The sequence below is a fragment of the Choloepus didactylus genome, chromosome 16, assembly GCF_015220235.1.
Source record: "Choloepus didactylus isolate mChoDid1 chromosome 16, mChoDid1.pri, whole genome shotgun sequence".
NCBI lineage: Eukaryota > Metazoa > Chordata > Mammalia > Pilosa > Megalonychidae > Choloepus > Choloepus didactylus.
The window spans coordinates 75654620-75798798 of NC_051322.1; the positions used below are offsets into that span (position 1 = coordinate 75654620).

A 144179-nucleotide genomic window follows, 5' to 3' on the forward strand; every position below is an offset into this window, starting at 1 on the left:
ACTAGCCAACAGATATAAAAGCACATTAGAAGAATCATATGCCATGATCAAGTGGAATTTATTTCAGGTATGTAAGGGGGTGTTCAACATAAGAAAATCAAATAATGTCATGCACCACATAAATAATATGAAGAAAAAAGACCACATGATCATCTCAATTGATGCACAAAAGGAGTTTTCAAAATCCAGCATCCAGTCTTCACAAAAACATTTAGAAAACTAGAAATAGAAGTTATCTTCCTAAATATGATAAAGGGCATATATGAAAAACCCATAGCTAATGTCACACTCAATGGTGAAAGACTGAAACCTTTCTCTCTAAGATCATGGACAAGATAAGGATGCCCACTGTCCCCACTGTTATTCAACATTGTAACAGAAGATCTAGCCAGAGCAAATAATCAGAAAATGAAATAAAAAGCATCCAAATTGGGAAGGCAGAAGTACAACTTTCCCTATTTGCAGATGAAATGATGCTATATAAAGAAAATCCTGAAAAGTTCACAACAAACTTCAAGAGCTATTAAGGAATTTATCAAAGTGCTTGGGTACAAGATCAAAATGCAAAACTCAGTAGAATTTCTGAACACTAGTAATGAACAATCTGAGAAAGATATCAACAAAAAATTCCATTTACAATAACAACAAAAAGAATTGTATATCTAGGAATAAAACTAACCAGGTATATAAAGGACTTCCGCATGGAATACTAAAATCAGAAAACTAGATGAAATGGACAAAGTCCTAGAAACACATAAAAAACCTACATGGACTCTAGAACAAATAGAAGATCCCAACAGACCTATTACAAGCTAAGATATTAATTGTGTCATCAAAAACCTCCCGACAAATTAAGTCCAGGACTACATGTCTTCACAGGTGAATTCTGCCAATCATTCCAAGAATAATTAATATCAGTATTGCTCAGAGTCTTCCAAAATATTGAAAAGGAGGGAACACTACCTAACTCATTCTATGAAACCAACATCACCCAAATACCAAGGCCCAATAAAGATACTAAAAGAAATGAAAACTACTGAACCATTTCTCTTATGCATATAGATGCAAAAATGCTCACCATAATACTTGCAAATTGAATCCTACAACATTAAAAGGCTTATACATCATGATTAAGTGAGTTTCATACCAGATATGTAAGGTTGGTTCAAGATAAGACTATCAATTAATGTAAACACAACATTAACAAAATGAAGAGAAAAATTTTTACATGATCATCTTGATTTACATAGAAAAGGCATTTGACCTAATACAGCATTCTTTCTTGATAAAAACACTTAGAAAGAGGAATAGAAGGAAAATTCCTCAATATGATAAAGGGCATATATGAGAAATCCATAGCTACCATTATACTCCATGGTAAAAGACTGAAAGCTTTCTCTCTAAGACATGGAACAAGACAAGGATGCCCACAATCAACACTGTTGTTCAAAATTGTCCTAGAAGTTCTTTCCAGAGCAATTAGGCAAGAAAAAGAAATAAAAGTCATCCAAAATGGAAAGGAATAGGTAACACTTTCACTATGTGCAGATGACAAACCTATATACAGAATATCACACAAAACAAGCTACTAGAGCTAATAAACAAGCTCGGCAAAGACTAGATTAACATGCAAAAATTCATAGTGCTTCCCTACATTAGTAATGAACAACAGGATGAGGAAATCAAGAAAAAAAATCCGTTTACAATATCAAGTAAAAGAATCAAATATCTAGGAATATATTTAACCAAGGATGTAAAGGTCCTGTACATGGAAAACTACAAAGCATTGTAAAAAGAAATCAAAGAAGACATAAATAAATGGAAGGACTTTCTATGTTCATGGATTCAAAGACTACACATTGTTAAGAAGTCCATTCTACCAAAATTGACGGATTCAACACAATCCCATATTGTAAAAAGATGGACTATAGTTTATAGTACAAATATATAAATGTTCTTTCATGAATTATAACAAATATACCACATTTATTCAAGGTGTTAATAATAGAGTGGTATATGGGAGAAAATACACCTAATATAAACTATGGGCTATACTTAATAATACAATTTTAAAAATCTTTATCAATTATAAAAAAAGATACCACACTACTGCAGTGTCAACAATGGTGGGTATAGGAGAACTCTGGATTTGCTATTTGATTTTCTGTAAAGCTACAATTTCTCTAATAAAAAAATGGATAATGATTTCTGTTAAGGATGCATAGAAATAGGTATGTTCAAACATTGTTGGTGGGGATGTAAAATGGTGCAGCCACTGAGGAAAAGTTTGGCAGTTCCTCAGGAAGCTAAGTATAGAATTACCATATGACCTGGAAATTGCACTACTAGATATATGCCCAGAAGAAGTGAAAGCAGGGACTCAAACTGATATTTGCACATGAATTTTCATAGAGCATTATTAACAATTGCCAAAAGATGGAAGCAACCTAAGTGCCCATCAACTGAGGAATGGATAAACAAAATATGGCATATACATACAATGGAAAGTTATAAAGCTGCAATAAGGAATAAAACTGTGATGCATGCAACAAAATGGATGAACATTGAGGACATTATGCTGAGTAAAATAAGCCACATAAAAAGGACAATTATTGTATGATCCCACTGTCCACATTCTATCATTGCACTCTGGTCCAGAGTCCAGCAGTTTAGCTCATTTGCTCACATGTGGATTGAGGCTTTTCCAAGCTAGTCACTTCTCTGGCCATGCTTCTAATTAATGCAGCATTGTGGGGACAGAGGAGGTAATTGCTAGAAGCTTAGTGGAAGAGATAGTGAGAATGGGGGTGAGGAGGGACATCTGGGAGAGGAATTAATAAGAAGAGCAGAGGTGACAGAAAAGGAAAAGGTAGTTCTTAGGGAGCAAGCCTGTCACATACTCCCCACTTTCCTGGATGAAGCCCAGATGAGCTGGGCCTTATGTGGTCCTCTTCTGCTCTCTGAATAATCTCTCAGGCTAGTTTGAATATAATTTTCCTTAATTTCCTTAATTTCCATAATGTGCATGTTTTGCATGTACTGTAAGACCAAACAAAAACAAAATGTGGTAAGATTTCCATTTCATGAAATAACTTTTAAGTCACTCATCAGTTACCAAAGTCTTTGGGGGGTATACAAAATGATTATATTGTTTTTGGTTGTAGCATCTCTCCTTTAATGGCAGGGTCTGGTCACTATGTCTAGGACTATCCCAGCTCTCTATCCTGCACATAAACCATCCTATAGGCCATTTTCAGAATCCATGTATCTTAGGAGAGTATAGAAAGAGAATTTCTCTCTAAAATGATAGATTTTCTGCTGGGACTTTCTGGGGGAGAGAAAATGTTTAATAAGCCTGGGAAAATGTCCCTGTAGATGTCAATTATTTCCTTGTTCCTGCCTCTGGTACTGCCACTGCTTATTGTTCTTCTGACTTTCAGCTACACCTTAACTTGGTTCCTCTGTGTGCAACCTTTGTGCCATCCTCATGGGTCTATGCCCCAGGCATATTTATTCTTCTGCTCTGTCTTCTGTGAACCCTTTCCAAGTCCTAATTTTCCTGGAGTTGCAGGGCCTGGAGATTATCTGAACCCTTATAACGCATAAGATGCAGGATCCCCTTTACTTTCTTCTTCCTGTCTTATTGACAAATGTTATTTGATTTTTTATCAACCACAATACCAAAATGGTTATGATACAAGAATTGCTCAAACACAGCCCTAGGGGATTCATTTCTTTTGCTCTCTTTTCTACTAATGTGCTCTTCACGACTAACCACTCATAACCCTCCTCCATCCTCCAGTTATTGCTGATATACTCAGTAGAACTTACCATAGCTTTCCAGGTTTATTGGTCAGTGTATCCAGAAGAAAAAGCCTGCAGCCCAACTTCCTAATGTCAACATCTCATGTTTTTTCCTACATTTTTATCCTCAAAGCAGTCTTGTTGAGGAAGGCATTTGATATTGTTCGGGGCAAATAAGGGGCAGTTGAACAATCTTTAATTTTAATAGAAATTATTTATCCTATGTTAATTTATTCACAAAGTTACTGAGCATCAGGGACATTTGTTTATTCATTTATTTAATCATTTTTTCAGCATACTTTCATTATTTTCTGGGGTCTGGCTGAGATCTGTGTGTTCTGATTTATACATGGTCCAGGGCAAACATTTGCATATAACCTCACTCTTCTTGATAACAAAATGCTTTCTGCAGACTATATTTTGGCTGTGGTATAACAGAAAGAGTTATGGGTGATAGTCCTGACAGTTTGACCTTGAGCACATCACTCTGTGAGTTTTAGGTATTGCCTATGTAAAATGAGGGAATAAACAGTGTGCATTTCCCAAAATAGTGCTGTGGATTTTAGCTACTACATGCAAGGAGTTTAGCCAGTATCTGGCACATATTAGGTGCTCATTGAATAATAGCTCAATGTAATGAGATTATGTGCAATTGTAAAGTCCTATACACATTTAGTTGTCATTATTTTTGACCCTCCATAACTATCATTCATTCATCCATGTATTCAAGAAATAATCAAGCACCTACTATGTACTAGGCAGTGTTCTGTGCTTTTGGGATGCCTCAGAGCACAAAAAGATAATGATTACTGACTTGTGTATCTGGTATTCTAGTAGGGCAGAAAGAAAATGACATATAAATGTAATAAATAAGTTAATTGTATAATATGTCCAAAGCTGATCTGTGCTATGGAAAAGAGAGAAACCAGAGCAGGGTAAGGGGCACTGAGGGTGTGCTGAGTGTTTGCAGATTTAAATAGGGTAGACAAAATAGCCTCATTCAGAAAATGGTATTTGCACAAAATTTTAGGGAGGTGAGGGAATTAACCAGTAGATATCCAGGGGAAGAACATTCCAGGCAGAAGGAACAAGGGGTGCAAAAATGAACATTATAGGGTGCTTCAGTGTTTGATGACTCTTAAAGGAGCCAGCGTGCTTGTGAAGCAGTGAACAAGGGAGGGGGGATGGGAGAAGACGAATTTAGAGAGTCAATGGGGACCAGATAATGTACGACCCCAGTTGTTGTGGTAAGGACTCTGATTTTCACACTGAATGGATTGGGGAACTCTTGCGGGGCTTGGAAAGAGCACTCTAGCTGCTGTGGTGAGAAGAGACTGAGGGTGGCTGTGCAGTAAAGGTGAATAGGGAGAGTGGTTAGGAAGCAAGTGAGAGGTGACTGTGGCTCAGGCCAGGGTGGTAGCTGTGGAGGGGGTGAGCAATAGTTAGGTTCTGGCTACATTTTGAAGGTAAAGACAAAAGAATTACTTAGTGGATTAGATATGCAAGAAAGAGGAATCAAGGATGACTCCAAGATTTTTAGTCTGAGCAACCTAAGGTCAGAGATACAACCAGCTGAGATAGAAGCCTGCCAGAAGAATATGTTTTGGGGGAAGATTGAAGTTCAGTTTTGAACATGTTGAGGTAGACAGGACAGGTTTTCATTCATTCTGTACCCTACAAATGTTTACTGAATGCATACTGTGTACCAGACATTGAACTAGCATTAGCTCAGCACTAGAAATTAGGGCCCTGCCTTCAAGTAACCACAGAATAGTGGGGAGAGTAGACAGTCAAATAAACAATTACAGAACAATGTAATAAGCAGCATGATGAAATGTAGCTGGTGTGACAGGTGTGATGGAGACACAGAGGAATGTAAAGGAATCCTTATCTTTTTTTTAATTTAGAAACTGAAGTCCTGAAAAGTTCATTGATTGGTCAAAGATCACAGTTAATATATGGCACAGCTGGGACCTGAGTACAGTGTGTTTGAGTCCCTGGATTTGGGAAACTTTTTATATCATATAATTTGCATTCTTGCAAAGCCAACCACTTCCTCAGTGCTCTGGACAGAGAATCCATGGGCACCAAGAACAACGTAAGTGACTTTGATTTGTTTGGCCTTTTCCAGAGCCGGGAGATGCAGAATGCATGCTTTGTGCTCTTGCCCCTCTTCCATGTGCTCACTCTCTTGGGGAAACTTCTGGTCATCTTCACCATCAATGCCAAAAACCCTGAGTGCTCCCATGTATTTCTTATTCAGCCATCTGTCTTTTGCAGACATGAACTATCCATCTGCTACCACATCCAAAATGATCGCTGACACTTTGGTGGAGCACAAGGCCATCTCATTCAATAGCTGCATGGCCCAGCTCTTTTTGCACACTTCTTTGGTGGCACAGGGATCTTCTTCCTCATGGCCATGGCCTATGATCACTATGTGGCCATCTGTAGTCCCCTGCACTACGCAACAATCATGGATCGGCGGAAACGTGCTCTACTGGTGGAAGCTTCCTGGGTGGCTGGTTTCCTGCATTCCATCCTGCAGACACTCCTCATGGTTCAGCTGCCCTTTTGTGGGCCCAATGTGATAGACAACTTCTTATGTGACATCCACCCCCTGCTGAAGCTGGCCTGTGTGGACACCTATGTAGTGGGGCTCATTGTGGTGGCCAACAGTGGCATGATCTCTTTGGTCTCCTTCCTTATCCTCATCATCTCCTACCTGGTCATCCTACTGAACCTGAGAAGCAGGTCATCTGAGGGCTGGCGCAAGGCTCTGTCTACATGTGGGTCACACATCCTCACTGTCCTTTTGGTCCTTGTGCCTACCATGTTCACATACATCCATCCCTCTATCACCCTGGCTGCTGAAAAACTTGTCATCCTCTTCAACATTGTGATGCCACCCTTGCTGAACCCTCTGATCTACATGCTGAGGAACAGTGAGGTGAAAAATGTCATGAGGAGACTGTTCAGGGTCAGGAGGCACTCTGGGGAGAAGTGATACTACAGGAAGTCTCAGTTTAGCCAGGAAATTGTAAGACTTTCCATCTTTTAGCACCTAATAGGTTTCATATCTCCAGTTTGATGCATGTAATGAAAACTGTCCTCCAACCCTTTTCATAATAACCATCCCACATGGTCATTCAATCCTTTATTCATTAAAATGTATTGAGTGTCTGCAGTGTGTGTAGTCCTGGGAATATAAATAAAAGTAAGACATAATATTTGTCCTTAAAGATTATAGTCAGGGAGGCTCTTAGAGTGACAATCAACAGCTTTCATGTTTTCTCTCTTTTTCAGGAGAACTGTGAGAGCATGTGAATGAGAGAATCTCTTTGGAGTCCAGGTGTCTCTTCCATACAATGGATAATTCACTACATTAAATGAGATGGTATTTTTATGGTGGCTAACACAGAGCTTGATGAAATTCCTTTTTTGAAATGATGTTGAAAGCAATTTAGGTCTTATCCTTTTACTTCATGCTCCCAGAAGGCAGATGAGTAAATAAAGGTGGAGAGGCTATGGGATTCACCCAAAGTCACACAGTAAGTCCAGATCAGGGTGGGGACTGGAACCCAGGTGTCCTAAGTCTGCTCTCAGGGCTCCTCCCACCTCAGGACCCTCAGCAAAGAGCTAGTGAGTGGACACCGAGCAGAACTCACCAGACTCTTACAAAGGACTAAGGATTGATGGTAACCTGCCCTGATGGGGGGCAGAGCCCAGGACAGCAAGTTGTCAGCCCTCTTCCAGCAGTGTCAATTCCTCTCTCTCTAGCAGGGCAGGGACCACATTTCACCCCCATTTGCTGTCCTCTGTTTTGCTGTTGGAAGGAACCAGGTTTGTGCAGGATGGAATTAGAAGAACTGGGTTAGACATCTGGCTTTACCCTTCATGGGATATTTAACCTCACTGGGTTTCAATTTCCACATTTACAAGTGGAGACAGTAACAATATCTGTTCAGAAGGTTGTGTGTGGACCTATCAGACTATATAAAGTCTTATATCAAAGTTTGCAGCTGCTACCTCTGGTTTTCTTAAATGTCTTCTGTTCCTTTTTCTCTTCCTATTCCCTCTTCTGTCTCTGCACTGTCTCCCAAAGCCCTGGTTGACTCTAAGATTCATTCATTCACTCCACAAATGTTCACTGAGCACTTACCAGTTACTGTTCTTAGGGTTGAAAGTAACTTAGGAAAAAAAAAAAAACACCCAAAACGGACAAAAATCCTTGCTCTCATGGTGCTTATATTTTACTGTGTGTCAAAAGCTGACTCTTACTGAATTCTTCCAATAAACCAGACACTCTTGTGTTTTAACGTACCAACTCCTTTAATCCATACAACAACCTCATGAGTTGGTGCATTCATCAGGAGGACTGTGAGCAGAGATGGGTGAGGGTGGTAGTGAGAAAGCTCTTTTGTTCCATCTATGTTTCACAGACACAAATGCAAATATTTGTCTTGACTATGAGAACAAGAACAATGAAACAGCAGTTGACCCCTTGAAAGCACAGCATTTTTCTCAGAAGTTTTCCTAACAACAGCTTAATCTCTGTTGAGTAAATTGCCTCCCTATAAAACTCTTCGTAAGAATGTGGGGACAGGTATGGTCACTCAGTTCTAAAGATAAATGGAGAGTGAGAGAGTAAAAATTATTATCATAAAGTCACTTACATGGACTTCTGATGGCTGATTTGTTTCTCTTTCCACTATTGTCTTCATACAGTATTTTAAGTAATGGTGGCCTGATGTTTTGCATATGCGTGCATGAATGCAGATCTGTTGAAGAGGGTGAAGACACGTGTAAAAGAGCCTGTGTGTGGACCTATGGGTGTATGCACATAAACGTGTGTTATCTGTACTTGCTGGGGAAATTTTACTATTCTAAGTAAAGCTCAAAGTTTAGATAGTCAGCCGTTATGTGTAATAGTGAGAAACCCTGGCATCTGGAAATTCTGCTTGATTCCTCAAGAATCCTGTTCTTCCCTGTGACTCCTGTTCACAGGAGGTTGCCCACCTCTGGGGACCATTATAGGATGTGGGGTCACTGGTGTGCTTTGTCTGGCAGTGGTTCTTCCTCCTGCTTGATCCCAAAGAGGAGAAGAGGGCAAACTGGGAGTGGGGGAGTTGACCATGCACTGCTGGGGATAAAAATCCATCTGCATTTCAGTTCTGGGTGGAAAGACTGGGCAAGCCCTGCAGGAGGAGCTGTGAGCATTCCAACTTGGCTCTGGGAGAAGAGGCAGAGGGATCCAGTGGAAATCGCACTGGATCGGGGGGGTCGGGAAACCAGGTCCTGGGGGCAGAGCCATCCCTCCCTCCCACAGAGTTCTCTGGGCTTCCATTTCCTGATGTCCACAAATACATCCTTAAGGGCCTGTGGCTCAGGCATCCTAAGATTCTCTCTGCCTCAGGCACATAGACTATAAAATAAATCAGGATTTTCTTCTTATTTTTCCCATTTCTTTTTATCTTTCTTTAGAATAATTTTTGGGGGATTGTATAAGAAAGGAAATACTTCATATGCATTCTAGAGATTTATGGGACTTTACATAATTATACCAAGAGGAATGAATCTCAAATGAAGAACATTTAATTCTGTTTCCCAGCATACTTCTGCCCTGAGAAACCTCAATTGAATGTCTACAGTATTCTGGAACTTACTAATAGATGTAGTCCATTGACTGGACTTTCAGTTGCTCACTCTTACCCTTTCTTTAAACTCCATTTGGTAATAAACTATTTTTTCAACTTTCATTCACCCTCCAGTACTGTTTCCCTGGAGGTCATCTCAATTAGAAACATAAACATAAAGCTTTTTTTACTATAAAGTTAATTTTTTCTGTTGTGCTTGGGTAGGGGACTGACACAGGTGGTTGTGGTTTTGAGGTTTTGATATTGGGGAACTTGATAGAAAATCTTTTTGGAGGGTGAAAGTACCCACAGTTAAGGCAGAAAAGGAAGGTAGGCTAAAGTTGAGATGGCTCCTCAGGGCTGATTCCTTTCATGAAACAACTTTTCTTCATTTTCCTTTACAGTATTTCAAACATACAAAATAATATATGATATATAATATTCATATGCTATAACCCATAGTTAATTGGTAATCTATGAACTTGTTACCCAACCCAAGAACTAAAACATTCCTAATAAATTTGTGTCTATAAGCAAATAAACAATATATTGTTTAGTTTTGCTTGTTTCTTATTTTATAAAAATGGTATCAGACATTTAGAATCTTTTGGACTTTTTTTTTGACTCAACATTATGTTTCAAATCACACTATTCTATTGGGTGAATATGTTATAATATATTTTCCTATTCACCTGTCAGAGCATCTTAGTTGTTTCTATATTTTTTCCTATGAACAAGAATTCTGTTGTGAACATTCCTGTGCATGTGGGGCACTTTTCCTGGGATATATACCTAGGGGCAGATTTGCTGTGTTGAAGGTTATGGAAATATTCAACTTTACAAAAAAAAATGCCAAATTGTGTTGAAAGCAATTGTACCAATATTCACTGCCACCAGCCACATATGAGAGATTCTGTTGATCTGTGTCCTTGCCAACACATGGTACTGCCAAAACTTCTTAATGTTTCATAAATCTGGAATGTGTAATTTCATTATTACTAATGAGGTTGGACACATTTTCATATGTTTCTTGTCATACGTGCTTCCTTTTCTGTGAAATGCCTACTTTTAGACCTTTATTCTGTTTAGCTGTTTGGATTAAAAAAAAAAGAGTTGTAAGAGTATTGCATATATTTTGGATATTAATCCTTTGTCAATTATATTGCAAGTATCTTCTCTAGATAGTGGCTTGTCTTTTTACTTTATGCAGTGTTAAAAACTTTTATTTTCAATCTAGTTAATAGCTTCACAATTTCTACTTTTGTACTAACAAAAGCCTTCACTGCATTGTTTAAAAAATACCTTTTTTAATTTGGGGTCAGAAAGATATTAACCAAAACTGTATTCTAAAAATTTTAAGTTGTGCCTTTCTGATTTAATTTTTTGTTCCACCTGAAATTGACTGTTGGGCATTGTAGAGTAGGTGATTCAATATCATTTTTTTTTTTTATGGCTACCCAAAGGTTCCAGCATCATTTATTGAATAGTCCTTTTTTTCACTGATCCACAATGGAACTTATGTAATATATCAAACTTTTGCATTTGCACAGGTCTTTTTCTGGACCAATCCTACACTGTTGATTACTTTATATTTATATTTTATATATTTTTATTATGGTATTATATAGATAACAATATTTCCCATTTTAACCATTTTTAAGTGTACCATTCAGTGGCATCAATTGTATTTACAATGTTATGCTACTATTGCCACCCATTATCAAGTCTTTTTCATGACCCCAAACAGAAACCCTGTACCTATTAAGAAAAACTACCCATTCCCCTCTCTCCATTGCCTCTTGTAACCTGTAATGTACTTTATGTGTCTAAGAATTTGCTTAATCTATATATTTCATGTAACTGGAATCATACAATATTTGTCCTTTTGTGTCTGGCATATTTCAGTCAATATAATGATTTTAAGGTTCACCATGTTGTAGCATGTATCAGAACTTCATCCCTTTATATGGATGAAAAATATTCCATTGTATTACATTTACCATAATTTGTTTATCTGTTCATCTGTTGATGGACACTAGGGTTGTTTCCACCTATTGTCTATTGTGAATAATGCTGCTATGAACATTTGTGTACAAGTATCTGAGTTCCTGTTTTCAATTCTTTGGGATATATACCTAGAAGTGGAATTGTTTGTTCATATGGTAATTCTGTGTTTAACCTTTTGAGAACAATAATAAGTATTGATATTTGGTAGGGCAAATTATTTTTAGGAATGTCTAGTATGTTTTGAGCCCTTTCATTTTTAAACAATTTTAAAAGTAACTTGTCAAGGAAGATAGCTGCTTAGAGAGTTGTAAGGTTTAGTCCATCCTCAAGGGCAGCTAGTAAATAGCCAGCAACTACCTGAAACAACTGTTTGGGGAACTTTGGATTCCAGACACACATCATACACCAGACAGGAACTACTGGAAATGTGAGAGTGATAAATCACAATGAAGAGCTTTAAGTAAATCATTCCATGCTCTGAAGGCTGTTGCCCCTCCCCCACTGGCATGGCAGGCTGACTCAGAGTCAGTCCCTGGTGGGAAACAGAAGCCCTTTCTCTTAGTAGCAAGGAAGGGGAGCTCAGCCAGGCACCAATTGTGAATTTGATTAATGAATTCAGACTGCTGAATACCAGAACTGAGCACAGATAAATTTACAATGAAATCAAGAAAGAAACCAGAAGTTCTGTTTTAGCCCCATTCCCAGTAAGGAGGAAGCAGGGCTTATGGGAAAATACAGAGGCTTCTGGAGTTGGCTGAGCTCAGAGTGCTGGAAAAGGGCTATGACCCATGTAAAGGGGCACATAGAGCCAGGCATCTATTCTGGCTCTTGATTGGTGAACTCAGGGTGCTGGGGTCCAGCTTTGAAAACAGCTACTTTTTTTTAGGCAGCCAATCAAAGAAAGCAGCGAGCAGTCTCTGTTTTCAGCCCTGCCCCATGCAGAGGTGGAAGAAGGGTTGACAGAGAGACAAAGTAACTAATCAGGTGGTGGAGATAGTTCCCAAAAGAGTGGCTATTCCTCAAGAAAAGGGGGTAGGGCAGGGCTCAGTGCAAATGGTGGCTGTTATTTGGAGAATTTAGTTCCTAGGGGCTGGGATATAAGCAACAGTTTCAACCTACAAAAAAGCAAGCCCAGCATAGTCCAAAAACACTCTCTGGTAGGGGCAGAAGTGAGACTGCTTGAGAGTCATTGTAACTTTTCCAGCCTTCATGGGACAGGGGGCTGAAGAACAGCTCCTCCCCAAGGAAAATAGGGGGAAAGGTCCAGCACAGGCTGTGACCGTTATTTAGAGAACTCAGACCCCAGGGGCTTGGAAAACAGCAATAGTTTCAAATAGTTTCTCTTGCATGCCCCCAGCAGGGGCAGGACCAGCTGAGAATTAAAGGCACAGTACCACACTAGGCCTGTGGAGACCAGTGAGCTGAAGAACACCATCTGCTGGGCAGGACAGAAAAACACAGAATGAGGAGTCTTCACAGGAAAGACCAGCCTGCTGGTCTCATCACCAGGGAGCCTTGATACTGAACTACATGCCCTTCATGGTGTAGTTTCATGAAGTTTTTCTGGTAGATCCTCTCTGCAGTACCCTCCTGCCAGAATCAGTCCTCCAGGTAAAAGTTGCTAGAAGTAACAAAAGCAGTGTTAAAAACATATGCAGGCAAAAAACAAAACAAAACAAAACAAAACCCCAGCGGATCATGTTCCCTGAGGAGGAAGAGGGAAGAGAAAGTTTTTCCTGGGGCTGAACCAACTGCACAAAAAAGGACAATTTCAAAAAATCATTCCATCTATGTAGGGAAAGAATCATAAAAATAAGAGCTGAAAAAATTCTGATCAGCTAAACAGAAGCTATACTAGAGGTCTAAAATAAGTTGAACCAAATGTCAAAGAACATTTAGAGCACAAAGCCAATCAAGAAGAAACCCCTACATAAGACAGCAAAAAAACTCCAGAATAAACTAATCAAGAAAATCAGATGCCTAGATACCTGCAAAAAATCATGAATCACACTCAGAACCCCAAAGAAATGGCCTAGTCAAAGGAACAAGCTAAAACTTCAGATAAGATACAGAAGTTGAAACAACTAAGGATATTCAAACAAACTTTATAAATCAATGAGTCAAAGGAAAATGTGACAAAAAAGATGAAGGATATAAAGAAGACATGGGGTGATCATAAAGAACTTAGAAACTTGCCAAAAAAAAAAAAAAAAAAAAAAACAACTTCTGGGAATTTAAGGAAAAACAGAAGAGATGAAAAATACACTGGAGACATACAACAGCAGATTTGGAGAGGCAGAAGAAAGAATTAGTAAACTAGAGGACAAAGCTTCAGAAATCTTACACCCAAAAGAACATATAAGGAAAAGAATATAAAAATTTGAGCAGAGCCTCAGAGAACTGAATAACATGAAGTTCACTAATATATATGTTATGGGTATCCCAAAAGGAGAAGCAAAGGATAAAGGGGCTGAAAGAATAATGGAGGAAATAATCACCTGAAATTTCCCAACTCTTGTGAAAGACACCAAATTACAAATCCAAGAATCACAATGTACCCCAAACAGAGTAGATCCAAATAGACCTACTGAAATGCCAAAAACAAAGAGAGCATTCTGAAGTAGCAAGACAAAAGTGATCCATAACATATAAGGGAAGCTCAATAAGACTAAGTGTGGATTTTTCAGCAGAACCATGGAGGTGAGAAGGCAGTGATATCATATATTTAAGATACTGAAAGAGAAAAACTGTCAGCCAAGAATTCAATATCCAGCAAAACTCTCCTTCAGAAATGAGGGAGAGTTTAAAATATTTACAGATAAACAAACAAAAAAAGAGTTCATGAACAAAAGACACACTACAAGAAATATGAAAGGGAGTGCTACAGGCAGATAGGAAAAGACAGGAGAGAGAGGTTTGGAGGACAGTGTAGAAAGAAAGATTATCAGTAAGGGTAACTAAAAGGGTAAAAAGAGAAAAAAATAAGATATGACATATGAAATCCAAAGGACAAAATGGTTGAGGAAAGTACTGCCTTTACAGTAATAACATTAAATGTTAATGGATTAAACTCCCCAATCAAAAAACATACACCGGCAGAATGGATTAAAAAAAAATTATCTATACAGTATCTACACATATCTACAGGAGACTCATTTTAGATCCAGGGACAAAAACAAGTTGAAAGTGAAAGGTTGGAAAAAGATATTCCATGCCAAAAGCAACCAGAAAAGAGTGGTGGTAGCTATACTAATATTAGACAAATTAGACTTGAAATATAGAAGAGTTAAACAAGACAAAGAAGGACAATATGTATTAATAAAAGGGACAACTCATCAAGAAGAAATAACAACCATAAATATTTATGCATCTAGCTAGAATGCCCCAAAATAAATGAGGCAAACACTGGCATCACTGAAGGGGAAATAGACACCTCTACAATAATAGTTAGAGACTGCAATACACCAGTCTTATCAATGGATAGAGCATCTAGATGGAGGATCAATAAGGAAAAAGACATCTTGAAAGCATGATAAATGATCTAGACTTAACAGACATTTACAGAGCATTGCACCTCACAACAGTGGGATTTACATTCTTTGCAAATGCACATGAATTACTCACCAGGAAAGACCACATGTTGGGTCACAAAGCAGGTCTCAACTAATTCAGAAAGACTAAAATTATACAACACACTTTCTTGGACCATAATGGAATGAAATCAACAACAGATGAAGGGCTGGAAAATTCATAAATATATTGTAGGCCAAACAACACACTCTTAAATAACCAGTGGGTCAAGGAAGAAATTACAAGAGAAATCAGTAAAAATCTTGGGGCAAAAGAAAATGAGAACACAATGTATCAAAACTTATGGGATGCAGGGAAGGCAGTGCTGAGAGGGAAATTTATTGCCCTAAGCCTATGTTAAAAAAGAAAAAAGAGGACAAATTAGGACTTACTTCATTCCTGGAAGGTATAGAAAAAGATCAGCAAACTAACCCCAAAGCAAAGAGAAGAAAATAAATAACAAAGATTGGAGCAGAAATAAATGAAATTAAGAACTTAAAAACAATAGGGAGAATCAACAAAACCAGAAGTTGGTTCTTTGAAAATCAATAAAATTGATGGATTATTAGCTAGACTGTCAAAGAAAAAAAGAGAGAGGAAGCAAATAAATAAAATCAGAAGTGGGAGTGGGGCATTATTACTTACCCTGCAAAATTAAAAGAGATAATGAGAGAATACCATGAGCAACTGTATACCAACAAGTTAGATAACCTAGATGAAACGAACAACTTTCTAGAAACACATGAACAAGCTACACTGACTTGAGAAAAAATAGAAGACCTGAACAAATGAATCACAAGTGAAGAGTTTGAATCAGTCATCAAAAAATTCCCAAGAAAGAAAAGTCCATGATCAGATGGCTTCACATGTGAATTCTCCCAAGCATTCCAGGAAGAATTAGTACCAATTCTGCTTAAACACTTCAAAAACATTGAAGAGGGTGAAAGCTATCTAACTCATTCTATGACCCTAATACTAAAGCTAGACAAAGACACTACAAGAAGATAAAATTACAGGCCAATCTCTCTAATGAATATAGATGCAAAATCCTCAACAAAATGCTTGCAAATCAAATCCAGTTGCACATTAAAAGAACTATACACCATAACCAAGTAGGTTTTATTTCAGGTATTCAAGGGTGGTTTGGCACAAGACAATCAATTATTGTAATACACCATATCAAAAAATTGAAGGAAAAAACACATGATCATATCGATTGATGCAGAAAAGGCATATGACAAAATTCAGCATCCTTTCTTGATGAAAACCCTTTGAAAGTCTTCCTCAATGTGATAAAGGGCATGTATGAAAAACCCACAGTTAACCTCATACTCAGTGGTGAAAGACTGAAAGCTTTCCCTCTAAATCTGGAACAGGACCAATACAAGGATGCCCACTGCCACCACTGTTATTCAACAGTGAGCTGGAAATTCTAGCTAGAGCAATTAGGCAAGGAAAAGTAATAAAACGCATCCAAATTGGAAAGGAAGAAGTAAAACTTTTATTATTTGCAGATGACATGATCCTGTATGTAGAAAGTCCTGAAAAGTCTACAATAAAGTCACTAGAGGTAATAAAGATGTGCAGCAAAGTGGCCAGATGCAAGATCAACCCACAAAAAAAACAGTAGTGTTTCTATACACTAGTAATGAGCAATCACAGGAGGAAATAAAAAAAATTAAATTTACAATAGCAACCAAAAGAATCAACTATCTAGGAATAAACTTAACCAAGGGCATAGAGGACCTATACACAGAAAATTATGAAACATTGCTAAAAGAAATCAAGGAAGACCTAAATAAACAGAAGGGTGTACCATGATCATGGGCTGGAAGACTAAATATCTTTAAGATGTCAATTCTACCCAAAATGATTTATAGATTCAATGCAACACCAATCAAAATCCAAACAACTTACTTGCAGGAATAGAAAAACCAATAATCAAATTTATTTGGAAGGGCAGGGTGCCCTGAATAGCTAAAAACATCTTGAGAAAGAAAAATGAAGTCTGAGATCTCACACTACCTGACTTTAAAGTATATTACAAAGCTAAAGTGGTCAAAACAGCATGGTAGTTGCATAAAGATAGATATACTGACCAATGGAATAAAACTGAGAGTTCAGAAACAGACCCTCTCATCTACAGACAATTAATTTTTGACAAGGTAGCCAAGTCCACTGAACTGGGACAGAATAGCCTCTTCAACAAACAGTGTTTGGAGAACTGAATATTCATATCCAAAGGAATGAAAGAGAACATCTATCTCACATCTTATACAAAAATTAACTCAAATGGATTATAGACTTGAACTCTAGAGCTAAGATCATAAAACTCTTAGAAGAAAATGTACGGAAGTATCTTAAATATTTTGTGATAGGACGTGGTTTCCTAGACATTATAACCAAAGCATAAGCAATTAAAGAAGAAATAGATAAATGAGATCTTCTCAAATTTGAATACTTTTGTGCAACAAAGGACTTTGTAAGGAAAGTAAAAAGGCAACCTACTCAATGGCAGACAATATTTGGAAACCACGTATCTGATAAAGGTTTATTATCCAAAATATTTAAAGAGATCCTATAATTCAACAACATAAAGACAAACAACCCAATTTAAAAATGGGCAAAAACACTGATAGACACTTTTCCAAAGAGGAAATACAGATGGCTCAAAAACATATAAAAAGATGCTTAACTTCACCAGCTATCAGGGAAATGCAGATCAAAACTGCAATGAGATACTATCTCACAGCTACTAGGATGTCCATTAAATAAAAAACAAACAAACAAACAAACAAACAAAAACAAAACTGCTGTAGAGGATGTGGAGAAATAGGTACACTTATTCACTGTTGGTGGGAATGTAGAATGGTGCAGCCTCTCTGGAAGGCAGTTTGGCAGAACTGCCATATGTTCCAGCAATCCCCTTAGTACATATATACTCAGAAGAACTGAAAGCAGGGACATGAACAGACATTTGCACACGTATATTTATAGCAGCATTATTCATGATTGCCAATAGGTGGAAACACAAATGTCCATCAAGTGATGAATGGATAAACAAATGGAATGTTATGCAGCTGTAAGTCAGAATAATGTCATGATGTATGCAACAATGTAGATGAACCTTGAGGACATTATGTTGAGCAAAATAAGCCAGAAACAAAAAGACAAATACTGTATGGTCTCACTAATATGAACTGTCTATATTGAGCAAACTCTGAGAGTTAAATTCCAGAGCACAGGTTATCAGGGATAGAAACTGGGCAGAGATTGGGTAATTGATGCTTCAGGACTACGGAATGTTCGGAAGGTGATGGTATAGTTTCAGGAATGGATAGCACAATACTGTGTGATGGTAGTACAATACTATAAGTGTAATTAACAAAGCTGAGTGTGAGTTTGGTTGAAAAAGGAAGGCTAAAGTTGTGACACCAGCAGTTAAGCCAGAGGATAAAAACTGGGACTGTATAACTTAGTGAAACCTGGATTGGGCAATGGTGGTGGTTAATTGTACAAATATAAGAAAGTTTTTACATGAATGTGAGTAAATATATGTCACTATTACAAGGTGTAAAAAATGGGATGGTTTATAGAAAAATACGAGTAATGCAAACTAAGGTCTATAGTTAATAGTAATAATACTGTAATATTCTTTCATTAATTGTAACAAAGGCAGTATACCAAAGCTAAATGTAAATAAGAGAGGGATATAAGGGAGGGGTATGGAATTTTGTTTTACTCCTTCCTTCTTTTCAGAAGAAATAGGAATGTTCTCATATAGATTGTGGTGGTGAATGCTTAATGATGTGATTATACCAGGAGCCAATGATTGTACATTTAGGATGGATTGTGTGATGTGTGAATAAAACTGTTTGAAAAAATAAAAAGAAAACTACAAGTGCTGAAGGAGATGTGGAGGTATATACCTAGTCACTGCTGCTAGGAAGCAGAATCGTGCAGCCCCTCTAGAGGGTAGTGTGGCAGTTCCTCAGGAAGTTAAGTATAACCTTACCATATTATCCAGTAATCTTGTTACTAGGTATATACTCGGAAGAACTGAAAGCAGGGACATTTGCACACCAATGTATTCCCATTAGGATAAATTCATTCAGAATTGTGAGATTATTTTTGTCCATCCAGACCACTCAACAGGAAACCTATATTGGAAACAATTATGAGAGGAATTGATAACTTTTGTGATATATGATTGAAAAACATATATTTATATGATGTTCTTAAGACAAATCCATAGCAACAATTTCACAGTGTTTGCTATTATTTTGTAAATTGAAAACACCAGTAAATAGTTCAATTATCCCCAAAAAACATTCTAGTGGTGTGCATCATAAGTAGGATAAAGATATCATTAGCTACACTCAATAATTTTAATGTCACATGAGGAGAGTTGTTTAGAATATATCATTGCACCAGTGATATTTCCCGCATATTGTTAGTCACAAAATAACCACATCTTGGAAGAGATCCTAGCATTAAAATTTTCCAAAGGTGATACAATTGAAAAATATTTTTCCATTAATATAATTATTATTTGGAAATCTAAAGAAAAGCTAAATATATTTTTTACTGGATTCTTGGAAAGAAAGACCTAGAAAAGAAAGAAAGAAAGAAAGAAAGGAAGGAAGAGAGAGGGAGAGGGAAGGAGGAAGGAAAGAAAGAAACAAAAAAGAAAGAAGAGAAGAGAAAAAAGGTGGATGATAATATTTGCAAAATACGTCTTTGTGGTAAATGGGTTCATTTTAATTGAGACAATAAATTAGGCATTTATACTTTTGGCAGTAACTTTTGTGTTTGTTTCTCCTTTCGTATGAAAATTGTATAATGTTTTACTAAGGGAATGTTTTGATTTATGAGCTCAATCCTGAAATATTAAGGGAGTGATGTTTAATAATGTTTGGTGATTACTTTCAAGTGTTCTAGCATTTTAATCTCTCTGTGTCAGACACACACACAGTGGATTTTAATTATTGAATTGATGGTGGTGGTAAATGGATCACAATTGTGTTGTTCTTCCATTTGATTTAATGCTTAAAATTATTCATAAGAAATTGACAAAAACTGATAGAAAAATGTAGAAAGCTCTCTATATCATAATATAGCCATGTGAAATCCATTATACACCCAGATGAAACAGTTTGGAACAAGTAATGTCCTTATAAATGGTAGAGCAGCAACAGAAATAAGGAAAAGAAAACTATGACAGATTGCTTTATATTCTTTTCTTTTTTAAGGTAACTTAAAAAAGAATCTTTCTTCTCTATCTCCCAATTATTCATGGAAAATGCTGAACCCTGTGGGATAAAGAAGATCTACAGAGGAAATTATGATACCCTATTTAAAATCTTTCTTAATAAGGGAAAACATACAGTGGATTTAACAATTAAGGGTAAAGAATATATTATAATAAAAAGAAAATGCCTCCAGCTCTAATTTTCCCTTTGCCCAGATTGCATGTTCATGGAGCAAATGTAGATGTAAATAAGAGATAATATTAACAATTTCTCCTTTTAATTTTTCTCATGGTTACATCATTGTTTCTAAATCATTTCTTCAATATTTATTTATCATTTCAGATGTTATGTTTTTCTAGTGTGTCATTTCCTTGCACACACCAGCATCAATCTCATTCAGAATCTTCCAAGGCTCATAAGACACCCCTGGGATTCAATGGTCTAGATAATCCTCTCCAATTTCTTGTGCTTTGAGGTTTGAAGTTCACTATCTCTCCTTCCTCCAGAAACTTCCTTAGAGCTTGAGCAAACTGCTTTCCCTGCAATGAGAGTCCAGAGTCACTTCTAATCTTCCCTAAGATTTTGAACTCACTCTCTTTATGCCAAAAAAGGTAAATGATGTCAGGCTAAATGTGAATATTCATGAGGTAGTAGACTATCTTACTCTGGATAGAGTCTTGGGCTCTATTCACTACAAATTGATGGCCCACATTTGTCACCTTGATAAAATAAAGATTTTTGTCATAATTGTCTGGGTTGAGGGGCTGAGAGGTGACTTTGCAGCACTCAATTCTCTTCAGGAAGTCTTCCATCACATTCTCCCTGTTCGTTTAAGGTTAGTCAGGGCTTGATATCTTTACATCCAAGATTTTGGCAGCAATGACATCAGGATCATCACAGACAGACTCCACAAACAATACCTTAAGGGAATTCTCCTTTAAGGCCTTCTCATTGTCAGGTTGGAGGAAGTCATAGGACATACAGGACTTGACTGCTTCATACTGATACACTCCAAGATTGAACACCTTGGTGGATACCACAATCCAACTGAGTTAGTGTGTGAGTTTCTTTGACAGGTATGTTTTGCCCCAGGCTGGCAAACCAATCAGAAAGATGAGAGACAGGGAGTTGGTCATGTATGAGGCCCACAAATGTTCCCATGAAGCTGAGAGATTTGGGGTTTTGATTTCATGTTGTTCTGTTCTGAGAAAGAAGACATAGCAGCTCTTCAGGAGACCTCCTATGATTCCTCCTACAATTCCTCCTGGCAGAGGCTCTGGCACTTCCCCAGTGATGAAGAGGATCAGAGCAGATGAATGCGCCCAATGCTGGGCAGACACACAGAGATATGCCTTTTTAAGGACATAAATCAACCTTCCTAGAAAAGCTGCCTATATAAGAAGGAGAAGTGAAGTGGAATTGGGAATGAAGACTTAATGATTATGGGATAAGGAATGAAGGTAGGATGAACTCAATTTATTTGTGAGATTAAAAGAAAGGTATAAAATGAGTAACATATTCATAATTTGTATTCTTTCTGAATCTTTAAAAAATATTTTAGGGCATGTTAAAGAAGTCTAACTTCATCCTCAGAGATAAAACTTGGAAGAAGCCATGTGCAAAATGCTAAATATTGATATAATTTTTGGTAAATTAAAGTTGTGTATACAACAAATAATACACTTTTATCAAGGTGCTTGTGAGAAGGTTGTACAAAATAACACAGAAAAGTGAGGAAATCGTATATAAATTAATGTTTGTCAACAGGGAAATCAAAGTTAACCTGGGTAATTAACAAACACCAAGCAGTATCATTTCCTGTTTTCAGATGCTTTGGGAATAATAGCAAATTACCTTCAAGCCCCAGGTATCTGTCTCAAAGGGGATAAATACTCATAAATTCCTCTGATTTCAGTGAGGTTGGCAAACACATGAGGGAGCAGTAGCATATTTTTTAATTTAAGGTGAGTAGAGGACTCTAGTCATGACTATCAGATTAGCTCCAGTTACAATTCTTGACTCCTGGTTTCAATTTAAATTATGGTAATGGCAATAATGCCAATGCCAGACTCAGCACAGCATGCCATACATATTTTCTCATTTTAAATGATGTTTTCTGGAGTAACTTGGTATTTTTATCATCATTATTATGCTCTTTGAAGAAAGCAAAGACTCTGTTTCTATATTCATGATTTCTCTCTATTAATACTGGAAATCTAAACAATGAAAATTCTGAAAGGGAAAGGTGAAAGCACCATTTGAAAGCTTCATCTAGAATTGGCCTTAGGAAAGTTGTTGATGGTCATTTCAGGGTTACTGATGCTGAAGAAGTGTTTATGTTTCAAATGCTCATAGATCCCAATGAGAGCTTCAAGTAATTCTGTAATGTAATATTAGCATTTTCATTGTCTCCTACTGGTTGTATCTACACAGTTTCATTTGTGGCGTAGATATCTGTGCTCTCATTTTACCAATACCATATACAATACAAGATTGTCAGAGTTTACATTCCCTCCTTAGAAGATCCTTTGAGAAAGACTTGGGTGTATGATGCTTAGTTGGTAGGTGATTCATGGAAGTATGAATGTGGAAATGAAGAATGTGGAACAGGTAAAGGAGAAAAGATAACAGTGTGTAGTAGAAAGCAAGTTAGTGCTATAAGCAAGTGAGACTCAATCACTTGAAATGCTTTGATGTGCCCTGCAGAAATCTTCTTCAAATTGTCCTAAGGTCAGAGAAGCTACAGTTTGGACATGGCTGCAAAGCACAAAAGAAGCAGCCCAATATGATAGGGATTATGGAGACAGATGTTTCTGCAAGTGATATTTACAATGGTAAATTGATGGCAAAATCAAAATAAAAAATTATCTGGGGTTAGGCAAAATAATAAAATGCCTTGGACCATACTATTTTGTATTAAATTTGCAGGGGTTTCCATATGGAAAGTTAGGTTCAAGGCTTGGAAGTATCTCTGAATATATTTCTAATGAGGGCCAAAACTGAGTTTAAAATTAGCACAATTAAAGGGTGAGGGAGGGTCAGTCCTTAGATGAATTGTGTCAGGTATACATATTCTGCTTATCAGTATTGGTGAACATGCCATGTATTAGACACTGATAACTGTATTAGCAGAGGACTTCTGGAAACAATAAGAGAGGAACAAAGGTGACAGTATGATGGAGGCAGAGATACAATTGTATCACCAGTGAAGAAACCTCATGGATTGCCAACCACTGTCAGAATGGTCTGACCAACACCTTGATTTAGACTCTAGCCCCCAGAACTCTGAGACAATACACTTATTTTATTTAAGGAAACTAGTCTATGGTACTTTGTTACAGTATCCCTGGAAAACTAAGGCATTCCTACAATGAATTTTATACCACAAATGAAGAAGGAAAAGGAGAAGGAGAAGGATGACTCTCACATGCATACTAATAAATGAAAGAAATGCTAACTCCCCTAAAAACTAACACTAGCATATACTGTTCTGAAACATGTTGAGTTGTACTCCTATATTTGGACAGTTGGTAAAAGTTATACATATTTAAAGATGTATGATACAGCTAAAGGAGTGCTACATATATGTAATAATTCAAGGTTGATTTCATCTATGAAAATCAATCTATGCAATAAAAATCATAATTTAAAATTCAAATGGGCATATGATAAAATTCAACATCAGTTTATGATAAAATTTCTGGGGAAATAGTATCAAACAACTTATCAATTTAATAAATGATATCTATAAAATTCTTATATTTGATACATGCATTTGTTTACATGCATATTATATTTCAGTAAGTTAAAAATAAAAAATTTAAAGAAAAAATGGCTACACAGTCATATATTATTTTTCCCTTGTTGAATTTTTGAAACAATATAATAGGCAATGTTTGATCACTTCTCCATTTTGTCCTAAGCCATAAAATGATGAATAAGCCCCTCTAACAAATGTGGACTTTTAAGGGTTACAAGACAGATTAAAATACCTGTCCTACAGGTTCAATATTGTAATTCCAAATCTCTAGGTGGCAGCAGAAGGGAGTTAACCAAAAGAAACTGAAGTGAGTTATCAAAAATATCTTTTCTCTTCTGGTGATGTAAACATGTCATTTGAAATTACTATATATCCCATTGCCTTGCTTTTAAGATTTCAAATGTTTTAGGCAAAATTAATAAATTGTATGCCTTCTCCTAAGGGACAGTCTCAAAGGAGGAGAGGAACCCATAAATACTTCTTATTGGGTGGTGTTAAGAGCACTTGGGGAACAAAGACGTAATTCTCAGTAAAGGTAAGTAGTCTCACCTTCTGTTCATGGGACTCTGGTAGTTCGAAGCTGTATGTAGCCCAGTAAAACATGTTCCTAAATCCAATATATTCCTTGGGTGTGAAACCTTCATAAGTAGGAACTTTTGATGAGGTTACTTCAGTTAAGAAGTTGCAGAACTCCTCAATCAGGATGGATCACAGTCCTATTCTGGCGTCCTTTGTAAGTGGAGTGAAATTCAGACAGAGATAGAGAAAGTCACAGGAGGCAAGAAGCTGAACCCCTAAGTGAAGGGAGAGACCATATGACAGAAGGGTCAAGAATTGCCAGCCCCCAGCCCTGGAACACCAGTCTTTGGGAAGAAAGCATTTCCTCAATGATGTCTTGATTTGGCCTTTGTTCTGGCCTTGAAACTTGAGCAAACAAATTCCCACTGTTTATTGTGACCCATTTCATGGTATTTGTTTGAGCAGCCTAGGAAACTAAAACAGGGACTATGCCTCTAATTTCCAGTGGCCCTTCATGACCTCCATTTTCCATTTAACCTGTTTTCTCTAGTGCCTAATCTAGATGACTTAGAAATATGCATAAACAATCTGCCTTGAAACATGATTTTCTGGACTAGTGCAGTATGTCCACAACATTTATTATGGTCTTTGGGGAACGCTAGAGCAGACTTCTACATCGAAGTCTTCTCTATTTAATTGATATTCTTTGGACAGTACAAAGATTCACTCACTGAGGAGAGAAAAATCCCATACCAACATTCCTAAAATTTTCATGATTATTTTCTTTCATTTGGACCCACAACCAAGATATGAAGTATAATATTGTCATCTGTAGTTAATCGGGTTTGTTTCAGTATTAAACTCAAATTTCCGATAGCTTTCCATTTATTTTTAATTGAAAGAGTATTATCAATGTTCTCTATGATCCTTACATTTACTCTGCTTTGAATATGCCCTGTATATTTGACATATTTTCCAAATTTACCAGTATAATTCAAATGATCAATGTCATTGCAAGGCACCACTTTTAGTTGGAGGTGAGGCCAAATGAAAATATTAAAGTGTAAGTTTCAGTACAGTGTGACTCAAACACACAGTGATGCTTAATGAGTAAGAAGACTGCCCCTGGACATTACCTGCAAAGCTTTGAGGAGTCTTTGAAAACTCATCTGAATTATCATTTGAATGACTAACACACATCTAAAGGAGATGAGAAGTAAGTTTGAAATCTATCCAACTATAGGTGTAAGCAAAAAACTATCCCTGCAGAATTATGGAGCAGGAATATTATATTTTTCTTTAAATTGTTTTGTTGTCCACTACTTATTTATTAAGTGGCTACAGGTCTTTTTCTGTTATCTTTCACTCAAAAAGTACATTGATATTTAAATAAATGTGTTGAAAGGTGTATTTTTCATGCTCTCTTGCAGTAGAAATACATTTATTTTTAATGCATTTTTTATTGTGAACTTTAACACATATACATAACAGTGATAACTTTCAAAGTACATTTTAACAAGCAGTTCAAGAGCAAATTTCAAAGAATACCATGGATCACAGTTCCACGACTTTAGCCATTTCCATTATTGTAAAACATAAGATGCATACAGAAAGGTGTTATCAATTGATGTGCAGCTCAACAAGCAGTTATATAGATAATTTCAAAAATTGTTATGGGTTACTGTCAGAAAATTTCAGTTCTTTCCTTATTATGCAATATAGGGTATATATAGAAAGGTGAAGAATTTGAAAGCACAATTCAGTGGATAGCTGTAGAGCAAATTTCAAAGGATGTTATAAGTTGCAGTTCCACCTGTCATTTACCTCATTCTAGCTATTCTTCTCTTTTTGACAAATTCCTTTGTGGTACAGAAGTTTTTGATTTTGAGGAGTTTCTATTTATCTATTTTTTCTTTTGCTGCTTATGCTTTGGGTGTAAGGTCATTTATTTTTATTTTATTTTTGAAAGCTGCATTGGAATTTGCAGTTGGCCCTGGGGAATGATTTGAGTTCCCTAATTTCCTCTTATGAGCTGGTTTTATAGTGCCATGACAGTGCAAAGCTAGACCGGTTATATATTTAAGTTTTTTACTTGGTTACTATCTTTATTCATCCTTTCTCTTTCTACCTGTTTCTGACTTTGGAATTAAAATGAGTGTCATGTAGACAACATATAGTGGTATCCAGTTTTTACATCTATGTAAGCCTTTGGGCTGATCCCTCAGGTAGCTATCAGACAGATCAAGACACACTACTAAAGTTAGAGATTATGATCAATATTTCCCCCTGGAACAATCAGAAACTCCCAGGAGGATGGGCCAACATCATTTTGACTTGCTTGGAGGTGGAGAATGGGGAATGGTAAGTTGAAATTCCACAGCATTCTCAAACCAAAATGTAACAGTTACTTACTTCATTAATTATTTAGATGGACACTGGACATGTTTTATTAGATTCCTGAGGTCCCAAAACCTTGATTCTTTATGACAGTTTTTGACAGTTCAATCCCTTCTTTAGTGGAAGGTTGGGGTTTCTGAGTACCCTGCTCTGCCACTTTCATTAACATCTATCTGTAAAAGGCATTTCTTAATTAATAATATCTATGTCTCACAAAATTGTCAATTCCTTTGTAATTCAGTCATCAATTCAATTCTGTTACAAGGGGTAGTGTCTTTATTTAATTGAATGTAAAATAAAGATAGGAAGATAATATTTGAATCTATGAACACATAGATTCTACAGAATAGTTAAAATGGTATGTTTTTGATAACATCTGTATAGCAATATCTCTTGTCTGAGCCATGCAGATTAAATTAAAACAAAACTGAAAGTTTAATGCTTGCAAGTGGGGCATATACTTTTGTTTCTCTTAGCCAGCATTGCTTCCCTACACTGGGTTATTTGATACATTTCATGTTGTCCATCTAGTCCCCAGAGGAATCTAAAGTTTGATCATTGCTCTTTTATAGCTCTGTGCCCTTTAATATTGGAGATTCACATGAGGATTTTAGGTAAAAAGCAAATCACATCTTTTAATAGTTATACGTCTACCTTAGTATAAAGTAAAATAATTACTTTTTTATGGATAAAAAAGAATTAAGTATTGTTTTTCAATTCACCTTTCTCAGACTACATTGATGATGGTTGCCATAAGTAAGTGTTACTCAGCTATGGAAAGATCATCAAACTGTTTGTTGTGTATGTGTGTGATTAATGACGTTTAAATGACTATTTAAAGAGAATTAATTTACTTATTTATTATATTTGTGGCTGATAAAGATGTGCATAATTCCTAAATTGTTATCTGTCATAGTAGATATACAAAATGTAACATCTGAAATGATAAATAATTGAAGAAATGATTTATGAATGCCAAAAACAGGAGGAAAAGTAAAAGCAGAAGCAGTTAATATGATCTTTTCCATCCACATTTGATTCATGATCATACAATCTAGACAAAGGGAATAGGGATGCTGATATGTAGAGCCCAGGGACACTTTATTTTCATTATAATATAGTCTTCACACTTAACTATTAAACCTCCTGTGTATTTTCCCACATTAACAAAGTTTAAAAATGGCTATCACAGTCTCCTCTGTAGATCTACTTTATCCCCCAGTGTTCAGCCTTTTCTGTGTCTAAGTGGAAGGTACAACATAAAGATTCTGTTTGTCATTTGAAATTACCTTAAAAGAAGAAAAACTTATGAAATAGCCTGTCAGTTTTCCTTTTTGTGTTGCCCCTCAAACACTTTTAAGGACATTAGTTGTTTTAACCTATTTTATCTGGAGGTATAATGGATTTATTATGAATATTTTAAGCATGAAATAAAATAGAAATGGAAGCAACTGTAATCCATTTACCAGCACCATCAATTCAACAATTATGAAAATTCAGTGTATGTTTGTGTGTCTGTGTGTAGAAAGAAAGAGAGATTAGACAGATATAATATGCTGGAGCATTGGAAAGTAATTAGCAAACATCATTCAATTTCACTCCCTTAATATTTCAGCATTGATCTCATAAGTCAAAATATTCTCTTCATAGAACTTCATATCACTTTCAAACCTAAGAACCAATGCACAAGATACTGCCTAAAGTAGAAATGTCTAATTTATTGCCTCAATTAAAATGAAGCCATTTGCCACAAAAATATATTGTATATATACTATCATTCACCTTTCTTCTTTCTCTCCCTCCTTCCTTCCTTCCTTCCTGTCTCCCTCCCTCCCTCCATTGCTCTCTCTGTCTCTCTCTTTCCTACCAGAATCCAATCAAGAAAACCATTTAGGATTTCTTTTTTAGATTTCCACTGTATCACGTATATTAATAATAAATTCTTCTTTAATGATATCAACTATTTGATGAGATGAGATATATTATCTCCTCAAATGTCTTCACATTATTTCTAATAAAACTTATGTAGTTCCTCCACCCACTGTGTTGCCTATAAAATGGAAGTAAGTTCTCAATTGTGATTATATTTATGATAAGAGTTTTTGTCACTAATGTTTCATAGTCATGGTGCATAATCCATTCTTCATATCATTAGGAGGCCCAGGATGTTAGGTTGTATTTTTATTAGTGTTAAATTAATTCAATGTTAGGGATTTAATGGTAAGATCTCTTTCATGGTATGTTTTTTCATTTTCAACTAAAAATATGAAGGGTAAAATCTGAAACAGTAAGAATATGATCTTCTAAACAATTTCCCACAAGTGATAGTAAAATCTCTGAATGAAGAGTACAAAATCTTTACCTTAATAATGAAAGACACCACTCAACTATTTTTTTTAATAACTGTTTCCTCTGTGTAATGATTTTGTCAATTTACAAAGGGAGAGTTATTTTGGGCCACCAAAATTAGAAGAAAGATTTTTGTGGACTTGGAAGTTATGGATTGATGTCATGCAAATGATAGGTGTGTGTGTGTGCATATTTCAATCATATTTCCCTAAAGTTATTGGATCTTCTTATAATTATTTCCAATACAGGTTTCATTTTGAGTGGCCTGGATGTACACGAACAATCTCACAATTCTGAATGAATTCATTCTACTGGGAATCACAGAGCACCCTGAGCTGCAGACTCCACTATTTGTGCTCTTCCTCGTCGTTTATGTGGTCTCAGTAGTGGGTAACCTGGGCTTGATCATCCTCACCATGGTAGACTCTAGGCTACAAACACCCATGTACTTTTTCCTCAGACATCTGGCCTCCACTGATCTTGGTTATTCAACAGCTGTGGGACCAAAAATGTTAATTAATTTCCTTGCAGACCAACATACAATCTCACTTAATTGGTGTGCCACCCAATTCACTTTCTTTTGTATTTTTCTCATTGGTGAAATTTTCATTTTATCAGCAATGGCCTATGACCGCTATGTTGCTATTTGTAAACCACTGCTTTACACAGTCATCATGTCACAAAGAGCATGTCATTGGCTCATGGTCATAATTTATCTCTATGGTGTTTTTGTGTCTTTGTTGATCACCATAAAAATTTTCTTATCTTCATTTTGTGGCTATAATGTCATCAGGCATTTTTATTGTGATTCTCTGCCCTTGATATCTTTGCTCTGCTCAGACACACATGAAATTAAATTGATACTACTGATCTTTTCAGCTTTTGATTTGGTGTCATCTCTTCTGATATCCTCACATCCTATATGCTGATCCTCATGGCCATCCTCAAGATGAACTCTGCAGAGGGAAGGCACAAGGCCTTCTCCACATGTGGATCTCACCTGACAGTGGTGGCTGTCTTCTATGGAACTCTATTCTTTATGTATGCACAGCTCAAATCCAGTGAATCCTTTGATACTGATAAAATGGCCTCTGTGTTTTATACCTTGGTGATACCCATGTTGAATCCCATGGTCTACAGTTTGAGGAACAAAGAGGTGAAAAAGGCCCTAAAGAAAACCTGGAAAATATGTGCTAATTTTCTATTTAAAATTCACTGTTGTATTGGTTAACAATAAATTATATTATAGCCATTTAAAACTCCATGTGACAGTTCTTTAGCAGGAATCCATCAGTAAGATGTGTAGAAATATAGAAAGTATTTCCTTTTTTTCAAATCAAGTCTACCACTAAGAGATGACTAACTTCTGCTCAAACTCCAGATATGTGTGTATATTTAGTTTTAAATATGGGTTAAGTTCCATTTTTCCATATTCTCAGATAAGATCTCTTTTCATGTCTCTTCCACTAAACAATTGCCTTAATGGGATTAGGGACTTTGTATAGTCCATTCACTATTTAATCTGAAGTTCCTATCACAGAAAAAGTTACAAAATAGTTCCTGATAAAGATTATGGGAATTGATCCATTCTAGGCAACAAATGCACAATATTAATTGAAACAATTACAACTCCTGTCTTTATGGGTCTTATATTCCCTTAGAAAGATGCAGAAAATAGGCAAAATAAGAAATGAATTATACAGTATTATTGAACATAATGATTTATATGAAAATGAAATAGAACATGTAGTCAGATTGGGAGATGCATTTTTAATTAAGTTAGCCAGGAGAGCTCTCTGAGAAGATAGCATTTAAGCAAATACATGAGGAATTGAATGAGTGGGCCATTAGGATATACATTGAAAGAAATCTATCCCTGCAGGGACTCTTAAATGATAGTATGGCCATTATGCTGTGAAGAAACAGAATCAAAGGTTTGTGGAGCTGAGGATATGAACGGTAAATATAGGTGATAATGATATATTTTAATGTAGGACTTCACCATTACCATTACCTTACTATATAAGTCATTGTAAAATTTCTATTTTTTCTGATTGAAAAATGTAAACTTTGGAGGATTTTGTACTGAGGAGATGTGAAGTATTCTCAGTTACAGGATTGCTGTGGCTCTTGTGTAAAGAATAGTTTGCAGGGATTGGAAAATGGAAAAATCTATGTGGTATTTATTATACATACTTTCAGGGGTATGTGGAGACTAAGGCCATAATGGAAGCAATCATGTTATGAGAAATGATCCAATTATTGACATGTTTTATAGAAAGTATCAATGATATTTCTTCATAATAATGTAGGATATAAGGGGTTTATTAAAAGTTGATTAATGAGTAGAAAATAATGAAAATGCCAAATCTAGAACTCACCATCCATTTCCAACTAATTGGAAACATTAGGAACCCTATGTACTCTCCCACCTGAAACAAGAATAGGAAGACTATGTCCAAATACTTGAAAAATTGATATTCATGCCATGACACTCTCATCAGGAACTGAAGGGAAGTTTCCATGTTTATGGAAAAGAAATGTGGGGAGCCTTAGAACTGAACAAACTTACTACCTTCAGTTATTTTCCAGACCACACTGTAAAAGGGGGAAATATATTCAAACAGAGTCCCAGAGTTAGATTGTATATTGCAGATTAATGAACTTGTAGATATAGTATCAGAAACCATCCAAAATGAAACACAGACAGCAAAAAGAATCAAAGTCATGAAGAGAGAGATAATGAGTTTTGGGACAATGTCAGGAAGCCCACATATATATGTAAATGAAGTTCCTAAATGAATAAACTATAAATTATTTAATGATTTAACAACTGGAAGTTTTCAAAATGCAGTAAAAAGCATAAGATAACAAACTCCAGAAATATGAAATGCATAGAAAACCTACCTAAAGTCATGTCGAATTGCTTACAGTTATTGGGAAAACATAAAAAATAAAAAATAAAAACTTACAGAGCAAAAGAGAAAAAGGTATAGGACAAAAAGTAAGCATGACATAACATTTCTGTCAGAGGCAAAGTAATTGTGAAGAACATGGAGCAACAACATTAAAGTACTGATAAAAGTAGCTGTGAATCTAGAATTCTTTTTTTAATGCAATTTTATTGAAATATATTCACATACCATATGATCATCCAAAGGGTACAAAAATTGTTCACAGTTTCATCATATAGTTGTGCATTCAACACCACAATCAATTCTTTAACATTTTCATTACTCCAAAAATAAATATAAGAATAAAAATAAAAATAAAATAACACCCATAATCTCTCATACCCCCCTCTTCCATAGGATTCATTTACTTTTTGTCCCCATTTTCTACTCATTTGTCCATACACTGGACAAAGTGAGTGTGAGCCATAACATTTTCACAATCACACCATATAAAGCTATATAGTTATATGATCACCTTCAAGAATCAAGGATACTGGATTACAGATCAACAGTTTCAGTTATTTCCTTCTAACTATTCTAATAAAATAAAAACTAAAAAGGGATATCTATGTAACACATAAGATTTACTCCAGAATGACCTCTCAACTCCATTTGAAATCTCTCAGCCATTGAAACTTTATTTTGCTTCAATTATCTTCCCCATTTTGGTCCAGGAGACATTCTTAATCACAATGTAGGATCCAGGCTCATCTCTGGGAATCACATTCCACATTGCCAGGGAGATTTATACCCCTGGAAGTCATATCCCATGTAGGGGAAAGGACAGTGAATTTGCCTGCTGAGTGGGCTTAGAGAGAGAGGCCACATATAAGCAACAAAAGAGGCCCTCTGGGGGAGACTCTCAGGCACAATTATGAGTAGGCTTAGCCTCTTCTTTGCAGCAACATACTTCATAAGACCAAACCCCAAGATTGAGGGCTTGGCCTACTAAGCTGGTGGTCTCCAATGCTGAGAGAATGTTGGGAATTCCCCAGGTGGGGAACTTTAATATTTCCAAGTTTTTCCACAGTCCCTCAAGAGGGATTTGCAACTATTTTATATTCTCTGCCTAGATTACTCTGGGTTGTATCAGGGCTTCATGCTAACCTGTAAAAAACAACAAGGTCTCATTCCCTAGTCAAGGTTCCAGATAATTACGGTACTTGAATAAACTGACCATACAAGTCAAATTATAGAGTATGCTACAGAAAATATAGATTTTGCACTATGTAACTATCTCTTTCTTTGGTCCCACACAGAACCCAAAGTTTTAAAACATGGTTAATATCATTCTCTACCTTTTTTTATGATCTACTCCAATCTCAACCATGTCCACTTCATTCATATCTCCAAAGTCTGATCTCCTTTTCAGCCTCTTTAACAGTTGATTCATGGGGCAATGCCGACACTCACAGCTGCTGAATTCTGGCTCTGAGTCCCAGCTGCCAAACAGACACCTGAAGCTCCAGGGACTGACCATGTCACAGACAAACAGCTCCAAATTCCAAAATTTAGAAATAACTATTGCAACTCATGAATAGAAGTTATATAAAAATTCTTATATTTGTTCATTTAATCACATTCATTTACCACTCTAGGTTTCACTAAGTTATACAGTCCCAGTCTTTATCTTCTGTCTTTCCTTTTGGTGTCATTCAGACCCCTAAACTTCCTCTTTCAGCCCTATTCCCAGTCACCTTTTTTTCAGTGTACTTACAATATTGTGCTACCATCAAAGTTTATTGTGCTATCCATTTCAAATCTAGAATTCTTTACCCAGGGAACATATAGTTTACAAAGTGATGCAAAATAATTTCAGGAAACAAATGCCAAAATAATCCATCAGTTGTAGACCTGTAATATGATATGTTGAAGATTGCCCTTCAGGTACAAGTAAATTTATACCAGATAGACATATGGATCTAGACAAAAGAAAGAAGAACACCAGAAATGATAACTAAACATATGATCTTTTAATCAAATTATATCTCTTTTAAAGATCATTTAAAAGATAATTAACTGCTTAAATAATAATAAAAACACAGCAAAAATTGCATGTGAAGTGATATGATTGCCATTCAATGTGGACTGCGAAAAGAAAAAGGTTGTACCATCTATACCATGAACCCTAACACAAACACTAAAATATAATAAAAAATATAGTTCATAAAGCCACAATTAAAAGATAAATGATCAGTTAATCTAAAAGGAAACAGAAAAGGAGGAAAGGGGGAAAAAAACTGTGGGACATATGCTTAAGGACAGCACAGATTATAAGGAATGATCATCACAAATAATTTGTTGTGTCATCAGGAGACACAGATAACTCTTTGTCTCCAACTTGGTTGGTACTGCCATTTTAAGGTCAACAACAAACTGTGAAGGAGATAGAGAAAAATCTATGTCCTTAAATAAAACTTACATAAGCATGCACAGAGTTTGTAGATGAAGAGTAAGTTTCCCATCAGAGGATGTGGGACGTTTATGAAATCACATAATGAATCTTATGATCAGAAGCCAGGAATGATCAGTGTGATGATAAAGTTCATGTGTCAACTTGACTAGGTTATAGTGTTCAGTTGTTTGGTCAAGCAAACACTGCTCTGATTGTTATTGTGAAGGCAATAGTAACCAGACTTGACTGGCAACATTCACAACCAACCAAGTTGTGCCAGTTTGAATGTATTATGTCCCCCAGAAAAAGCCATATTCTTTGATGCAATCTTGTGGGGCTGACATAATAGTGGGGATTAAGTTGGAAAGTTTGGATTAGGTTGTTTGCATGGAGATGTGCCCCACCCAACTGTAGATGATAACTGATGGGATATTTCCATGGAGGCATGGCCCCACCCATTCAGGGTGGGCCTTGATCAGTGGAGCCATATAAACATGCTGACTCAGGGAGATGGAACTCCGTGCAGCTGTGAGTGACGTTTTGAAGAGGAGCAAGCTTGCTAGATAGGAACGTCCTGGGAGAAAGCCATTTTGAAACCAGAACTTTGGAGCAGATGCCAGCCACGTGCCTTCCCAGCTAACAGAGGTTTTCCGGACACCATTTACCATCCTCCAGTGAAGGTACCTGATTACTGACGTGTTACCTTGGACACTTTATGGCCTTAAGACTGTAACTGTGTAGCAAAATAAACCCCCATTTTATAAAAGCCTATCCATCTCTGGTGTTTTGCATTCTGCAGCATTAGCAAACTAGGACACAAGTTGATTGCCTTTGGCAATGAGATGAGTCTTCTCATCCAATCAGTTGGACACCTTACAGGGAAGAAAGAGAATTTCAGTAGTCAGAGAGAATTTTTATCACTGAGTCAGCCAGCCCTTTTCCTCTGTGGAACTCAATTACCACCTTTGCTGGATTTTCCAACTTGCAGCCTGCCGTACAGAATCCAGAATTGACAATCCAATGAAGAAAGCCAATTCCTATAATAAACCTCTTAATATTTATATAATAATCTAAATCTCCTATTGGTCTGTTTCTCTGGAGAACCCTGACTAATACAGTTGGGTGGAAGTGATATTTAATTGTTATCTAACTTATGAGGATTAATTTCTGTATATCAGGGAAAAATCTATTTGTAACTTATATTAGTTTGTGTTCGAGTCAAAGATAGTGAAATGATATCTATTACATATATTATAAAATACATTATTGTCTTTGCTAGAATTTGTTAAGAAAAATTTCTATAATGAATATTAAATTCAAAGGTTGCATGCATTCTTCAAGACTCTGTGTAAGACAGTTTTTACCTCTGCATTCATTAAGCTATTGAACAAGGAGCATGGGGATAACTAAAGTGTAAAACATGGAGGTCATTTTATCAGTATCAATGGAGTGACCAGATTTGTGCTGCACATAATTAAATACTAGGGTCCCATAGAGCAAAATCACCACTGTCAGAAGAGAACCGCATGTTGAGAAGCCTGCCCTCACCTGAGCACATACTCAGGATTGCATATATAATTAACATTTATGGAACAAAAATTATCAGAACTGAATAAATGAATGTAATAAAAGCAAAGACCAAAATCCACAGCTGTTTGGAGTGATTATCTGAGTGAGTTAGCCTGAGGAGAGGCATGTCATCACAGTAGAAATGATTGATGATATTGGAGGGGCAGTAAGAGAGGCAGAATGTGAGGATGGTTTGAAACAGTGCAGTAAGGAAGCTGCAGCTATAGGGGGCTGGTACAAGAAGAATGCAGATTACTGGGGGACACTGTGACCATATACAGGAGGGGATTAAAAATGACCACCTATCAATCATAGGCCATGGAAGCCAGTAACCAAGCACTCTGACACCATGTAAGTGAGGAAGCAGCCTAATTGAGCAGCACACTTTTTGAAAGTGATAATGTTTTGGTTGTACAAAAATTTCCAAGCATTTTGGGCATAATGACTGAGGCATAACCAAAATTGACAAAAGCCAGATTGCTAAGGATGAAGTATATTGGTGGGTTGAGTCTTGTCTCTGTCATAGTGACTAGGATTTAACTCAGGTTACCCACTACTGTGCAAAGATAGGTGGACAAGAAAACCACAGAGAGGGACATCTTCAATTCCTGATGATCTGTAAGTCCTGTGTGAATAAATTCTGTCACCTGAGTGCAATTAATCTGAACCATGTGTCTCTCCAGGATGTCTGCTAATGAGGAGTAAGAGTTTTGTTGATAATGTATGGATTGTTAGCAAACTGGGAGCTTTGAATGGTAAAGAATACAGAAAGAGATATTTGTAGGAAAGGAGTATTCTATTCCCCAAGATTTTATATAGAAGCTGTGAAACAGTCCACATTGCCTTAGTTTCTACTCAAAACTTTTATATATCACATTATTTAAAGCTATTACCTGACTTGTTAAAAATGTTTAAACTATCATTTTGGTTAAAGAAATGTTAATATTATTAACACAGAGGAAACCAAAGCTGTGCTGGCAGGGCTCTGACAGATCTATCATTCTTCCAGTGCAGATGTGAACTTCACATTGCCACAATGCTGGCAGAAAAATGGTCATGTATATTTCTTTTTTAATCATTAACCACTTAGAGGACACTATAGGTTGTTAACAACCTTCATAATTAAGTCAATATTGCAACTACTGAAAGTGTGGGTCTTTATGGAAGAAAGAATGAGAAATATTCTACAAATATTTACCTCATCGTTTTCTCACTTATGCCTTTGTAAATGTAATATTATTATTCCCATTTTACAGATGAGGAAGAGGAACCTGAAAGCAAAATACTAGTTCAATAATTATGGAAAATACTTAAAACAAACAACAAACAATTCAGGAGCATGGTGGCATCCCTGGACAAAACATATTACTCTAAATGTAATAAAGAGGCAAATCTTACCAATGAATCCAATGAAATAAAAATATTCAGCAGTCAAAAATTACATTTAATCCCAAGTTCATTTTTATTGTGGCTGAAAATATAAAACCAGTTCACACAATTAAATAAGGACTAACTAGTAGAAGGGATTCTGCAGAGAGGCATGAAATGCCAAAAACACATTTTTTTTTATTCAAGAGTTCAGAAACTATATTGGGACTCATGCATAAACTCACCCAATGGCCTCATTCAATAAAAATTCACAGGCTTCTAATTCATAGTTGTTTTAATCATTGTGAGTGTCCCTGTATGACTCATAGCTTAGGATACACTGCTGCCATCATTTTGCTCTCTCTCATATCTCATTCCAAACAAGGGTATAGTACATAGTATCATGAATAAACATGTAATAAAGATCATGTCTAGTGAAGAGAGCTTGGCTGCTCAGTATAACAAATCCAGTGTAGTAAATTAAAGGTATCACCTTTACCATCAGACTGAAAAAAATACAACAATATTTTTACTTTGATTCACTTTTTGTAAATTTATACTAAAAGATAATATATAGTTGTTATTTTTAGTGTCTCTGTGATTCTACATACATAGTTAGGATATTTTATATTTCAGAGAAAAAAAAGATTCCAAAGGTCTATGTGAACTCCTTGCTCACTAAAGCATCTATTATAGTTGCCCATTTTACAACTAGCCAGACATCTAGAAGTATATAAATAATAAAGGAAACATGAGCTAATGCCAAGTATAAACTAAAGGCTTTATCACAATGTTAGTTAACTGATTAAAGAAAACCTTTTTTTCTTCTCCTTAAGTTGGGGAGTTTAGATGACAATCTGTTGGATGCTACATCAATTAAAAGAGAGCAGTTTATTAAGAGTCTGTTTTATTAGTTCCTTCTGTTCTCACTGATATCTATCTGATAGATGAAGACATTCCAGTAAAAGAAAGGATGTAGAGAGAATTTTATTGATTTCACACTCCTCTTACATGGTGGTGAAAATCACATTGCTGACCAGTGTGTTGGTCATAGTAGAACTGTGTCAACACTATGATGGCACTCAATGGCCATGGGAAACTAACAAAGTTTTAATATCTTACCTAGGCACTCAACTGGGTTTCTCATAGATTAAGACTCTAGAATGAGGGTTCTATGTACCATTTTAAAGTGCCTTGTTTTTTCACTGCAAACTCATCCCCTGAAGTTCTCTGCCTCAATCACTACACTCTAGCATTCTGCAATTTCTAAAACATGTCAGTCATGTTCTAGTTTCAATATATGTGCTCCAGCAATTGCCTCTGTCCTCCTCCTCTAAATAGTCATAAGGCTTCTTCATTACCTGATAGAGCTTTATATACTTGCTTCTTTATTATCCAATTTTCCACTCAAACAGAAGCTTCACAAGGGAAGGAAATGCTTTGTTCAGCACTAAATTCTTGTAACTTAGGATATGTTCTTGTCAAATTTAGTACACAATAAAGATTTTTGAAAAAGTATAATACATACATTTTCATGTAGCCAATGGCTATTTTGTTGAATAGTATATTATCTTATGTTCTTCTTTTTTTTTTTTTTTCATTTTGTCTGATTCAGGAAAAGAAATTAAACCTAAATCAAAAATCAATGTTCATTAGCTGGCTTGGTAATTGATGTGGCTATAAATAATCATTACTTGCAAATTCAGGACTCTCCTTATGTAGATGAAGGTTGATGATTTTATTTAATTTTATCATCAGAGACCAGACCACATTATTAGTTATTATTATTATTTCAATAATAGCAATAATCACATTATATTGCCAACTGACTTCAGTGCTCTCTCCATTCCTCTAATGGAGAATTTTGTACTTCTTCAACATTGTGTTTGTCACTTGGCTTGTGTAGGTAGAGTTTACCAGTTTTTGGGACCTTTGTTAATCATCATTTGAAAGCCGTGGAGAGTATGAAATAAGTATGCTTTGACTCTCCCCTTCTCTTAGAAGTTTCCACTGGGATGCTGTTTTTAATCTCACATTCCCTCCTGAGTCATGACAGGGGGTTGCTATGTGAAAACCTTGGGGTTGAGCCTATCTAAACAAAATAAATATGCAGACTTCTTCATATTTAGGGAAAAATATAACTATGGAACTCCTGGAATCCCAAGTCTTTCAATGAAATCAATGTCATTTCAATAAATTAAGAAATATTTTAAATGCAGAATACTGTTACAATCTAATTTTTAACTAGGAAAATTCTTTAAACTAAAATATGCTTTCTTAAAATTAAGAGGAGTGATAATTTTTCCAAGAAATATCAGCTATTTAGTTCTCAAACTCTGCCAACTGACAAAATTTCCATTTGGATTGTCAGATTTATTATGGGAAATGAAGGGCAAGCTTTGCCTGATACAGCTTAGGTTCTCAAGAGTGACAATACAATCAATAAAAATTGTCCCCATTAGGGAGTACACGTTTTTCTTTCTTTTCTTTTCTTTTCTTTTTTTAAGGATCGAGGGAGAGTCAATCATGGGCCATGGGAAATATTGGTCAGAAAAGCTGTACTGGCAAAGCATATTTACTGGATACCAATTAGAGAGTAATTAGAGAATTATTAAACTGGATGAGAATGTAGATTATATTGTCACAAAGTTTCCAGATAGAGCTTGAGTACTGATTGTGAGATAGATCTTCATTATGGTAGAATTCTATTCAATATACATAGAAGGAATAATGAAGGAAATAGAAAAATTAGCAATGGAACTGCAGATCAAAAATAGTTGCAGAACGCATCCACTGAATAATGCTAAAATTACTGAGCAAGGTATCATTTGAGTCTACAATCATGGATTTTGAAGACCACATTTTTATACATTATAGCAGATAAATATCTGTTTTCTACATACTATGCTACTTTATTTCCTTTATGTTTAAAGCCAATCCAATTTTTGTATAAATATCATGGAGGTATACTGAAGCCAATTTTTATTCTCTCTTGAGATCCAATTACACTCATGTTTACCCAACTATACATCAGAGAAATTTCATTGACACATTTAAATTGGCTATGCTTGGAATATTCACTCCATGGAAATCAGCAAATACTGCAGATCAGGGCTTTTTAGCTTATTTAGCAGAGATCTGATTGTTAAACATTTAACAGCACACAGCTGAATCACATCCCTTTTTCAAATCTTTGCACAAATTTTTAAAATATATTTTGCTGTTTGTAATTATAAATAGCCCTCATTATGTTATCTTTCAGGAAGCAGACATAATGATAAATTTATGTAAAATATCTCTGCCATTAGATACAACAATGCTAATGTTGTGAACTTGTCATAATAAAATTATGAAAATAAAATATTTTAACTATTTTTAAAATTGCCAAAAGTGGCCGCTACCTAAATATATTCTAACAGTTGTTTACTTAACTAATTGCATGCCTTAATAGTAAAATATTACATGGGTATTAAAGAGTATGTTTCTATTTACTGATATTAAAATATAATATAATTGATTAAAAAATGAATCCTGTTAAATAAGTACTATAACAATAACTGGTTTTTATATGTTCACTTCATGATCCATACATCAAAGACAAAACAGAAAAGCTGAAATTGCATATGCCAAGATGTTAACAGTACTTATATTTGGGTGGTATTACAGTTGATGCATCTAAAGATCAGGGGAACAGAATTCACATTATGTTATGCAAAATATCTGTTTTAATAATTTATGAGACTTTCAAAGAACATACCAGCCCATAAATAGGGGGAAATAAAGCTATTAATAGAAGCTATGTCCTAGAGTCCCAGATGTCTGAAGTTAGTAGACAAAGACTTCAAAGCAGTCACAATAAAAATGTTCAAAATATTAAAAGGAATCATGTTTAAAAGGTCAAAAGAAAGTATAATTACAATAATTCCTCAAGTAAAAATAAAGAGTAATTATTGAAAAATTGAAATTCTGGAGTTGATAAATAAATGACTGAAAATATTAAAAGGTCCCTAGATGGGTACACCAGAAGATTTGTGTTTGTAGAATAAAGAATTATTAGACTTGAAAATAGATGGATATCGATTATCTAAGCTAAAAACAAAGGAAAATTGAAGGAAAATGAACAGAGCCTTGAGACCTGTGGGACCTAATGGGAATTTGAGAAGAAAATGAGAGAGGAAAAGGGGGCAGAAATAATAACTGCAGAATAATGGTTGAAAACTTACTGAAATTGATGAAAAACTTAAATCTATAACATTCAAGAACTTCAACAGGAGCCAAGTATTATTAACACAAACATATCCATGCATAGGCACATCATTCTTAAACTGGTGAGAGAAAGAAAGAAAATCTTGAAAGCAGCTAGATAATTGATTTCCAAATGTCCATCAACCAATAAATAGATTTTAAAAATATAGAATATCCTTACAAACAAATACCATTCAGCAATAAAAAGTTATGGGCTTATAATGTACACTACAACACAGATGAATTGCACATACAAAATAACATTATGCTGAGTGAAAGATGCTAGGCACAAAAGATTACATATTGTATGATTTTCTTTTTATCTGAAAATTTCCCCAAAACAAATCCATGAGACAGAATGAAGATTAGCAGTTGCCTGAAGCTTTATGTGGGACTGAGAATTGGCGAGAGGGAAATTTTTGTGGGGAAAGAAATATTTTATAACTGGATCACGGTTATTTTTGCATGATGATACATTATTTAAAACCATTGATTTTTTAAACTTATAAACTCAGAAATAAATAATGATGATGGGTGTGGAACTCTGCAAATTTACTCAAATAAATTTGCTTAAAATCCATTTACCTACAGAAGATGAATTTTTATGGTATATAAGTTAAACCTCAAGAAAACTGTTAAAAGCACCATAAAGTAACTATATTAGGATTTTTCTGATGTTATGATTCTCAATTTACTCAGCTGGTATAAATTCTGTAGCTTATTTATCACCTCACCCATTGTACAAATATTGAAATACAGCTGAATTTTCTGTAATGAAACTATGAACCAAATTAGATTTTATGTTTATGCTGTTTTATGTAATGGTTAAGAGTGTGGGCTTTTGAGTCAAACTCATGGTTTGAATCCCATCTGTTGCATGTATCAGTTGTAACAACTTGGCAATTTGTTTAATCTTCCCAAAGATTCAATTACCTTACATGCAAAAAAAGCTTTAAAATGAAAATTCTATTTTAAATAGGGTTAAAAAAATGAATAGATTGTTATGATCATTCAATTACATAAAGCCTATACTATGTTACTTAGCACGTTGGTAGAAATATAAAATACTTCCTAAAAAAATAACACCTGTAAATTTAAATCCTTTCCATTTTTACTACTGATTTTAATTAAGACTTTTGCCATAAATCAATTTACAATCAGAAATGGATATTTTTTCTCAAAATTGTGGTCATGGGAGATGCTAAATAGCTCATAATGTTTTCCTGTTTTAGGAATTGTGATGATGTTTGACTTTGGTCTAAGAATCATTTCAATGTTACATTTCCACAGATCATAATCGTTTTCTTCTTCTTTCCTTAAGGTAATTATTTGGCCACTATAGTAATAGGCAGTTTCTGATGAGTGTGCTGGACATTAGAAGCCACCAGCTTTCAGGAGAGGTTTCTGTTTGATATGTTGGTTCCTGATTCTTTCCTTCCCTCAGTGGTTAATGTGCCCAAGTCACATTCCAGAAAGACCACACTGGATTCTTGTGCTGTGTTTCATGTCACTGTAGTATGTTGCTTTTTCAGGAAGTCTTTCTGATTATGTATGATTCTTAAGTGATATTTAAGCCATGAATGCATAGAAAATACAGCATAGCAATACTATACCATATCTTTTTCATGCAGCCCCTCTATTCTCCAGCTCATCCTCTCTTGATTTTCCATCTCACCTCATTTGTATTGTGATTGTATTTTCATTAGTGATGCCACCTTTGAACATACCCTCTCATATCATACTATTTGACACAAAGCAATATGTTTTTTTATATTATCTGCATGAGGAAATACTTCTTCCTTCTTTAACCTCTCATTTGTTCTCTCTATATTTCCTACAAGACTACCTCTTTGTATTTACTTGGTAAAAGGGGTGACTATACATTTAAAGATATAGTGATTTTGCAGTGTTTAATGCTAATTCCTCTAGGAATTTTCTTTTCTACTTTTTTTTAACATGGCACTTTTTTGAATGTGAACAACAAATGAAAGAAACAGATGAAACCCAATTCCCCTGATTGAAAGCAGAAAGGAGTTATAAATCAGACAGGAATGGGGAATAGTTAATCTTGATTTTTTAAAGAAACTTCTGAAGATTAAGAAACTCAGAAATTTCCTTCCAAATAAAGTTGCAAACAGGTCACTATTAGTTTGTACAATGCAAAATTTAAAGGCACATAGACTTGATAAAATTTTGTCATTAAACTGAGTGTTTTAACATTCTCTCACTACTTCAGGATCTAACTGAAGTCAAGTGATTTCTGGCATATTTTTCACAGCATCAGGTACATGGCTAGTCTAAAGGTTCAAACATTTGATAGTAAAGTGATAATCATCATTCTCCTTCATTGGAAATGCCCAGTGTGGATAAATGTACACATACACATTATTACATTACTTTATTATCACATTTGTTTGAACCAACGGTTTTTACATAGAGAAATAATTATTTTATTTAACTTACTTGACTTGAAAATTAAATTGAAATGCTGACATCCTAGCATATACTAGATCTGGCTGAATCTAACATATTTCATTGGTCTTATTTGGCTACACACAGTATCATGGTCTTCAAAGCACTGCTTCTTAAATCCAAAGATTAGCATTTGAGGACCATCTTAATAGCTGACAAAATAATTCATTTGATGGGGCAAATATTCATCTTTATCATGTCACCCTTATTCCATGTTTCAATAGACAACCTAACTAGGAAATACTTCATCAGGATCCAAAGTTTACCCTATATACTAAAAAATATACTGGTGATATATTTTATAATATTCCATGAAAATAAAATTCTGTGTGTGCCAAATGTATATTAAGATGGAAATACAACAAAACAAAGTGGAAAATGGTATTGAATGTGGGCTGAATAATATGATACATATTAACTCATAATCTCCACTAACACCAATATAGCTTTCTCATACTTTTCCATTCTCTAACCAAGGGGAAGAAAAGATTGACATAAAAACTGCACTAAAAATGTCAATATTAAGGCAAACTCAAAGATACCCAATTATAATTTTCCATGTCTGAGTCTAATTTTGTCTTGACTATTTGCATTTCTTTTCCAATATGAGTGTTATGACTAAAGTTTTTGGTGTCTATGGCTGAAGAAACTACTCAGCATTGGAACCCACTTATAAGTGAAGTGAACATTTCCATAGAATGCTAATTTGATTGGTCATATATTTCTTCTGGTCTACTCTTTGCTATTTGTTGACATCATATTCCCCTCTGAAGTTTATTAAATATATGATTCATTAATCTTTACCAGGTGATTCTAATTTTATGTCTGACATATAGCCTGGTCACCTATATATATTCACAGTTGTAAAATAGATGTTGATGTACACTGACTGATCAAGAAATATCTAAAAGCAGAAAAAAAAAATCTTAAACAAAATAATTTTCCTATTATTACCTGAGGAACATTCCTTAATACAGTCCAATAAATGTCTAAGAATAACACAATCCAGCATATTTACTACAGCTACAATATAATACTGATACTAACAGTAGAGAGAAATGAAAATCTTTTCAAAATCTACTGAATTTGTTAATCAAATATATCCAACATGAAATATCCAACATGAAAACATGTAAACTGGTAGTGCCCTGTGTCTTTCATACAAATGCATAAATTCTATTAATTGGAATAAAATAATTTCTATCCTGTTCTGTTTCTTAGAATTCAGAATATGAATACCATAGTTTAAATTTTTCTATTCAAAAATATTGAGAAGCTTAGGAAATTTTATTTTAAATATACTTATTGGTCCAATCTGGCTAGCTTAGCTGAAACAAGGATTTTAGCAATCTGCTATTGCAGTTATTTGAAATGTAATAATTTACTATACCAAGCCATATATAGATACAAGGTAAGAAGGAAGCAAAATAGGATTGTTTTAATTTTCTCATCCATATTTTGTTGCTCTATTCAAATTTATTTGATTTTTTTAACTTATGTTTCCTTTGACTTCTAGAAATATTTATTCCAAAACTGGCTGGCTACTTACTCATGGGGAAAATTAGTGAATACTCCATTTGTTTATTAGCTGCACAATTTCAAGAACTTCAGCTTATTTTTTAATTTGATTTTCTCAATATCCTAGCCTCTCTTAATTCTCAGTCTTCCTTGTAACTTTAAGTTTGCTCCTTAACTTTGACTTTCAGTGACATAATGGAAACTTTCCTCAACCATCTCTTCAATTACTTGTAGGGTCTAAAATGACATCAATTTAGAGGAAGAGCATGAATTTTTCAGGATTTTCTTTATGGCAGCCTTCCCATCCTTTTTCTGCAGGCTGTAAATTAGGGGATTCAGCATGGATATCACCAGGGTTTAAAACACTGAAGCCATTTGATCAGTATCTAATGAATGGTTAGTTTGTGGTTGCAAATACATGAATAGCAGTATCCCATAGAAAACTGTGACTGCCATCATGTGTGAAGCACAAGTGCAAAAAGCTTTTTCCTTCCTCCTGATGAATGTATCTTAGAATGGACAAAACAATGTTGAGATAGGACACTAAAACCTATAGTAATGAAGAAAAACAAATTTATAGCAAGAACTCTCATGGTTAGGTCCACTTGCATGCCCTGAGCATTTTGTGGATGTTCTGTAGCCTGGGCTGACATTGTAGGACCTAGGTTGGGAGGAAGGGTATGAATAAGTGAAGCCTCCTCTAAAGTCCAGACCCATTTAGGCCCACTGCAGAGAGCAACACTGTAATTTCCTGGATGCCTTATTGTATCCAAATGCGACCAAGATATAAAGCTGTTCCATCTCATTCTTACAGTGGTTTGGTTTTGGGGGAAATTGTTGGTTGGCTTGTCATGATCAGTATTCACAGCCTCCATATTGAGTTTAATTGTTTCCACTTTGCACCTATAGGCCAGAGTTGTAAGTTTGAAGATGGTATGGAGAGTGCACATCGAGTATGGTAGCTCATCTGATGCTGCCAGGAAGGTCAGCTCAGTGTTGATTCTATAGCCAAGCAGGAACAAGGAGCTCCAGCAGCAACCACCCTCCACTGGGACTTTTGTACCAGTACAGCTAATTTAGCAAGTGCTTGACTCAGGGGTTGCTGGGAGCCCAACAATGCTGCCTGCACTCTTACCTGAGAAGAAGGCCAGAAGACAGTGCATGACAGCTTGGTGGATGATAATGAGGACATTGCCCTGATTCTCCAGCTCCATGATGACAGGATCCAGCCACTGTACCAGGTCCTGGTATGATTCCATACCAGGATACTGATACAGATATTTTTCTTGAAAATGAATGGCAAACTCTGCTGGGTACTGATTCTCAAACTCTGTATGTCATCTCCTTGCACACACCAGCATTAATCTCATTCAGAATCTTCCACTGCTCATAAGACCCCAGGAATTCAATAGTCTAGATATCCTCTCCAATTGACTTGTGCTTTGAGGTTTGAAGTTCACTATCTCTTCTTCCTCCAGAAAATTCCTTAGATCTTGAGCAAACTGTTTTCCCTGCAATGAGAGTTCAGAGTCACCTCTGATCTTCCCTAAGATTTTGAACTCACTCTCTCTATGCCAACAAAGGTAAATGGTGTCAGGCTGGACATGGATATTCATGAGGTAGTAGGCTATCTTACTCTGGATAGAGTCTTGGACTCTGTTCACTACAAATTAATGGCCCACATTTATCACCTTGATAAAATAATGATTCTTGTCATAATTGTCTGGGTTGAGGGGCTGAGGAGTGACTTTGTAGCACTCGATTCTCTTCAGGAAGTCTTCCATCACATTCTCCCTGTTCCTTTTAGGGTAGTCAGGGCTCGACATCTTTATGTACAAGATGTTGGCAGCAATGACATCAGGATCATCACAGACAAGACTCCATAAACAATACCTTAAAGGAATTCTCCTTTAAGACCTCATTGTCAGGTTTGAGGAAGTCATGGGACTTATAGGACTTGACTGCTTCATACTGATACACTCCAAGATTGAACACTTTGGTGGGTACCACAATCCTTCTGAGTTAGTATGTGAGTTTCTTTGACAGGTATGTTTTGCTCCAGGGTAGCAAGCCAATCAGAAGGATGACAGTCAGGGAGTTGGTCATGTATGAGGCTCATGAACATTTCCATGAAGCTGAGAGATCTGGGGTTTTGATTTTCTGTTCTGTTCCGTTCTGAGAAAGAAGACATAGCAGCTCTTCAGGAGACCTCCTATGATTCCTCCTACAATTCTTCCTGGCAGTGGCCCTGGCACTTCCCTAGTGATGAGGAGGATCACAGCAGACGTCTGTGGCCAATGCTGGGCACACATAGAGTGATATGCCTTTTTAAGGACATAAATCAACCTTCCTAGAAAAGCTGCCTATGTAAGGAGAAGTGAAGTGGAATTGGGAATGAAGACTAATAATTATTATGGCATAAGGAATGAAGGTAGGATGTACTCAATTTATTTGTGAGATAAAAAGAAAGGTATAAAATAAGTAACACACATATTCATAATTTGTATTCTTTCTGAATCTGTAAAAAATATTTTAGGGCATGTTAAAGAAGTTTAACTTCATCCTCAGAGATAAAACTTGGAAGAAGCCATGTGTAAAATGCTGAATATTGAAATAATTTTTGGTAAATTAAAGTTGTGTGTCCAACAAATAATTCACTTATATAAAGGTGCTTGAGAGAGGGTTGTACAAAATAACACAGGAAAGTAAGGAAATCATATGTAAACTAATGTTTCTCAACAGGGAAATCACATTTAACCTGGGTAATTAACAAAGACCAAGCAGCATCATTTCCTGTTCTCAGATGCTTTGGGAATAATATCAAATTACCTTCAAGCTCCCAGGTATCTGTCTCAAAGGGGAGAAATACTCATAAATTCCTCTGATTTCAGTGAGGTTAGCAAACACATGAGGGAGCAGTAGCACAATTTTTCACTTAAGGTGAGTAGAGGACTCTAGTCATGACTATCAGATTAGCTCCAGTGACAATTCTTGTCTCCTGGTTACAATTTAAATTATGTAAGTGACAATAATACCAATGCCAGACTCAGCACAGCATGCCATACATATTTTCTCATTTTAAATGATGTTTTCTGGAGTAACTTTGTATTTTTAGCATCATTATTATGCTCTTTGAAGAAAGCAAAGACTCTGTTTCTATATTTATGATTTCTCTATTAATACTGGCAACCTAAACAATGAAAATTCTGAAAGGTAAGGGTGAAAGGACCATTTGAAAGCTTCATCTGGAATTGGCCTTAAGATAGATGGTGATGATCAGGTCAGGGTTACTGATACTGAAGAAGTGTTTATGTTACAAATACTCATAGTTCCCAATGAGAGCTTCCAGTAATTCAGTAATGTAATATTAGCATTATCATTGTCTCCTACTGGTTGTACCTACACAGTTTCATTTGTGGCATGGATATCTGTGCTCTCATTTTACCAATACCTTATACAATACATGAATTGTCAGAGTTTAAATTTCCTACTTAGCAGATCCTTTGAGAAAGACCTGGGTATATGATGTTTAATTGGTAGGTGGTTCCAGGAGTATAAATGTGGAAATGAAGAATGTGGGACAGGGAAGGGCAAAAAGCTAACAGTGTGTAGTAGAAAGCAAGTTAGTGCTATAAGCAAGTGAGACCCAATCACTTGAAATGCTTTGATGTGCCCTGCAGAAATCTTCTTGGAATTGTCCTAAGGTCAGAGAAGCTACAGTTTGGACACAACTGCAAAGCACAGCAGAGGTGACCCAATGTGATAGGGACTATGGAGACAGATGTTTCTGCAACAGTGATATTTACAATGGCAAATTGATGGCCAAGTCAAAATAAAATATTAATTATTTGGGGTTAGGCAAAATAATAAAATGCCTTGCACCATACTATTTTGTATTAAATTTGCTGGGGTTTCCATATGGATACTGAGGTTGAAGACTTGGAATTATCTCTGAATATATTTCTAATGAGGGCCAAACTGAGCTTAAAATCAGCACAATTAAAGGGTGAGGGAGGGTCAGTCCTTAGATGAATTGTGTCAGGTATGCCAATTGTGCTTATCAGTATTGGTGAACTTGCCATGCATTAGACACTGATAACTGTATTAGAAAAGTTATTTTGGAAACAATAAGAGAGGAACAGAAGTGGCTGTATGAAGGAGGCAGAGATATAATTGTATCACCAGTGAAGAAACCTCATGGATTGCCAACCACTGCCAGGATGGTCTGAACAACACCTTGATTTAGACTTCTATCCCCCAGAACAATACAGTTATTTTATTTAAGGAAACTAGTCTATGGTACTTTGTTACAGTATCTCTGGAAAACTAAGGCTTTCCTACAATGAATTTTATACCACAATTGAAGAAGGAAAAGGAGAAGGAGAAGGATGAATCTCACATGCATACTACTAAATGAAAGAAATGTTAACTTCCCTAAAAACTTACACTGGGATATACTATTCCGAAACATATTGAGCTATACTCCTACCTTTGGACAGTTTGTAAAAGTTATACATATTTAAAGATGTATCATACAGTTAAAGAAGCACTGCATGTATGTAAGAATTCAAGGTTGATTTCATGTATGAAAATCAATCTATGCAATAAAATCATAATTTAAAATTAAAATGGGCATATGATAAAATTCAACATCAGTTTAAAATAAAATTTCTAGGAAAATAGTATAAAACAACATATCAATCTAATAAATGATATCTCTAAAATTCTTACATTTGATATGTGCATTTGTTTATATGTATATTATATTTCAATAAGTTAAAAATGCAAAATATAAAGAAAAAAATGACTGTACATTGTTACAGTCATCCTTATTTTTTTTTCCCTTGTTATTTTTCCCTTATTTTTCCCTTGTTACTTTATTTTTCCCTTGTTATTTTTCCCTTGTTATTTTTCCCTTGTTGAATTTTCAAAACAATATGATAGGCAGTGTTTAATCACTTCTCCATTTTGTCCTAAGCCATAAAACAATGCATAAGCCACTCTAACAAATGTGGACTTTTAAGGGTCACAAGACAGATAAAAATACCTGTCCTACAGGTACAATATTTTAATTCCAAATCTCTAGGTGACAGGAGAAGAGATTTAACCAAAAGAAATAGTGGAAAGTTATCAAAAATATCTTTTCTCTTATGGGGATTTATAGGTGTCATTTGAAATTAGTACATATCCCATTGGCTTGCATTTAAGACTTCAAATGCTTTAGATAAAATTAATAAATTTTGTGCCTTCTCCTAAAGGACAGTCTCAAAGGAGGAAAGAAACCCATAAATTCTTCTTGTTGGGTTGTGTTAAGAGCACTTGGGGAACAAAGACATAATTCTCAATTAAGGTAAATAATATCCTGTCCTGTTCATGGGACAGGATGTGTGTGTACCCCAGTAAAACATGTTCTTAAATCCAATCCATTCCTTGGGTGTGAAACCTTCATAAGTAGGACCTTTTGATGAAGTTACTTCAGTTAAGCTGTAGCCCATCTTCATCAGGATGGATCACAATCCTATGCTAGAGTACTTTGGAAGTAGAGTGAAATTCATAAAGAGATAAGAGAAATTCACAGGAGTCAAGAAGCTAACCCTAAGTGAAGGGAGAGACCATATGATAGAGGAGGCAAGAATTGCCAGCAGTCAGCCCCAGAACACCAGTCTTTGGGAAGAAAGCATTCCCTCAGTGATGTCTTGATTTGGCCTTTGTTCTGGCCTCAAAACTTGATCAAATTCCCACTGTTTATTGTGACCCATTTCATGGTATTTGATTGAGCAGCCTAGGAAACTAAAAAAGGGACTGTCCCTCTAATTTCCAGTGGCCCTTCATGACCCCCATTTTCCAATTAACCTGTTTTCTCTAGAGCCTAATCTCAGTGACTTAGAAATATGCATAAATAATCTGCCTTGAGACATGATTTTCTGGGACTAGTGTGGTATGTCCACAACATTTATTATGGTCTTTGAAGAAAGCTAGAGCAGACTTCTACATTCAAGTCTTCTCTAGTTAATTGATATTCTTTGGACAGTACAAAGATTCACTCACTGAGGAGAGAAAAATCCCATACCAACATTCCTAAAATTTTCATGATTATTTTCTGTCATTTGTACCCACAACCAAGGTATCAAGTATTATATTGTCATCTGTAGTTAATCAGGTTTGTTTCAGAATTAACCTCAAAATTTCCAATAGTGCTTTCCATTTATTTTTAATTGAAAGAGCATTATCAATATTTTCTATGATCCTTGCATTTACGGTGCCTTGAATATGCCCTGTATATTTGACATATTTTTCAAATCTACCAGTATAATTCAAATGATCAATGTCATTGCAAGGCACCACTATTAGTTGGAGGTGAGGACAAATGAAAATATTAAAGTGTAAGTTTCAGTACAGTGTGACTCAAACACACAGTAATGCTTAATGAGTAAGAGGACTGCCCCCTGGACATTACCTGCAAAGCTTTGAGGACTCTTTGAAAACTCATCTGAATTATCATTTGAATGACTAACACACATCTAAAGGAGATGAGAACTAAATTTGAAATCTGTTCAAATATAGGTTTAAGCAAAAAACTGTCCTTTCAAAATTATGGAGCAGGAATATTATATTTGGCTTTAAATTGTATCATTGTCCACTACTTATTTATTAAGTGTCTACAGGTCTTTTTCTGTTATCTTTCACTCAAAAAGAACATTGATATTTAAATAAATTTGTTGAAATCTGTATTTTTCATGCTCTCTTGTAGTAGAAATACATTTATTTTAATGCATTTTTTATTGTGAGCTTTAACATGCATACATAACAGTGATAACTTTCAAAGTACATTTTAGCAAGCAGTTTGAGAGCAACTATCAAAGAATACCATGTGTCACAGTTCCACGACTTTAGCCATTTTCATTATTGTAAGATATAACCTGCATACAGAAAAGTGTTATTATTTGATGTATACCTCAACAAGTAGTTATATAGATAATTTCAAAAATCGTTATGGGTTACAGTTCCACAATTTCAGTTCTTTTCCTATTATGCAATATAGGGTATATGCACAATGGTGAAGACTTTCAAAGCACAATTCAATGGAGAGCTGTAGAGCAAATTTCAAAGGATGTTATAGTTTAAAGTTCCACCTGCCATTTACCTCATTCCAGCTGTTCCTTCACCTTTTTGACAAATTCCTTTGAGGTACAGAAGCTTTTGATTTTGCAGAGTTCCTATATATTTATTTTTTCTTTTGCTGCTTATGCTTTGGATGTAAGGTCATTTACTTTTATTTTATTGTTGAAAGCTGCATTGGAATTTGGAGTTGGCCCTGGGAAATGATTTGACTTCCCTAATTTCCTCTTATGATCTGGTTTTATAGTGCCATGACAGTGCAAAGCTAGACCAGTTATATATTTAAGTTTTTTTTCTTTTGGTTACTATCTTTATTCATCCTTTCTCTTTCTACCTGTTTCTGACTTTGGAATTAAAATGAGTGTCATGTAGACAACATATAGTGGCATCCATTTCTTACATCTATGTAAGCCTTTGGGCTGATCCCTCAGATAGCTATCAGACAGATCAAGACACACTACTTAAGTTAGAGAATATGATCAATATTTCCCCCTGGAACCATCAGGAAGCCCCAGGAGGATGGGCCAACATCATTTTGGCTGGCTTGGAGGTGGAGAATGGGGTATGGTAAGTTGAAATGCCACAGCATTCTCAAACCAATATGTAAATGTTACATCCTTCATTAAGCATTTAGATGGACACTGGACATGTTTTATTAGATTCCTGAAGTCCCAAAACCTTGATTCTCTATGACATTTTTTGACAGTTTAATCCCCTCTTCAGTGGAAGGCTGGGGCTTCTGAGTTCCCTGCTCTGCCACTTTCATTAACATCTAACTGTGAAAGGCATTTCTTAATTAATAATATCTATGTCTCACAAAATTGTCAATTCCTTTGTAATTCAGTCATCAATTCAATTCTATTACAAGGGGTAATGTCTTTATTTGATGGAGTATAAAATAAAGATAAGAAGATAGTATTTGAATCTATGAACACATAGATTCTACAGAATAGTTTAAGTTGTATGTTGTTGACATCATCTATGTAGCAATATCTCTTGTCTGAGCCATGCAGATTAAATTAAAACAAAACTGGGAGTTTAATGTTTGTGAGTGGGGCATATACTTTTGTTTCTCTTAGCCAGCATTGCTTCCCTGCACTGGGTTATTTGGTATATTTCTTGTTGTTCATCTAGTCCCCAGAGGAATCTGAGGTTTGATCATTGCTCTTTTATAGCTCTGTGTCCTAGAATATTGGACATTCACATGAGGATTTTAGGTAAAAATCAAATCATCATGTTTTTTAATAGTTCTATATCTACCTTAGTATAAAGTAAAATAATTATAGTCACACTTTAAATATTTGTTTCTATGGATAAATAAAAACAATTAAGTATTGTTTTTCAATTCACCTTTCTCAGACTACATTGATGATGGTTGCCATAAGTAAGTGTTACCCAGTTATCAAAAAATCATCAGACTGTTTGTTGTGTGTGTGTATGTGATTAATGATGATTAAATGACAATTTAAAGAAAATTAATTTACTGATTATATTTAGGTCTGATAAAGAAGATGTGTATCTTTGCTAAATTATCTGTCATAGTAGATATTCAAAATGTAACATCTGAAATGATAAATAATTGAAGAAATGATTTACAAATGCTATAAACAGGAGAAAAAGTAAAAGCAGAAGCAGTTAATATGATCTTTTCCATCCACATTTGATTCATGAGCATACAATCTAGGCAAAGGGAATAGGGGTGCTGACATGTAGAGCCCAGGGGCAGTTTCTTTTCATTATAATATAGTCTTTGCTCTTAATTATTAAACTCCCTGTATGTTTTCCCACATTAAGAAAATTTAAAAATTGCTATCACACTTTCCTGTGTAGGTCTACTTTATCCCCCAGTGTTCAGCCTTTTCTGTGTCTAATTGGAAGTTACAACATAAAGATTCTGATCGTCATTTGAAATTTCCTTAAAAGAAGTGAAACTTATAAATAATCTGTCACAGTTTTCCTTTTTGTGTTGCCTCTCAAACACTTTTAAGGACATTACTTATTTTAACCTATTTTATCTGGAGGTATAATGGATTTATTATGAATATTTTAAGCATGAAATAAAATAGAAATGGAAACTCAACTGTAATTCATTTACCAGCACCATGAATTCAACAATTATGAAAATTCAGTGTATGTGTGTGTGTCTGTCTGTAGAAAGAGAGAGAGATTAGACAGATATAATATGCTGGAGCATTGGAAAGTAATTAGCAAACATCATTCAATTTCACTCCCTTAATATTTCAGCATTGATCTCATAAGTCAAAATATTCTCTTCATAGAACTTCATATCACTTTCAAACCTAAGAACAAATGCAAAAGATACTGCCCAAAGTAGAAATGCCTAATTTATTGCCTCAATTAAAATGAAGCCATTTGTCACAAAAATATATTGTATATATACTATCATTCACCTTTCTTCTCTTTCTCTTTCTTTCTCTCTTTCTCCCCCTCCTTCCTTTCTTCCTTCCTTGCTTCCTGCCTCCCTCCCTTCCTCCATTTCTCTCTTTCTCTCTCTCTCTCTCTCTCTCTCTCTTTCTCTCTCTCTGTCTTTCCTACTGGAATCCAATCAAGAAAACCATTTAGGATTTCTTTTTTAGATTTCCATTGCATTAATTATATTAATGATAAATTCTTCTTTAATGATATCAACTTTTGGATGAGATGAGATATATTATCTCCTCAAATGTCTTCACATTATTTCTGGTAAAATTTACATAGTTCCTCCACCCACTGTGTTGCCTATAAAATGGAAGTAAGTTCTCAATTGTGACTATATTTATGATAAGCATTTTTGTCACTAATATTTCATAGTCATGGTGCATAATCCATACTTCATATCATTAGGAGGCACAGGATGTTAGGTTGTTGTATTATTATTAGTGTTAAATTAATTCAGTCTTAAGGATTTAATGGTAAGATCTCTTCCATGGTATGTTTTTCATTTTCAACTAAAAATACGGAGGATAAAATTTGACACAGTAAGAATATGATCTTCTAAACAATTTTACACCAAATGATAGTAAAGTCTCTGAATGAAGATTACAAAATCTTTATTTTATTCATGATGGACACCATTCAACTATTTTTTTTATGAACTGTTTACTCTGCATAATGATTTTGTCAATTTACAAAGGGAGAGTTATTTTTGGCCACCAAAATTAGAAGAAAGATTTTTGTGGACTTGGAAGTTATGGATTGATGTTATGCAAATTATGTGTGTGTGTGTGTGTGTGTGTGTGTGTGTGTGTGCATATTTCAATCATATTTCCCTAAAGTTATTGGTTCTTCTTATAATTATTTCCAATGTAGGTTTTCTATTGAGTGGCCTGGATGTACACAAACAATCTCACAGTTCTGAATGAATTCATTTTACTGGGAATCACAGATATCCCTGAGCTGCAGACTCCACTATTCATGCTCTTCCTCCTTGTTTACATGGCCTCAGTGGTAGGTAACCTGGGCTTGATCATCCTCACCATGGTAGACTCTAGGCTACAAACACCCATGTACTTTTTCCTCAGACATCTGGCCTTCACTGATCTTGGTTATTCAACAGCTGTGGGACCAAAAATGTTAATTAATTTTCTTGCAGACCAACATACAATCTCACTTAATTGGTGTGCCATCCAACTCACTTTCCTTGGAATTTTTCTCACTGGTGAAATTTTCATTTTATCAGCAATGGCCTATGACCGCTATGTGGCTATCTGTAACCCACTGCTCTACACAGTCATCATGTCACAAAGAGCATGTCAGCTGCTGATGGTGATAATTTATCTCTATGGTGTTTTTGTGTCTTTGCTGATCACCATAAAAATTTTCTTATCTTCATTTTGTGGCTATAATATCATCAGGCATTTCTACTGTGATACTCTTCCCATGATATCTTTGCTCTGCTCAGACACACATGAAATTAAATTGATAGTACTCATCTTGTCAGCTTTTAATTTGGTGTCATCTCTTCTGATAGTCCTCACATCCTATATGCTGATCCTCATGGCCATCCTCAGGATGAACTCTGCAGAGGGCAGGCACAAGGCCTTCTCCACATGTGGCTCTCACCTGACAGTGGTGGCTGTCTTCTATGGAACTCTATTGTTTATGTATGCACAGCCCAAATCCAGTCAATCCTTTGATACTGACAAAATGGCCTCTGTGTTTTATACCTTGGTGATACCCATGCTGAATCCTATGGTCTACAGTTTGAGGAACAAAGAGGTGAAAAATGCCCTAAAGAATACCTGGAAAATATGTGCTAATTTTTGATTTAAAATTCACTGTAGTATTTGGTGACAATAAATTATATTATAGCTATTTAAAACTCCATGTGACATTTCTTTAGCCTAGGGATTGGCAGGAATCCATCAGTAAGATGTGTAGAAATACAGAAAGTATTTCCTTGTTTTCAAACCAAGTCCAACACTAAGAGATGACTAACTTCTGCTCAAACCCCAGATATGAGTGTATATTTAGTTTTAAATATGGGTTAAGTTCCATTCTTCCATTTTCTCATGTAGAATCTCTTTTCATGTCTCTTCCACTAAACAATTGCCTTAATGGCATTAAGGACTTTGTATAGTCCATTCACTATTTAATCTGAAGTTCCTACCACAGAAAAAGTTACAAAATACTTCCTGATAAAGATTATGGGAATTGATCCATTCTAGGCAACTAATGCACATTATTAATTGAAACAATCACAACTCCTGTATTTATGGGTCTTATATTCCCTTAGAAAGATGCAGAGAATAGTCAAAATGAGAAATGAATTATAGAGTATTATTGAACATAATGATTTATATGAAAATGAAATAGAACATGTAGTCAAAATGAGGGATGCATTTTTAATTAACCTAGCCAGGAGAGCTCTCTGAGAAGATAGTATTTAAGCAAATACATGAGGAATTGAATGAGTGGGCCATTAGGATATACACTGAGAGAAGTATATCCCTGCAGGAACTCTTGAATGATAGTATGACCATTATGTTGTGGAGAAACAGAATCAAAGTTTTGTGGAGCTGAGGATATGATGGGTAAATATAGGTGATAATGATATATTTTAATGCAGGACCTCACCATTACCATTACCTTACTATATAGGCCATTGTAAAATTCCTATTTATTCTGATTGAAAAATGTAAACTTTGGAGGATTTTGTACTGAGGAGATGTGATGTATCCTCAGCTACAGGATTGCTGTGGCTGTTGTTTAAATAATAGTTTACAGGGATTGGAAAATGGAAAAATCTAAGTGGTATTTATTATACATACTTTCAAGGGAATGTAGAGACTAAGGCCATAATGGAAGCAGTCATGTTATGAGAAATGATCCAATTATTGACATGTTTTAAAGAAAGTATCAATGATATTTCTTCATATTAATGTAGGATATAAGGGGTTTATTAAAAGTAGATTAATGAATAGAAAATAATGAAAATGCCAAATCTAGAACTCACCATCCATTTCCAACTAATTGGAAACATTAGGAACCCTATTTACTCTTCCATCTGAAACAAGAATAGGAAAACTAAGTCCAAACATTTGAAAAATTGATATTCATGCCATGACACTCTCATCATCAACTGAAGGAAAGTTTCCATGGTTTATGGAAAAGAAATGTGGGGAGCCTTAGGACTGAACAAACTTACTACTTTCAGTTATTTTCCAGATCACACTGTAAAAGGGGGAAATAGCAAAGTCAAACAGAATTCCTGAGTTAGACTGTACATTGCAGATTAATGAACTTGTAGATATAGTATCAGAAACTATCCAAAATGAAACACAGACAGCAAAAAGAATCAGTCATGAAGAGAGTGATAATGAGTTTTGGGACAACTTCAAGAAGCCCACATATATATGCAAATGAAGTTCCTAAATGAAGAAAGTATAAATTATTTAAAGAATTAATAAGTGGAAGTTTTCCAAATGCAGTAAAAAGCATAAGATTAACAAATTCCAGTAATATGAAATGCATAGAAAGCATACCTAAAGTCATGCCAAATTGCTTACAGTCATTGGGAAAAAATAAAAAATAAAAACTTACACAGCAAAGAGAAAAAGGCATGGGAAGAAAAATAAGCATGACATAACATTTCTTGTCAGAGGCAAAGCAATTGTGAAGAACATGGAGCAACAATATTAAAGTACTGATAAAGTAGCTGTGAATCTAGAATTCTTTTTTAATGCAATTTTATTGAAATATATTCACATACCATATGATCATCCAAAGGGTACAAAAGTTGTTCACAGTTTCATCATATAGTTGTGCATTCAACACCACAATCAATTCTTGAACATTTTCATTACTCCAAAAAATAAAGATAAGAATAAAAATAAAAGTAAAAAGAACATCCAAAACCTCCCATACTCCCCTCTACCATAGGGTTCATTTACTTTTTGTCCCCATTTTCTACTCATTTGTCCATACACTGGACAAAGTGAGTGAGAGCCATAACATTTTAACAATCACACCATATAAAGCTATATAGTTATATGATCACCTTCAAGAATCAAGGATACTGGATTACAGATCAACAGTTTCAGTTATTTCCTTCTAACTATTATAATAAAGTAAAAACTAAAAAGGGATATCTATATAACACATGAGTTACTCCAGAATGACGTCTCAACTCCATTTGAAATCTCTCAGCCACTGAAACTTTATTTTGTTTCAATTATCTTCCCCATTTTGGTCCAGGAGGCATTCTTAATCCCACAATGCAGGGTCCAGGCTCATGTCTGGGAAACATATTCCACATTGCCAGGGAGATTTATACCCTTGGGAGTCATATCCCATGTAGGGGAAAGGACAGCGAATTTACATGCTGAGTGGGCTTAGAGAGAGAGGCCACATATGAGCAACAAAAGAGGCCCTCTGGGGGAGACTCTCAGGCACAATTATGAGTAGGCTTAGCCTCTTCTTTGTAGTAACAAGCTTCATAAGGCCAAACCCCAAGATGGAGGGCTTGGTCTGCTAAGCTGGTGGTCCCCTATGCTTGTGAGAATTTCAGGAATTCCCCAGCTGGGGAACTTTAATATTTCCATGTTTTTCCACAGTCCCTCAAGAGGGATTTGCAAATACTTTATATTCTCTGCCCAGATTACTCTGGGTTGTTTCAGGGCTTCATGCTAACCCATAAAAGTCTTCAAGGTCTCACACCCTAGTCAAGGTTCCATATAATTATGACATTTGAGTAAACTGACCATTCAAGATAAATTATATATTATGCTACAGAAAATATAGATTTTGCACCATATAACTATCTCTTCCTTTGGTCCCACACAGAAGCCAAAGTTTTAAAACTTTGTTAATATCATTCTCTACATTTTATTATGATCTACTCCAATCTCAACCAAGTCCATTTCATTCATATCTCCAATCAAAGTCTGATCTCCTTTTCAGCCTCTTTAACAGTTGATTCATGGGCCAATGCCAACACTCACAGCTGTTGGACTCTGGCTCTGAGTCCCAGCTGCCAAACAGACATCCAAAGTTCCAGGGACTGACCATGTCACACACAAACAGCTCAGAGTCCCCAAGTTTAGAAATAACTGCTGCAACTCATGAATAAAAGTTGTATAAAAATTCTTATATTTGTTCATTTAATCACATTCATTTACCACTCTAGGTTTCACTAAGTTATACAGTCCCAGTCTTTATCTTCTATCTTTCCTTCTGGTGTCATACAGACCCCTAACCTTCCTCTTTCAACCCTATTCCCAGTCACCTTTTTTCAGTGTACTTACAGTATTGTGCTACCATCAAACTGTATTGTGCTATCTACTTCAAAACTAGAATTCTTTACCCAGGGAACATATAGTTTGCAAAGTGATGCAGAATAATTTCAGGAAACAAATGCCAAAATAATCCATCAGTTGTAGACCTGTAATATAAGATATGTTGAAGATTGCCCTTCAGGTAGAAGTAAATTTATATCAGATAGAAATATGGATCTAGACAAAAGAAAGAAGAACACCAGAAATGATACCTAAACTTATGATCTTTTAATCAAATTATATCTCCTTTAAAGATAATTTAAAAGATAATTAACTGCTTAAATAATAATAAAAACATGACAAAAATTGCATGCGAAATGATATGATTGCCATTCAGTGTGGACTGTGACAAGTAAAAGGCCTTTACCATCTATACCATGAACTCTAACACAAACACTATAATATAATAAAAATTATAGTTCATTAGACCACAATAAAAAGATCAATGATCAGTTAATCTAAAAGGAAACAGAAAAGCAGGAAAAGGGAAAAAAAAAACTGTGGGACACATGTTTAAGGACAGCATAGATAATAAGGAATGATCATCATAAATAATTTGTTGTGTCATCAGGAGACACAGATAACTCTCTGTCTCCAACTTGGTTGCCACTGCCATTATAAGGTCAGCAACAAAATGAAAAGAAGATAGAGAAAAATCTGTGTCCTTAAATAAACTTACATAAGCATGCACAGAGTTTGTAGATGAAGAATAAGTTTCCCATCAGAGGATGTGGGAAGTTTATGAAATCACATAATGAATCATATAATCAGAAGCCAGGAATGATTAGTATTATGGTTAATTTCATGTGTCAACTCGACTAGGTTATAGTGTCCAGTTGTTTGATCAAGCAAGCACTGGTCTGATTGCTATTGTGAGGGCAATAGTAACCAGGTTTGACTGGTAACATTTACAACCAACAAAGGTGATGGCCTTTGGCAATGAGAGGAGTATCCTCATCCAATCAGTTGGATGCCTTACAGTGAGGAATGAGAATTTCAGTAGTCAGAAAGAATTGTCATCACTAATTCAGCCAGCCCTCTTCCTCTGTGGAACTCAATTATCAGCTTTATTGGATTTTCCAACTTGCAGCCTACCCTACAGAATCCAGAATTGACAATCCAATGATGAAGAAAGCCAATTCCTATAATAAACCTCTTAATATTTATACAATAATATAAATCTCCTATTGGTCTGTTTCTCTGGAGAACCCTGACTAATACAGTGGGGTAGAAGTGATATTTATTTGCTATCTAACTTATGAGGATTAATTTCTGTATATCAGGTAAAAATCTACTTGTGACTTATAATTAGTTTGTGTTCAGGAGTCAGAGATAATGAAATGATATCTATTAAATATATTATAAAGTACACTTTTTCCTTTGCCACAGCTTATTAAGAAAAATTCTATAATGAATATTAAATACGAAGGTTGCATGCATTCTTCAAGTCTCAGTGTAAGACAGTTTTTACCTCTGTATTCATTAAGCTATTGAATAAGGAGCATGGGGATAACTAAAGTGTAAAACACAGAGGTCATTTTATCAGTATCAGTGGAGTGACCAGATTTGTGCTGCACATAATTAAATACTAGGGTCCAATAGAGCAAAACCACCACTATCAGATGAGAACTGCATGTGGAGAAGCCTGCCCTCACCTGAGCACATCCTCAGGATTGCATAATTAACATTTATGAAACAAAAATAATCAGAACTGAATAAATGAATGTAATAAAAGCAAAGACCAAAACCCACAGCTGTTTGGAGTGAGTATCTGAGTGAGTTAGCCCGAGGAGAGGCATGTCATCACAGTAGAAATGATTGATGATATTGGAGGGGCAGTAAGAGAGGCAGAATGTGAGGATGGTATGAAACAGCACAATAAGGAAGCTGCAGCTATAGGGGGCTGGTACAAGAAGAATGCAGATTCCTGAGGACATTGTGACCATATACAGGAGGGGATTAAAAATGACCACCTGTCAATCATAGGCCATGGAAGCCAGTGACAAGCACTCTGACACCATGTAAGTGAGGAAGCAGCCTAATTGAGCAGCACACTGTTTGAAAGTGATAATATTTTGGTTGTACAAAAATTTCCAAGCATTTTGGGCATAATGACTGAGGCATAACCAAAATTGACAAAAGCCAGATTGCTAAGGAAGAAGCATATTGGCGTGTTGAGTCTTGTATCTGTCATAGTGACTAGGATTAAACTCAGGTTACCCACTAATGTGCAAAGATAGGTGGACAAGAAAACCACAGAGAGGGACATCTTCAATTCCTGATGATCTGTAAGTCCTGGAAGAATAAATTCTGTCACCAGGGTGCAATTAATCTGAGCCTTGTGTCTCTCCAGGATGTCTGCGGATGAGGAATAAGAGTTTCATTGATAATGTAGGGATTGTTAGCAAACTGGGAGCTGTGACTCAGAAAGAATACAGAAAGAGATATTTGTAGGAAAGGAGTATTCTATTCCCCAAGATTTTATATAGAAGCTGTGAAACAGTCCACATTGCCTTAGTTTTTATTCAAAACTTTTGTATATTACATTATTTAAAGCTTCTACCTGACTTGTTTAAAATGTTTAAACTATCATTTTGGTTAAAGAAATGTTAATATTATTAACAGAGAGGAAACCAAAGCTGTGCTGACAGGGCTCTGACAGATCTATCATTCTTTCAGTGCAGACATGAACTTCACATTGCCACAGTGCTGGAAGAAATATGGTCATGTATATTTCTTTTTCAATCATCAACCACATAGAGGACACTATAGGTTGTTAATAACCTTCATAATTAAGTCAATATTGCAACTACTGAAAATGTGGGTCCTTATGGAAGAAAGAATGAGAAATGTTCTACAAGTATTCACGTCATTGTTTTCTCATCAATCCCTTTTGTAAACATAATATTATTATTCCCATTTTACAGATGAGGAAGAGGAACGTGAAAGCAAAATACTAGTTCAATAATTATGGAAAATACTTAAAAAACAAACAAACAATTCAGGAGCATGGTGGCATCCCTGGGCAAGGCATATTACTCTAAATTTAATAAAGAGGCAGATCTTACCAATGAATCCAATGAAATCAAAATATTTAGCAGTCAAAAAATACATTTAATCCCAAGTTCATTTTTACTGTGGCTGAAAATATAAAATCAGTTTACACAATTAAATAAGGAATAACTAGTAGAAGGAATTCTGCAGAGGGACATGAAATGCCAAATCACAGTTTTTTTTATTCAAGAGTTCAGAAACTATATAGGGGTTCATGCATAAACTCACCCAATGGCCTCATTCAATAAAAATTCACAGGCTTCTAATTCATAGTTGTTTTAATCATTGTGAGTGTCCCTGTGTGACTCATAGCTTAGGCTACACTGCTGCCATCATTTTCCTCTCTCTCATATCTCATTCCAAACAAGGGTACATAGTATCATGAATAAACATGTAATAAAGATCATGCCCAGTGAACAGAGCTCGGCTGCTCAGTATAACAAATCCAGTGTAGTAAATTAAAGATATCACCTTTACCATCAGACTGAAAACAATATAACAATATTTTAACTTTGATTCACTAGTAATTTTATACTAAAAGATACTACATCCTTCTTATTTTTAGTGTCTCTATGATTCTATGTACATAATCAGGATATTTTATATTTCAGAGAAATAAAAAGATTCCAAAGGTCTATGTGAACTCCTTGCTCACTAAAGCATCTATTATAGTTGCTCATTTTACAACTAGCCACACATCTAGAAGTTTATAAATAATAAAGGAAACATGAGCTAATGCCAAGTATAAACTAAAGGCTTTATCACAATGTTAGTTAACTGATTAAAGAAAACTTTTTTTCTTCTCCTTAAGTTGGGGAGTTTAGTAGATAATCTGTTGGATCCCTTACAATTAAAAGAGAGCAGTTTATTAAGAGTCTGTTTTATTAGTTCCTTCTGTTCTCACTGATATCTATCTGATAGATGAAGGCATTCCAGTAAAAGAAAGGATGTAGAAAGAATTTTATTGATTTCACACTCCTCTTACATGGTGGAGAAAATCACATTGCTGACCAGTGTGCTGGTCTCAGTAGAACTGTGTCAACACTATGATGGCACTCAATGGCCATGGGAAACTAACAAAGTTTTAATATCTTACCTAGGCACTCAACTGGTTTCTCATAGATTAAGACTCTAGAATGAGGGTTCTATTTATCACCATTTTAAAGTGCCTTGTTTTTTCACTGCAAACTCATCCCCTAAAATTCTCTGCCTCAATCACTACACTCTAGCATTCTGCAGTTTCTAAAACATGTCAGTCATGTTCTAGTTTCAATATATGTGCTACAGCAACTGCCTCTGTCCTCCTCCTCTAAATAGTCATAAGGCTTCCTCATTATCTGATAGTGCTGTCTATGCTTGCTTCTTTATTATCCAACTTTCCACTCAAACAGAAGCTTCACAAGGGAAGGAAATGCTTTGTTCACCATAAAATTCTTGTAACTTAGGATATGTTCCTGTCACATTTAGTACACGATAAATATTTTTGAAAAAGTATAATATGTAAATTTTCATGTAGCCCATGGTCATTTTGTTGAATAGTATATTATCTATTTTTTTTTCATTTTGTCTGATTCAGGAAAAAGAAATTAAACCTAAATCAACAATCAATGTTCATTAGCCAGCTTGGTATTTGATGTGGCTATTAAAACAATCATTGCTTGCAAGTTCAGGACTCTCTTTATGTAGATGAAGGTTGATGATTTTATTTAATTTTATCATCAGACACCAGACCACATTATTAGTTATTATTATTTCATTAATAGCAATAATCACATCATATTGCTAACCAACTCCAGTGCTCTCTCAACTCCTCTAATGGAGAATTTTGTACTGCTTCAACATTGTTTTTGTCACTTGGCTTGTGTAGGTGGAGTTTACCTTTTTGGGGGACTTTTGTTAATCATAATTTGAAAGCTGTTGAGAGTATGAAATAGGTATGCTTTGACTCTCCCCTCCTCTTAAAAGTTTCCACTGGGATGCTGTTTTTAATCTCACATTCCTTCCTGAGTCATGACAGAGGGTTGCTATGTGAAAACTTTGGGGTTGAGCCTATCTAAACAAAATAAATATGTAGAATTCTTCTTATTTAGGGAAAATATAAAAGTTATGGAACTCCTGGAATCCCAAGTCTTTCAAAGAAATCACTGTCATTTCAATAAATTAAGAAATATTTTAAACATGGAGTACTGTCACAATCTAATTTTTAACTAGGAAAATCCTTTAAAATTAAATGTGCTTTCTTAAAATTGTAAAAGGTATGGTCATTTTTCCAAGAAATATCAGCTATTTAGATCTCAAATTCTGCCAGCTGACAAAATTTCCATTTGGATTCTTGAATTTATGATGGGAAATGAAGGGCAAGAGTTGACTCATACACCTTAGGTTCTCAAGAGTTACAACATAATCAATAAAATTGTCCCCATTAGAAAGTACAAGTGTTTTTGTTTTTTTTTCTTTTTCTTTTTTTTAAGGATTAAGGGAGATTCAATCATGGGTGATGGGAAATATTGGTGAGAAAAACTGTACTGGCAAAGCATACTTACTGGATACTAATTAGAGAGTCGTTATAGAATTATAAACTGGGTGACACTAAAGATTATATTGTCACAAAATTTCCAAATAGAGCTTGAGTACTGATTTGTGAGACAAATCTTCCTTATGGTAGTATTCTATTTAATAATCATAGAAGGAATAATGAGGGAAAAAGAAAAATTAGCAGTAGAACTGCAGACCAAAAATAGTTGCAGAACACATCAACTGACTAATTCTAAAATTACCCAGCAAGGTATCATTTGAGTCTACCATCACGGATTTTGAAGGCCACATTTTTATACACTATATCAGATAAATGTCTATTTTCTACATACTATGCTATTTTATTTTCTTTATGTTTAAGGCCAATCCAATTTTTGTATAAATGCCATGGAGGTATACGGAAGCCAATTTTTATTCTCTCTTGAGATCCAATTATATTCATGTTTACCCAACTACACATCAGGGAAATTTCATTGTGAGATTTAAATTGGCTATGCTTGGAATACTCACACCATGGAAATCAGCAAAGGCTAAGATCAGAGCTTTTTAGCTTATTTATCAGATAGCTGATTGTTAAACATTTAACAGCACACAACTGACTCACCTTCCTTTTTCTAACTTTTATATAAATCTTTAAAATATATTTTCCTGTTTGCTGTTATAAATAGCCCTCATTATAGTATCTTTCAGGACACTGATATAATGATAAATTTATATAAAATATCTCTACTGTTAGATACAATGCTAATGCTGTGAACTTGTCATAATAAAATTATGAAAATAAAATATTTTAACTATTTTTAAAATTGCCAAAAGTGGCAGCTACCTAAATATATTCTAACAGTTGTTTACTTAACTAAGTAATTGCATGCCTTAATAGTAAAATAATACATGGTTATTAAAGAGTATGTTTACATTTATTGATATTAAAATATAATATAATTTGGTAAAAAGTGAATCCTGTTAAATAAGTACTATAACAATAACTGATTTTTATATGTTCACTTCATGATCCATAGAACAAAGACAAAACAGAAAAGCTGAAATTGCATATGCCAAGATGCTAACAGTACTTATATTTGGGTGGTATTACAGTTGATGCATCTAAAGATCAGGGGATCAGAATCCACATTATATTATACAAAATATCTGGTTTAATAATTTACAAGACATTTAAAGAACATAGCAGCCCATAAATAGGGGGAAATAAAGCTGTTAATAGAAATTATGTCCTAGGGTCCCAGATGTCCAGAGTTAGTACACAAAGACTGCAAACAGTCATGATAAAAATGTTCAAAATATTAAAAGGAATTATGTTTAAAAGGTCAAAAGAAAGTATAGTTACAATGATTCCTCAAGTAAAAATAGAGTAATTATTGAAAAATTGAAATTCTGGAATTGATAAATAAATGACTGAAAATATTAAAAGGTCCCTAGATGGGTACACCAGCAGATTTGTGCTTGTAGAATAAAGAATTATTAGACTTGAAAATAGATGGATATAGATTATCTAAGCTAAAAACAAAGGAAAATTGAAGGAAAATGAACAGAACCTCAAGACCTATAGGACCTAATGGGAATTTGAGAAGAAAATGAGAGAGGAAAAGGGGGCAGAAATAATAACTGCAGAATAATGGTTGAAAACTTACTGAACTTGGTGAAAAACTTAAATCTATAACATGCAAGAACTTCAACAGGAGCCAAGTATTATTAACCCAAAGATATCCACGCATAGGCACATCATTCTTAAACTGGTGAGAGAAAGAAAGAAAACCTTGAAAGCATCTAGATAATTGATTTCCAAATGTACATCAACTAATAAATAGATTTTAAAAATATACAATATCCATACAAATACTATTCAGCAATAAATAGTCATGGGCTTATAATGTATAATACAACAGAGATGAAATGCACACACAAAATAAAGTTATGCTGAGTGAAAGATGCCAGACACAAAAGAATACAAATTATATGATTTTTTTTATCTGAAAATTCCCCAAAAGCAAATCCGTGAGACAGAATGAAGATCAGTGGTTGCCTGGACCTGTATGTGGGAGTGAGAATTAACTAGAAATTGGCATGAGGGAAATTTTTGTGGGGAAAGTAATATTTTATAAGTGGATCATGGTTATTTTTACATGACTATACATTATTTAAAGCCATTGATTTTGTTAACTTACAAATTTAGAAATAGATAATGATGATGGGTGTGCAACTCTGCAAATTTACTCAAATAAATTTGCTTATAATCCATTTATCTCTAGAATGATGGATTTTTATGGTATATAAATTAAACCTCAAGAAAACTGTTAAAAGCACCATAAAGTAACTATATTGGGATTTTTTGATGTTATTATTAAGTCTAAATTTATTCAGCTGATATAAAATCTATAGCCTATTTATCACCTCACCCATTCTACAAATATTGAAATACCACTGAATTTTGTGTAATGAAACTATGAACCAAATTAGATTTTATGTTTTTGCTGTTTTATGTAATGGTTAAGAGTGTGGGCTTTTGAGTCAAACTCATGGTTTGAATCCCATCTGTGTCATTTATCAGTTGTAAGACCTTGGCAATTTATTTAATCTTCCCAAAGATTCAGTTACCTTACCTGCAAAAATGCTTTAAAATGAAAATGTTATTTTAAATAGGGTTAAAAGAATGAACAGATTGTTATGATCATTCAACAACATAAAGTCTATACTACATTACTTAGCACATTGGTAGAAATATAGAATACTTCCTAAAAAATATATCTGGAAATTTAAGTCCTTTCCATTTTTATTACTGATTTTAATTAAGACTTTTGCCATAAATCAATTTACAATCAGAAATGATTTTTTTTTGTCTCAAAACTGTGGTCATGGGAGATGGTAAATAGCTCATAATCTTTTCCTGTTTTAGGAATTGTGATGATATTTGACTTTGGTCTAAGAATCATTTCAATGTTACATTTCCACAGATCATAATCTTTTTCTTCTTTTTTCCTTAAGGGAATTATTTGGCCACTATAGTAATAGGCAGATTCTGATGAGTGTGCTGGACATTAGAAGCCACCAGCTTTCAGGAGAGGTTTCTGTTTGATATGTTGGTTCCCAATTCTTTCCTTCCCTCAGTGGTTAATGTGCCCAAGTCACATACCAGAAATACCACACTGGATTCTTGTGCTGTATTGCTTGTCACTGTAATATGTTGCTCTTTTAGGAAGTCTTTCTGATTATGTATGATCCTTAAGTGATATTTAAGCCATGAATGCATAGAAAATACAGCATAGCACATACTATACTGTATATTTTTCATGCAATTCCTCTCTATTCTCCAGCTTATCCTCTTTTGATTTTCCATCTCACCCCATTCATATTTTGATTCTATTTTCATAAATGATGCTACATTTGAACATACCCTCTCATATCATACTGTTTGGCATGAAACAATATGTTTTTTAAATTACCAGCATGAGGAAATACTTCTTCCTTCTTTAACCTCTCATTTCTTCTCTCTATATTTCCTACAAGACTACCTCTTTGTACTTACTTGGCAAAAGAGGTGTTTATACATTTAAAGATATAGTGATTCTGCAGTGTTTCATCTTAATTCCTCTAGAAATTTTCTTTTCTACTTTTTTTTTTAGCATGACACTTTTTAAAATGCAAACAGCAAATGAAAGAAACAGATGAAACCCAATTCCCCTGATTGAAAGCAGAGAGGAGTTATAAATCAGACAGGATTGGGGAATATTTACTCTTGATTTTTTAAAGAAACTTCTGAAGATTAAGAAAGAAACTCAGAAATCTCCTTCCAAATAAAGTTGCAGATGGGTCACTATTAGTTTGTACAACACAAAATTTAAAAGCACATAGACTTGATAAAACTTTATCATTAAACTGAGCGTTTTAACATTCACTACTTCAGGGTCTAAATGAAGTCAAGTGATTACTGGCATTTTTTCAAAGCATCAGGTACATGGCTGGTCTAGTGGTTCAAACATTTGACAGTAAAATGATAATCATTCTCCTTCACTGGAAATGCCCAGCATGGATACATGTACACATATGCATTATTACATTAATTTATTATCACATTTTGAACCAACAATGTTTATATTGAGAAATAATTATTTTATTTAACTTACTTGACTTGAAAATGAACTAAAAAGCTTCCATCCTAGCCTATAATAAATCTGGCTGAATCTCACATATTTCATTGGTCCTATTTGGCTACACAAAATTCAATTATCTTGGAAGCACTGGTTTTTGAATCCAAAGATTAGCATTTGAGGACCATCTTAATAGCTGATAAAATAATTCATTTGATGTGGTAAATATTCATTTTTATCATGTCACCCTTATTCCATGTTTCAATAGAAGACCTAACTAGGAAATACTTCATCAGGATCCAAAGTTGACCCTATATACTAAAAAACATACTGGCGATATATTTTATAATATTATATGAAATTAAAATTTTATGTGTGCCAAATGTATATTAAGATGGAAATATAACAAAACAAACTGGAAAATGGTATTGAATGTGGGCTGAATAATATGATACACATTAACTCAAAATCTCCAATAACACCAAGATAGCTTTCTCCTACTTTTCCATTCTCTAACCAAGGGGAAGAAAAGATTGACATAAAAACTGCACTAAAGATGTCAATATTAAGGCAAACTCAAAGATACTAAATTACAATTTTCAACCTTTGAGTCTAATTCTGTCTTAAATAATTACACTTCTTTTCCAATATAAGTATTATGACTAAAGTTTTGATGTCTATGGCTGAAGAAGCTACTCAGCACTGGAAACCACTTATAAGTAAAATGAACATTTCCATAGAATGCTAATTTGATTGGTCATATATTTCTTCTGTTCTAGTCTTTGCTATTTGTTAATATCATATTCCCTCTGAAGCTTATTAAACACATGATTCATTAATCTTTACTTGGTGATTATAATTTTATGTCTGAGGTATAGCCTGCTAACCTGTATATAATCACAGTGGTAAAATAGATTTTGATTTACACTGACTGCTCAAGAAAGATATAAAAAACAGAACAAAATTCTTAAACAAAATAATTTTTCCTTTTATTACATTAGGAACATTCCTGAATACAGTCCAATAAATGTTCAAGAATAACAAAATCCAACATATTTACTACAGCTACAATATAATACTGATACTAACAGTAGAGAGAAATGAGAGTCTTTTCCAAATTGACTAAATTTGTTAATCAAATATATCCAACATGAAATATCCAGCATGAAAACATGTAAACTGATAGTGCCCTGTGTCTTTCATACAAATGCATAAATTCTATTAATTGGAATAAAATAATTTCTATCCTGTTCTGTTTCTTAGAATTCAGAATATAAACACCATAGTTTAAATTTTTCTATTCAAAAATATTGAGAAGGTTAGGAAGTTTTATTTTAAAAATACCTACTGTTCCAATCTGGCTAGCTTAGCTGAAACAAGGATTTTAGCAATCTACTATTGCAGTTATTTGAAATGTTATAATTTACTGTACCAAACCATATATAGATACAAGGTAAGAAAGAAGCAAAAGAATAAAATTGTTTTAATATTCTCATTGATATTTTGTTGCTCTATTCAAATTTATTTGATTTTTTTAACTTATGTTTCCTTTGACTCCTAGAAATATTTGTTGCAAAACTGGCTGCCTGCTTATTCATGGGCAAAGTTAGTGAATACCCCATTTGTTTATTAACTGCACAATTCCAAGAACTTCATTTCATTTTTTAATTTGATTTTCTCAATATCCTAGCCTCTTTTAATTCACAATCTTCCTTGTAACTTTAAATTGGCTTCTTAACTTTGCCTTTCAGTGACATAATTGCAACCTTCCTCAATCATCTCTTCAATTACTTGTAGGGTTCTAAAATGACATTGATTTAAAGGAATAGCATGAATTTCTCAGGAGTTTCTTTATGGCAGCCTTCCCATTCTTATTCTGCAAGCTGTAGATTAGGGGATTTGTGGTTATCACCAGGGTGTAAAACACTGAAGCCATTTGATCAATAGCTAATGAATGGTTCCCTGGAGTTTGCAAACACATGAATTGTAAAGCACAGGTGGAAAAGGCTTTTTCCTTCCTTCTGATGAATATATCTTAGAAAGGACAAAACAATGTTGAGATAGTATACTAAAAACTATAGTAATGAAGACAAACAAACTTGTAGCTGAGGAAATAAAGACTATTGTTTCTGCGAAGTTAAGTATCAGAGCAGGATAAGGCTAATAGAGGAACATTATCACAATAAAAATGATTGATTACATTGAAAGAAAAATAAGACACAGAGAATACACAAGATGAAACCACAGTAGCTGTAGAAAAGCTATAGATGTTGTGAGACATACTAGCAGAAGGCAGATCCATTGAGATACCACCACCATGTAGAGCAGGGGATTACAAATGGCCACATAGCAGTCATAGGCCATCACTGCTAGCCTGAAAATCTCAGCTGCAATGAAAAGCAGGAAACCACAATGAAAAGTTCCAGTTGGGTGGAACTTTCATAGTAGGAGGTGGTTTTCTGCTTTACCAAGAAATTAATCAGCATTTTAAGGTCAATTATGGTAGAATTGCCAAGGCTGATAATACCCAAATGTTGGAGGAAAAAATACATGGGGCTTTGAAGTCAAGTGTCAACACTGGTGAGGGTTATGACGCCCAGGTTCCCTGCCATTGTCAGCCCATAGATCACCAGGAAGACCAGGAAGAGGGGAATCTGCAGCTCTGGACACTGAGACACCAATGAGAATAAACTCAGTCACCTGGGTGAAGTTTTCAGGAGCCATGTAAGAGTTTGTAAATTCATCTGTTTGGACAAGAAAAGAAGTGGTTACTGACTTTAAGGAATCATTTTCTAGGACTGCATTTAGATGGCAGGGACACCTCCTGGGATGAGATATCCTTATTATGCAATACTATAATTCCTTTATTAAACTCAAGCCTTTCATTTCATAAACTTTGCAATCAACTGGGAGAGAGAAAAGCAAACTATGGATATGATCCAGCATAATGCATCATTTGGGGAATGTTTATTTCCTCGGAATCATATAAAAGTGTGACTATGTTATTAGTTTGCAAACACTGAAGCCATGTTCAATATCTTACATCTTGCAGTGAGCAGAAAAGATTGAGGAATCAAATATTACTCTTTATGATTTCTTAATCTGAGATTTCTTCCTGTTTCTTAATAATAAATAATTCTGCCCACATCCCTGCTTCATTCTCTCTGTTCTATTGAGCTATAATTTAACTTATTAATTGTATCATCCATGTGTTCACTTGGATGAATACATGGAGATATATCCTATCTATTCTTCTGGTTACTTATTTTTCAGCTTTTTGAAAATTACATTTCTGAAATGTTATCATTTCTATAATTTATCCACTATGATTTATTTAGGGAGGCCATATAAGCAAAAGAAAGTAAAATAAAACTGAGAAATTTCCATTATTTCAGCTACCTCCAATAATTAATATTAATATTTCACTCTAGCTCTCTCCAAAATACATATTTTCTTTGGGTTTAAAATATTTTTTATATTGACATGTCCATAACTCATGTTTATATATATATTATGTAATTTTATCTTAAAATTAAAAACAACATCCATATGAACTATTTAGTAATATTTATATTGTCATTACCATATATTGTAAGTGTTTTCTCTTATTTCAAATGTTACATTAATTCAACATTTATTTACTATGCTGATAATTTTATTCCATGATGGTGGACCATGTAAACAGTTCAGATTCTGAATCTTGTAAATTAATTCCTATGAACAGCAAAAGAACTATAAATAAACAAAAAGTACAAAATGAGCAACTATAGTAGATGACAAGTTTACAAATGGTACATTTTATACCTCATTCTCACTAGACATACAGCATAGTCCAAACCATGAGATTATCTACTTTTACTTCCTCCAAGTAAGATTATCAAATCAATGCTAACAAAGGATCTTAATCAAAACATGGCATATATTCTTATGAGCCCCATTTGAAAAAAATCAGCCACAGGAAGAAAGAAAAGAAACATAATTCATCATAAACAGAAATGTGCAAGGATGTAAAAAAAAACTAGTGAAAAACTTTGTTAAAAAAATTGTTTTCAAGAGAGGTAAGGAAGGGTAATAATAGATGTGACAATATAGGCTTATAGGAAACAAGGTCTTTCTGAAAGGAAAAATAAAAATGCAAAATTCAGGAAGCTTCTCTCATTAACCTATATAGATTTTCCTTAATTATCATATCCACCAATATAGAAGACAATGAGCTGATTTAGAGAAAAAGACAGAGAGAGAGAGTTGCCAAGATCATACTTTCGATTGCAACATTGCAAAGTATTGTGAGTTAACAGATTCTCTTGCTGTCACATATAAAATTAAATGAACAGATAAGGAAAGAGTGGGACTGTAAGTTTTGGAATAGGGGCATATGCTCAAGTTCAAGTGACTGAGTACTATAAATCATCATACTGAATTGAACTTCCTTGTAATCACAGTCAAGTTGGATTCTAAAACAGCCTGAACAAATTTCAATATGGAAGGAATTTCTGTCTTTATTTTTCTCCTTCAATAATTCTTGCTTATCTCCATGGTTACAGAAAGAACAAGGCTAAAGGATTGACTGATACAGTATACATTGCCTGTTATATAATTTATTACCACCATATTCTACAGTGAATTTTAAATTGAACATGTGCACACATTTTCCAGGTCCTGTGTAAGGCATTTTTCATCTCTTTCTTCCTCAAACTGCAGATCATGTGTACCAGCATGAGAATTACCATGTAAACTGCAGATGTCATTTTATCAGAATCAAATGAATGATTGGATTTGGGCTGCACCTACATAAAGAACAGAGTTCCACAGAATAAAACCACCACTGTCAGATGAGCTCCACATGTGGAGAAGTCCTTGTGCCTGCCCCCTGCAGAACACTTCCTGATCATGGCCATAAAGGTCAGCATGTAGGACATGAGGACTGTCAGAAGTGATGACACCAGATTAAAAGAGGAAAAGGTCAAAATTACCAATTTAATTTCATGTGTGTTTGAACAGAGCAAAGATATCAAGGGCAGAGTATCACAGTAGAAATGCCTGATGATATAGCCACAAGATGAAGGAATGAAATTTTTTATACTGGTTAGCAAAGATGAAAAGAAACTGTAGAGAAGGAATCAGCAAGTGGCATGCTGCTTGTGCACAATGTCTGTATAGAGCAGTGCGTTACAGATGGCCACGTAGTGGTCATAGATGAAAATGAAAAAAAAAATTCACTTGTGATAAACATACTGAAGAAAGTGAGTTGGGTTACACACCAATTAAAGAAGATTGTATTCTGATCTGCAATAAAATTAACATTTTGGGTCCTACAGCTGTTGCATAGCCAAGATCTTTGAAAGTCAGATGTCTGAGAAAAAAGTACATGGGTATGTGGGTAGCCTGGAGAATATCATGGTGAGGATGATCAAGCCCAGGGTTCTCTAGGGAAACAGAACTGACAAGAGATATTTATATATACATCTGTAAATAGCTGAGATTTTTTAAAAAATTGTCTCACACTACCATAGGGATGAACAAGTACAAATTCTGAAAGGCAAGCTGCAATCTGGGAACTCTGAATAAGGTTTTTGTTGAATTCCCAGCAGAAGCAGCTGGCTTAAATAGAGATGGAAATTCTCTCCTCTGACTGCTGATATTACCACTTCTTATAAGGCCTTAAACTGATTGGATGAAACTTCTGTCACAGTTGACTGCAGTCTCCCCAGGTGATTGTAGATGTAATCAGCCATAGATGCAATTAATTTATTGATCATTTAACCCATGAAATACCCACATAGTAACAATTAGGCTAGTGCTTGCTTGACCAGACTGGACACCATAACATGACCAAGCTAAAACATGAACTTAACCATAACAACAAGGTTACCCACCATGGAGACAATGCAAACAATGAGGAAAAGCCCAAAGTAGGGAGTCTGCAGTTCATGGCAGACTGTGAATCTTATTATGAGGAATTCATTTGACATTTTTAAATTTGCTTGCTATCCTTTCCTCTCTGAAATTATACTGAGGAAGCATGTATGAATGATCATTTACTCTCATTACATATGTAGTATTTATAAAAATATAATATAATAATATAGAATATATAATATAATATATTTGCATAAAACATGAATTTCAGAGTTTTGATGAAACTCCCTCCTCTAATATTGATTTTAAGAAAAAATGCTATTTTTGTGAATTCATAACATCAAAGTAAATTATATATCATATTTGTAATGTTAGATAAGTAATATGAAGTAAATATATTTCAATGAAAGGCATAGTTATCATGATATAGACTGATGTAAGTACAGCATAAATAGAATATAGGCTAAGTCCAAATGCAACAGAAAATATATCATGAATTTCATTCAATAATTTTATTATTTGTGAGGAAAATTTATTTGGAATAGAATAATCATAATGTGTGAAAACTGTTCCAAATATTAACCTGTTAGTTACAAAACAGAGATCATACTTTTGAAGAGATTTTACTATCAGAATTCTAACCAAAGTGTTAACTTACCAACACTAATAATAAAACAACCTGATATCCTGTGGCTCCTGGTGTAAGCAAGAAGGGACAGCCCAGCATAATCATGAAATATTGACAAAGATTTTTGTCCTGAATATATTTAGCAATTTATAGCTTATTTTCAATTTTAAATCAATAGGGTAGACAGAGGAACAAGGTAAATATCACTAGAAATAATGCCAAAACATTTGAGGAAATAACAGGCCTTATCACACTTCAAATATTTAATAACATTTAAAAAGATATTAACCACATTAATAATCATTAATGTTATGCAACCCTTTTAAAGAAATTCTAATGTTTCTAATGGTATGATGATAAAGGGGGAGGGAGGGGAAGAAGAGAGGGAAGGGGACTGGAGAGAGGAAGGAAAGAAGGAAGAGAGGAAGGAAGGAAGGAGGAAGGGCGGATGGGAGAGAGATGGAGTTGATTCACAGAAAAGACATCCATGTGGCTAATGGAGTCCTATTTAGCAGCAGATGACACTAGGGAAGTTGTGTTACTTCATTTTAAGTGTGAAAATATTAAGGCTGAAAAAACTTTTACTCATGAGATCAAAGCTGATATATGAAGAGAGTGACGTTTAATAATGTTTGTTACTTGCTTTCAAATGCCCCAGCCAATTAATCTCTCTCTCTCTCTCTCTGTCACTCTATATTACACTATGCCCATACACAGGATGGATTTTAGTAATTAGTTAAGTGATAGAGCTGGTAAATGGATTACAATAGTAATGTTCTATTTTCCTTTATGTTTGAAAATATTCATAATAAGAATTGACTTTAACAGTGCAGATAAATGAAGATACCCCAGCAGCAGTGGGTTTGAGTGATTTGATACCTTGCAAATCAAAACAAAGAGTTCCATGACAATCTTATGAAAGTAATAGCCAGGCTATTAATTATCTTTCACAATGTATGTCAGGGATGCTGAATTTCATTCTCAAGAAAGGATGCATTTAGGGACAATCTTCAGTGAATGTAAAAGAAATCAGTATTAAACATGTCTGGCTGAATTACCTAGAAGTTGAAGAAGTGTGCACTTTTCCAAATCATGCCAATAAATACCAATTTTCTTAATTATGGGAAAAACACATAAAACATTACTCTCATCATCTTTAGAGTTTTATTTAAAGTACTAAATTTTTTATAAACTTTAATATGATTATTTACATTATTTTATATGATTATCAAAGATGACCTGGTTCTGATTTTACACTGTATTTTATCAAATTTCAAAACATAAAAAAATTCTTTGCAGAGAGCTTACCATTATACATTTAGTACAAAATTAGGTCATGAGGTGAGTTTAAGTTAAATTATTCCCCAATGCTCTCCCATATAACTTTCAACACTAAAATAGGTAACACTAAATGTGTTCCTATAATGAGAAATCAAGAAAATAAATATTTCAATACATTTATTTAATATAATGTTTTTTGTTTTTATTTTTTTTTTAAAATGGAAACTGAAAGAAAGAATATATGGAAAAGGCAAATACATATTCCTGCTTTACAAGTTTGCAAGTATTATTATTTGCTTAAACCCATAGCTATGCATGTTTTAATCTTAGTTCTCATCTCCATTACATGTGTGTTCAGTCGTTCAAGTGATCATTTGATATAATTTCAAAGACTCCTCCAAGCACAGGAGGTCAGAGTAAGGGGCAGTCTTCTTACTGATGAGGCATTATGTTGTGTTGGAGGCATGCTGTACTGAAAGAGACACATTAATATTTTGCTTTGGTCTCACCTCCAAATAAAGTGTGATTGTAACAGAACAACCACACTGATTTAAGATAATGATATGAAGAACTCTTGGGGGGTAGAGAGGATGTATTGGATATATGGGAACACTGAACACTGCACTCTGTGAAATATTACTTAAGCCAAATTCTGCTCTTAAACATAAAGTCTATAAAAAAGGTTTAAATTTATAAAAAAAAAATGAGAAACACAAAACTGACCTTTATGAAGAGAGCATTTTGTCTTATAATGAAATAAAGTTATTTACTTTTTTTATTATTAACTTTTGAGGTGATTTTTCTAGGAAAAAGAATTAAATATTCAAAACTGTTTCTAAATAGCCATCTCATAAAATTTACATTTCTTGCTGCATTTCAGTATCATTTGTGTGTTTTTATGGTTCAAATCAAGGTTTCAAAATTGTCAAGGCAAAGTTTCAGTCAAGCTGTTCCTTTGCTTAATGATTTAGTTGCTCATTCAAATTGGCAAAACATAATCATTCTTTGGAAAGAAAGAGATGAGCTTAAAGAACAAGGATGCACTCACTTATCCCTAAAAATATCTGGCCAATAATTAATTCAAGAAATAAGACAAAGTGGATATCAAGTTAACATGCATGAAATTCCACCAACCCCCAACCTTATTTCCTAAAAGTAGAAACCAAGTGGTGAGAATAAGTAGTACCCCTTGATTTGCTATTTGTTCAGATAAATGTGGAATAATGTAGTTAACTCTCAAGTTAGTAAGCCTTCACTCTTCATATCTCTGCTCAAAATTATCATTTCCTCAAGAAAAAATTACTTGACTCTCCCATCCCTGCTTGGGCCTCTCTTTCATATCACTTAACAGAGTTATCATTTAATATTTGCTGTGTTGATATCTGATCACTTTGCAAATCTGCCACTATACTGGCACTGTCATTCACATAATGACAGATGTGTCTATTTTCTCTCCCAATTATATGAACAGGGCAAGAATAGTATCTGGAACATGTAGTTTATTTAGAGAATATTTATTGAATGTATGATATCTCAATAAGTAAATTTAGTAGCAATAGTTATTACTATTAGCTTATTAGGTACTGAACAATTGTGTAAATATGTACATATATTAATTCAGGCAATCTCTATAATAACCATTGAAAAGAGAAAAGACACAAATTACCAATATAAGGAATGAAAGAAGGGAGACAATTGTCTCCACAACATGAAAAGAAGACAATATTATAAAAACATTTTGTTGAGAAATTGTATAATTTAGATGAGTTGTATAATTTCTTAAATTTTATCACACCAGAAGAATGGATAACCTGATCAGGCCTATATCTATTTAAAATTTGAATTAATCCTTAAAAACTTTCCACATGAGCAAGCACTCTCCACATTTCTTCAGCCCTGCAGTAGAAGACAGCATATTGGGAGACAGCAGAACAACACCATGGAAGAAACCTGGGCCCCAGGATTACCTTGTGGAAAAGATCCATCCACAAATTCTGGTCAGCTAAATTCTGCATGGCTATAACCAAGAATGATACTTCTCATTTTGTTAAGCTATCTGTTTCTGAATTCCTTTTGCTACACCACAATAACAAGTACTCTACTATAGGTTCTTTCTGCAGCACAGTCACATCACTGATGAGTTATTCTTTCCTTTATAGCCTCCTTTTTTTTTTCTTCTGCAAATAGAACAGTACCTATATGTTGGAGAATATTTATCTGGTATCCTTGGGCATAGTGGCCACAGGGAATTGCCAAGAGAATGGAAGTTCACTAATGATGAATACTACAAATAAACTGTGTTGTGCAAAAAAATATAAGGAGATATTATTTTCATCTACAACATAATTTGCTAACATTTTGGGTCCCTTAGTTGTATACCAAGGTCAGTGACAGCCAGGTTTCTGAGGAAAAGTTTCACAGGTGTTTGTAGCCTGGAGTCCATCTTGGTGGGGATGGTCATGCCCAAGTTGCCCACCACTGAGATCACATAGATGATGAGGAATAATCCAAATAATGGAGTCTGTAAGTCAGGCCAGTCTGTGATTCCTGTTAGGATAGATTCATTCAGCTCCGTTAAATTGCATTTTTCCACCCAGGTTTATCAGAAACATATTCTGACACAGAAATCAGCATAGCCAATTGCTTTCATGTAGTATCATGTGATAGATTTTTAGCACACAAAGCCAGTATAAATAACATGACTCCAAATTTTCAAATTTGGGATTTTGAAAATAAATCCACATCCTACAAATAACACACACAAATGCACAAGTACGCACACTCACAAACATACACATATGTACAGTATTCATAGATATGTGTGTGTATGTATATGTGTGTATATGTGTATATATATATACACACACATAGAGAAAGAGATAGAGAGAGAGAGAGAGAGAGAGAGACAGAGACAGAGACAGAGACAGAGACAGAGAGACAGAGATTTTCTATCTTTATTTCTGCCAGGAAATTTCTCCTGAGAAATCCATCAGAACCTTCATCGTAATTCCCAACCTGAGGCCTGCCCTATGGAATCTGGACTTTACAATCCCTGTTTCAGCCTGAACCAACAGTAAGCATAAAGACTTTCATGGAACTATGCTTTTAAATGTGGATTCCAAATGTTTCTGTATATTTTGTATTACTATGTATATAAAAAAAGCTTTATGAATAGTGCAATTATAATTTAGATACCTAACTCTTCCAGTTTGTGAATGCTGCCATTATGCAAAATACCAGAAATGGATTGCCTTTTATAAAGGGGGTTTATTTGGCTACAAAGTTATAGTCCTAAGGCCATAAAAATGTCCAAACAGAGGCATCAACAATAGGGTACCTACAGTGATGAACACTGTTGGCCTCTGGAAAAACTCCATCATCTGTGAAGGCACAGGCACATGTCTATCATCTGCTTAGGGTTCTGGTTTCAAAATGGCTTTCTCCCAGGATGTTTCTTTCCAGGCATCTGGTGTGCTCTCTCAGTTTCTCCTAGGCAAATTCTGGACTAGCAAAAGTCTACTTTCAAAGACCATCTATAAAATGTCTCTCTTGGCTACAGCAGCAAGCCCCATGTCTCTGAGCTCTTACAGGACTCCAGTAAACTAATCAAGATCCACACTGAATGCGCAGGGCCACACCTCTGTGGAAATAATCTAATCAAAGCTATTACCCACAACTCAGTGGGTCATTTCTCCATGGAAACAATGTAATCCAAATATTCCAGCCTAATCAACAGTAATATATCTGCCCCCACAAGACTGCATTAAAGAATATGGCATTTTATGGGACATAATACATCCAAATCAGCACACTAACACTGAAAGATTTTAACATATTTTTCATTTTTGCTTCAACAACTATCTATTATCTAACTATCTATCTATCTCTCTACTTATCCATTTATCTGTCATCCATTTTTCCATGTATCTATACATCTACCCATCTATCTATCATTGATTATATGTGTATGTTCATGCATATATTTCTAGGAATGTGTATGTATGTTTGCATATGTTAATGAGTGTACATTTTTGTGTCTTTGTGTTTCTTATTTAATAAAATATTTATTTTCTTATTATTGCACAGGTTTTTAATTATACATTTTCCATAGATGTCTTCTTTTAATTTGAGGAAATTCCATTCTAATATTAGTTTGCTGAATCTTCTTCTCTTTAATGAGTGTTGGATATTTTTAAATGTTTTTTCTATGTGCTTTGAAATGGTCTTATGTTTATCTTTTTTAAGCTTGTTAATATAAAGAATTACATTATTGATGTTTGAACGGTAAGCTAAATTTGTATTCTAGAAACAAACCCATCTTTTTCATGAAGCATTATCAGTTTCACATATAAGTAGCATGAATTTGGTAAAATATTGTTTACATTTTTGTATCTATTTTCCTGGGGTTATTCTCTGTTGTTTTATTTTTGTCTAAAATGTAGTCACATATTTTAGGCATCAGAGTAAAGTTATTGCAATAAACTAAATTGGGATGTATTCTCTATTTTTTATGTGCAGAAGAGTTTTGTAAAATTGACATTATTGGACTCGGGCAAGATGGCAGCATAGAGAGGAGTGGAAGCTAAGTAGTCCCCCTGGAACAACTACAAATACCAGAAACAACTAGTAAATAATCCAGAATAACTGCGGGGGGACAAATGAGACCATCCACTCATCATACACCAACCCGAATTGGGAGGAATGCCCGAGAACACAGCATAAAATCTGTAAGTAAAACCTGTGGAACCAAGTCATGAGACCCCCTCCCCCATAGCCTGAGCTGCAAAGCCTCATGGTGCCAGAGAGAAGCTCTCTCCCAGCAAGCGAATACAGCTCAGCTGAGCTCCAACTGGGGTTTTAAGTAGTGAGTGTGAACTGCTCACTACAGGTACGCATCCCCAAAAAACAGACAGAGGCTTTGGGTGACGACTGACCAAGGAGAGCCAGAGGGTCACCTTGGACTGGGTCTGAAGGGGACTATCTGTTTCTTCTTTGCCTCAGTGGAGAAAGCCCCAGTCATTTTCAGTTTCCAGGGCTGTGACTTGGGGAAGGGTGGAGACAGCACAAGCAGAGAGTGAGACCATTGAAATGCTAATGACCTCCACCTGAGGGGTCTGTCTTCTCTAGGAGGAAAGGGGTGGGGCCCTTTCCATTCAGAACCAGACCCCAGAGCCTGGGGGAACACGGCCATACCTCCTCATACCAGTCAAGAATTATAGGCTAACAGGCATCACCTGCTGGGCAGAAAAGCACAGTGACCTGAGGCATCAAAGGGTGGAGCGATTTTCTAAGACACACCCACAGGGACACCAGATACTGAATATTTCTTCCCTCTGGGACCTGAGCCTGTTCTGGTCTGGGAAAACCTGATTTGCATAACCAAGGAAACCATGCCTAGACAACAGAAAATTACAACCTACACTAAGAAAAACAAAGTTATGGCCCAGTCAAAGGAACAAACGTACACTTCAACTGAGATACAGGAATTTAAACAACTAATGCTAAATCAATTCAAAAAGTTTAGAGAGGATATTGCAAAAGAGATAGAGGCTGTAAAGGAAGCACTGGGCATGTATATGGCAGAAATCAAAAGTTCAAAAAAACAACTAGTGGAATCTATGAAAATGAAAGGCACAACACAAGAGATGAAAGACACAATGAAAACATACAACAGCAGATCTCAAGAGGCAGAAGAAAAGCGATCCATCACATACAAAGGAAACTTAATAAGACTATGTGTGGATGTCTCAGCAGAAACCATGGAGGCAAGAAGGAAGTGGTGTGATATATTTAAGATACTGAAAGAGAAAAACCACCAACCAAGAATCCTGTATCCAGCAAAGCTGTCCTTCAAATATGAGGGAGAGCTCAAAATATTTTCGGACAAACAGACAATGAGAGACTTTGTGAACAAGACACCTGTCCTACAGGAAATGCTAAAGGGAGCACTACAGGATGATAGAAGACAGGAGTGCATGGTTTGGAACACAATTTTGGGAGATGGTAGCACAACAATGTAAGTACACTGAACAAAGGTAACTATGAATACGGTTGAGAGAGGAAGGTGGGGAGCATGTGAGACACCACAAGAAAGGAGGAAAGCTAACGACTGGGACTGTGTAACTTGGTGAAATCTAGAGTATTCAACAATTGTGATAAAATGTACAAATATGTTCTTTTACGAGGGAGAACAAGCAAATGTCAACCTTGCAAGGTGTTAAAAATGGGGAGGTATTGGGGGAGGGATGCAATCAGCATAAACTAGAGACTGTAACTAATAGAATCATTTGTATTATGCTTCCTTTAATGTAACAAAGGTGATATACCAAGGTGAATGCGGATAAGAGGGGGGGATAGGGGAGGCATGTTAGACACTTGACATTGGTGGTATTGTCTGATTCTTTATTCTAGTTTGATTGAAGGTTATTTTTCCTTTTGCTGCTTCCTAGCTGTCATTTTTTTTCCTCTTTCTTTTGCCTATCTACCTTCTTTGACTCTCCCTCCTGCCTTGTGGAAGAAATGTAGATGCTCTTATATAGATACTGGTGAAGGTGGTGAACACATAAATGCATGATCATGCAGAAAACCATCAATTATTTACCTGGGATGGAATGTATGGTGAGTGAACAAAACCATAATTAAAAAAAAAATGGTTTGATGACAAAACCTCGAGGACAATATACTGAGTCAAATAAGCCAGACACATTAGGACAATTATTGCAGGGTCTCACTGATAGGAACTAATTATAATATGTAAACTCATAGACATGAAATATAAGGTACCAAGATATAGGACAAGGCTTAAGAATGGGGAGTGGTTGCTTAGTATGAGCAGAGTGTTCAATTAGGATAAACTTAAATGTTTGGAAATGAACAGGGGTTTTGGTAGCAAGATGTGAGAATAATTAACGGCGCTGAATGGAGTGTGAATGAGGTGGAAAGGGGAAGCTCAGAGTCATATATGTCACCAGAAGGAAAGTTGGAGGTCAAAAGATGGGAATGTATAAAACAATCCTTTGGTGGGCAATATCCATGATCAACTGTACAAATACTAGAAATCACTTCCATGAACCAGACCAAATGTATGACAATACAATTAGAAGTTAATAATAGAGGGGCATATAGGGAAGAACTATATACCTATTACAAACTATATACTACAGTTAGCAGTTTTTCAACATTTTTTCATAAACAGTAACAAATGTACTATATCAATAGTAGGAGTCAACAATTGAGTGGCATTGGTTAGGGATAGGGGAGGATTAGAGTTTCCTTTTCTTTTTCTCTTTTTTCATCTTTCACTTTATTTCTTGTCTGGAGTAATGAAAAGTTTCTAAAAATTGAACAAAAATTCAGTGTGATGGATACACAGCTGTATGAGGGTACCCAGGGGCAAGTGATTGTACACTTTGGATCTTTGGATAATTGTATGGTATCTGAAAAATCTCAATAAAAATGGAAAATATAATAAAATAAAATAAAAGCATTAAAAATTGACATTATTTTCCTTGCAGATCTCAAATAATTTTGTATGATAATAATCTGTGCCTTCAGTGTACAGTCTGAAGGCCATAAAAGTGTCCAAACTAAGGCATAAACATGAGTATACCTTCATTGAAGGAAGGTCAATGGCATCTGGAAAACCTCTGTTAGCTGGAAAGCCATGTGGCTGGCATTTGCTGATCCTGGATTGCGTTCCAGCTCCTCTCTCAGCTCCTATGCTTTTTTCTAATGTTGTTCTTGGGGCATTCCTCCTCTCTTAGCTTCTCTGGAGCAAACTGGGCTAGCTTCAGTAAAATTTGCTTTCAATGGCTGTCTCCAAAATGTCTCTCTGAGGTGCAGTATCAAGCTCCTTTATAGGACTCCAGTGATTAAACCAAGACCCACCCCAAAAAGGCAGTGTCCATATCTCCCATGAAATAACTCAATCAGACATTTCAGTTAATCAAGTCACATCTCCATGGAGATAATCAAAGGATTCCAACTCAATCAACATTAATACATCTGCCCACCCCCAAGATTACATCAAAGAGCATGTCATTGTGGGTTCATAATGCATCCAAACTGGCACACCATCCATTCACTAAAAAAGTAATTAAATTGTCAAAAACTGTCATAAAGAATCAAGATTTTGGGAACTCAGGAATCTAATTAAGGGCATCCAATGCCCATGCTTAATAAAGAAAGAAAATTATAAATTATGATTAAAGAATGCTGTGGTATTTCAAATTACTGGCCTATTCTGGTGGTTTGAAGCTCTATGGTCCCCAGAAAAGCATGCTCTTAAAGCTAATTCATTCCCCTTGAAGTGGACCCATTTTAAGTAGGATATTTTTGTGAGTAGTATCATAAGTTGAGATGTAAACTACCTCATTCTAGGTGGGTCTTAATCCTCTTACTGGAGTTCTTTATAAGAGGATAAAAGACAGAGAGAAGACACAGAAAAAAGCCACAGAAAAGGCAAGAGAGACAGAGAAGCTGAGAGAGAAAAGCCAGAGACTGTTAGAGAGAAAGACCTACAGAAGATAAGAGATACAGAAGCTAAAAGAGAGAAACACACAGAGATGAGGAGAATAAACCACTGAAGCCAGAAGCTGGAAGCAATGAAACCTGGTACACTGGTTTGAGACTATTGTGTACCTCAGGAAAGACTATGTTCTTTTGATGCACTCTGTGAGGTACAAGCTTATTGTGGTTGGGATCTTTTGACTGGGTTGTTTCCATGGAGATGTTACCCACCCAATTGTGGGTAGGACATTTTGATTAGATTATTTCCATGGAGGTGTGACCTCACCCATTCAAGGTTGGTCTTAATTGATTTACTGGCATCCTCTATAAAAGGATCAAAGGCAGAGACATTTTGAAGACAGCAAAGAAACTCTTAGAGAGAAACCACTCAGAGACATTTTGGAGACAGCCTTTGAAACCAAACATTTGCAGTTGCTGAGCTAAGAGGTGAAGTCCACATTTTTTCCTGGAGAAGCTAAGTGAGAACCCACAGTTGCTTAAGGAAAGGCCACTGTAATCAGAAGCTGAAAGCAATGCAACAGAGGAGCAAAGCAAGAGCTGATGCCAGACACATGTTAGACCCAGCTAACAGAGGTGTACTGGATGCCATCAGCCATTCCTCAGTCAGTGAAGGTATCCTCTTGTTGATGCCTTAGTTTGGACACATTTATGGCCTCAGGAAAGTAAATTTGTAACCTAATAAATCCCCTTTAAAAATGCCAATGCATTTCTGGTATTTTGCATTTCAGTGGCTTTAGCAAACCCAAACACCTGGGGAGAAGGAAGAGACCAGCCTATGTACTATGGGTCTTTCCATGTGACAAAGTGTTTTGCTTAATTTATAGGATCAGATTCAAATGAAAGAAATAGATGCTCTTACACTACTTTAGAATTCAAAAGCTAATTTTATTTCCTTCTTTTCAAACCAAGTCCAACAATAAGAGACGACTAACTTCAGCTCAAACCCCAGATATGAGTTTATATTTAGTTTCAAGTCCTGGTTAGGTTCCATTCTTCCATTTTCCCCATATAGAATCTGTTTTCATGTCTCTTCCACTAAACAATGCCCTTTATGGAACTAAGGACTTTCTATAGTCCATTCTCTATGTAACTGAAGTTCCTACCATAGAAAAAGTTGCAAAATAGTTACTGATAAAGTTTATGTGAAATATCCATTCTGGACAACAAATATACATTGTTAAATGAAACAATCACAATTCCTATGTTTATGGGTCTTACATTCCCTTAGAAAGATGCAGAAGACAGGCAAAATAAGTAATGGATAATACAGTATTACTGAACATATTGATTTATATGCAAATGAAATAGAATAAGTAATCAGAATGGGGGTACTTTTTTAATTACATTAGCCTGGAGAGCTCTCTGAGAAGATAGCATTTAAGCAAATACATGAGGAATTGAATGAGTGTAACATTTGGACATATATTGAGAGAAATATGTCAGTGCAGGAGCTCTTAAATGATAGTATGACATGTTTGGGGTGGGGGTGGGAATCAAAGGTGTTTGGAGCTGAGGACATGATGGGTAAATATAGGTGATAATGATATATTTTAATGCAGGACCTCACCATTACCATTACCTTACGATACAGGACATTGTAAAATTTTTTATTTATTCTGCTTGAAAAATGTAATCTTTGGAGGATTTTGTACTGAGGAGATGTGATGTATGTATCCTCAGTTACAGGACTGCTATGGCTGTTGTGTAAATAATAGTTTGCACGGATTGGGAAATGGAAAAAATATGAGGGCTATTTATTATACTCTCAATAAACTGTGGATACTAAGGCCATAATGGAAGCAGTCATGTTGTGAGAAGTGATCAAACTATTGACATGTTTTAAGGAAAGTATGATGGTACTTTTTCAAATTAATGTGGGATGTAAGAGGTTTATTAAAAGTAGATTAATGAATAGAAAATAATGGAAATGCCAAATATAGAACTCACCTTCCATTTCCAACTAATTGGAAATATTAGAACACTATTTATTCTCCCACACAAAACAAAAATAGGAAAACTAAGACTAAATATTTGAAAAATGTATATTCATGCCATGACACTGACATCAGGAACTGAAGGAATGATTCCATGCTTTATGGAAAAAGAAATGTGATGAGCTTATGACTGAACAAACTTACTGTCTTCAGTTATTTTCCAGACCACACAGTGAAAGAGAAACACAGTTGAAGACAAATGGAATCCCTGAGTTGGACTATACATTGCAGAAGGTTAATAAACCTGTAGATACAGCAACAGAAACTATCTAATATGAAACACAGAGAGCAAGAAGAATCAAAATCATGAAAAGAGTGATAATGAGCTTTGTGGCATCTTCAAGAAGCCACATGTATATGTAAATGAAGTTCCTAAATGAAGAGCCTATAAATTGTTTAGAGAGCTAATAACTGAAAATTTTCCAAATGCAATAAAAAAACATGATTAACAAATCCAAAAAACATGAAATGTATAGAAAACCTACATAAAGGCATGCCAAATTTGCCAAAGTCATTGGGAAAAAAATTAAGAAAATAAAAAAATAAAAACTTAGCTAAAGAGAAAAAGGCATTCTGTATGCATAAGAAGAAAGATATGCATGACATAAAATTTCTCATCAAAGGCAAAGCAATTTTGAAAAATGTGAGCAACAGCATTAAACTACTGATGAAAGTAAATGTGAATCTAGAATTCTTTACCCAGGGAAGATATTGTTTACAAAGGAATGCAAAATAATTACTTTTCAGAAAATAAATGCCAAAAGAATCCATCAGCTTGGGCCCATGACATAAGATATGTTGAAGATTGCCCTTCAAGTATAAGCAAATTTATACCAGATAATAATATGGATCTAGACAAAGAAAGAAGAACACTATAAATGATAACAAAACATATGATATTTTAATTAGTCATGTCTCTTTTTAAAGATAATTAACTGCTTAAATAATAATTAAAAATATAACAAGAATTGCATGTGAAGTGATATAATTACTATTCAATGTGGACTGTGACAAATAAAAGATCTATCCCAACTATGCCATGAATCCAAAAGCAAACAGTAAAGTAATGATACAAAAAATATTGTTCATGAAGTCACACACACACAAATAAATGATCAATTAATCTAAAAGGAAACAGAAAAAGAGAAAAAGGGAAAAACTCCATGGGACAAATGGAAAGACAATAGCAAGAAGATGGACTTAAACCTAATTTTATTGATAACACTAAATATACCCAGTCCCCATAGCCAGAAAAAGTCAAATACTGTCAAATTGGATTTTTTTTTTAAATGTAACATCTAACTCTGTGTTGTCTACAAGGCACAATTTAAATAAAATGACCAAAAATAGGCTTTAAAAGAGTGGAGAATATTTCTCATGCTAATACTAGTCAATAGAAAGCTGGAATGGATATATTAAAGTTAGACTAAGTTGATATCAGAGATAGAACATTATAAGAGATATAAAATGACATTTCATAAAAATAAAGTTGTATATTAATGAAGAAGAAATAGTAATAATAGATTTCCATGATTCTAATAACAGAGCTTTAAAAACATGAATAAAAAACCTGATATACCTGAAAGGATAGGTAGATGTCCAAAATTACAAATAGAAATTCCAATACCCATATGTTGATAATAGAGAGAAAATAGTAACACAGAACATTTTTAGTAGAGTTACTCAGTGTTATTAAGGAATGTGACCTAACTGATGTTTATACAGCAGTCTATTCAGCAACAGAAGAATACATATTCTGTTTTTAAGTGCACTGCACATGGAGCATATACTATGGTAGCCCAAATTCTGGTATATAATCTTGAATGTATATGCTCCTATCAACAGAGAGTCAGAATACGTGAGGCCAAAACAGATAGAACTGCAAGGAGAGATTGTTACAAAAAATATTGTTCATGAAGCCACACACACAAAAATAAATGATCAATTAATCTAAAAGGAAACAGAAAAGGAGAAAAATGTCCAACTATTACTGTTGGACATTTAGCACAGTTCTATCAACTTTTGATAGATCCAGTGGGCAGAAAATCAGTAAGGATGTAGTTGAACTTTCAAGAATGATCATTCAACTGAATGCAGTTGGTATTTATAAAATACTTTATCCAAATCAAGCAGATTACACACACTTCCAATCCTCTGTTAGTAGGTGCATATACATTCAGAATTATTATATCTTCTTGGAGAACTAATCCTGTTATCATTATATAATGCCTCACTTAACCCTTTATAATTTTCTTTGTTCTTAAATCTGCTTTGTCTGTAACTAATATGACTACTGCACCTCTTTCGATTATTGTTAGTATGGCATATCATTAGACATCTATTTACCTTAATTTTTTTTTCATTAGAGAAGTTGGTTTACAGAATAATCATGGGTGAAAACAGGATCCCCCTACATCACCCCACTACTGACACCTTGCATTGGTGTTGGCTGCTGTCACTTTGGGGCTCTTGTCAGGGGCAGGTTGCAATAAAGCTGCCCTCAGATCCTAGATCCAGCAATCCAAGTCCACTAATCAAAGGCCATGATCCAGGAACATCCATGCCCACCCTTGTTCTCAGGGAAGAGGATTTTTGTGACCCTTTCTGTCACCAATAGCTAGCCAGGGAATGGACCCTGGGGTGGCCTTCCAAAAGAGTAAGGGATGAGCACCAGTAACCACCATGTGAGAGAGAGACAATTTACATTTATTTACCTTTATCAATCTCTTCCTCCTGCTCTTCCCTGGATACTGTACAGTGTTCTTCTGACCTATGGAGTTTCAAAATAGTTGTTTCAGATAGTTCCTTACTGTTTCATAGTTGTTTTGGTGGAAGGACTTAGTCCTGGAGCTCCCTACTCCACCATCTTCCCTGGGAATGCCCTTTAATTTAAATAGGAAAAATCTTAATGCATTTATTCCAACCCAAAAGACCCAAATAATTGCTCCAGATATCAAAATATATCAATTGAAAAAGTACAACAAACATATATGATATAAAATAATTTGGAAGTAAATAAATGCACCCAACTTAATAAAGTGTGTAATTACTAAACAAGGAAGAAATAACAATATAATCATCTCTGCCATTCCCATTTTTACTCAATGACTAAAGATTTGTTATTATTTTCATTTTTTATTACATCATTTTGTCCATCAATATACATAATATGTTGTTGGCTCATTGTTATTTTGTACTTTAAAGTCAATTTATATTACAGCAAAATAAAACTCAAAGAGCAAATAACTAAACATGAGTGCATAAAACACATGGAAATTGGACCTATGGCACAACATTCAGAGAAAAAATATAAAAGGATTCTATATTTCATTGTTCTTGTTTAGTCTGTGTAAGCAAAGCAAATGTTTATGCTCATACAAATATGACATACAATTAAGTTTTTCCCTTATGATGTTCTTATGCTAGACACAGACATATAAAATTGCCTTTGTTATAAAACTGTGACACCAAATACACTTCTGGCATTTTCATTTAGTGTGCTCAGCACTGAGAATGTTAGGGAAAAAAGGATAATTGCCTTAAAAATGGGACTATTTCCCAAGGGCTTGATAATCATGTGAAACATCAATGTAAATGTAAAATGCTTCCAACATGGGATTAAAGGAGAGTAGGCAAGACATGAAAAGTGAAGACTGAATCTTGTAATAACCCATAGTTATGGCATTTCAAGGCAGATAAGAACTAAGCTGAAACCAAGAGTTGTGAGTCTCAGATTAGTGAGTGTATTTTTAACTTTGTTCATAAATAAACAGAATACTGAAAGCAGAAAAGTCTAAATACATGATGTATATTTCTAGTCTCAAGGTACAAAATGGGCAATAATTTGATTATATTTGGCTGCAGACTTTTTATATTATTGATGTATATGATTAATTGATTTTAATTTATTACAAGCATGTTTGGCTTCAACAGCCAATATAATTCCAATTATAGATGCATATTTCCAGCAAGAAAATAATCTTTTCCTGTCTGTTCAGGTGAACAGATTTGGAGCAACAGTACTAAACTCACCTTGCAGTATTTCCAATCTTATGTATTTTGTTAAGTGAAGTAAGGTCAAGAATGAAAACGGTAGCATTTTCTTCTTTTTAATTTGGTTTACATGTATGTATTTTCTGAAACTAATTATTCTGTCTTGGGTATTAATTTCTTATTCAACCTGAAAAAAAATTACCACAAATTCAGTGGCTTAAACCAACAAAAAAAATATCTAACAAATCTGGAAGACAGGAATCTAAAATGGGTCTGCTGCACTAACTATCAAGGTGTCCAGCAGGCTGTATACCTTCCAGAGGCTCTGTAAGAGAACCTATTTCCTGACTTTTCCAGCTTCTACAGCCTCTCCTTATTCCTAGGCTACTGGACCCCTGCAAGCCAGCAATCACATCACAACAACCTCTGCTTCTGTCATCATATCTTTTCCCTAACACTGATTCACCTGCCTCCTTTCCTCTATAAAATCTTTCATGATTACCTTGGGCACACCAAGATATTCAAGTATAATCATGCTATCTAAAGATCACTAACTAATTCAATCAGCAAAGTCTGATTATCCATGAAAGGTAACATATTCACCTGGAATTAGGACTTGGACATCTTTGGGAGGGTGGGCGTTATTCTGCCTATCTCTTCTACTTTGGCATATTTTTGGAAATAATCCATCTGTACTTCTCTCATTTATTAATGTTCAGTAGAACAATCCCACAAAATTTTGCAGATTTTATTCCAATTCTATTTTACTAAGTAATCCTCTTTGTTCTACTCAATCTGAAAATAGAATACTCTTTAAATAAAAGAAGAACAAAAAAGAATTTGGCTAAAAGATTCTATAAAACACTCACATATCACTTGCTACACTTTCATTCAGAAGGGATGAAACATCTCAATATACCAGCCAGGCACATCAGCACAGCTTTAGTGTCCAAGGAAATAAGACAGTAAAAAAAAAAAAAAGAATTTATCTCTCACTGTGATCTCTTACTGTGCAAAATAAACCCTTTGGGGCATAGCTTCCCCTGCAGCGTGAGGTTATACATATCTGGTTTTCAGGGAGTTATGGCTCTCATGTCTAAACAATGAGAACAAAACCTTGGTGGATATTGGATAGGGAATTAGGAGAGGCAAAACACAGTCATGAAAACAGTCCTTCCTGGGCATGCCTATGAATGCTAAGAAACACCTGAAACAGCCACCAGAGGGGTCCCTCATTCTCTAGCTGCAGCAGAAGCTGTATCCTGACCCAAGTACATGAATTTGAGGTGCCCTGCACAGAAAGTATTGCAAGTTTGTAAGTCCTGGGAGGGGCACACGTGGAATTCCTTCAAGAACAAGAGATTTAGAAAAGGCAACACTTTGCCAAATTCTGAAGTATAATAAATGCTATTTCAAATTTAAACTCAAGTCTAAGTGAAAGCCCATGCTGTTTTCACTGATGATTCACTTTGTCTTGAAAGGCTGATTTTATACCTCAATATTTTTTATGCGTCTAAATACTCTATGGGTGTAAAGACTTTTATACTGTGTCAACTACTAGGAAGAAGAAGATAGCAGTTACCATGATTCCGTATCTTTTAAATTCAAAACAAAATCAAGGGATATTAAGTTTCCAAAATGGGTATTTTCTTGTCCCCTTAGGTCTGGAAATTTAAATTAAGCAGTACATCCCTCTCTCTGGAATTTCACATATCTCAACTACAGATGTCTACACTGCCATAAGCCTTAGCAAAGTAGAAGTTTATTTAATAACATAGTGCTTTCTTATTCTAAGAGGAATATAACCATTCTACCTCAAAATAATTCTCCATTTCCCTCATCTTCTGTATTCCTCTAGTCTTACATAATTTTACTAGATCCTTCTGTTCCTACTCTTCTCCTTTTCCATCCTTCATTTTCTTTCAACATCTCTGTTAAAAAGTATAAAACTTGATTTCCTTTCTTCATGTAGTTTGAGTTACTTACAAAACTTATAACCCTAGTTGTCACCTTCTATTACAAGCTGCTGTATCAGACAGGATTTTTCTCTATACTTGACAAGGCAATTTTACAAGCAATAAGGATGATCTGGGTAGGCACAGCTTTGTTGACACAATAGTTGCGGTAATAAACTCTACCTTATTTCACAAAATGAACATGAATTTCAGTTAACTAAAATGTAAATATCAAAAGATTACTTCAGAAGCAATTCTAAACACAGCTTGATATACAATGATGAGAAGATGTGTATAATAATTTAAGGAAAAGATAATTCCAAAATATATTTCAAAGAAGATTTCCAGGATGATGGGGAATAAAGACACACAGAAGGCACTCCTTCACCAAAAGTACCTAGATAACAGGCAGGAACTATCCAAAGCAGTGGTTCTGGGGTTTAGGAGACCAGGGAAGGACCAAGAAGCATAACACACTCCAAAGGGAATAATCAGAATAGACCCACTCCAAGACACATACTGATCAGATTATCAAATGCCAAAGAGAAGGAGAAAATTCTGGAAACAGCAAGAGAAAAGTGATTCACTACATATAAGAGAAGAAAAATAAGACTAAGTGCCTATTTCTCATCAGACACCATGGAGGTGAGGAGGCAGTGTATGGTATATTTAAGATGTAGAAAGAGAAATATTGACAGTGAGGAATTCTCTATCAGCAAAGATATCCTTCAAAAATGAGGGACAGTTTAAAAGATTCACAGATAAAAGCTGAGAACATTTGTTAACAAAAGACTGGTCCTGAAAGAAATGCTAAAGGGAGTTATGCCATCTATTAAAAAAGATGAGAGAGAGGCTTGGGGGAGAGTATGGAAACAATGATTACCAGTATGATGACTTACTGAAAAGAATCCTGGGTATCAGTCCATGTTTTTATGGTCAGAAACTAGAGAAGACTATAGCTTCTTTTTAGTTCATATACCTTAGAATGTTTCTAAATAAATAGTTAGCCCTCCTGTGAAACATTTTATAAATGTAGATAAACTCTGACATCTATATGCTTATGACTATGTTCAAACATAACCATTTTAAACATTCACTGATGCATGTATATCACTGTTATTATTCATTGTGTAACCTGATTTTCACGTGTTATAGAGTTGATATCTTCAGGATATGATGGCTTCATATATTCTCATTTCTCATAGTAATTACTCTGCACTCATTATGAAATTATTCCCCTTCTGAAATTGGTAACTCACCTGCTCCCTGTGCCCTTCCACATCCAGATCCATCCAGGACTCTAGACATGCCTTTTGCACTCTTTGGCCAAAAACACTAGAATTATTAATAAATCTACCATTAAATCTTTCCTGTCCACTTGCCAATTACACATATGGATTAGATCTACTCTGAAAGTCCAATAACTATATTGAGAATGCATGATAATATTAATAGAGTGTGTATTTAAGGATCAGGAAAGAGAAATAAAAGTATAGCTTAGAAGAGAACCTACAACTGACCATAGGCTGTAGATGCTTCACAATCTGAAAGGTAGTCCATATTTGAGGGTTCCTAGGATGCTGGGATATTAGGCCCAGTTTGTTTCACTACCTTTACCCGCTATGTATGAGTAATGACTTTGAATTTGTTATTGTTCCTCAAAGTTACTCCTAATGAGCAAGGCACATAATGGAAAGATTCTCATTTCAAGGCATCCCTGTTTCTACCTTATTTATTCTGCTGTATTTACTTTGGTTCCAAGTTTTGTTCATTAGGTAGAGAAACTCTCCTGGAGCCAGCAACAGATAGGAATACTCAAAGGGGTGTATTAAATTTCCCTTCAGTTACAATGTAAGTACTTGATGTGGCTAATTACTGGTGATTGAAAGTGGACTATTTGAGAGATTAAAAAAAAAAAAAAAAACAACTAGTGCTCCAGCCCCATACTTCCTAGAGTTTTACTTCCAGGAATCCCAACAGGTTCTCACAGAAAAATTCATTTGTGCCTCTGCAAGTAGCAAGAGAAAAGTAGCCACTTAAATTGTTCACAAAGCATTCTTTCCTCCTTAACACCTTTCCTTAAGCAAAACTATTTTACCAGAGTTTAAACATCCTGGATTTAGCAGAGCCTAACTACTTGCCTGAGGGAAGACAGATACCAAATCCAGGCCCCCCCTGGCCTTCCTATAACACCTAAGTGGTGAGAAAAAGGTGACAAATATTCTTGTCAGGGACACAAGTTCACTAAAAGGCTGAGACCTTATCATAGAATTACAGAACAATTACCTCCCAAACATCTTACCAACACATTAATACAGTTATTGTATATAAGGAGTGACAACTTTTAAGAATTGAAAACCTCAGGCCCAATTTAAGAAGGAATCCCTAAAGAAACCCAAAGACCACACAGGAAACAAAAGCAAGGACCCCAAAGAAGTTTAACTGCTGAAACTCGCAGTGACAGGAAACATTGAGCACAGCCTAATTCCTAGCCAGATGAATGTAAGAGCTCACCCTAAAAGTCTCTTTTACCTCAGTTTCCATTACCTGATATATCATGTCTGGCTTTCAACAATATATTACAAGCATGCTAAAAGGCAAAAAACAAAAAACAAAACAAAGCAAAACAAACAAAAAAAAATAGGAAGATCTGGGCAACATCAGACCTAGACTCAGATTTGTTCAAGATATTGGATATATCAAAGAAATAATTTAAATTGTAGAAGGGGCACTTCCCAACACTGTGTCCATCACTCAGTGTGCTTTCCCAAATCTGCCTCCCTGAAGCATCTCTTCAATTGGTTTTTATACCCAGAAACAAAAAGAGTTAATCATTTAATTAACCTGTAACAAGAGTGATAGAGGAAAGACTTATATCTGGGAGGTTTGGGGCAATCTCCTTGAAATGATTCTTTCATTGGCTAAACCTACCATTAGAGACAAAGGAAGTTAACATGTTTGAAGAACTTCAGTAATTTAATTATTTCCTGTTTTCTTCGGGAACTAGGTAACACCTGGGAAGGGTGCAAACTTTATATTTACATATTGTTGCAGACTTTACATCTTGCTTTTTTCTGAGACCAAAGGTCCTTACCCCATGCCTACTTCCCACTTTAAGATTACATTTATAAGCTGATTTAGGTTACATTTTAAGGTTAATTTAAAATTTCCTGCTTGCTTACAAGTTTCAGATTATATTTACAAAGTCACATTTACAAAACAACCCTGAGGATGTGCTAATAACTCTAAAGGAAAAAGTTCAAAAAGATGCAAAAACTGTTGTGTAGAAGGTAACATGGGCAAGACTATGGATTAAGACCCACCTGGCACACAAACCCCTGAGAAACAATGAGAAATGGGCAGAATTTATTAGAACTGACTTTCCCAAAACTTTGGAAGTAAATCAAGTCTTGACAATGACTCAAAAAATAACCAATATTATTTTCTGAAATTGGGAAAAAAAGAAAAATAAAGTAAGAAATTTAAGAAAGCCCAGGGCAAGTTTACTTGTCCTGTGCTCCTCCCAAGCCTAAGTTCTGCATGGTAGTTCCTATGACCCACAGTTGTGGCCCAGGCACATTCAAGTTAGGGTCCCTGGGTCCTGATTATTGCTGCACCTTAATGCCAATATTGGATGTCCTTGTACATGAGCCCTAATTGGCTCTGTGAAAGACTGACCCAGATGATGTCTGTATCTCCTAACCTTGGTTTTACTTGAGACTGAGAACTGGCTTAGAAAATTATATACCAATTTCCTGCAAAATCATCAACAAATTCTAGCAAACTGAATATTATGTCATTTTAAAAGAATTAGAAACCATGACCTACTGAGAATTATTCAAGGAATGTAAGGGTAGTTCACATAATTTTAAAAAATCAATGTAATATACCACATTAAAATATAAAGAAAAATTGCATTAGCATATGAATTCATATGAAATGAGAATTTGACAAAATCCAACACAATTTCATTTAAAAAAATCTCTTTGTAAAAAGAGATAGAAGGGAACTTCCTCAACATAATAAAAGGCATATACAAAAAGTCCACAGCTGTCATTATATTTAGTAGTTGAAAGACTGAAAGCCTCCCTTGAGGTGAAGAACAAGACAGGAATGTCAGCTTTCCCCATTGCTACAAGAAAAAAAAAAGTACTGATACATGGTATAATACTTTATGGATGAACTTGAGTGAAAAAAACCAGATACACATACACACACACAAACAAATATGGTGTGCCAGTTTGAATGTATTATGTACCCCCAAATGCCATTATCTTTAATGTAATCTTGTGTGGGCAGACCTATCAGTGTTAATTAGATTGTAATTCTTTGAGTGTTTCCATGGAGATGTGCCCCCCGCAACTGTGGGTGATGACTCTGATTGGATAATTTCCATGGAGGTGTTGGCCTGCCCATTGGGTGGGTCTGAATTAAATTACTGGCACACTATATAAGATCAGACAGAAGGAGCAAGCTTGCTACAGCTAAGAGGGACACTTTAAAGAAATCACAGTAGATGCAGATGAGAGATATTTTGAAGATGGCCGTTGAAAGCAGACTCTTGCTCCAGGGAAGCTAAGAGAGGACAAATACCCCAAGTGCAACTAAGAGTGACATTTTTGAGGAACCATAGCCTAGAGAGGAATGTCCTGGGAGAAAGCCATTTTGCAACCAGAACTTTGGAGCAGACGCCAGCCATGTGCCTTCCCAGCTAACAGAGGTTTTCTGGACACCATTGGTCATCCTCCAGTGAAGTTACCCAATTGCTGATGTGTTATCTTGGACACTTTATGGCCTTAAGACTGTAACTGTGTAACCAAATAAACCCCCTTTTATAAAAGCCAATCCATCTCTGGTGTTTTGCATTCGAGCAGCAATAGCAAACTAGAACATATGGTATAATCTTACTTACATGAAATACTTAAAACAAGCAAATTCACTGAGACAGATGGTAGATTACAGGTTACCAGGGGCCAGGTTATGAGGGAAATGGGGAATTAATTAATTGATGTTTGAGGTAATAAAAAACTTTGGGTAATGAATTAGAGTGATGGTAGCACAATAATTAATGTAATTAATGCCAGTGAATTGTACACTTGAAAGTTATTAAAATGGAAAGTTTTGAGTTGTATAAGTGTTCCTATAATAAAAGGTCAGGAAAAACTACAGAGGGGTAATGTCAGCAAAGAGATGGATCCAAAGAAAGAATGAAGAGGAAATGCAAGATAACAAAAACATTGTAACAGAAATAAAGAATGTTGGGATTATCAAATAAGTGATCATGGTCAAGGAAAGTATCAGTGAGCTTGAAGATATGTCAATAGAAACTTCCCAAAGAGAGGAGTGAAGAGAACAAAAAAAAAAAAAAAAGAAAAAAAAAGACTTAAAGATGGAACAGAATACCTAAGAACTGTGGGACAATAACAAAAGGCTTATATGTGTGTAATGGGGGATATCAGAAGGAGAAAGAAATGATGAGGAGGAATAATAGTATTAATGGCTGAGAATTTTTGAAAATTATCAACAGAGCTACTGTGGTTATATGTACTCAGAAAAGATCATGTTCTTTTAATCCTTTCCTGTTGGTGCAGACCTATTATACGTGGGACCTTTTGGTTAGTTATTTCAATTGAGATGTGACCCACCCCATTCAAGGTGGGTCTTAATCCCCTTACTAAAATCTTTTATAAGAGGATAAAGAACTCACAGAAACAGTCTATAGAGCTCAGAGAGGCCCCAGAGAAGCTGAGAAGAGGTTAAGAGAAGCTCACAAGTGAAGCCTCAGAGAAGTTAGGACAGGACCCACAGAAGCTCAGAGAGGAAGCCACTGGAACCAGAATCTGAAAGCAACAAAACCCAGGAACAAAAGACAAGCACTCATCACCATGTGCCTTCCCTGTGGAGACATGGAATGTCCCCTGGCTTGATAGACTATACATAGGGCCCATTTCCCCAAATCTGGAGCCTGAAGGTGGGCATCAGGCTGGGAAAAGGCCAAAAGCTTTGCATGTCTCAAGGCAGACAGCAATTTAGATAAGGGAATAGTCCCTGAGCTCTTAGTGGGCTCCTTCCATGCTCCTGTATCCTGCCCCTGCTGTTTCCTGTCTAGCCCCAAAGAAATTGTCCCTTGAGATTAAGGATATGTAAATACACCTTAGGGCTTTAGAAAAAATGTACCCTCCCTGAAATACCTGAAAACAGTCACATAGGAAACTCCCTTGTATGCTATAAAAACCTGTAGAAATGAGTAGAATAAAACTTTCTTTTGCAGGAACACAGAGGATGGAGAAGGTTCCCTTCTTTCACACTTCCCATGTGACAGAGGTGCCCTGGATGCTGGCAGCCTGTCTTCAGAGTCCAGTTATCATCCTATTGATGCCTTGAGTTGGCCAATTCCATGGCCTAAAAACTTTAAATTGTAAGTTAATATATACCCATTGTAAAAGTCGACCCATTTCTGGTACATTGCATTCTGGTAACTTCAGCAAACTGAAACAGTGAATTTTGTATCTTTGTTTGTGGGGCTTTGGGTTGGATGGGAATTGTGGTGGGGGAAGGATAAAAAGAAGCAGAAGGAAGGCCATTGCTTTGAAGGAAGTTATTTTAGAGACAGGGCTTATTATTTATAATAGATGAATGTTTGCAAGTTAACACACTGAGTCTATAAATGTTGACTTTGGGTGGAGTACAGATTGACTCTCCTAACTTTTCTCTTGTCCTTTGACTATGAGACTAAAAAGAGTTGGGGATGGGAATGGCTGCCTCCCATATAAGAATGAGAATAGTTATAGGAGGTACATATGACACTTTATTTTAAGGTTGTTTCATGTAGCTTTGTTTGGCTGGTGGCATCTTTAGTACAAATGGGTATTCAGTCCTAGCTCTTGCTGTGAGGTGTGAGTAATTCAGGGATAATTGAAAAGAAGAGGGAGCACTCTGATCCAAGGACTCTGGAGGTGGGCTTTCCCTTCTCTCAGCCAGAGGGGATTTCTCATGCAAAAATACCATTGTGGTGCCTTGTCTTAAACTCCAGTTTTGAAGACAGGCTACTGGGATGTTGATTCTATCTCTCAGTCTGCTGATTATTTCTTCAATCTCTACTATCCCATAGTGCTAGTCCCCCAAAAGAAGAGCCTGAGGTAGTTTCACTGTTCTCAGATAGGACTGGGCAAATTGGAACTTGACAAGTTACAGCATCCTTCAGTTTTTAGATAGAGATCCCTTGAGAGAAGATTCAGGAAGAAGAAGCAAGGAGAATATAGAATGGAATAAAGAACTTACCTGAAATTCTAGAAAAGTCCTATTTCCCATCTTTTCTTTTCTGTCCTCCTTGCTCTTTCTTCTTATTGAACCAGTTGGTAGTATATACACATTTCTATGATTGTGTTTACATTACATCTCATACAAACAAAGGATGGACTCCAGAAGATACTTTACTGAAGCTCTAAGTTTTGTTTTGAGACAAATATGTGAAGACTCTGGAACTTAATTCACTTGTATAAAATGGAGAATGGAAGGTCACTTTTATGTTCTTTTCCTTGCTTCAAAGCTGAATTAAGATTTCTGTGACAGACTTGAACGAGGAAACTAAAGCAGATTTAGAGAACACACTTTGGTTCCTATCTGCTACTCCCCAAATTGTAATTTAGTTCTTACTTGTTAGCTTTGCTGTCTTTTGTTTTGTTTTGTATTTACAATAAGTTGGAAAACAGTATAAGAAAATCTTTTAAAATCATGCATTGTGCAAAGGGTCTTCACTATGTCATTGTATCTGTTTTGAGGCATTATTTTGGTCTGTTAATGCAAGAAGTTAAAGTTAGGGGTACAATATACATGTACCCCTAGTTGAATGATTGATTTTTTCATGGGATGTTCTGGATCTCCTTCTTCACAACCACTTCTGATCTTCAGAAGCACTGGGATTCTGAAGAATCATATAACAGAGTTGTCTGGAAATAAATCTGTCATGTGGTTTTTCTGAGAGCAAGAGATCCAAGTTCCAGGGAAACTAACTGGTCCTTGGTAGCCAAGAGAAAATGGAAAGTATGTCCAATAATTTGGAGGCTATAACTGGGTGATGAAGTCTTATCCACATTCCAATGTCTTTGCCAAGCTCAGAAGCCATGTTGTGCATTGTGAAGAAAATTGATAAATTTAACCAGCTTTTCCAGTATGCGTTTTGACTTGTTTGTACTTTTAAATATTTTTATTTGTAAAATACATAACAATTGAGCCACTGGAACCAGAATTTAACCAGCTTTTCCAGTATGCATTTTGACTTGTTTGTATTTTTAAATATTTTTATTTGTAAAATACATAACAATTGAGCCACTGAAACCAGAATCTGAAAACAACAAAACCTGGGAACAAAGGACAAGCAATATTGCAATATTGGCAGTGTAGATCTCTGACTTCCCTTAGGGGTGACGCAGACATCAGAAATAAGTTGAGGAATTTAATTGAGATTCATGGTGTCCAGCAGTCTGTCTCAATCAGTATCTGCATGCTCACTGACTGATTAGCAGGGTCTGTTTGCTGACTAACTGGCAAACTGTGGCAGGATCTGCACGCTGACTGGCTGACAGACTCTGGTAGGGTTCATATGCTGACAGACATGTTCTATTAGAGTCTGTATGTTCACATTCTGCCTGTTTCCTGACTATACATTTTGGTACTGTGTGCTTGTTATTGTAATTCTGTCTGTAGCATGTGTCTACAAAGGCAGGAACTAAACACTCCACTTTTTTTAGTAGGAAATATGTACTCTAAGATTCTAACAGACATGTCTTTCAGAGTAATGGCCAAATTCTCATCATTTTGTAAGAGAAGAAAATTGTACATGGTAGTTTGTGAACTCAGCTAGGGCAATGCCTATTCAAAGCCTGCAATTGTCACCTGTACTTGAAATTCTTTCATGCAATCCCTGCTTGTAGGCAAGACTTCATGCTCACTATCTGTTTACAAATTTTCTATGTCCTCAGCTTTCCCTATTATAGAATGCCATGTTCTATGAAATAATACAATTGTTTTCAGTCTGTCATTAATTTTAACTTTATTCATAATCTAATAAATAAAAATGCAAAGGAAATTTTGCTTTAAAAAATGATTTCAAGAGTTGACAAAAGTTTCTTTCCTGTGTGCCTTTCACTGGAGATCTGTGACCAGTATTTACCCCTTCAATATTTTGAACTGAATTGCTTGTGTACTTTTTAAAATTATGTTGAAGTAACAAGATTGGTTTATTCTGATAAAGTGATGGTTTTGCTGTGGCAAAAGCAAAGGAATGATCACAGGCTGTGCCCTTTGGAGGGGAATAGGAGTGGTACTGAGCACCACTTGTTTGAATGAGAATGAGTTGGGCTGGGAAGCCAAGGAAGAGTTCTGCAGATTACCCAGGCACAGCTCTGTTGAATGAAGGGAACTAAATTAAGTCTTTGACAACATTTTTATTTAAACCTATAACATCCACATGATATGTCACTCAGATCCACATAAAGTTTATAAATTATGCTTAATTTATGTTTTTATGTGTGCATAAAATGGGTAAGTAAAAATGTTTATAAATTTGAAGATAAATTAAAGGTATTACCTTCATAAAATAAATATAACATAGATTTTAATGGGCATGCATATGCTATTACATATATCATTTTGATATCTAAGGTGTTCAGTCAACTAGGTTATGGAGATGTATTAATTTAACTATATATAAAAAAATTTTTGTTGCCTTCTCCTCTCCACTATCAATATTGTAATATTGCTACATTGCTATAATCTGTATCAACCCCCATTTAATAAACACATATTTTCTTTAGTACTAAACATTCAGTTATATCCTAGCTACTGAGTTCTACTTGTACCACCAAAATTGATAAACTTGTGTGTGTCCATTTACTGATCCATGCTTGAACACCTCTGTGAACTAAATCCAGGAGAGAATTGCTGATTCAGGACAAATAAACAAATTTAATTACTTACAGATCCTTTCAGGATAACTGTTACTTTTAACAATAGACATTCCACAACTAAGAAGAGGTTATTAAGCTGCCATAAGTAACCAAATGCATAATATTCACAGCATATTTTAATTGAGTGGCCAGTTCAATTCCAGAAGCAAGAAGAAAATTTTTCATCACTTACACAATATTTTAAAAACTATAACCCTGAACCTCAAACTAGAGTGAGATTTATATTTAAATTTGAGATAGAATGTTCCAGTTCTCTCAGAGTTATATTGAAATTGAACCACATGCCTTACAGGGAATATAGCTACAGAAATAGGGAAGTCTCTCCACATAATTAGGTCAATAGAGATGCAAATCAGAAATGTGCTTTCAGTTTCTTGATGGAAAATAATAGAATAGGGGCATTAGAAATAAGGGACTTGTATTAGTCAGGGTTCTCTAAGGTAACAGAACCAATAGGAGATATATGAAAATATGAGGTTTTATAAAAGTGTCTAATGCAATTGTTGGGATGCCTGAGTCCAAATTCTGTAGGGCAGGTTGCACAAGTCCAAATTCTGTGGGCAGGATGCACAAGTACAAATACCATAGGACAGTCAATGAGATGACAACTCCAGTGATGGTCTTTGAAGAACTCACCATGAGAAACTGGCTAGCGGAAGAAGAAGTTAAAATTCTGTCTCTTCTCCGTTATTTGCCTTCAGCTGATTGGGTTAAATCCAGCTGATTGAATTCTCTCATGGCAGAAGACACTCCCTTTTTTGATGTAATCAGTTACAGAAGCAGTCAACAGACTAATGGTTTAATAAACCAGCCTTCTAGTTTATTACATCCACAAATGTTCTTGCAGTAATGGTTAGGGCAGTGTTTGCTGGACCAGACACCTGGGCACCATCACCTAGCCAAGTTGACACACAAACCTAAGCATCACGGACTATAGTTAAAGAGGAGGGTGTTCTGGTTTGCTAATGCTGCCATTATGCAAAATACCAGAAATGGATAGGCTTTTATAAAGGGGATTCTTTAGGTAACAAATTTACAGCTCTAAGGCCATGAAAATGTCCAAATTAAGTGAATTTCCAATTATATGCAAGAAACTTGAATTAGGTTAGAAAACATGTGACTATATTATGTAATTGTCCTTATTTAGAGATTAAGGATGGTTTAATTAGATGTGTATGGGTGTCAAGTTGACAGGGGTGGAATTTGATGGTTATTTTCATGTGATAATTGAACAAGGTACCATGTTCAGTTGTTTGGTCAAACAAGAAGCACTGGAGTGATTGTTTCTCTAAAGGTTTTTCATGAATAAATTTAAATCACTGTTTAATTGATTCCAAGTATTGCTGATTACATCTATAAGCAGCAACAGATACTTCTTCCAGTTTGAGAGGAGTCTCCTCATCCTTTCAGTTGCAAGTTTTAAAGTAAGAATTGAGGATTTCAACTGTCAGAAAGAAGAAATTCTATGTCTGCTTCAGCCAGCTTGCTTCTTCTGGGGACTTCAACACCATCTTCATTGGAGTTCCTAACTCATGGCCTACCCTACAGAATTCAGGTTTTCCATGACTCATTGCTAGGTCAGCCAATTCTTACAATAAATTTCATAGTATCTTTGCAGTAATACAAATCTCCTTTCAGTCTGTTTCTCTGGAGAACACAGACTAATGCAGTTTTGGAAGAAGTCATATTTACCTGTTATCCAGTTTATGAGGTTAATTTCTCAATATAAGGGAAATGATCTATTTGTGCCTTATAATTAGTCTTTGTTTAGGAGTCAAAATATTGAAATTATGTCTATTAAAAAGATTTTCAAGTACATATGCTTTTGCCAAGTTCATTAGGAAAACACTCTATGATGAATTTGAAATAAAAATACTGTGTGTGTTCCTAAAAACCCTATGGAAGGCATTTTTTACCTCTTTGTTCCTTAAACCATAGATTAAGGGGTTAAGCATGGGAATAACTAAAGTGTAAAACATGGGAAATTTTGTCAGAATCAGCAGAGTGAGCAGATTTGGGCTGTAGGTACATAAATAGTAGAGTCCCATAGAACACAACCACCACTGGCAGATGAGAAACACATGTGGAGAAAGCTTTTTTCCTGCCTTCAGCAGAATGCATTTGAAATACGGCTGTGAGAATCAACATGTAGGACACTAGGGATACCAAAAGAGAGGAAATCAAATTAAATGCTGAAAATGTTATGGTCAACTTTTCTAGTTCTTGTGCATTTGAGCACAGCATGGATAGCAAACTAACTTCTTCGCAGAAGTGCATAATGATATTAGAGCCACAGAAATTTGATGTAAAAGTCTTAATGGTGAACATCAGAGATACAAATGTGCTGTAGAGGTAGTGGATACCCACAAGCACATGGCAAACCCTCGGTGTCCTGATAACACTGTAGAGCAGAGGGCTACAGATGGCCACGTAGTGGTCATAGGCCATAGCTGGCAACATGAAAAGTTCACTGATAATGAACATAATGAAGAAACCCATCTGCATGGCACAGGCATAATAGGAAATGGTATTCTGCTCCACAACAAAATTTACCAGCATCTTGGGGCAAATGTTAGTGGAATTCTCAAGATCAATGAAAGGCAGGTGTCTGCTAAAGAAATACATAGGTGTGTGGAGGCAGGAGTCCACCTTTGTCAGGATGATCATGCCCAGATTGCCCACCACTGTGACCATGTAGATGAGGAGAAAGACCCCAAAAAGGGAAACCTACAGCTCTGAGCACCTTGTGAACCCCAGTAGAATGAATTTGGGCAGCATTGTCAGATTCTGTTGGCCCATTTTATCCAGTATTTCCTGGGAAGAAACAGAATGTTTATTATCACCTTCATGTAACATTTTCTAATACTAATGCCTGCAGACAAAATGGAAAATATTTCTTCATAGAAAAATTATCACAATTGATTTAGAAGGTAAAATAGCTTTTTCTCAAAGCTGAGCATCCCTATGAAACACTTTCAGCATGGATATGAAATTGACCAAACACTAAATAGATTCAACACTGTTTAAAAAGTTTCTGTGGATAAGAAAAACAAATAGGTGTTAATATAGAAATATGCTCTTTATGCAAAGAAATCATAGTTTTCTTTAGTAAAATTGAATATTTGCAGGAGATTTCTTATGACATTTTGATAATTCTGAATTAAAAATGCTCAGTTAACATGAAACTAATGAAACTTAAGTTTTAGGGCATGACCAATGCTTTGGTTATGGCCTTAGCATTATGGTCACAAGGTGAGTGGTCTCTCTATATTTTGTGAAAGCATGCTGACCATAACCATAATCAATGAAGGCTGCCTTCTCTTTCCTTTCTGTCTCCATGGCATTTCTCCAATGTAAAGTTGCACTGTTGTGTCTGGAGGAATTTCTTAGGTCCAAGTGGGAAATGAGTTAGTACTTCATGTGAGGCTTAGTGAGTGTATATATATACATGGTTGAAATCAGTGACATGTTTCAAGTGATGTACTTTTTCTGCTGTTGTATTACTGCTAAAACACTCCTATGAACTAGAGACTGAGTTGTGTCTGTAGTGTAATTAATACAAATATTTAATTCAAGGATTTTATAAGTGGTATCATTATAGTATCTTCATATCTGAAAGTTATCTATTTTTCCATTGAAATAACTTTTCACATTTTGCCCAAATTTGCACTTATAATGTTATTGCTTTTTATTAAAATCCCACAATTTGTATAAGTTTCCAGTCCCATAAGACATAGACCCATATTTGCTAAAATCTATTGTTTATATCAATATTAAGACTCCTGACTCATTTTTTGCCTATTTTGTCTATATAATACTGTTTATTTCTAAAACATAAAAATGAAGAATTTATAAAGAATAACACTGTTTATAAAATATTTCCATGACAAATCCTTCTATCTTCATTTTTTAATTGGGAGTATCTCTAAATAATGAGAGTTGGAACTGCTCTAGTGAAACAATTTGAGCTTGTGAGGCATCTTTAGCTTAATCCATTTGGATTCCCCTTAAACTCCTCTTATATTTTTTGCCCCCCAACACCTATGTTTATTCAAGCATGATTTCTCAGTTGGACAAATAAATAGAGTTTAAAATATCCAGACACATAACATGCAGGATAGAATTATTATAATGTAATGGTATCTACAGATTTAGCCTGTACAACAGTAACTGATTGGAGCAATGGAAGTCTAGAGTCACCCCCATTTTGTAGTTATAAAATTAGAGTGATTTTTCAGTGCTTTGCTGGCTAGAACTTTAAAGAGATTGGCAGCAAATTTAGGAATCTGCTAATATTTTGCACTTATTTAGCCAGCCTGATCGATGATCTTGGGGGAGAGGGCAATTCTTGAAAATGTGGGCAACCTTCATCCCTTCTTCCTAAATGAGGTTGCCTCTGTTCTCTATTGAACCTCATTCTCCTTTTGAGGTCAATCCTCCTTCCAAATGTATGATCTATAAGCCTATCTCCATTTGCAAACTTAACCTTAAAGTTGCCTTTTCCCATGGCCTACTGTCTTAGGATTTTACTGTTCAATAGGAGATGCACTGGACCAAACAGCAGAGTTCTGTATTCCAATACCAATTATAACATTTTGATGTCTTCAATGGTTTGATAATAATTATTCTACATTTTATTGAGTTCTCCAATTTCATTCTCAGTTGCTATCTTCTTTTTTAATTGTTTGGATACTTCTACTTTGCCCATTCCTTTGGTATGGAAAAGAATGCGCCATATCTGAAAATAAAACATCTTAATGACAATGAACATTTTAATAACTTCATTTAGGTTAACTATGAGAGCACCCAGGATACAGAGTTATACAAAGGAATGACTGATTTTTCCAATCTTTAGATATAGTGGTATGAGCTAGAAATTATTTTGAGTTCAGGGGTTTTCTGTAACTCCATAACTCCAAAAACATGTTTATTTTCATTCTACTCAGTTTGTAATGCCTATTCTCAAAGCCCAGACACAGCAGTAAATTACACAGTAGGGAAAACACAAAGAAAGCAAACAAAACCACAAGAATAGCTTTAAAGTTTTCATAAGAAGTGCTTCTTTGAAATGTATTCCTTGTTTATCAAATACTGCATGGTACATACTTGTTCTAAAAGTATATTCATTAATCAAATATTACATAGGACACACATTAAATATATTTGTTGTTTACCTGAAATTCAAATGAAAATGGGTGTCCTTTATTTTAAATGATAATTCTAACCTTAATTGATTCTATTAGATGAGGTCAGTGATGAAATTTTAAAATTTTTCTGACATCATCTTCACTTGCATATTCAAATTCCTGCTATCAGGAAATATGATTAGTTCATAGGATTTAATGCTTTTAGAAGCACTACCCTGCTCCTAGGCAACCCAATTTAACGAAGGAGATATTAGAGATGTACTTGAACAAATCAGTTATTGGTAACCACAGGAGTGTCTATAGTCAGAGTCAGGAGTCATGGAAAATGACCAAGACCAAGCAATAATCAGAGTCCTAGTTTTTACCAACCCACCTTTAATGGAGAGTTGATTTTCTTCTCTCAAATTATGATCCCTTTTTCACTGGTAGAAAAAATTTAAGGCTTGCCTCCCCTTTTGTGGTGTTCCTTGAGGCAGTAGCCTGTAAGTCATTGACTATCCCCAAATCATCAGAGATTTAAACAAATTATCTTAACATCTCTGCTAATTATCTACATATTCACATATTCCCTACATATTCCCCCAGTGAGCAAAGGTAAGGAGCAATTCAAGGAAAGGAAGAAAATATAAATGATCTGTTGAGTCCCATGGAGAGCTACATATATGTAAAGATACTCATTCAATAAGAGTCAAGGACTAAAGTGACAATGAAATAAGGAAGGTATGCAAACGCAATCTAGTAAAATTGGAAACATGTAAAGTCATGATGAAATAAATAATATTCTAATTATTACACTGGATTTTCTCTTTGAATTTGTTATTTGAAAGACAAATATGCAGTAATCAATATGTTAGAAATATATTACTAATACATACATGAAATAGATTTTAGTTTTAGAGTTTTCAGAGTAAATCAATGTAAGAAAGGAATAAGTTTCATTTTCACATAGAGACAGCATGGAATAAGGGAAATGGAGGCAAAACCAGTTTAAACAAGCCCCAGACAAAGAGAAGAGAGAATCTGCCTGATGTAAAGAGACATGAGGTAGTATCAGAGGCGGGAACTCACAGCAAAAAAATAAAAATTTGGGGGGGCATTGGCTAATCAGTTCAAAATCTCAATAATGAGCTAGTTGGCTCTCTGGGATTGGCTGTACAAATTAAAATCATCAAAAGATGAATTAGTTAGTGTTTTCGGATAGGCTGTAACCTCTGTAGTACCCAGTCAATGGGGAAACAGGGGAGGGACTTGCGAATTAGGAGTAGGAGATTTAAACATTGCCATTCTCTTCCTCTGGCGCGCCAGCCTTCCGTGTGTTTGGCTGGACGCCCCATCTTGCAAGATTGTAAATAAATTCTTTTCTCCTCCAGAACCGAGAGAGCGTTTATTCCCTTACAGGTACCACTTTATTTCCGACAACTTGGGGGCTCGTCCGGGATCCAAAGCTTCGGAGGGGGACCCCCGAGGTGGACAAAGGGAAGGCGCACCCCGCTGATTGAGCGGTCTCGGACTCCGCCATTGGGGGCCCATCTCCGGCAGCTAAAGGGCCCGAGACCAGATGCTTGGATCTGCCGGTTGTGGATGAGAAAAGGGGGAAAAGAAAAGACCTGCCTCTGGTTAACCAGGCAACTCCGTGCACGGACCAAGGTAAGGAAAGAAATATTATATTACCTTGGTGGTTAAAGCATTCTGAGAGTCTGGGGCTGATCCTGAGGGAAAGATGCCCAAACAAGACTCAGAATGGGGACATTCTGATGAGCCTAGAGCTGATCCTAAGGGAAAGATGCTCAGGCAAGACTCAGAATGGGGAATAGAGGCAGTCAGCCGGCCGGGAATAAAGGGAAGGGGGTACCTTTAGGGTCCCCGGGGAACATTCCTCTAAATAATCCATTGGGAAACATGTTAAAACATTGGGCTAAAAGTAATTGGACCAAGGGAAAGGGTAAAAGAAAATGATCAAATATTATTGTTATGTTTAGACAAAAAAAAAAAAAAAAAGGCATTTTGCTGCCAAATATATTCTGGCCAAAATATAAGGCAGATAAGAGTTGGCTTTGTGCTGACCTCGTGTGTCATGTTAATAAAAATAAACCTTTTTCCAAGGCAGAATTGAACTGTGCCATGTGGTGGCTGCAGGGAAAAAAGAAACTAAAACCTGGGATAAGCATTCCCCCACCTTATGGTTTCCCCTCCCCCACTGGGGCGGGAACCATTAAAGCCTGAGGTTTTGGTGGAAGCAGTCTATGCCCCCAGGCAATTGGAGAGCCAGTTAATGCTGATTGCTCCAGTAATTACAACCCACCAAAAGTTAAAGAAAAAAAAAAAAAAAGGAGAGATTTCCAAAAGTTTCTGTTTCTAAAGGCTCTTAAAGAAAGGAAGGTAAGAATCATTAATAAAAAGCCTAGCAAGGCTAGCTGAATAACAATTAACTTGATTCTTAAACTCTGGTTTATGTAAATATCCCTTTCTTGGGAGAAGAAAGGGAAATGGGAAAGAGGGCGGCTATGAGAGAAAGAGAGAGACTGCATCTACCTAAAATAAAATTGGCTGTACCCATATCCCCAAAGAACGATGAAAGTTGAGGTCTGAAGTCAAGTGGTCTCAGGCTGGGAGAGTGGAGTGGCCCACATGCATGAAAAGGGTGAGTTTGCCCTGGGGGTTGAGGGTGGGCCTTCCGCCTCAATGCTCTAGAAAAGTTTTGCCGCCTCAGGACCCAGAGGGTGGAGCACATTCCCAGGGGAATGGGAAAAGCCTGGCTGCCACCCCACTGTTCAGAGAAGGTAGAGCCTTTACCCCGAAGAGGCAGAGTCTGGGTGGCACCCCGATGTTTAAGAAGGGTGGGGCCAAAAAGGTAATCTCCCCAGCATCACCCCAGACTTTGAAAAGAAAAGGGCTGCCACAAAAGCCTCTAAAAAGGGTTGGACTCCCACTCCCTCAAGCCCCAAGAATACAATGTCATTCTGTTAATAACTCAGACTTTAAAAGGTCAGCTATATAAAGGAATTTTAGCCTAATATTCAGAGAAGATCCAAAAATCGATGAATGGCTGAATAAGCCATTAGAGGAAATATTCAGAGAGTCAACAAGCCAGGGAGGAAACAGACAAAAGTGAGATAGAGAAGTAATTGGAGCAGTTAAAAAAAAAAAAAAAAAAAAGAGGAAGGAAATTTGTAGCATGGGGTTTGTGTGATTCTCTATTCATATACTTATGTGGGGCTAAACAGGTATTAATAAATACATTTACATATTTTAGTGTGCTGTGTAATTAAGTCTAAGGCATGTGGAAGCTACATTTAAAGTCCCTTAATGTGTGTATCAGGGTATATAGAAAGTTATATGCACATTTTTTAGGACTGTATTTGGATGCATTCTGAGAGTTAAAACTTCATGAATCTAATTGGAGTTTAAGTTGTATGTTTACACAAGAATGTGGGATAGTTGTATTTGTATGTAATAAAAGCATGTAATATAATTACGTAGGAGTCTTTCAAACTGTGAAAGTTTGTCAGTGTGTAATTTAAAACTTGGCAAAAATTTCCTGTGTACTCATCTATAGTAAACTGAAGCTATTTCTTTGTGTCTTTATAGCGTATACTAGTTTGTGTGTACTCTAAAGCTGGGCAATTGTGTGCAGTTTCACAATAGTGTGAAAAATGAAAAAAAAAGTGAGAAAAACTGTGTAAAAGTTTTCTATGTATGTGTAACAGTAGTGTATTGGCTATACATGCTTGTAAATGGGAATGTATGTCTGTTTCGTATGGTTATGAGTGTGTATATAAGTTATATGTGTCTGTATTCCAGATATATGAGACTGTGTGTTCTTGTAAAAAGCAGAATAATTTTTCTGATATATTTTGGGCAAAAGCAAAAGGTCCATACTCAAAGTGCAAGTAAATGTTCCTATAAAAGGGTTTAAGGTTCACTAAAGCTGAATTAAACAAACTTAGAACAGTGAATGGTTCATATCTCTTCCCAGGTCTCCATTTGGTAATGCCAGATTGCTATCTTAACATTAAGTCTAACAGGAATAAAGACACCACATATATTGTCAAATACTACACACCAAGGCTTGTCCTCCTCTCCCTGGAGAGTGGGTTTTTACTCATCTAACAGCAAAACTTGTGTGTATGTTCAGGGTATGCATATATGTGAATCACGTATATTCAAGCATCACTAAACTAGGTGTACTAAAAAAAAACTGAATTTTAAGTTAGCATTTAAGAGTGGTAAGCCTTTTTATGTTCATTAATCTTAGGTTATTGTAAATTATTGTTGTCCTTTAGTCTAATTGTTCTAGCCTGAAATGTTGGTAAGTTCTTGCTGCTCTTCATGCACATGACTTCAGGAGTGTCTGTACCTAAAGCAGGTATTAGCAGTTTTACACTAGGAGAGTCATTAGAGGGGTGCAAGCCATGTGTAATTTAGTACTTAGGCAATTACAAGGTGTAGGCCTTTGGTTTTTGGTTTGCCTTTCCCCAGGAGGACTGGAGAGCTCCCCTCCCTAGACACAAAGGATCTTTTTCTTAAGAATTATATACTGGCCTTGTCTTCTACTTTATCATCTCTCAGGCACCGTGGACTGCTGGCTCAGACCCCGCCTCTTGAATTTGCTGCCCGTCGACATCAGCCTGGCAGCTGGGTTCTGATCCAGTCGTGAAAAGAATCCAAACTTCAACCAATCTGGGAAGGACCCTATCAAGTCTTGCTGACAACTGAGATGGCAGTCCGAACGGCAGAAAGAGGCTGGACTCATTACACACGAGTGAAGGGACCGGTGCCTGAACCAGACGATAAGTATCCAGCAACTCAACCTGAATCCTGGAAAGTGACTCCTACCTCAGATCCCCTAAGGATCACCTTAAATAGGCAACAGTTGAAAGAACATACTAGGAGGGAGGAAGGGCTGGATTAAACCCTATGTTTGCATTGTGCTCTGTGTATAGCTTAATGATGAAATTGCTTATACTGATCATAATGTTCTATATTCAAGGAGTAACAGGTTCTGCTAAGCTGGTTACAAGTGTAGTCAAAGGCTTAAAGTCTCAAACTGTACAATTTGATGTCTGTCAAGTAATGAGCTGTAAAAATCTAAAACATCAGCAACAACCGAGGGAGGAATATAAGCATTTATGTAAGCAGACTGTTCAAATAGAAAGCAAGATTGTTGGGGGGTGAACATTTGAGAGTATAACTTATGAGACACCTAACCCCTGTTATTCTTGAAACACTGCTTGGTGGACCACACAGTATGAGGAATGGGTCTTACCCAGGTTGGAGGAAAAACCATTAAGGGAAACTTGGCTGGAATTTAACTCTCCAGTACAAATTGACCCCAAGGTCATTAGAATACTTAAGGCCAAAAACTTAAAGCAAACCACAGAAATAGAGACAGGTTATGGAAATACAAATGCCTGGGTAGAATGGGGCAAACATACCATCCAGAGTCTAAACCGAAGTGACTGTTATGCTTGTACAACCAAACAACCCACTGTTCAGGTTATGCCCTTCCCCTTGGGGATGAAAAAGCATGAAAGGGAGTTTAAATGTATAACACTCCTCTTTCAAAATGCTACTCCTGATGAAAGTTGTAGTACGTTGTCCTCCCTTTTCCCTCCAGTCCAGGAGGGAAGTGTCAAAGCCATACCAGCGTCTCACCTTGGTCCTGGAAACCACTCTGCCTGTCTCTCCAGATGGGAAGAAGGGCTCCAGGATCTTAGTACCATGGCTCTGTGTACACAGGTGTGGAATGTGAGCAAGGATAGTACTGGCAACTTCTCCAGCCTAACTATACCCCGAGCAGACCTCTGGTGGTACTGTGGGAAGGGCATCCTCTGGCCAACACTACCTGAAAGGTGGGGAGAAACCTGTGCTCTGGTTCAATTGGCTATCTCATTTACCCTGGCATTTGAAAGTAATAAAGTACCAACCCAAGGCAAAGGAGAAAAGAAAAATGTACAAAGTGTACCTAGTTCCTTCAATAAAAAATGTTTGTAGATAGTATAGGGGTTCCCCAGAAAGTTCCTAATGAGTTTAAAGCTAAAAATCAATTAGCTGCAAAATTTAAATTGTCCTTATTCTGGTGGGTCACCATCAATAAAAATGTCAATCATCAGCTAAAATTTATCAACTATACCAGGAATGTCATTAAAGAAATAGCAGAACAGTTAGATGCCACTAGCCGAATGGCATGGGAAAACAGAATGGCCCTAGACATGATGCTAGCTGAAAAAGGAGGCATCTGTGCTATAGTTGGGGGAAATTGTCGCACATTCATCCCCAATAATACCGCACCTAATGGAACTATCACCAAAGCCCTACAAGGCTTAACAGCCTTATTTCAGAAACTAGAAAAGAATTCTAGCATTAACAACCCACTCATAGAATGGTTGGAAAATTGGTTCGAGAAATGGAAAGGAATTGCAACATCTATTTTAATTTTCCTTATCATTCCAGCCAAAATGTTTATAACAGTTGGGTGCTACATAATCCCGTGTGCTCAAAGGCTAGTTCAAAAAGCCATCAAAACCACTGGAATCAAAAATAAGAAAGATCCCTATGATGAGGAATGTAAAAAAGCCCTTAGCAAATTTGAGAATCTAAAATGTGAAAACTAAAAGTGTTTAAAAAAAGAGAGGAGGGAATCTGTAAGAAAGGAATAAGTTTCATTTTCACATAGAGACAGCATGGAATAAGGAAAATGGAGGCAAAACCAGTTTAAACAAGCCCCAGACAAAGAGAAGAGAGAATCTGCCTGATGTAAAGAGACATGAGGTAGTATCAGAGGCGGGAACTCACAGCAAAAAAATAAAAATTTGGGGGGGCATTGGCTAATCAGTTCAAAATCTCAATAATGAGCTAGTTGGCTCTCTGGGATTGGCTGTACAAATTAAAATCATCAAAAGATGAATTAGTTAGTGTTTTCGGATAGGCTGTAACCTCTGTAGTACCCAGTCAATGGGGAAACAGGGGAGGGACTTGCGAATTAGGAGTAGGAGATTTAAACATCGCCATTCTCTTCCTCTGGTGCGCCAGCCTTCCGTGTGTTTGGCTGGACACCCCATCTTGCAAGATCGTAAATAAATTCTTTTCTCCTCCAGAACTGAGAGAGTGTTTATTCCCTTACAGGTACCACTTTATTTCCGACAATCAAGCTCAGTTAAATTATGTCATATTTTCTGAAGTCACAGAGAAACAACTAAAGGATGTTAAATTAAAGCCAGAACTTTGCTAGTCCACATGTCTAAATGAGTGGTACATATCCCTTATCCTTTGATATGACAAACACAACATGATAACAATAAATGCCACAACTGTAGTATTTTGTAAACCAAGTTTCCATCCCTTTTAAATAATATTAACCACAATGTATTTGATTTGCTTTATATTATTCTATTGCATAAGTGTACCTCAGCTCTTTCAACATTTATGTACATTTGAATTTCGGTTATTTAAAAAAAATCCACTATCAACTTTCTCATATGAGTGTATTTGGGTTCATATCCAAAAATTTCTTTTTGTTATGTGTTAAACAGTGGAATTACTGAGTCTCAGGGTAAACGTATATCAATCTTTATAAGAAAGCTGTCAGCTTTCAAAATTTGTTGTAACATTTTACATCCCAGCACCTAAGTATGAGAGTCCCACTTGCTCTGCATTCTCACCAATATTTGATGCACAGAGGCTTTGTTGTTGTCGTTTTTTTTATTTGGTATAATTAGGCATTGAAATTGGTATAAAGTGGTATCTCATTGTAATTATAATTCACATTTGCTAGATAACTAATGCTAATACTTTTCCATGTAATTTTAACAATGCATCTTTTATTTTAAAGTGTCTAAATTTTATTCTGATTTTTTAATTAGCTTGATTTTCTTTTTACTTGAGTTTTTGATATTTAAATATATTTTTGACATAACTTCTTTTTTATAAGCTAATATTGAAAATATACAGGCATACCACAGATATATTACAGATTCCATTCCAGGCCACCACAATAAAGTGAATATCACAATAAAGTCACTCAATTTTTTTGGCTTCCCAGCACATATAAAAGTTATATTTTCACTAAATTTTAGTCTTATTATTAAGGGTGTAATAGCATTATGTCCAAAAATCCCCAATGGTCTATATTGATTTAAAGTATTTTATTGCCAAAAATGCTAACAATCATCTAAACCTTCATGAAGTCAATTATTTTGCTGGTAATGGGTATTGCCTTCATGTTGATGGCTGCTGATTGATGAGGGTGGTGGTTTTGAAGGTTGAGGAAGATGTTACAATTTCTTAAACTAAGATAATGATGAAGTTTGATGAATTGATTGACGCTTTTTTCCAAGAAAGATTTCTCTGCAGCATGCCATGCTGTTTGATAGCATTTTATTCACAGAACTTTTAAAATTGGGCTCAATCCTCTCAAACCCTGCTTCTTTAGCAACTATTAACTAAGCTTAGGTAATATCTAATCCTTTGTTGTCATTTCAACAATGTTTTCAGCATCTTCACCGGGATTAGATCCCATCTCAAGAAACCACTTTCATGCCTATCCTTAAGAAGCAATTACTTATCCATTAAAGTTTATCATGAGATTTCAGCAATACAGTCACATCTTCCATCTCAACTTTTAATTCTAGTTCACTTGTTATTTCCACCACGTTTGCAGTTACTTCCTCTACTGAAATCTTGTAACTTTCAAAGTCACCCATGAGGGTTAGAATAAACTTTTTCATGAACTCCTGTTAATGATATTTTGATCTCCTCCTATGAATCACAAATATTCTTCTTGGTATCTGGAATGGTGAGTCCTCCCAGAAAGTTTTCAGTTTACTTTGGCCAAATCCTTCAGAACAGTCACTATGTCAGTTATATCCTTATGAAATGTATTTCTTAAATATGACTTGATAGAAAATTTGGAACTGGTTGCATTGGTCATTGGGATTCCTGGCTCCACAACCCCAATTAATATTTTCTGAGTGTGTTGTCATAATTGTATGCTTGCTTTTCTTCAGTTGTCACTTTCAAAATGTTGGTTAATTTACTGGCAGAGAACAAAGCCATTGAACTTCTTCCATGTACAATACAAATGTGTCTGGTTGTTACTTTTGGGACAACAGAGTGTTTTTTCTTGGCTGCAATGGCCTATGACCACTATGTAGCAATCTACAATCTACAATCTACTACTGTATTCAGTTACCATGTCACCCCAAGTCTCATCATTGTTTACCATGTTGGTGGCATTTTGCATAATGCATTATACACAGTGGCCACTTTTAGCCTATTCTTCTGTGCATCTGATGAAATCAGAGACATCTTTTGTGATATCCCTCCACTCCTCTCTATTTCTTGTTCTGACAGTCACATCAACCAGCTTCTTCTCATCTACTTTGTTGGCTCTATTGAGATAATTACTATATTGATAGTCTTGATCCTTCAAGGGTTTACTTTATTGGCCATTCTGAGGAGGTGGTATGCTGAAGGGAGGTAAAAAGTCTTTTCCACCTGTGGTTCTCACCTAACTGGAATGTTAATTTACCATGGAACATTTCTCTTCATTTTTGTGAAGCAATGTTCAAGCTACACTTTGGACCATGATATGATAGTGTCCATATTTTACACTGTTGCGATTACCATGCTGAATCCTGTCATCTACAGTTTGAGGAACAAAGATGTAATTGAGGCTATGAAAAAATTGTTAGAGAAAAATGGGTTCGTCCAAAAAGTACATATTTGACATTGAGTCAAACTGAAGAGTGCTGGGAATCACTGCATATTTTTCTGGTCAGAAACTAGAGAACAAAATGACTTGTTTTTAGCTAATATACCTGAGAATCTTTCCAAATAAACAATTAGCTAGCCCTCTTGTGTAACACTTTATAAATATAGATAAACTGTGTCATCTATATGCCTATGACTATGTTCAAACATGTCCATAATAAACATTCATTGATTTACATATGTTGCTGTTCTTGGTCATTTTGTAACTTGATTTTCACTCACTATAATTAGAGGTGATCTCTTCAGGATTTGATGGCTTCATATATTATAACATTTTCCATAGTAATCCCTCTGCAATCATTATGAAGTTAATTACCCTTTAAAAATACTTGGAAGGACTTCCCTGTGATTAACTCATTTGCTCCATGTGCACTATCCCATTCAATCCATATAGGCCTCTAGATGTAACTTTTGCACCCTTTGGCCCAGCAGCATAGAATTTTATTTCATTATTAAATTCTTTCCTTAATTGATTAGATCTCTTCTGAAACTCCCAAAAATATACTGAAACTACATAAAAATATTTTGATTTATTTTTATATTTTGATAGAGTGTATGTGAGGATCAAGGCAGACAAATGAAATTATAGTTTATGAAGAAACTACAACTGACTACAGGATGTAGATGCTTCACAATTCTGAAAAGGTAGTTCATATTTGAGAGTCCTAGGATGTTGGGATATTGGCCACAGTTTCTGTCTCTACCTTTAGCCTCTATGAATGAGGAATGACTTTGCATTTGTTATTATTCCCAAAGTTACTCCTAATGAACAGGGAGCATAAGGGAAAAATTCTCATTTCAAGGCATCCCTGTTTCTGCCTTATTCATTGTGCTGCATTTACTTTGGTTCCAAGTTTCCTTCATTAGTAGTAGAAACTCCCCTGGATCTAACAACAGATAGGAGAACTCAAAGGGGATATATTCAGTTTTCCTTGAATTACAGTTTAAGTAGTTGATGTGACTAATTGCTGAAGATTAAGGCTGGACCAGCTTGGGAGATAAAAGATACCTAGAGGTCCTGCCTTAGGGGAACCCCCACACTTTAATGTGTTTTACTTCCAGGGTCCCCAGTAGGATCCCACAGAAAAAGTCCTTTATGCTTCTGCCAGTAGGAAGGGAAGAAGTAGTCATTTAAAATATTCCCAAGGCATTATTTTCTTAGCACATACCTGTCCTTACCGGATACTATTTTACCAGAGTTGAATCATCCTGTATTTATGAGAGCCTAACTTAGCTGGGGGAAAACAGACATCCAACACTATGCCCATGTGGACCTCATGTCTCACTAGGGGGTGAAATAAAGGTGATAAACATTTGTGAAAGTCACATTCCAGAGACATAGACTCACTAAAAGATGCAGAATTTAACCTTAGGATTATAGAACATTTACCTCCCCCCTCATCTTACCAACACATTAACAGGGTTATTGATTATAAGAAAGGGAGACAACTATTAAGAATTGAAAGGCTCATACCCAATTTAAGAAGGAAGCCCCAAAGAAACCCAAAAATGGCAGAGGAGAAAGAAACAAGAAACAAGGACACAAGAAAAAGTTTAACCGCTGAATCTCACAGCCACAGGAAACAATAAACCCAGCCTAACTCCTAGCCACTAAAACTCAATTTACCTCAGTTTCCTTCACTGGATACATCATGTCTGGCTTTCAACAATAAAACACAAGGCATGGTAAAAGGGGAAAAAAATATCTGAAGATGAGGGCAACATCAGAACCAGCTCAGATTGGGCAGATATATTGGAATTATCAGAGGAATACGTTAAAATAACTGTGATTGATATGCTAACAGCTCTAAGGTAAAAAGTGCACAACATGCAGAAACTGTGGACTAAGACATATCTGGCACTCAGGCCCCTGAGAAAACAGTGAAAAATGGGCAGATTTTGTCAGAATTAACTTTCCACACACTCTGGAACACAATCAAGGCTACATAGTGACTCAACAAATAATGTTATTTTCTGAAATCAGGAATAAAAGAAAAAAAATAAAAAATTTAGGAGATCCTCAGGGCAAGTTTGCTTGGTCTGCCCCCCTCCCCACCTGGTTCTGCCTGGTAGTTCCTATAACCCTCAGTGGTGATCCAGAGACATTCAAATGAGGGTCCCTGGGGCCTGATTATTGCTGCACCTTAGAGACAACACTGGGTGACTTTGTACATCAGCCCCAGATGGCTCTGTGGAAGACTGACCCAGATGACATCTGGGTCCCCTAATCTGGGGTTTACTGGAGACTGAGAACTGGCATAGAAAATTAATACCAATTTCCTTATGAGTGTAGATGTAAAATCATCAATAAATTCTGGCAAATTGAATGTGACAGCACATTAAAAGGATTACACCACAGAATTTATCCCAGGAATGTAAGGGTGGCTCAACATAAGAAAAAATAATCAATATAATACACCACATTAATATATGAAGAAAAATTACTTACCATGTGAATTGATGTAGAGCAGGAAAGTGACAAAAATCCAACACAATTTCATAATAAAATCACATGGTAAAATAGGGATAGAAGGGAACTTCTTCAACATGATAAAAGGCATATACAAAAAGTCCACTGCCATCATCATATTTAATAGTAATAGTCAGAAAGCCCCTCCCCCCTTAGGTCAAGAACAATACAAGAGTGTCTACTTTCCCTAATGCTACAAGAATGGAGTTCTGATAAATGCTATGATACTGTCTGGATGAACTTATGTGAAATAAATCAGACCCAATAAAACTGATAATGTATAATCTCACTTATATGAAATACTTAGAACTAGCAAATTCACAACTGCAGATAGTTAATTATATGCTACCAGGGGCCAGATTGTTTGGGAAATGGAGATTTACTGCTTAATCGATGTTTGAGGTAATAAAAAAGTTTGGGTAATGGATTAAAGTGATGGTGTCACAATAATAAATGTGAGTAATACCACTGAACTGTACACTTGAAAGTAGTTAAAATGGGAAGTTTTGAGTTGTATAAGTGTTACTATAACAAAAGGTCAGATAAAAAAAAAACACAAAAAACAAACAAACAAAAAAAACACAGAAGAGATGGGTAACATCAGCAGAGAAATGGAGTTCCTAAGAAAGAATCAAGAGGAAATTCATGGTATCAAAAGCACTGTAACAGAAATAAAGAATGCCTTTGATGGGTTCATCAGATGATCAGACATGCTCAAGGAAAGTATCAGTGATCTTCTTGAAGACATGTCAATAGAAACTTCCCAATCTGATGAGAAGAGAAAGAGAAGTGAGAGAGAGAGAAAGACTTAAAGGTGAAGCAGAATATCCAAGAACTCTGGGGCAGTAACAAAATGTTTATATATGTGTAACAGGGAAAACTAGAAGATGAAAGAAATGACCAAAGGAAATATTAGTATTAATGGCTAAGAATTTTTGAAAATTGTTGATAGACACTAAGCCACAGATGCGGGAAACTCAAAGAACACCAAGCAGGATAAACATGTAAAAAAATAAAATAAAAATAACTTCATCTAGGAATACACTAGGAATATACTATAACTGAAGGAAATCAAAGACAAAGAGGAAATTCTGAAAATAGCAAGAATAAAAAACAACTTTTATATACAGGGAAAAGTTTAAGAATTGTATCAGACTTCCCCTCAAACTATGCAACCATGCAGGCAAGATGAGAATGGAGTGGAATATTTAAAGAATTGAATAAAAATGCTAAGAATTTTATATTTAGCAAAATTAGTTTTCAAAATTGAAGGAGAAATAAAGTCTTTCTCAGATAACCAAAGATTGTGGGAATTTATCACCAATAGACATGTTTTGCAAGAAGTGTTAATAGAAGTACTACAGAAAGATTAGAAATTAGATAAAAAATTCAGGACTACATATAGAAAGGACGAATATAGAAGAAGGAATAAATGAAAGTAAAATACTATATTTTATTTTTCTTATATATAACTGATCTAATGGATAACCATTTGTTTAAAATAATAATAGTAACAATATAGTTGATTATTATAGCTTAAGTATAAATGAAATGTATGAAAACAATGTTACAAGCCACAGGAGAAGGGAATTGAAACTGTTAGAAGGTACCAGACCTAACTGTGAAGAATAATAGTGCTGTTTGAAAGTGGACTTATATTTATCATAAATGTATATTACCAACATTAGGGCCACTGTCATAATTTTCTGGGTGCCAAAAAAAATATTATACAACAGGTTGGTTTAACAACAGGAATTCCTTGGTTCACAATTTCAGAGCCCTAAGGCTTGCCTCCTCCTGGGATCAGTATCTTCTGGCTGGCTAGCAATCTGTGGTGATCCTTGGCTTTTGGAGACATCTTCTTTTTCTTCCAAATTCCATTGACTTTCAGCTGCTGACCGCTACCTATGGCTTCTTTCTCCATCCAACTTTCACTCTGCTAGTAAAGGAATTGAGTCATCTGGATTAAAGCCCAACTTGATTCTTTGGGGCCACATCTTAACTCTCTGGAAGAATTTTATTTACAATATGTCCACATCCACAGGACTAGAGTCGGGACCTGAACATTCCTTTTGTGGGGAACATGGTTTAATACCAAACAGCAACCACTAACATATTTAAAAATAAGTATAATTGATATGCTAAGAGAGAGAAAAAATAGTCATGTGAAATATTCAGTTAACACCAGGGAAGAAAGAAGAAGGTTAGGACACAAAAAATTAATCAAGAACAGGGGCAAGGAATAGAAAATGGTTGCAAACATGACAGATATTAATCCAACTATATCAATAAGCATTTTAAGTGGGAATAGAATGGTCTAAATACTCTAATTAAAAGATAGAGACTATTATTACAGGCTGTCTGTAAAAACCATTTTAAATTTTAAAACAGGTAGATTAAAAGTAGACATATATCAAGTTATATACCATGCTACAATTAATCAAAAGAGCTGGTCTACCTATATAAATTTCAGATAAAGCAGATTTCAGAACAAAGAAAATTATGAAAGATAAAGTGGGACATATTGTAATGACAACAAGATTGGTTCTCTGAGAACATACAATAATCTTGAATGTATTTACACCTATCAATAGAGGGTCTGAATATGTCAGGTAAGATCAGGTAGATCTGCAAGGAGAAACTGATAAATCTACTATTATGGTTGGAGATTTCAGCACTCGTCTATCAATAGTTGACAGATCCAGCAGGCAGAAAATCCATAAGGATATAGTTAGACTTAATAGAATAATCAATCAATTGGATGTAATTGGTATTTAAACAATACTTCATCCCAAACAGACTACACAGACTTCTCAAGCTCACATGGAATATTCACCATGATAGACAACATCGTGGGCGATAAAGCAAACCTTAACAAAGTTAAAAAAGTAAAATTCATTCAATGTACACTCTCAGATCACAATGGAGTCACATTAGTAATATATAATAAAAGAAAACTGGAAAATCTCAAATATTTGGCAACAATGAACTCATCCAGCAGGTGAATAGAGAAATAAAATGTGATACATTGATGCAATAGAGTATTATTCAGCTATAAAAATAAATGAACTATTAAGCTACAAAAAATCAAAAAGGAACATTAAATGCATACTGCTAAGTGAAAGAAGCCAGTGTTAAAAGTAACAAACTGCAGATTCCAACAATGCAACATTGTGAAGAGGAAATCTATAGACAGAGTAAAGTATAAGTGGTAGTCAAGGACTCAGAGGTAAGAGGGAGGGTTGAATGGAGGGCACACAGGGAATTTTTATATCATTGAAATTACTCTATATGATATTGTTATGGTGGACACAAGAAAGTTAACATTTTTAAAACCCCATAGAATTGTACAACATGGAGAGTGAACACTAATATAAAGTATGCACTTAAGTTAATAATAAGGCATCAGTGTAGGCTCACCAATTATAAAAAATGTCCCATACTTATTTAAGATATTCATAATATGAGTAACTGTTGGGGGGTAGAAATAATATATAGGAATGCTTTGTACTTTCTGTGAAATACTCCTTGAGCCAAATTCTCCTCTTAAAAATAAAGTCCATAAAAATGTTTACATTTTAAAAAATAATTTTGAGAAACACAACACCGACCATAGTGTAGATAGCATTTTGGCTTCTAATGATATAAAGTTACTTACTTTTGTATTACAAACTTTTGAGGTAATTTTTCTAGAAAAAGTAATAAACTATTCAAAACTATTTAAGTAGGCATCTCATAAAATTTACATTTCTTGCAGCATTCCAGTATCATTTTGTGTACTTCTACAATTCAAATAAGGGTTTCAAAATTGTTAAGGCAAAGTTTCAGTCAAGCTGTTCCTTGGTTTCCTTGGTTTGCTGATTTAGTTGCTCTTTCAACATGACAAAAAACATTCTTTCTTTGGAAAGAAGGAGATGAGCCTTAGAAACAAGGATACACTCACATATGCCTAAAAATATCTGGCCAATAATTGATTCAACAAATAAGACAAAAATGGATGTCAAGTTAATGTGCATGAAATTCCACTACTTACTCCACCTTTTTTTATTTCCTAAAAATAGAAAACAAATGGTGAGAATAAGAAATACCCCTTGATTTGTGATTTGTTCAGATAAATATGGAATAATTGTATATTTAACTTTCAAGTTAATAAGTCTTCCATCCTCATAGCTCAATTATGTGTTCCTCAAGGAAGAATTACATTACTCCCCCATCCCTGATAGGACTGCTCTTTCATATCACTTAACACAGATATCACTTAGTATTTGTTGTGGTGATATTTGATTACTTTGCAGATCTACCACTATACTTATGGTGTAACTTGCATAAAGCTAGAACTTGTTTGTATTTGCTCTAACAATTGAATCACCACAATTGTATCATCAGTGTAAAACATAGTATCTCAAACATGTAGTTTACTTGGAGAATATTTATTGAAGGAATAGCAACTCAATGAATGAGTAAAAATAAATAGCAAAAGTTACCACTACCAGCTTATTAGGTACTATACAATTAAATAAGTTTGTACATGTATTATTTCAGGGAATCCCTATAGCAACCACTGAAAAGAGAAAAGACGCAAATTATCAATATAAGGAATGAAAGCAGGGATAACACAATAGTCCCCACAAACATGAAAAGGAAGTAAGAAAATGCTATTTAAAAATTTTTGTTGATAAATTTGATAGTTTAGATCAATTGTGCAATTTCTTAAAGTTGATTGCACCAGAAGAATGGATAAACCTGTATCTATTTAAAAATTGAATTAATCCTTAAAACCTTCCCACATGAACAAGCATTCTCCATGTTTCTTCAGCCCTGCAGTAGAAGACAACATATTGGGAGACAGCAGAACAACACCATAGTAGAAACTTGGGCCCCGGGATTACCTTGTAGAAAAGACCCACCCACAAATTCTGGTCAGCTAAGTTCTGCATGATTATATCCAAGGATGATACTTTCCTCTTTGTTAGGCTATTATGTTTGAATCCCTTTTGCCACACCACAATAATTGCTACTCTAACTAATATAGTTCCTCTCTGCAGCACGATCACATCACTGGTGAGTTTTTCTTTCCTTTACAGACTCCATTTTTCTTCTTCTGTAAATAGGACAGTCTTATATGTTTGAGAATACTTAGCTGATATCTTTAGATGTGGTTGCCACAGGGAATTGCCAAGAGAATGAAAGTTCACTAATGATAAGTACTACAAGTAAACTGTGTAGTGCAAAATAATAAGGAGATATTATTTTCATCTACAACATAATTTACTAACATTTTGGGTCCCTTAGTTGTATACCAAGGTCAGTGACAACCAGGTTTCAGAGGAAAAGTTGCACAGGTGTTTGTTGCCTGAAGTCCATCTTGGTGGGGATGGTCATGCCCAAGTTGCCCAACACTGAGATCTCATAGATTATGAGGAATAATCCAAATAATGGAGTCTGTAGGTTGGGGCAGTCTGTGATTCCTGTTAGGATAGATTCATTCAGCACTGTTAAATTGTATTTTTCCACCCAGGTCTGTCAGGAACCTATTCTGTAAGAGATGTGAGTCTAGCCAATAGCTTTCATGCAGTATCACCTGATAGATTTTTAGTATACAAAACCAGTATGAATAATATGACTGCAAATTTTCTAATTTAGGATTTTCAAAATAAACCCACATCTTACAAATACACACACAAGTACACACACATACAGGCATATGCACACATGCATATATATTCATTGATAAGTATGCATTCACTTACATATGTTCATATATATATAAATAATTGATAGATTGATAGATGGGTAGGTAGATAGACAGACAATTGATTGACTTTCTGTCTTTATTTTTGCCAGGAAATTTCTCCAAGAATTTCATCAGAAACTTCATCAGAGTTCCCAGCTTGTGACCTGCCCTATGAAAAGAGGACTTTCCAAAGCCCAGTCACGAGTCAATTCCTATAATAAACTCTCTATCTTCTCTTTTTCTTCCTCTCTCTCTCTTCCCACACACAAAGACACACACAAAGACACACATACATACATATGCCCTATACCTGTCAAGTGTGTTGACAGTGTGAACCACCAGTAGGCATAGGACTTTCATGGGACTATGTTTTGAAATGTGAGGTTCAAATGTTTTAGTATATTTTGTATAAATATGTATATAAAAATAAAAGCTTTATGAATAGTACAATTATCATCTAGATACCTAATACTGAAAGGTTTTTAACATATTTTTCATTTTGCTTCATCTGTTTATTGTCTGTCTTTCTGTCTGTTCATCTATCATCCATCTCTCTCTCCATTTATCTATGTATCTATCCATCTATCATCTATTATATGTGAATGTATGTATTTCTAGGAATATAAATGTATGTTTGCATATGTTTGTGAGTACACATTTGTGTCTTTGTGTGTGTGTTTTTTTTTTGAAAATATTTAATCTCTCATTATCGTGTCGGTTGTTACTTGTATGTTTTCCATAGATGCCCTTTTCAATTTGAGGAAATACCATTCTAATAGTAGTTTGCTGAAACTTATTATCATTAATGAGTATTGGATATTGTTAAATGATTCTTCTGTATGCATTGTAATGGTCTTATGTTTATCTTTTTAAAGCTTGTTAATATAAAGAATTACATTAATTGAGATTTGAACGGTAAATTGAATTTTTATTCCAAAAACAAACCCACCATGTTCATGAACTATTATCAGTTTCACATATTAGTAGAATGAATTTGCTAAAATATTTTAAAAAAAAATTTGCATCTATTTTCCTGAGGTTATTCTCTATTGTTTTGTTTTCTTCCAAAATGTCTTCAAATACTTTAGGTATCAGAGTAAAGGTACTCTGATAAACTAAATTAGGATTTGTTCTCTCCTATTCTGGTTTATGGAAGAGTTTTATAAAACTGACATGATTTTCCTTATGGGTCTCATATAATTTTGTACTGTAGTAATCTGTGCCTTGAAAGTATACTTCAAAGATTTTAAATAAAATTTCTGTTTCTTTTATTAGATATAGTTACTATGGTTTTATATTTCTTCTGTGAGTTTTGATAGCATGTTTTTTTCAAGGATATACCAATTTTATCTAAGATGCTGCATTTATTGGTTTAAAGATGTGTATAATACTCTTGAAATACTTTTCATATTTGTAAAATCTATAGTAAGATTACTCATCCCTTTCATGACATTGGCAATTCTTTTTTCTGGCCAGTTTGGCTAGAGTTTATCAATTTTATTGATCTTCTCAAAGATTTTCATTTGTTTGCATTGATTGCTTTTTTTTTTGGTTTTTATGTCATTTTTGTCATCTCTGATCATTATTTCTTCCTTTCTTCTGCTTAATTTGAACTTCATTTGATTTTTATCCAATTTTGTAGGTGTAAGCACAGAAATTGATTTCAGACTTTTCTTTTAACAATGTATGGATTTATGCCATAAATTTACCTTTTTATTTATGCTTCAGTTACATACCACAACTTTTATATGTTGTTTTTAATAGTCATACAGATAAAAATAATTTCTAATTTCCCTATTGATTCTTTTATTGATACACTGGTAATTTTAAGTGTGATATTTTGTTCACAAATGTTTGGATATTTTCCAGAAATCTTTGGTAAATGATTTCTAATCTATTTCCACTCTAGTCAAAGAATAATATTTGTATAATTTCATATCTATTAAATTTACTGAGACTTGTTTCATATACCTGAATTTTAATCTAGGTACCCCAGTAAATGTTTCTATGTGCCCTTAAAAACATAATATGTTCTGCTGTTGTTGAGTAGAGTATTCTGTAAATATCAATTTTGTCACATTTGTTAGTAATACTTAGCAATTCTATAAAAATTTTTGGAGTTAATGACTCATCTCTATCATCAATAGAGGGGTATGGAATTTCTATTTATATATTGAATGCCTATTTATTCTTACATTTCTGTCAGTTTTTTTATTCATGTTTTTGGAAGCTAGGTTATTGGAAGTGTGGACATTTAGTATTATGTCTGCTTCATTAATATATTGCTTTATTTTTGTAAGATGCCCTTTTTATCCTTTATAATATCTTTCCCTGAAATCAACTTAGTCTGACATTCCAGATTTCTGCTGGCTAGCAATAGCATGTATATATTCTCTACTCTCATGAAACCTATTTTTGTCCATTTACTTGAATTGTGCCCTGTTGGCAACATGCATTTGGGCTTTATGTTTTTAAATCTGATTCAACCATCTTTGTCTTTTTCTGACTATGTGAACCATTTATACTTAATGTCATCATTGATAAAATTAGGTTTAAGTCCATCACCTTGCTTTTTGCTTTCCATTTGCCCCATGGGATTTTTGACCCCTTTTCCTCTTCTGATTTCTTTTGATTAACTGATTATTTGTTTTGTGATTCTATGATTTCTTTCTATTGTTTCTTTAAAAGCCATGTTTTTCTATTGTTATTTTAGTGTTTGCCTTACGATTCATGGTATAAGTACTATAGTTATTTTACTTGTCACAGTCCATATTCAATGATAGTTATTTTAATTCATATGAAATTTTTAAGTTTTTATTGTTTTAAAGCAGTTAATTATCTTTAAAAGAGATACAATTAATTAAAAGATCAATAGTTTAGTTATCATTTCTGATGAATTCCATTCTTTTGTCTCAATCAATATTTCCATCTGGTATCAGTTTACTTATCTTACATTCCATAAGATAAGTCACATATCCTATACTGCAGGTCTGCAAGTGATGGGTTCTTTTGACATTTGTGTGTGAAAAGTCATTATTTTGCACTCCTTTCTGAAATGTATCTTCCCTGGGTACAGAATTCTATGTTCACAGTTTGTTTACATTTTCAGTACTTTAATGCTGTTGCTCCATGTTCTTCATGATTGCTTTGCCTCTAACTAGGAATCTTATGCCATCATTAACTTTGTTCCTAGGCGTACAAGGTGCCATTTCGTCTTTTGCTGTCTAAGCTTTGATTTTTATTTTTCCCAATGACTTTGGACAATTTAAGATATACCTTTAAGTAGGTTTTCTATAGAATTTATGTTTCTGAAGTTGGTTAATCTTATGTTTTTTAATCACACTTGGAGAACTTCCAACTATTATTTCTTTAAATAATTTAAGGAATTTTAATTAGGAACTTCATTTACATACACATGTGGCTGCTTGAAATTGCACCAAAGCTCATTCATTGCTCTTTGCATGATTCTTCTTCCTGTGTTTCATTTTTGATAGTTTCTGTTGCTGTATCTACAAATTCAATACATTTTTGGAATGGCTAATCAAACTCAGGGATTCTGTTTGGCTTCAACTATGATCCCCCATTTGCAGCATTGTCTGGAAAATATCTTAAGGCAGTAGGCTTGTTCAGTATTTCATTGTTCATCTAATTTTTTCCCCCATAAACCATGGAAACTTTCTTTCAGTTTCTGATGTCAGTATCATGGCATGAATATTGATTTTTCAAATATCTAGTTTTAGTTTTCTTATTCTTTTTTCAGGTGGGAGGTTAAATAGGGTTCCTAATATTTCAGATTAATTGGAAGAGGTAATGAGGATTCAGCATATTTTGTGATGAAGTCTGGATTTAGTATTTCCATTATTTTCTAATTATTAATCTATTTTAATAAACTTTTGTAATCCATATTAATATGATGAAATACTATTGACATTTTCTTTAAAGCAAGTCACTTATTATAACCTGACTGCTTCCATTATTGCCTTAGTATCCATATACTCCTGAGAGTACAATAAAATCCTTCACAATTTTCCATTTTCCAATCTGAGTCCACTGCAAGCTATTATTTACATAACAGTTCTGTAACTGAGAACACATCACATCTGTCTTCAGATAAAACTCCTCTAATGTTTACATTTTCCAATCAGAATAAATAGAAAATTTTACATCCACCTGTAAACTACTACACAGTGAGGTCCTGCATTAAAATCTATCATCACCTATGTTTACCCATGGTGGCCTCAGCTCAAAACACATTGGATTCCGTTTCTCTTCAACAAAACAGTGATATTATCATTATGAGCTCCTGAACCATCATAATTCTCTCATTGAATATCCACATGGCCCACTCATTCAATTCCTCAAATACTTGCTTAAATGTTCTTTTTTCAAGGGGCTCTCTTGGCTACCTTAATTTAAAATTTATCTCCCATTCTGACTATTTGTTGAATGTCATTTTCATATATATCATTAGGTTCAATCATACTGTATAATCCATTTCTTAATTTTGCCTATATTCAGCATTCTTCTAAGGGAATGTAGGACAAATAAAGATTGAAATTTTGATTGTTTCATTTGACAATGTGTGAATGGATCAATTTTCATAATCTTTATCAGGAATTATTGCATTTTTTAACTGTGGTAAGAACTTCAGTTTAAATGATGAATGGACTGCACAGAGTCCCTAGTTCCAGTAAGGCCACTGTTTAGTGGAATAGACAAGAAAACAGACTCTATGTGGGAAAAGTAAGAATGAAACCTAAGTAAGAATGAAACAAAATATAAATTCCCATCTGAAGCATGAGCAGAAGTTAATCATCTCTTAGTGGTAGATTTTGATTTGAAAGCAAGGAAGTAATTTCTATATTTCTATATGCCTTACTAATGGATTCTTAACCATCCCTATGATGGCAAATAGTACAAGGATAAAGAAATGTCAGATATAGTATACATTGTCTATAACATAATTTATTGTTACCAAACCCTACAGTGAATTTTAAATAGAAATTGTGTACATATTTTCCATGTTTTCTTTATGTTCTTTTTTACCTCTTCTTCCTCAAACTGTAGATCATGAGAATCAGCATGGGTATCACAGGGATATAAAATGCAGAGGCCATTTTATCACTATCAAAGGAATGACTGGATTTGGGCTGGACAAACATAAAGACTAGAGTTCCATAGAGGATCACCACCACTGTCTGGTGAGATCCACATGTGGAGAAAGCTTTGTGTCTGCCCTCTGCAGAGTTCATCCTGAGGATAGCCATGAGGTTCAGCATGTAGGATGTGAGAACTGTCAGAAGAGATGGCACCAAATTAAAAGCTGAAAAGATAAGTGTTACCAATTTAATTTCATGTGTGTTTGAGCAGATCAGGGATATCAAGTACAGAGTATCAGAGTAGAAATGCCTGATATCATTACAGCCACAAAATGACAATAAGAAAATTTTATGATGAACAGGAAAGACACAAAAACACTGTAGAGATAAATTATCATCACCATCTGGTGATATACTCTTTCTGACATGATGACTGTGTAGATCAGATGGTTACAGATGGCCACATAGCAGTCATATGCCATTGCTGATAAAATGAAAATTTCACTAATGATACACACAGTGAAGAAAATGAACTGGGTAGCACACCAATTAAATGAGATTGCATGCTGATTTGCAAGAAAATTAAATAACAGTTGTTGAATAACCAAGACCAGTGGATGCCAGATGTCTGAGGAAATAGTACATGGGTGTTTGTAGCCTAGAGTCTAACATGGTGAGGATGATCAAGCCCAGGTTACCCACCACTGAAGCCATGTAAACAATGAGGAAGAGACCGAATAGTGGAGTCTGCAGCTCAGACTGAGCTGTGATTCCAATTAGAATGAATTCATTCAGAATTTTTAGGTTGGTTTTTGTCCATCCGGTCCACTCAACAAGACAACTATATTGGAAATGATTATAGGAAGAATCAATAACTTTTGGAAAACATGACTGAAAAACATATATTTATATAATTTGCATAAGATGAATCCATAGCAACAATTTCAGAGTGTTCACTATTATTTTGTAAATTGACATCAGTAGTCAGAGGAAAGAATTATTCAAAAAAAATTTGAGTGGTATGCATCATCAGTAGGATAGACACATTGTTATCGTCACTCAATAATTTTACTGTTCCTTGAAGAAAATTCCTTAGAAAATGGTATTCTTACTGTGCCAATGATTTATCCCACAGATTGTTAGTCACAAAATGTTAACCATATTTTTGAAGAGATTGTAGCATTAAAACTTCCCATGGGATTCTGGAAAGACAGAAAGAAAAAGAGAAAGAAGGAAGGAAAAAAGGAAAGGAGGAAGGAAGGAAAGAAAGAAAGATAGAAAGAAAGAATGAAAGAAAGAAAGAAAGAGAAAGAAAAAAAAGAAAAGAAAAGAAAAGAAAAAAGAAAAGAAAAGAAAAGAAAAAAAAAGAAAAAAAGAAAAGTGAAGGGTAGTATTTCGAAAATACAACTCTTGTGGCAAATGGGTTCATTGTAATTGAGACAATAAATTAGACATTTATACTTTTGGCAGTAACTTTTTTGTTTGTTTCTTCTTAGGTATGAAAATTATATAATGTTTTACTAGTATAATGTTTTGATTTATGAGATGAATGCTTAAATATTAAGTGAGTAATGTTTGATGATGTTTGCTAATTACATTAAAATGTTTAGCATTTTAACCTCTCTCTGTCAGACACACACAGTGGATTTTAATACCTGTTGAATTGATCTTAGTGGTAAATGGATTACAGTTGCATTGTTCTTCCTATTTTATTACATACTTAAAACAATACATAATAAATTTTACGAAAGCCTATAGAAAAATGTAGAAAGTCCTATTTCATAAAGTAGCCATATGAAATCCATTATAAATCCAGATAAAATAGGTTAAAACAAATAATGTCCTTAAGAAAGGTTGAGCAGCAACATAAATAAGAAAACTGTGACAGACTACTTTATATTATTTTCTTTCTTTTTTAAGGTAATTTTGAATGGGCACAAAGAATCTTTTGTATCTCCCAATTAGGCATGGAAAAGGCTGAACATTGGGGGATAAAGTAGAACTACAGAGGAAATTGCAATAGCCTTTCTAAAACTTTTTTAATAAAAGAAAACCTACAATGGATTTAACAATTAAGTGTAGAAGTATATTATAATGAAAATAAACTGCCCCCAGTTCTACCTCTCAGCCTCCCCATTCCCTTTTCCCAGATTGCATGTTCATAAAGCAAATGTGGATGGAAAAAGATCATATTAACTGTTTCTCATTTTACTATTCCTCATGATTACATCATTGTTCCTAAAGCATTTCTTCAATATTTATTTATTTATCAGTTCAGAGATTGCATTCTAAATATCTGCTATGTCAGATAAGAATTTAGCAAACACATATCAGCTCCTTCAATCAACCCTAAATAGTCATATAACTAATTTAATTTCCTTTGAATCTTCATTGATTCAACATTAGACACCAAACCAATCCTTTGATGATATTTCCATAGTTGGATACCACTTACATATTACAACCATCATGGATGTAGTCTGAGAAAAGTGGATTGACAAAAATTCTTAATTTTTGACTTATCTACATAAGCAAGAATTTATAGTGTGAAATTATTTATTCTACTGTGAATTAAGGTATATATGTAATTATTAAAAACTTTATAATTGGCATTTTTACCTAAATTCCTAATGTGAATCTCCAATATTAAAGCTCACAGTACAATAAACGAGCAATGATCAAAACCATAGATCCCTCTGAGGGCTAGATAGATACCATGAAATTTATCAAGTAATCTAGTATATGGAAGTAGTGTTAACTAAAAGAAACAGAAGTACACATCCCATTTGTGATCATTAAACTTCCAGTTTTTGTTTTGTTTTAATCTGGCCCAGACAAAAGATATTTGTTTCACAGATATGGTCAATAACATACCTCTGAGACTATTTTGTAAAATCTATGTGTTCCTAGATTCAAATTCTATCTTTCTATCTTTATTTATATTCCTTCAAATAAAGACACTACACCTTGTAATACAATTGAGTTGATGACTGAATCACAATGCAATTGACAATATTGTGAAACATAGACATTATTAATTTAAAAATTCCTTTCACAGATAGATTTCAATAAAAATCTTAGAGTAGGGATCTTTAAAACCATATCCCTTGACTAATGAAGTGATTAAACTGTCAAAAATTGTCATGAAGAATAAAGAATTTGTGAACTAAATAATCTAAAAAAAATATCCAGTGTCCATGGTAATGCTTTAAAAAGACAGAAACTTTTAAATAATGTTTAGAGAATGCTGGGGTGTTTCAACATACTGGCCTACTCTGATGTTCCCCAGAAAAACCTGTTCTTAAAACAAATTCATTCCCATGGATGTGAACCCATTGTAAATAGGATATTTTAGTGAGTAGGATCTTAACTTGAGATGTGACACATCTTATTCTGGGTGAGTCTTAATCCTCTTACTGGAGTCCTTTATAAGAGAACAAAAGACAGAGAGAAGACACAGAAAAGACAAGAGAGACAGAGAAGCTGAGAGAAAAAAAAGTCAGAGAAGCTTAGAGAAGGACACACAGAAGCTAAGAGAGACAGAAGCTACAAGAGAGAAACACACAGAGGTTAGGAGAGGAAGCCATTGAAGCCAGAATCTGGAAGCAATGAAACCTGAGGAGAAGGGACAGACCATCAGGTGTCCCATGTGCCTAACCATGTGACAGAGGTGCCCCACATTACCAGCAACCTTTCTTGAGGAAGAAGGTATCTCTCTGTTTATTCCTTGATTTGGAAATTTTCACAGCTTCCAAATTACAGACATATAAATCAACAAATCTCCTTTGTAAAAGCCAACTCATTTCTGGTATGTTGCATTTAGTCAGTTTTAATGAACTAAAACAACTACCACCCCCCATTCACCAGCTCCAAGGTGATTGTTGTTCTACATTCCTGGGGCTTCTTGATGGTTTCACGGGAAACATACATCCTATTCTCTAACAACCATGGTAGTTTGTTTTGATCTGTCTGGTAGATCCCTGAGGAATTGGCTCAGAGGCTTATATTTGTTTCACCCATCTCAGAGCTTTCTAAGGGCTATCAAGTCCACCTGACTGACTAACATTTATCAAAATACTTAAAGGCAAATGCACTACCTTAAGTGCCTGGGGAAAGAGATAACAGACAGGGCAAGCATCAGAGGAAATCCTGGGGATGGAGATACTTGGGTATCAGTGATTTGAAAATTTTCACATACACAGGGAATCTAGAAAGAGTATGTATGCACAGAACTGAGTGTATGCATAGAAAATACCTGAGAAAATCCTAAGCTTTCATCTCTGACTAAATTTTAGATTCCATGAAAGCAATAAGTGAAGGCTAGCGCAGAGTTGTAAATGACCAGGCTAAATGTTGAAGTGCCTAAACTCACAGTTAATCTGCAAATATCAGCAATTTTCTTTTGTATTCATTTAAGGAAATCTCTATCAAATCATTAGTTGATCACTTAAACTAATGGGAATGAAGCTGAATAAACACACATTTAAAATAAGATAGTCTTTGAGAAGTAGTTTTAAAAAGTCACTGAACAAACATCTGCAACACACAGCCATGAGGAGAAATAAGAATTTGATTTCAAGAGTTGCCACATATAATGTTGAAATACACAAACACCAGTTTTCAAGAAAAATTTATGAGACTTGAAAATAAACAAGAAAAAATGACCCATTCACATGAAAAAAAAAATAGAGAGAAAGTATCCTCGAGAAAGCACAAATATTGGAATTACTAGACAAAGACTAGTATCAATCATCTTACATATGTTCAAAGGATTAAAGGAAACCATGGAAATGCACTAAGGAAACCAGGAGAAATATGTCTTACCAAACAGAGTATTATTAAAGAAACAGACATTATAAAAAAGAACCAAATGGAAAACTTAGAAATAAAAAAACTACTATGAATGAAACAAAACATTCACTAGTCCAGTTCAACAGCGCATTTGATAGAGAAAAGAAAGAATCACTGAACTTGAAGATAGGTCATAGGAAACTGTCCACTCTGAGGATCAGAAAGAAAATGAAGAAAAATAAACAGAGCCCAAGAGAATTGTGGGACATCATCAAACTTACCAACATAAGCATAATGAGTGTCCAAGGAGAGGAAGGGGAGATAGGGATGGAATGAATATTTGAAGAGATACTGGTTGAAAATGAGTATGATGAAAGACATGAAGCTGTACATCTAAGATAATGAACTCCAAGTAGGTAAAAATCAAAAAGATTAAAAATGACATACTATGTTCTCTAAATGTAACTACATAGATAGATAAAAAAGCCAGTATTATTTTATTTTTGGTAAGTAGCTCGTGTGTGTGTGTGTGTGTGTGTGTGTGTGTATGTACACATACACACACACACATATGATTTACAAGGCAAACACATAAGATGGTCATTTTAAATCTACATTAATGGGCCCACATTGTGTAAAGGCATAACTTGTGAAATAACAAGGGGAAGCAAACCTGTATAAAATCAGATATTAATATACAATTTATGCTAAGTTGGTACTAATTCAAATGTGATTGTTATTTAAATTTATAAATTTAAAAATAGTAATTTCACTCTCCAGGGTAAAAACAAAGAAAATTACTAAAACATATCCAGAAAAGCAATTAGAAAGAAATTAAAATGATCCTCAAAAAATCAACTAAATACAAAGAAATGAGTAATGGAGGAAACTGAGGAAAAAAGTTATACATCAATCCATGAAAAAGATATAAGTATTATAAACAAATACACACCTAATAACAGAATGCAAACTACCTGAGGCAAAACTTGACAGATTCAAAGGGAGAAATTGTTCTACAATAATAGTTGTAGACCCAAAACACATTTTGGGGGCTCACATTTCAATACATAACAAACATAGCTTCTCGCTGTCATGCCACTATAAAACCAGGACATAAGAAGAAATAAGAGAAGCCAAATCATTCCCTGGAGCCAATCCCCTAACCCCAGTACAAATTTCAACACCAAAATAAATGACCATACATATATAAATGGTCATTTATCATACATATATATTTCTACTCTGAGAGATTAAGAAAATATGCATTTCAGCACATTTATTTAAATATCAAAGTAATTTACAGAAAGAGCACCTGGAACCACTAAATAAATCAGTATTTTATGCCAAGTACATATTTTGCAAGGACAGTTCTTCACTTAAACCTGCAGTGGTACAGGTTTTTATCTTAGTTCTGATTTCCTCTAGATGCATGTTAGTCATTCAAATGATAATTTCATGACATTTCAAAAACTCCTCTAAGCTTTGGGGGTAACATCCAGGGGCAGTCCTAGTACTCTTTAGATATTGTGGTGTGGTTGAGACAGGTTATACTGAAACATATACTTTAATATTTTCATTTGGCCTCACATCCAGGTAAAAGAGTACCTTGCAAAAGATATTGATCATTTGAATTATAATTGGTAAATATGGAAAATATGTGAAATACACAGGGCATATTCAAAACTGAATAAATGCAAGGAACATAGAAAATATTGATAATATATATTTTTTAATTTAAAGGCAAATGGAAAGCACTGTGGAAATCTTGAGGTTAATTCTGCCATAAATCTGATTAACTACAAATGACAATATCAAGTTTGACATCTTGTTTCTGGGTTCAAATGAAAGACAATAATCATGAAAATCTTAGGAATGTGGGTGTGGAATTTCCCCTCCTCAGAAGCTGCATGTTTGTACTGTCCAAAATGTATCAATTAACTAGTGAAGGCTTGGATGTAAATATTTATCTTTTCTCAAAAAACACAATAAAAGTTGTTGAAATACCACAAGAGCCCAGAAATTCCAGTTAGGAAAGCAGATTTTAAGGTATGTGGCTAAGTCATTTAGATCAATTATTAGAGACTACAGGGTTAAATGAAAGATAGACAGAGGCTAGAAATAGTTATTGGAAATCTGAGGGATAATCCCTGTTTTAGATTCCTAGGCTGCTCAAGTACCTTGAAATGGGTTGGGTTAAACATAGGAATTTATCAGCTTATGGTTTTAGGCTGGGAAAAAGTCCAAGTCATGGCATACTTAAGTCAATCCTTTCTTCCCAAAGACCAATGTTCTGGTGCTGGCTGCTGGCCATCCTTGGCTCCTCTCACATGGCAAGGCACATGGTGGCACCTCCTGTTATCTCTCTTCATTTAGCAATTCAGCTTCTTGCTTCTTGTGGATTTCTTGCTCTCTCTCTCTCTCTCTCTCTCTGAATTTCATTACACTTACAGAAGACTCCAGTTACAGAATTTAAACCCATCCTGACTGAGGTGGGCTATAGCTTTCTAGCTGAAGTAACCTCATTAAAATTGTTCACAGCCACATGAATGAATTTGATGTAAGAACCTGTTTTTCTGGGGTACATACTGCTTCGGAACACCACAGTCCCATAATCAGAGGTGGGGGGGGGCTTAACTTTAATGAGAAATACATCTGTGCTGTCTGTGTGCTCCTAACACAACCCAATAAGAATTTATGGGTTTCTTTCCACATTTGAGACTCACTCTCAAGAGAAGGCATACATTTTATTAATTTTGTCTAAATCATCTGAAATCTTCAAAGCAAATCAATGTAATGGGATATCTACTAATTACAAATGACACCTTTATATTTCACAAAAGGACTTTTTTTAAATAATTTTCCACAATTCCCTTGGTTGTCTCCTCTGCTGCCAACTAGAGATTTGGAATCAAAATATTGCACCTGTAAGAGACCTGTTGTAATTGGTCTTGTAACCCTTAATAGTGTCCTTTTATTAAAGTGACATATTAATAGCTTTATGGCTGAGGAAACATTGGAGAAGTGTTTAAACACTGCCTTGTATATTGTTTTAAAAACTATGAGGAAAAAATAATGTATTTTTGTGTAGCATTTTCCCCTTATATGTTGTATTTTTAATTTATTGAAATTTAATATACATATAAAGAAATGCACATAAATAAGTGTTTAGAAATTTGGTACATCTCTATAACCAGAATTGAAACAATAGTAGTAACAACAGTAAACATTATCAAGACCCCAGAGGAATCCCATATTCTTCCCTTGACTATGATGCCCAACTCACCAAAAAATGTTTCCACTGTTCTCAACTCTATCAGCATATGTTGGTTTCTTATTTTGTTCTCTTTACATAGTAGTTACAATTTATGTATTGTATTTGTTGCTACTGTTCTTTCACTTAACTCATTTTTGTATGCAGCTTCATTTATGAGTGTACCACAGATTTAATTATCATTCTGTTGCTCAATATGAGGATTGTTATTGCTTTTTGTTTTTATGACTAGTACTGCTATTTATATTCTATAAATATATATTATATTCTGATGAACATAAAAATGTATCCATATACTTCCTTGGCCTGGATTTGCTGTCATAGGCCTGGATTTTCTGGGTCATAGGGCATACGTATTCTGCATTAGTAAGCACTACCAAACAATTTTCCATAGTTATTATACCAATGTACACTCACATAAACAGTGCATGGTAGTAATGGGTGTTCAATACCCTTGTCATCATTTAATATTTTTTGTCACTATTTAGCCTTTCTCAATGTATGGGCATCATTGTAGTTTTCATTTTATTACCCTGATGCCAAAAGACATTGAGGGCCTTTCATATATCTAACAGCCACTGAGATATTTTCTTTTGAAAAGTGCTCTTTTTCCCATCTTTACATTGTGTTCCGTGACAATTATTTATTGATTTGTAAGGATTCTGTTTTATATATGGATAGGAGTCTTTTGCCAAATATAAACATCTACTTATGTGTGTTGCATAGAAGTACTATTTATTTTGATGACTAGAATTTCTTAAAACAGTCCAATTAATCTTTTATATTATATGAAAAGTAGTTTGTGTGTTGTTTTAAAAATGATAAATGTTCTAATAACACAATTATATTTACCTGTATTTTTTCTCTAAAATATTTATTGTTTGAGTTTCACATTTAAATCTTTAATACATCTGCAAATAATTGTGTATAGGTTGTGAGGAAATGACCTGATTCTTCTTTTTTTTCAAAATAGATATAAAAATTACCTAACATTATTTATTGAAATGTTCTTTTATAGTTTGGGAAACAGTGATGCCTTTATTATAAATTAGGTGTAAGTGTGGCTCTATTTTTTGGACTCACTCTTCTGTTTTATACGTCAGTCTATTCTTTTGAAAATGGCATGGATATATTAATTACTATAGTTTTATTAATCATATCTGATAGTGTGGCTTCCACATAATTGATAGCTTTTTTTTTTGTTTATGGTATGAGATAATGATCCAAGTTCATTATTCTCCCATAATTTTGATATCATTTTTTTTCTTTATGGCATAATTATCCATTTTCATTTTTTTTCTCCAGATGTATACCCAGTTTTCACAGCATCACTTGCTAAAGAAGTTATTCTTTCTCCATTGAGTGGACTTGGCCTCATTGTTGAAAAACACTTAAAAATAGATGTGGCTGTCTATTTCTGGACTCTCAATTTTATTCCATTGAACTGAATGTCTATCATTATATCTGTCACATACTGTTTTGATTACTATAGCTTTTTAGTGAGTTTTTAAATCAGGAAGTATGAGTCTTCCAACATTGTTCTTCTGTTTCAAGATTGTTTGTGTATTCATGGCAAACAGCATTTCCATATATATATTAGGAGATTGACTTTTCCATTTATGCTGAAAAAAGATTCTGTAATTTTAAGAGGGACCTGCATTAAGTTATGAGATCAATTTGAATAGTATTGCCATCCATCTTAGTTTGCCAGGTTGCTATGTCAAATGCCATACAGTGGAGTTGACTTAAATAATTGGAATTAATGGCTCCACAGTTTCAGAAGTGAGAAGGTTTGCTTCCTCTCAGGGTCAGTGGCATACTGGTGCTTGCTCACTGACAATCTTTGGGGTTTCTTGGCTTTCCCACTGCATGACATTGCCCTTCCCTTTCTCTTCCGAGTTCCTGCTGACTTCCTGCTTCAGGCTCTTCACTATAATTTTCCCTTTATAAAGCCTCCAGTAATCCAGATTAGGATGTACCTTCTTTCAATTAGGTCATACCTTAACTAAAAGTGAAATCTTCAAGAGTTCCTATTTACAATAGTGTCACACCCACAGTGATGTGGGTTAAGTTTAAGAACATATATAGATCTATACTGGGGTAAATAATTCAACCCACCATGTCTTCTTAACAATATTAAGTGTTTCAATCCATGAATATGGTTGTTTTTCCATTTATTTAGACCTTTTTTATTTTTTTTTTCAACTACATTTTGTAGTTCTCAGTGTGCATGACATTCACGTTCTTGATAAAGTTACTCCTAGATAGTTTGTTCTTTAATATTGTAAATGGAATTTTACTCTTGATTTTTTTCAGATTGTTAATTGCTTATATATGGAAACACTACTAATTTTGTATTGTTGCTCTTGTACCCAAATCTTCACTGAATTCATTTAACAGCTCTGGAAGCTTTGTTATGGAGGTTTGAGGGATTCTCTATATAGAGTAATATGTCGTGTGCAAATAGAGATAGTTTTACACATTCTTTTCTAGTTTGTATGTCTTTTAGTTATCTTTCTTGTCTAATTGCTCTGGCTAAAACTTCAAGTATAGTGCCATATAGCAGTGTTGAAAGTGGTCATCTTATCTTGTTTCTGACTTGAGTAGAATGATTCCAATCTTTCACCACTGAGTATGATTAATTGTGAATTTTCATATATTCTCTTTAACATGTTTAGGAAGTTCTCTCTTATTCCTACTTTTGAGTGAACTGTTTTCATTAAAGTGTGCTGAGTTTTCTCAAATTCCTCTCCTGTGTCAATTGAGAAAATCAGGTGTGTGTGCGTGTGTGTGTGTGTTTTTTCTTTTTTTCTCTTAAGATGGTGCATTACACTGATAGATTTTCTTACATTGAACCACCCTTGCAATCTGGGATAATGCTCAGTTCATAATATATATTACATATTGCATGTTGAAGATATATGTATTTATAAGGAGTATTGTGGTTTCATTACCTAGCTTTGATATCAGTGTAATTCTAGACAAAATATAATGAGCTAATAAGTGTTCTTCCTTTCAGTTTTGGTTGTTGCTATTGAAGAGTTTGACAGAATTGGTGTTAAGTCTTCTTTGAATGTTTGGTAGGATTCATTGGTGAAGCATACAGACATTGGCACTCTTTTTTTGGGAGGTTTTTGAATTATTGATTCTATCCCTTGGTATTGACATGTTGAGAACTTCTATTACTTTTTATGTCAGAGTAGGTAGTTTGTGCATTTCTAGGAATTTGATCACTTCATCTAGATTACCTAATTTGTTGGCATACAACAAATATATGCAGTATTCTCT

At 35.0% G+C, this 144179-nt stretch overlaps 2 protein-coding genes and 8 pseudogenes across 2 annotated transcripts; 3 read left to right on the forward strand and 7 right to left on the reverse strand.

Annotated features, from left to right (window-relative positions):
- Window positions 1-5884: 5884 nt before the first annotated feature.
- Window positions 5885-6811, forward strand: LOC119511549 (annotated as a pseudogene).
- A 13813-nt stretch (window positions 6812-20624) lies between these two features.
- Window positions 20625-21456, reverse strand: LOC119511729 (annotated as a pseudogene).
- Window positions 21457-29563: 8107 nt separating this feature from the next.
- LOC119511328 lies at window positions 29564-30525 on the forward strand (annotated as a pseudogene).
- Window positions 30526-36023: 5498 nt separating this feature from the next.
- LOC119511329 lies at window positions 36024-36736 on the reverse strand (annotated as a pseudogene).
- Window positions 36737-46052: 9316 nt separating this feature from the next.
- Window positions 46053-66568, reverse strand: LOC119511330 (annotated as a pseudogene).
- LOC119511866 lies at window positions 46359-47963 on the reverse strand (annotated as a pseudogene).
- On the forward strand, window positions 56265-57200 carry LOC119511475 (olfactory receptor 8K3-like). The gene has a single exon (XM_037805917.1). The coding sequence runs from the start codon at window positions 56265-56267 to the stop codon at window positions 57198-57200; it is 936 nt and encodes a 311-aa protein (XP_037661845.1).
- A 6404-nt stretch (window positions 66569-72972) lies between the features above and the next one.
- LOC119511332 lies at window positions 72973-80765 on the reverse strand (annotated as a pseudogene).
- A 25790-nt stretch (window positions 80766-106555) lies between these two features.
- LOC119511877 (olfactory receptor 8K5-like) lies at window positions 106556-107302 on the reverse strand. Its single transcript, XM_037806368.1, has one exon. It carries the CDS (start codon window positions 107300-107302, stop codon window positions 106556-106558), a length of 747 nt encoding a protein of 248 aa, XP_037662296.1.
- A 25470-nt stretch (window positions 107303-132772) lies between these two features.
- On the reverse strand, window positions 132773-142269 carry LOC119511333 (annotated as a pseudogene).
- Window positions 142270-144179: the final 1910 nt, after the last annotated feature.

Bases quoted from the DNA above. Each gene is read 5' to 3' on its own strand.
- LOC119511475 (XM_037805917.1), top strand. From the start codon at position 56,265: ATGTACACAAACAATCTCACAGTTCTGAATGAATTCATTTTACTGGGA.
- LOC119511877 (XM_037806368.1), bottom strand. From the start codon at position 107,302: ATGGTCACAGTGGTGGGCAATCTGGGCATGATCATCCTGACAAAGGTG.